Source organism: Pituophis catenifer, unplaced genomic scaffold (assembly GCF_029215685.1).
Source record: "Pituophis catenifer annectens isolate HBS135680 unplaced genomic scaffold, rPitCat1.0.hap2 SCAF_4, whole genome shotgun sequence".
Taxonomy (NCBI): Eukaryota; Metazoa; Chordata; class Lepidosauria; order Squamata; family Colubridae; genus Pituophis; species Pituophis catenifer.
In genome coordinates, this window is record NW_027256884.1 from 34447178 (window position 1) to 34591356 (window position 144179).

Here is a 144179-nt window from a genome sequence, read left to right on the forward strand (position 1 = left end):
CAGCCACTAAATGAACTGTTGTAAGTCGAGGACTACCTGTACATTCACAGGAGTTTTCCAGTCATAGTCCTATTACAACATTAAACTGCACATGTCAGTGATATCTAAAAGCAAAGCTTTTTGTAGTATAGGTGATTGCCAAAATGTCCCGGCTGATTCTGTTACTGTATTTTTTCTCCATCATTGTTTTGTACTGATGGCTTGTTATTATGACTGCCATACTTTTCATAGTTTCTAAATAGGATCTGTTAGATGGGGGCGCGAATAGAAGAGGTGGGATGCTGTAGTCCGTTCAGCACTTTATTTCCAGCCACTATCAGGAGCAAGAGAGAGGCAGGCTGCTGGAGCTCTCTTTTTAAAGAGCCCTGGCAGTCTTGCTGGCCACTGACAGCAGTTTATTTTTCCTGCCGCTAGATTAGCCAATCAGCGGCGGGCATGCAAATGGGTGCTCCGTATGTCCATACGTATGTCCATACGTCCTTTCCCTCCTGTTAGAGCACAATCAATCACATTTGTAATTAGGCAACATAGTCATGCAGGTAGGCGGGGAGTTTCAGGGTGCGACCAGACCTGTGCGGTTCACTTGTTCCAGCAGTGGCAGCCTGCTGCCACTCCTGAGTCCTCGGAAGGAACCTTCTGGAACATTCCCATGGGCATGGAGGACTCCGCTCCGGCCTCTCCTTCTTCGGTTCCTGGATTTCATTGCTGGACTCCTAGTTCCTCAGATAAGTGTTCACGGTCTTCCTTCGGGTTTGAATCTAGGGTCTCTGTGTTGTTTGGAGCTAAGGACAGTTTTTTTATTGTACGGTTTTCTGCTTGCTGTTTTGTATGCTCCTTGGGGAGGAGGCTCATTTAGTGGCCTCCTGGGATTCTGGTCTTGTGGATGGTGGATTTTTTGGGTTGCCTTAACCAGGTCTCCCCTAGTCTATTTCGGAGTTGGTCAATATGCTTCCTCCATACCCTGCCATCCTCAAGTTCCACCTGGTATGACTTTGGCCCCATTATGACTACTACCCTTGCTTGTACCCAAGTGGGGTAGCCTGTGTAATTATGGGCAAACACCAAATCCCCTTCTTCAAACTCCCTGAGTTGTCTGGTTGAATTCAGGGGTATCTCTGGGTGGTAATGGGGGTGCAACTGGTCCAACGGTGACCTTAGTCTCTGGCCCATTAATAGCTCAGCTGGACTTTTATTAGTGGTTGCGCTGGGGGTGATATGTTGGGTTAAGAGGAATTTGTTGATCTTTTACTGCCAGTTACTGGGGCCCATTCTGGTGAGTGTTTCTTTGGTCAGTCTCACCATTTGTTCTGCCTGACCATTACTAGCCAGATTAAATGGGGCAACCAGGGCATGTCTGATTCCTTGCTCTGCTAGGAATGACTTGATTATTTTTGCAGTTTACTGTGGCCCGTTGTCAGAGACAAGGACGTCCAGTAACCCATGGGTTGCAAACAATTTTCTTAATGCCCTTATCATTGCTTCTGTGGTCAGATTGGGCATCATCACTACCTCTAGCCATTTTGCATATGCGTCAACGACAATTAGAATCGCTTATTCCACCATCGGCCCAGCAAAGTCAATATGTATCCATGACCATGGACTCTTAGGGATTTCCCACTCCTTGATGTGGCCTAGAGTGGAGCTGGCTGAGTTTCCTGGCATGGTGTGCATATCGCTACCCATTCTGCAATGTCTCTGTCCACGTTTGGCCACCAAATATAGCTCTGGGCCAGTGCCTTCATTCGTACCATCCTTGGGTGACCCACATGTAATGTTTCCAGGACTTGTTTCCTTAACCCCTGTGGCACAATCACTCTCTCCCCCCATAACAGGTACTCTTTGACAATTCTAATTGTTTAGTTTGGAATGTTCTGAACTCTTCACCCAGTTTCTCTTGTGGCAACCCACTCAACACCCAGTTTAAAACTTTGGACAACAATTTATCCTTCCTTGTATACTCTACTATTCTGTCGGAGGTGACTGGTCTGTTTAGTCCAATGTCTATAAGTAGTACTTGTGTGGCTGGAGCTGGTTCCTCAACAAGCTCTGACTTGTTGTCAGAGCTTGTTGATGGGGTATGACTACAAGCTAGCTTGTAGTCATACCCCATCAGAAAGATTGCCTACCTGGCCATCCTGGGGGGCATGCAGTTCGGTGTTTGCCGGTCCCCAGCAATGAAACCCAACAGCAGCTTACGGTTGGTTATGAGTTTGAATTTCCTCTCATACACATATTCGTGGAACCATTTAATACTCGCCACCACAGCCAGGACTTCCCTGTCTAATTCCTGTAATTGGCTGTAATTCCTTTTGGTGGGTGATAATGTTTTTGAATAAAATGCAATTGGGGCTTCTGTGCCATCTGGAAGCCTATGGCTGAGGACTGCTCCCACCCCAAAAGGAGAAGCATCGCACGTCATTATGAGGGAAGAGTTTCATTGTATTGAATAAGAACACTGTCTGAAGATAACAAGTCTTTAATGGCTGCAAATGCGTGGGCTTCCTTCCTTTCCCAGGTCCATGTGGCCATCTTCTGTAGCAGTCTGTGTAATGGCTCAGCAACAGTGGCTTTATGTTTTAAGAAAATACTATAGAAATTTAGCAGCCCAAGAAACGCCTGAAATTCAGTTTTGTTCTTTAGGGTTGGGGCTTCTTTAATTGCCTTGATTTTACTATCCATGGGATGGATCCTTGAACCATCAATTAAATATCCCAGGAACTTGACTTTCTTCACCCCAATTTGGCATTTTTCCTTTTTTGAGGAAGTCCATTCTTTTGAAATCTGCCCAGTGTCTCTTCCAATCTGTTGATCAATTGTTCTTTGTTCTTCCCTGACATGAGGACATCAGCAAAATAGGGGACTACTCCTGGGATGCCTGTAGAAGACGCTCCATCATGCTCTGGATTAGTCCCGGGGCCACGCTTACCCCAAACTACATAGGTTGCATTTAAATGCCCCGCGGTGTGTCACAATGGTTTGGGCTTCTGCAATTGTGCCATCTACTGGCAATTGTTGATATGCTTGGGCTAAATCTAATTTGGCAAATATTTTTCCGTTTCCCAGCGAATGTAGCAGATGTTGCACTATTGGCACGGGGTACACGCTCTGTTGTAATGCTTTATTTAATGTGCATTTATAGTCCTCACAGATGTGCACTGACCCATCTGATTTAATTGGGGTGACTATTGGGGTCTTCCACATGACTATTGGAGTCTTCCACATGGGGTCGATTGGCTTCAGAATCCCCTGGGCAATTAGCTTATCTAATTGCTCATTTACCTTGAGCCGAAGAGCAAACAGAACCCTGCGGGGTTTTAGCCTGATTGGGGTAACACTAGCGTCTAGGTTAAAAGATATAGGTTTTTCTGTATAGTTGCCGAGGCTCTCATTGAAAATGTCCCCAAACTTTGTCAACAGTTGACAACCCCCTGGGCAATGGGGTTGTTTAAAATTGTTGTCTCTTTGGCTTACCCTTCTTTCCGAGTATATTTGGTTCACTTCCTCTTCCTCCTCCCAGTCTTCATCATTCTTGGGGACCTCAGTGGTCCAATCGGGCTCCCGTTGGGTGTGGTCTTTCGGATGTCAGCGGCGGAATTATCAGATGCTTCTGCAGCTCTGGCTTCCTTGACCACATCTTTGAAGGTGGCTCCCCTCCGAATCAGCAGCTTCTGTAGGGTCAGGTCCCTCATCCCCAAGATGAGTCTATCTTTCATCATCTCCTCCGGATTGATGAATTCGCACTTGGTTGCAGTTTCTCGCAATTTGGCCACAAAATCGCTGATGGTCTCACCCTCTCTTTGCCACCGGTGGTAAAATTCATTTCAGCTCACCATTGGCATTGCTGTTGGGGCATAATGGTCTCTTAGGATATTCTGCAGCATGGACCAGATCATCGATTCAATGTCTGCTGGTGATGCAAGGGTCTGAGTCATTTTGTAAATTTTTGGACCGCAGTAGGTGAGGAAGAAGGCTCTTTTTTGTGGTCTGTGAGGTCTTGGTAGTTGTTGGCTTCCAGGAACATTCAGAATCATCCCATATAGGTGTGCCATTCCTCCATCTGTGGGTCATAGATAGCCGGTGCAGCAGAGGTTTGGCTGGTCATAATTTTTTTTCTCCTGCAAGAGCGTTCCTTCCTAGAAGATAGCCACGGATGCCACGAGGTGAAGGTCAATTCCCTTTGTCCCCTTTTCTTGTCCTCTTCAAAATCCCACCTTCGTCACCAGTGTTAGTATAGGGTGCAAATAGAAGAGACAGGATACCGTAGTCTGTTCAGCACTTTATTTCCAGCCGCTATCAGGAGCAAGAGAGAGGCAGGCTGCCAGAGGTCTCTTTTTAAAGAGCTCTGGCAGTCTTGCTGGCCACTGACAGCGGTTTATTTTTCCTGCCACTAGATTAGCCAATGGGTGCTTCGTACGTCTATATGTAACAGGATCATCCTCACCCCCCCTTTTCTCTCCTTCCCCCCATTGGCATTTTTAGGATGGACCTCATTTTAATTCTAAAACCCTTATTTGGCCCTTACTTTCCAAATGCTCTGTGTCCAAGTTAAATTCCAGGACTCTAGCAGCTTGAGGATACTAAACACGGTGCTTGAGCAGCCCCTAAACATAATTTTTGATTTTAAATAGAAAGCCTTCCTTTATGAGGATGTTCAGTTCACAGCTGGAGCAGTGTAATTTTTACACAGGTCCCAGCAATCAATAAAAAAAAGCTACAGGAGGAATGATTTATCTTGTTGGTTACAGGGACTGTCACCGAGAGAAATTGTAAAAGATCAATTTACACAACCCGGTGTGAGAATGTTATTGATATAACATGGCCGATCAGTTTCTGGTTGTCTGTGGGCAGTCATTGAAAACGGGACACTGCCCTCTGATAGGGCCAGTGACCAAGATCTTAATAGACTTGGTGGTCCATAAAATGGATAAGAAGCCAATGGAGGAAGACATTGTCAAAGGCCCTTGCTAAGCTAACTGGCCAGCAGCAGAAAGGATTGGCTGAATGCCGATCGCTTAGTTAAGCAATGTCAGGCTGTTCTCTCCCCCCCCCGCCTTTATTTTCCCTTTCCTCCCACTGTGAGAACAGTTCACTTGGAGACTTGCTGCCTTAATTACAAAGAGCCCTTTTAAATACAGGTCACAGGAGTTGGCTCACTTGAAAGGAAATAAGGAAACAAGCTACCTTCCTGGAAAAAAAAACTTCCACTTCTCAAATTAGTTAAATGAAGCTTATCAGCAGTAGTTAGTTGATCCTTTGACAGTATGTTAATTGCAGTTCTTACGTTAACTATACTATAAAGACTTGGTATATGATTTTTTTTTTCAAAAAAATAAAGATATGTGTGTGTGCATGTTTGTCTGTGTGCATAATGTAAAACCTGAGGTTGGCAGTTGTCAATATTTAGATATGAGACATATGTTTATGAAAGGAACACTTTAATGTGGTTGATTTATGTATGCACATTTCATTTAAAATTTGGGCAAACCTCATGTGGGGATATATTTTTATTTATTTGATGGTTATATGTTATATATCCTATCCTTACTCCAGGAACTCAAAATGGTTTAAATGGGGGTGTCTGCCTGTGAAGCAATTTGGACACAGAGAGATCGGTTAAAGTTACTTTGTGAGTTTTCATGTCTGAAAGCAGACTTGAACTTCAGTTTCCACCTATAACCATAATTTCCTTGCCATTGGGGAATGTTAAAAACAAAGAGAAGTGAGTGTCTTCCTCATCCTTGCTTTTCTTCTCATCACGTCAGATTTATGTGTGGGACAAATGACTCACTGTCAAATCCACTGCTTGAAACCCAGTGGAAGGTTCCATGGATCCTTGGTTTTTAGAAAGAAGGAGGTTCACAGAAATGACAGACAGGGATAGGTATTCTCCCCAATGGGAAGATACCTAACTTCTCAGTTCCTAATCCAGTGTAAAATTCAATTTTTTTTTTCTGGCAAAAAAGCTAAGCTTTTCAAGGCAGTGAGAAGCTTCACATATCAAGGGAGCAGGGGATAATTAGGATTCTTATTGTGGAAGAGACCAAAAGTCCTAAGACTAGTCTCCTCTGACCTTCTTCTTCTAATGTAGCTGCCAGACAAAATATGGAACAACTTCTTCCATGTTTTGATTATATATGGTGGAACCATTGGCTTAAGGGGAAGTCCCACCAGGGGGACTATAGATACATTTTAACTTAGAGTCCATTCATGGGGGAAACATCTGTGATCAAATCCTTAGGTCTATGTATACCATTTCCAAAGGGAAGGCAAACAGTATTGCAAGATTCTTGTGATATGGGCATCAACAATAAAATATCTGTTTGGGCCTACCTACAAGTGATTCTGGTTGCTTGCATACAATATTGTATGCAGATTGTTCTATCATTTGGCCTTGACAAACTTGTAATTAATAATGTTTTAATTCTAAACAAGCCAACTTACAAAGCCCACATATTTCAAGAGATCTTAAGCCTGGTAAATTACGATGTGCATTAATGCTAAATTGTGATTAATCTAGAAGAGAAGGTGACACTTTGGAGTGAGCAATGGGAGGGAGGTGTGTTTGTAAACCTGAAGTTAACCTCAATCTTGTCAGGAAAAATCATGCCTTCTTGTCATCCATATGCAGCCACTGTTTCCACAGCATTATTCCCTGTCTAAGTAAAAGGCTGGTTGTACTAGCTTTGCCTTGTGCATTCATTGGTACATGACAAATGAAGCTTTAAAATTAATAGTTTACAGATACAGAAGCTCAGCTAGATTGCTTTATTTACCAACTTTCATTTCTTCAGCATTACTGCAGAAAAGAGAAACTCAGTCACAATTAAAAATCCCACAGAGGTAATTTCTGCCTTGGTTGAAGTTATTATTCTATGTTAAAGCTAACACTATAAGGATTCAGGAGAACATTAAGAGGAAAAAAGTAATGTTGTCATGTGTTTAACCTGTTAATTATAGTAATCTACACTACACTGTAAGTATTTTAACCTGCAATGAGTAACAGGGGGTTGAGGAAATGAGCAGACTATAGCAAATGGTATGTGTATGTGTGTGTGTGAAACCTGAGCTATGTGCTTCCTATTTGTTTATTTTCACATTTCTACATGCAGTGCTATCTACTGGGCTTTACACTTTTATTGTCAGGAAATGTTTTGATTTCTTTTCTTCCAATTTTCTTAAAAAAGATTTCAATAGTTCATATTTTTGAATTCATATTGTACATTTTAGAGGAAATAGCAGAATTATTTATACATTCCACACTGAAGTAGATATTTATTGTTGGTAATGCAATGTCTGCCTTTTTCTCCCACTTTCACAAAAAAAGAAAAAAAAATGAGAAAATTAAAATTCACAATAATATTATCTGCCAAACATGCCCAGCCCAGGAATAAAACCACTCTTTTGGGTGATCTGCTTGTGAACCAAATGATAAGCCTCTCACACACAGACTCCAGCCCTCATGCAGATCACATGCCCAATTCATGCTCCGTCAATAATGTCCATTCACTGAGAGATTTATATTTGCCCATTATGGATTTTGCTAGATGTTATTATGCCTTTTCTTACTATGGACCCGGCATTTGAGGGACACCTTGAAAAGCCAGCAGTAGTCTTGAATATCTGTTTCTGTCTGTGGTCTTTCAGCATGTGGTTTTGCTCCTTCACTTCAACAAAGATTTTAAAAAATGTTCTTGCCAATTCCCTTGTAGTTCTTTTGTGGCTATTTTTGATAGGAATGGATGGCTCCACATCAATGTAATATTTACACATGACACACAGATGTGTTCTATTCCATTATCAAATATAATGAGAATGTAATTAATTTATTTTTTGAAAAACTGCATTCTTTTTTATTGTTTGTAAATCACATTTGTGCACCCACAATCTATAGTTTTGTAGATTTTACCGTAAAAGACATTTTCCATGTGCCATTATATACACTTTGATGCATTTAAGTTGAAAACCAAAGGCAATTTGATAACGACTTTACCACCTGCTTATTAAGTCTGAGAAATATGAATATGATTTAATATAAACCTCCAGAGATGACTGCCATCATGTTTCATCTTGGTGGTCATTTTCATTTTACATCTGTGCAATATTAAAATAGTATGCTACCTAAGTCTCTGATCACTCCAATTGAAAGCCTTCTGTAGAAAAATCTCTAGAAATATTTGTGGTGATAAATGGGAAGAAGAGAGTGGTCCTAGGAACATGCAAGGGCCAGGATCCACATTTCAGCAGAAAAGCCACTAACCACCAGAGATGTTTCATTGGCTTTAAGTGTCCATTGTTGTGGTCAACAGCTCACTTGCTTTGCTTCTCTACAAGCATAGACAAATAATAGGGCCAAACAGCAATAGTAGCTGTTAATGCATAAAAATGGGCAACCTTTTTATGATCGGGGCCAAACTAACCTTTTGTGTTTTCCAAAGATTGCATGAGGCATGGTTGGCAATTTCTGGGCATCACCAGAAATAAGAGACAGGGAAATTCTTCCTACTTCTATTTTTTAAATTGTACAAAATATTATTTTTAACCACATTAGATCATCTAGACCCATGATGGCAAACCTATGGCACGCATGCCACAGGTGGCACACGGAGCCATATTGGTGGGCACGCGAGCTCAGCTCTGACGCACATGTGTGTGTTGGCCAACTGATTTTGGGGCCTTTTGGGCCCACTGGAAGTAGGGAAACAGGCTGTTTCCTGCCTCCGGAGAGCCTGGGGGAGCTGGGGAAGGCCCATTTTTTTTCTCTCCCCTGGCTCCAGAGCCTCTCTAGGAGCCTGGGGAGGGAAAAAAACGGCCTTCCCCACCCCCCAGGAGGCCCTTTGTAGGCCAGAAACGGTCTGTTTGCCAGTTTCCGGTGGGACCGGAAGGCCTGTTTTTTTGCTCTCCCCAGGCTCCTAAAGAGAGTCTGGAACCTTGGGAAGAGCAAAAAACAGGCCTATTGGGCCCCCATGCCATCACGTGCCAAAAGCGGGGTGTGTGCGGGGGGGTTGCACACACATGCGTGGGGGAAAGGGCACATAGAATTATGGGTATGGGCATGCGTGCAACCCCCCCCCACGCTCCCCACGCTTTTGGCACGCGATGACAAAAAGGTTAGCCATCACTGATCTAGACTGACTAGAATACTTTCCTTGAACACATTGGTATTTTTAACATGGGAAAAGAATCTTCCTAGTTGCCTCTTTAAAATGAGGAAATAGGAGAAATAGTATTATTAATAATAATAGTACTCAGACAACACTGTTCATATAGACATTGAATTTTTTTATGTTTAATATTAAAATTTTTTAAATAAAAATGGGAAATAGGATATGATAAGAACATCTGGCAGGTACAATGAAGGCAATCAGAAGCAACCTCTTTACTGTAGCAGAGAAATGTCATAGATGTATCTGTGATGTTCACATCATTGAGTTTGATGTAGTGACTTAAAAAGGAACAAAAGAACAGAGTTGAAGGGATCTTATAGGTCTTCTAGTCCAACGCTCTGCTCAAGCAGGAGACCCTCTCATTCCAGTCACTTCTTAAAAACCTCTACTGATTTTTATTTAAAAAAAGATAACTACTGTTGATATAAATACTGTGAATAATTTTCAAGAGACCTATTGTTTGAGAAACTTACCAGTAGACTGTACAAAGAAATGTGCCAAGAAGTAACATCAGGAATTGTAGGAAAAGAAGAGGCAGAGCCTGGGAGCAGAGTCAAGAGAGGAATCAGTCTGGAGTCATTACATTCCCTCAAGTGTCCAGCTAGCCCCACTTTAATTCTATTGACTCTTATCTAGGATCAATTTAGTCTTAACTGTCAGTTGACTAGATTCTTGTGTACAGGCTTGAGCAATGGCAGCTGGACTGGAACTTAATCCTTTGTGCTTGACAGGAATAGAATGTACCATTGCAGCAAGAAATAAAAAGCAAATAAAATTCTAATTAGTGTGGCAGGCCAGAATTTACCCACATCTATCAGGATGAATTGTGGAAGAGTTTCTCTTGCTCAAGTTAGTTCAACAACAAAGTATTAAACAATACCTTAATTCAGGGGTGGACAACTATGGCCCTTTTATGACTTGTGGACTTCAACTCCCAGAATTCCTGAGCCAGCCATGTTAGCTCAGGAATTCTGGGTATTGAAGTCCACAAGTCATAAAAGGGCCATAGTTGCCTACTTCTGCCTTAATGTAATAATACATTGAGGTTACGCAAACTGCACTTTGGATTGTTCAGATTTGAAGACGGCTAATAAAACCTAATTTCCTCACAATAAAAAAGACTGTTTAATTTGAGATTCCTCTTTCACATTTCATAGGTTTGGTGAAGCCTCTACTATAGTTAAAATATGAGCAAATGACCAGACATTTTCTACTTGCGTGAACAGGGAATGTACTCTGACTTTCTCTTTGGAGACAAATGCTGCCATATTAACAGTCTCTGTTGGGAACTTTTCAAGAAGCAGAACCCCTACTGCTTCCAGATGACCTTTCTGGTTTGGTGGATGGAAGGAAGCAACAGCTATCAGACAATTCAGTGTTATGCATAAAATCAGCCCTTAAATCGATGGAAGCCAGTAATATCCTTTTGCCACCAGCTTTCCGCAAACAAATAATGTACCTGAAAAAAAAATCCTGTGGCTGTAGAATGGACCATGAGACATACTTATGCTTAATTCCTGAGAATGGAAGGGAGTAAAAAAAATTGAATTAAATGGAAGATGCAAGCTTTGCTATAGTTAAAAACTAAGTATAGTTTACAGCAATGAAAACTGATCAGAATGAGATGGGATATGTCCAAAAACCTAGCCCATATCCACTTCGTGGATGATCAGAATTCATGGATTCTTTTTTGCCTATCATGCCAATTGGAATCAAAATATGCACTTGAGTATATATTTGTGAACTTACCTACTTAAAATGTATCCATTCGTGCATATACCTTTCCCCAGATTATGGAATCTAAAGCATTTTAAACCAGTATGGTTTTAGGACCATTTTGACTTGAACTGCATCACAAAGTCAGAAGGACAAAATCTGAAGAGTCAATTCTGCAATTTAACATGGAGAGAGAATCAAACCTTGGCATATCCTTAATTGCAGAATCACCATCCCCTCCCATTTATTTTATTTATTTATTTATTTGTTTAAATTTCTATACCGCCCTTCTCCAATATAGGACTCAGGGCGGTGAACAGCCAAAGTAAAAACAAGACATACATACAAAACATATAAAATCTAAAAAACTGATTAAAATAATTAAATATCTTGGCCATAATTAAAACTGTTCCAATTTAAAATCAGTTTAAAATTTGACTCAAGCCAGCCCAGCTAGTTGAAATAAATGGGTTTTCAGGGCCCGACGAAAAATCCGGAGGTCTGTTATTGTACGTAACTCTGGGGGGAGGTTGTTCCAGAGGGTGGGCGCCACCACAGAGAAGGCTCTCCCCCTGGGGGTCGCCAGCCGACATTGTCTGGCGGACGGCACCCTGAGGAGGCCTACTCTGTGTGAGCGTACTGGCCGGTGGGAGGCTATTGGTGGCAGAAGGCGGTCTCGTAAGTACCCCGGCCCTAAGCCATGGAGCGCTTTAAAGGTGGTCACCAACACCTTGAAGCGCACCCGGAAGACCACCGGGAGCCAGTGCAGCTCGCGCAGGAGAGGTGTCACATGGGAGCGCCTCGTCGCCCCCATAATCCCCCGCGCGGCCGCGTTCTGGACCAGCTGGAGCCTCCGGGTGCACCCCAGGGGGAGCCCCATGTAGAGAGCGTTGCAGTAGTCCAGGCGGGAAGTGACGAGTGCCTGAGTGACTGTGTGTAAGGAGTCCCGATCTAGAAAGGGGCGCAACTGGCGTATCAGGCGAACCTGATTTAGTCTTGCATGAGAGAACCATTTGGAAGACCCCTGAAGAGACAGCTCTGATGCTTCTCCTTTGACTTTCTCCCCTCTGGTTTCTACTCTCCTGCTGCCTTTACTCTTGCATCTTCTGAATGGGAGGGTCACATTGGTGCTTTGCTAAATTTTCATTTTTAATTCATATTGTGTAGCCACTGAGTTAATTTTGGCTGGCCCTTCATTTTGATCAGGAGTATCTTCCATGAACTTAGTTTTTCCTTTCTTTGGAATGAGGTTAAAAGGTAAGGGGAGAAGTATTCTATGATTTTGGAGTCCATAACATGTCTACCGTGTTTTGCATATCATATGGTTGGATTATAAACTTTGCCAGCATGTTGTATTATATTATGTTGTATGTTGCATGTTGTATTGTATTATAATGTGATATTTGAGTGCATCATTGGCCTGGAAGGACTATTTTGATATCTAAGTGCTGTAATAGTAACAAGAAATTATTATTAGATTATCATTTTAAAAGTTTGCTAGTTTTACAGAGCCATTTTTTAAAAAAGAAACTCACTCCTACTCCACTGTATTTTGAGTGTAGCTTTTGAATTGGCTCTTAAATCTATCTCCCATTTTCTTTGCCTTATCTCTCTCTCACACTAAATAAAACAACCAGAAGATATGATGAAGTACAAGTAAAAATGTAACAATAAATTAAATCAGAAAAGAATACACAAAATAGTGATTAAATGAGTGACTCTTGTAGACACTAAAATATATCCACAAAGTTTTAATGAAGAACTAGCTTAACATATTATTAAATCTAGCTATATAGACGATCTTCTCAATTTTGGTGCAATATGTTATTCCAAAATAATGATATAATATACTTATATTCTTAATATTTTATTTAAGTGCCTTAAATATTGAATATATATAAGAGAAATTGGATATGATATTATTAATTACAGTTTTGGATATTAATGTTACAAACATAGTTACTTTACCTTTTTTGTGCTATCGCATAGACAACCATTACACTATAACCTTAATCTTAATCCTAATCCTAATCCTAACCCAAGCCAACCCAACCCAACCCAAGCCAACCCAAGCCAACCATCAAGCAAGCAAGCCAGCCAGCCAGCAAGCTACAGTGACTATGGAACTAAGGTGACTTTCCTATTCAAATTTTTGCAGGTATTGATTGATTGATTGATTTTATTTATTTGTCAACAAGTACCAGGAAACAAGTAACAGTATAGATATAGACATGGACAAATGAAAAAAATTGGCATAAATAAAAGGATATAAATAGGCAAAGCATAGCCATCAACACATAGAATGATTACATATAAATGGGGACAGTAGGAGAGGGAAGGTAGGCACGCTGGTGCGCTTATGCACGCCTCCTTAGGGACCTCTTAAGAAACATGAAAGGTCCATGGTAGACAGTTTAAGGTAAAAGGTATGGGGATTAGCGAGACTAACAGCAGCATCAGATAGAGTGCTCCAGACATTTACTACTCTATTGCAGAAGTCATATTTCCTACAATCAAGATTAGAGTGAATTACATTGAGTTTGAATCTATTGATAGCCCTTGTGTTATTACGGTTGAAATTAAAGTACTCATTTACAGGTAGGACTTTTTGGTAAATAATCTTATGAACTAAGCATAGATGGGAACATAGATGGTGTAGTTCGAGGCTATCCAGACCTAAAATTTCAAGCCTGATGGTATATGGAATTTTATTTCAAGCAGAAGATTCTAGTAAAATAGTATAGATTAAAGCACTTTCTTATAACTTTAATCAGTAGGCTAACTCATAATAAATCTTTGTATTATGTTTTGTGCAAAACAAGGTGGACTACATTGATGTGAATTTGTTGTTAAAATATCTTGTACCTAACTTCTAGATACTATCAATATCCCACTAGGTTTTACCAGAGCATATTTTAACCTACCTGTGAAAACATTACTGTATCTAAATCCCACTACTTCCATCTACAAGGTAACTTTTCAGATGAAAATTTAAAAAATTCTTTTTTCTTTGATTGTGTTACACAGTTACAGTCACTGGTTAAGTAAATGTATATAATTAAAAACCTAGTCCATGAACATTTCAAATGTTTTATCATAAATTACCAATGGCTTTATCATGTGGATTAGGTGTCTTTTTAGAAAAAAGAGTTTTTCCTTCTATTTTGCTAGGAAATCTATTTTGAAGGTTTTCATTTTTAATTACCCTAAAATATTTATTTTGGTAATAATAAATATACACGCTACCTTGTTACAATATGAATTAGGTAACTGAATGCTTATGGAGGCTCAAGTAGCATAAATTAGCCAGATCAACTCTTAGACCTCCACATTTTAAAAAATGCAACAGCACAACAAGAAGAGAATATAAAATTATTTTGAGGGGAGAAGGGGGAGAAGATGAGAAGAAAAAGAATGATAGAAAGTCTGTCTTTCAGTTCCAATAGTTCTTGATGTTTAAAATCTCTGAAGTTTCTTTATGTGTTAAAAATGAAAAGCTACAAGTTTATCTTTTGCCATTTTCTCAAGGGAAGCTGACCTGAATCCTCCAGCAGCAGTTGAAAAGGTTTTTCCTAGCTTTATCAAATGGCCCCAACAGAGCTGAGTTTAAAATTAAAAGCTTCTCCTACCAGAGGGAATATATGTGACTTTAATAACTGAAATGTGTTTTTACTTTCTATTACAGGGGTCAAAAGGTTTCCAAACAAACCAAATTTATCAATTATTTAGAGCTGATTTCTTCTGAAGTGGTATTTCTAAGATATTATTTGGTGGAGAAATTTAATGTTCTAAAGCCAGCAGCAGCGTTTTATTCATAACAAATTTCTCTGAAACTGAATTTGCTGGGGCAACTTAATTTTCCACTATCGTGTTTGCACTGCAGAAATATCAACTGAAGTGTTATAGGGCCTAACAAGTGGGCTTTTCAAAGAGAAAAGCTTGCTTATTCAGCAGCACCCCTCTTTGCTCTTTATTGCTTAAGAAATGAACCAGCCAATTGTATTTGGAGCAGAATTTCTTTAGGTGCGTCAATGATAATCTAAGGGGGAAACACCCGCATATACATTAGAGCAGATTTAAAAGCCAGGAAACAATATCATAAACCACACTGTGTCATCCAAGCAGCCAAAAAAAAAAAAAAAAAATCACATCAGTGTCAAAAGTTTTGTTAAAGGTGGTTTGAGTTGTATTCCCATAATATTTACACTAGGAGGATTTCCATTTATGAACTCAGAGTATGATATTTCATTTAGTAGAAGAAATAAAAGGAATGTCATTATAGAAAAGTCCTTGAAAAAAGGAGAGAGAAAATCCCTAATGTAGTCCACAGGTCATGTAAATACTGTATTTATTATGTAATTAAACATATATTGGATTTCTGCCTAAAGACTGCCATTGTATGCTGCCAGAAGATGTTACAACACAGTTCATAAATTCATAGGACGTCTGGTGAATTGAAATCAACATTCCACAAGCTAACACTTCATTGTCTTTCAAGCAGTTAAAAAACAACAGCAGGTTTATTTTTGCCAGCAAATAGAAAAGCAACTAGGGTGTAACACAAGGCAATTAATTATTTTAAGAAAAGCAATTAGTCAAACTGGACTGCATTTGTCAGTGAAATAGATAAAGTCTGTTTATCTAGATACAAACTGTTTATATCTAGGCTGACTGAGATTTAATCCTTGATGTATCAAGGGAAGGGAAAACATTATGCCAAGAACACTAGTGATATCTTCTCCTTCTCCTTCTCCTTCTCCTTCTCCTTCTTCTGTCCCCCTCCCCCTCCCCCTTTTCCTCCCAGACCTGAATAGTCCAGTGGTTTGATTTGGTATACAGTAAGTTCTTCAAGATTTTCATTTTGTCTTTTATGTTATAAAAATACTTAACAACTATATGTACAACATTGTATATAATAGACAAATAGCAAGAATAGCTTTTCTCCATTCCTTGCCCTGTTTTTCCACTCACAATCTGTTTGTCTCATAAAATAATAACCTGGCTAATCACCAATTGTTTGAAGATGTAAAAGCTCAAAAGTAGAGCACATATTTTACATGGAGCAGGTTCCTCTTTCTTGGCATTTTCTGAGAACTGTGGTTAAAACTACTGCTAGAATGAAAAACCCCAGTGTTCCAACTTGAGAGAAAAAGCCTCCTGAATTTCTGAGGTTTCATTGGTATCAGGCATGAACAACCAGATCCACACATGAAGAGTTCTATTAGCTACTTTATTATTCATGCTTATTTCAAAGGAATCTTAGCTTAGATAATATTCAATAGCATTCAGCAGGGGAGTGATCTTGTCCTCTTGTGCCTACGTAAAGATTTCAGACTAATTGTCCACTTGATTCCTTCTCCTGGCTCAGCCAGTCTCTTTTCAACAATTGGTGGCATTCTATTTTTACAATGTCACTGCCTGTGATTTATTTTTGTTTGTTTGTTTTTGTTTATGTCTGACCAACAGGAAAAATGTGTCCTAATGAAGAAGAATCCTCAAGGAAGACCCATCTTCTCTATAATTTTGGAACACTCTGGTAGTTTCTAGAGATATGTTTCCTGTATGTATATTGTTTATGACAAGGTGGGATGATGAAAAGACTTTGAATGTATAGGTCCATGATGGCAAACCTATGGCACGTGTGCCACAGCTGGCACACATAGGCATATCAGTGGGCACGCGAGCTCAGCTCCGGCACATGCCAGCTGATTTTCAGGCCTTCTGGGCCCACCAGAAGTAGGAAAACAGGCTGTTTCCTGCCTCTGGAGGGCCTCGGGGGGAGGTTGGGTAGGCCCGTTTTTTGCTGTCCCCAGCCTCCAGAGCCTCTCTAGGAGTCTGGGGAGGGCGAAAATGGTCTTCCTCATGGCCTTCCAGTCTGGGACCAGAAGTTGGCAAATGGGCCATTTCTGGTTTCTGGAGGACTTCCGGGGGGATAGGGAAGGCTATTTTCACCCTCCCCAGACTGCTAGAAAAGCTCTGGAGCCAGGTAAGAGAGAAAAACAGGCCTATCGGGCCATTAAGTGCCAGGAGCGGGTAAGCAGGATGTGTGTGTGTGTGTGTGTGTGATGCGCGCATGCACGGGGGGGGGCACATAGAATTATGGGTGTGGGCACGTGCGTGCATGACTGCCCCACCCCGCTCCTGGCATGCAATGGCAAAAAGGTTAGCCATCACTGTTATGGGTTATAAAAGGAACACTTGTAAGGGGTTTGAAAAGGAAACTTGTCTTGTTATCCACCTCTTCTTCCTGTATTTCTTATTTAGTCAATACTGCTTGACTAAATCTGAATGTTATGATGTATTCAGTTATTGGCCAGGAGAGAATGTCTCTCCATATGTTTTTTGTTTTTTTAGTTGTCTTGAGTCCACTAGACAGTTAATTGACTAGTGGAGATATGATGCATTAAGTTCATTACAAAATGGACAAAAAGGGCATAAGTTATTGATGTACTTTGAAACAACTGGACTCTTCTGGCTTTCCTATCATGGATGTGGATGTGAGGCTAGGAGAAAGAAAACACGTCTAATGGCTAAGCAGGATCATCTTAGTGCTCTAGAACCCAATTGTTGGTGTTCCAGTGATCTAGAAATGTAATCAATCATTTTCAACTCTTTAGACATTGGGGAAAAATGTATACCCATTTTGGAAAGCATTTGAAAGCTTACATATCTAAGTGCATTGCAGACCTTTCTACTCAAGATATGAATGTTTTGGTCTTCCTTTATATAATAGCTCTCTTCTTCTAAGTGGTATCCCCATTGTCTTCCTATTGGAATTTATTGTTTGTGCTAAACTTTTAGCAGAACTTTTAGCAGAAGATATTAGCAGAAGATGTGAAATTGTTTTAGGCAAGGGGTATGAATGTGTTGGGGGTGGGGTGGGGTGGGAGCTATTTAATATGTACTGAATGTGATCATGACTGAAAGAGAAGAGGAGGTGTTTCCCCCTGCTTTTATTCTGCCTTACAGATTCCAGCAATGTTCAAAGAGGAGAGCTCTTGACAATGGAAAGAGCGAAGGCTCTCCTTACTAGATAATAAAGGGGATCCTGAAAGGTCAGCTTTGAAATAATGAATTCCACACATACATGAGATCTGAACACTTTCTGCTTAGTCTTAAAAAAAAGTTAAAAAATATGGAACTGAAATATTGTTAATATGGTGTTTATAGTAATATGTAGCTTGAGAACTGATTTTCCTTGTTTTGCAAATCCTTTGGGGGAAGACAAGCCAATGTAGCTCATGCACTCAGAACACACAGAAACATATGTACATCTCTATGTTTATATCTCTGTATATTTGCCTAGTTGTTAGACTAAATCTTCAGTGTTTGGTGAATGTACATGCACAAGTGAATACTGACAGACATTTTTCTCTATTTTTCAGACAGAGGACACAATCACATATTGGTGGATGGTAAAGTCATTTGTATATTTCAAAGTATTTGAGGACATCCTACCACATTTTCTAGGTATGTGAACATTTACATGAAAGTCAACACCAGATGAATTTTGGAATTCTTTGTGACCATGGGTAAGATAGAACATTGCGACTGCTCACTCTATGTGTTGAATTTGAAGGTTTAAGAATGTCCTGTGGAAGATTATTATATAATGAGATTAATTTATGATATTTATATCAAGAACCTGGTAGATTCCTTTTATTAGTAAATATTAAGATTGGGAATGTATAAAAAGCATCCTTATTTCCAAAACATTATTTATACACATATATTGATATTAAATATATTGGGTTAAATTTACAGTTTGAAGGTAGGAAAATTAAGGTGCTATATCGACTGAATTGAATTAAAATGATCTTGCAACTCTTGGTAGCAATCAGGAGTCTTTGAAACTGATGGGGATGGAAAGCATCTTCTCATTATGTACTACAGGAATCCCCAATCTGTGGGCTATGGCCCACTACCAGGGCATGGCCTATTAGCAACTTGGCTGCATGAGTGGTGGGTCAGTGCTGCATGCATCCCACTTGTGCTTGTAATGGGTGCTGGTGCTCACAGCCTCACTTGTGTGAGTGGTGTGTGTGCCCACCACTCATACAAATGAAGCTGAGTGCGTGCACCTGCCCCTTACACAAAACTTTCCCCTCTTCGCCCCTGTACCGGGCTCCAATCCGGAAAGGTTGGGGAACACTGATGTACTAGGTTATTTTCATGGGCACCAAAACACCAGAAATGTCTTAGTTATTCAAGTGTTACAAATAATAAGGCCACTATTGAGTTGTCTAAATGGGTAGCTCTCATTTAGTGACTACAATTGGGACCAGAAATTTGGTCAATAAGTGAAGGGATTGTTAAGTGAAACTCAGTCAGTGCTTATGATCTTACTTCAGATTTCTTTCACTTTACAGACCTGACAAAATCATAAATGTGAGAATTGGTCATCAAGTTACTTTTTCATCACTGTCATAACTGTTAACAATCACTAAATGACGCAGTCACTATCTGTAAATGGAATTAAGCAAAGGAGTCAGGACTATTAAATATGTTCATTACCTTGAACTGACCTTGCTATCATCTGCCTATCATGTAACACCTCTCCTGCGCGAGCTGCACTGGCTCCCGGTGGTCTTCCGGGTGCGCTTCAAGGTTTTGGTTACCATCTTTATAGCGCTCCATGGCTTAGGACCTGGATATTTACAGGACCGCTTGCTGCCACCAGTAGCCTCTCACCGGCCAGTATGTTCTCATAGAGAGGGGCTCCTCAGGGTGCTGTCGGCCAAACAGTGTCCACTGGCGGCCCCCAGGGGGAGAGCCTTCTCTGTGGGGGCACTTGCTATTTGGAATGAGCTTCCCCCAGAGATACGGAGGATCTCAGATTTATGCATTTTCTGCCATGCCCTCAAGACCTTTCTATTTCAACAGGCTAGCCTGGCCTAACATTCCCTTTTTAAATTGTAAATTTTAAATTTTAAATTTGTCTTAACCATTGGGGGTGTTTTTAATTTGTCCTGGGCCAAATTATTTAATTTTATACTGTCTTTTAAATTTTGTAATCTATGTGTTTTATTTTTTGGCTGTTCACAGCCCTGAGTCCTTCGGGAGTAGGGTGGTATATAAATTTAATAAAATAAATAAATAAATAAATAAATCATATCTGTCTTTGTCTCTGTCTCTGTCTCCGTCTGTCTGTCTCTGTCTCTCTCTGTCTGTCTGTCTCTCTCACACACATCTATCTATCTATCTATCTATCTATCTATCTATCTATCTATTTATCATCTATCATCTATTTATCAGCTATCATCTATCTATCTATCATCTATCTATCTATCTATCTATCTATCTATCTATCTATCTATCTTTCTATCTATCATCTATCTATCTATCTATCTATCTATCTATTTATCATCTATCATCTATTTATCATCTATCATCTATCTATCTATCTATCTATCTATCTATCTATCTATCTATCTTTCATCTATCTATCTATCTATCATCTATCTATATCATCTACCATCTAATAATAATAAAATATAATAAAATAAAGGAGTGTTGATGACATACACTTTGCTGTTTTCATGGCTGGATGTTCTGAGGCAATTAGACTGAGTAAAAGCAAAGTCTCACATTGATTTGGTCAGGGTTGTGCCTCTACAAAATGGCAACCTGCCTCAGTGGTCATCATGCTGATGGAGGTGTTTAGATGTGGTGCATGAGAGAAGAAATGACTCCCTTTTCCGACCAGGCATACCTTTCCAATCTGATGCATTTCCCGACATGGCCTTGCTCAAGCTTATAAACCATTGGAATCAATTTCTTTTAAAAACACGTTTTTCAGAAACTTATTACGCACTTTAGAGATATATTATATACCTTCAGCAGCAAAAGAAGAAAAATTACAGGTGCAAAAGCAAGCCATTTTTCTCGCGGCTGAAAATGATGCTAGAGACTAGTCACAGGGGAACAGTAAAAATTACACTCCAGCAGCAACAGGGCAGGCGCCCACAACGCCACAGCCGGGTGAGTGGCACAGCCAGGCAGCGCACTAATAAATCAAGATAATTCTCTGCCTGCCTTGAACTTAGACCCAACTACAATTCACTAGTACAGCAGGAGAAAAAAAAAAGTCTGTTAGAGGAATTCAGCTTTACTGGGGGGACGTGATTAGTCACTGGCCAGATTGAGCCTCGATTGCATCTAAATAGTCCACTTTATGAACCATTTATCTTCTGCTCAGACCATTTTCATTACACCAAAAACTGATGCTGAGCTACCAGCTGTAAGATACAGCCTGGTGAAAATTAATAACCTTTTTTCCCCCTCTCCCTCCTTCCTTTCCTCCCTCCCTCCTTCCCTCCCTTTCCCTCCCGCAGAACTCCTGCATATGTGAACAGGAGCATTTATCCCTGTTTTGTTGCTATTTGCATCCTGGCGTTCTCTGGCAGTCTTTCAATTTTCTCAAGTCTCTTAGCCTTTGCCCCTGTTTCGCTTTTGCAACACAAACAATTCATCTGTGCATTTAAAATTCTCTTAGCGCCCTGACATCAGGATATAGCCTTAGAGCAGGGAGCAGTTTACACAGAAAAGAACTCTTATTAATTCCTCTGTCCTGCGTTCCGGCTAAAATATAGGGATCTAGAGATTACTACAGGGTCCCTTAAAGACCATTTAGAGCAGTGCAATTTTAAAAAGGAGACCATTATTAATACCTGCTTAGGCTACTGACTGTGGGGAGGGCAAGGAGGTCTGGCCAGTGATGGAAGATAGGCACTAAGTGAAGGCATCACGTGGCTGATTTTTTTTTACCAACAGCCTGCAGAGCCTTTGGTAGCTGTGAAGATATATGCTGATACGATTACAATAACACACAATGAAATTATGGAGTATTAATGGTGCTTAACCAGTGTCAGGAATTAAGCAGAATTAACACAAGTCTTTCTTTGAGCAGACATAGTTTTTGATAGGGCTGATTAAGGATTTGGCTATCTGAGGAAGCTCATTACAGAAGTATTAATTAGGATGCAACAAGGAAGAAAGTGTGTTGTTTTGGGATGATTTCTACTTGAAGCTGTACAACTGGAAAGAACTAAAAATGAAAAAAAAAACCCACCTCTTTTTCTGTTTTTATATATTTCTTTTTTTAAAATTGAATTCATTATTGCTCTGAACATGGCTTACCAGGTTTGTTGATTATACTGCAGAAATGGGATTGCTAAATTGCGTGAATTGAGATTTTAGCCAACAAATAATTTCAATGGAATTTTTAAAAACTTGATAATTGTGGCAGTGGGAGGGGGGAGTTGTTTAAAGTACAGCGCATAACATTTCCCTCCTCAAAGCCCTGTACTTTACAACTAAAGTGGAGAAATGCTCTTTCAATGCTCTTACAGGGCAATAAAATATGTGCACAGTGATGATTGAAAAGGAGGAATAATGAAACCATGTCTTCTGCAAACCTATCAATGTTTTAGAATTAAGAGCTTATGAAAAGCTGTTAGTCAAAACATTTCCATAAGACTATGTTATCATTTTAGATTTTTGTTTTTTTCCACAAGCAAAGATGAATTATATTCAGAGAATATGTAGTGGGTGATGAAACACGAGAATACTTCATGGTCCCCCCCCCCCACCCTTTGGAACACCAAAGAGAAGGAAAACCCAGTTTCATGTATTGAAATTGGGTTTTTCTTCAAAAGATGACATCATGAAGATGACATTATGATGTGATCAGTCACACTGCTGCAGTGTCTGAGCTTGGAGATGCCCCAAGAAAGAAAGAAAGAAAGAAAGAAAGAAAGAAAGAAAGAAAGAAAGAAAGAAAGAAAGAAAGAAAGAAAGAAAGAAAGAAGAAAGAAAGAGAAAGAAAGAAAGAAGAAAGAAAGAAGAAAGAAAGAAAGAATTAGAAAGAACGTATTCTTCTAATAATTAACAGGTAAAGGAGAAAGACATGTTGGGTTGATTTTCCCTGGAGGCAAAGACAAGAACAAATTGTACCCAGGAAGGAATTGCATCCTGGGGGTGGGGAGGAATGGCTTCACCTGAGACTGCAGATGGTTGAATCATTAGTGCCCTCTTCTGGGTATTCATTTTAAAGGAACAATAGAATCTAAGTCACAGGGCTGAAGTTATTCAAAAGACAATTGCCCAGATTACCTCAACTCATCTTCAATAATGGAATTCTTAGGCAACCTGTATATATCTTAATGGGGCTTGATTTATATATTTATTGAAGCACTTTATACTCTGCTTCCCATGACCAAAGCATATTAAACCAGATGTGCTAGAAAGTAAAATCAATATTTAAATGAACACAGAAAGATAAAGATTTGCAGAATTAAAAACCCACCAGTAAAGGAATATGTTTGTGTGTGTCCATGATGTTCATGCATATGTCTATGTGTCTCATTCCATCTGTGTTTGGAAGATTGCATTTAAAAAAATATTATCAGACATGCTGATTATATTTGCTTCGGATCTGGAGACAAATAAACAGTCTCGAGGACAGTCCCGAGATAAAGACATACTTTGTAAACTCGAGGCCCATAATTGTTCTTGCCACAGATGAATGAAGTCTATGGTCTCATAAAGGCTACAAATTTATTGTGGGCAAAGGTTTGTTATGATCTTCAGATGCAGTAGGCTCTAGATGGTGAAAGCTTCTGCTACAATTAATATGGTATGCTATGAAGTGCAACAAGACGTTGGTGTTTGTCTTACCAAAGACAAACACCGAATTTATTTATTTATTTATTTTGTCACATTTCTATGCTGCCCAACTCCCAAGGGACTCTGGCGGCTTACAACAAAAAATAAAACAATGCGAACAATCCCATAAAAAATGTTAAAAAGAAAAACATTAAACATTAAAAACTTTAAAAACGTTAAAACACATGCACTCCAATTCGTGACTGGGTCTCGCAAGATCATTATAACAATGATCCAGGCCTGCCAGAAGAGCCAGGTCTTCACCTCTTTGCAGAAGGCCAATAGGGTGGGGGCGGTCAGGACCTCAGGAGGTAATTGGTTCCAGAGAGTCCAGGCAGCCACAGAGAAGGCCCTCCCCCATGGGCCCGCCAGCCAACATTGTTTAGCTGACAGGACCCGGAGGAGACTGACTCTGTGGGATCTTACCGGTCGCTGGGAGCTATGTGGTATAAAATGGATACCCTTAAGTCATTTTTTGGGTGATTGAGGGAACACTATTGTACAGGAATGGAACTCACAGAATTAAGCAAAACTATTTTTCAGAATTCCTAAACTCCAAAACACAATTAAAGAATTCCTACATGTGAGAGATGCAGAAACACAAGCATTGGTACTAGATTGGGTACAATGGTGTTAAGCTTTCGCTAAACTGTACTTCTTTTCTTTCAAAACTCTTCTGATGGAGAAAGAGCTAATTATTTCATTGTAGATTTGTCCACATTCTTTCACAGTATGATTGGGGGGCCGGGCATGTTGTTAGACTGAATCATATCCTCCCATCTGGGTGTTCTGCAACCAAACATGAGTAGGCTTTCTGCATTTTTTAGCTGCCTGGGCTATAAACAAGAGTTAGAATCCAAGATGGTGCCTGGTTTTGAGGCATCTGAGGATGATAGTAAGCTTTTTTTGCCCCTTCTGCTTAATTGTGTCTGATTGTTGGTGATTACTGGATATGTCCCTGCAGTTTTCTTGGCCAGGTTTTTCAGAAGTAGTTCACCATTGTCTCCTTCCAAGGTCTAAGAGAGTGTGACTAGCTTGATGTTGTGTCTGACCAAGTCAGAACTAGAACTCATGATCTCCCAGTTTCTAGTCTAATGCCTTAACCACTACATCAAACTGGCACTCAGAGTAAGCTATAACATGAGAAAACTGCCAGTTCTGACCACGTATTTGCACCAGCATCTGAGGAGCATCTTGCAATGTTAACTGAAAAGTATTAGTGACTCTGGTCTTACAGTATGATGGAGAAAAAAGGATATATGAATTTTGGGTGTGTGCATTTGTCTGATTGTGTGCTTGTGTCTATGCAGTAATCATATATTTTAATTTGGCTGTGAGGAACCAAATCTCTCTCTTACATGGAAAAGTATTACAGTACATGGACAATACATAAAAAGATAAAATAGCAAACAAAACAGATAACAACAAGACTGGAAATGGCAAAGAGGAAGAGAATTGAAGAAAGAGGGAGCAAGCCTTAATAACAAATGCATACAAAGCCAAACCTGAGAAGACAGTAACTGACAACAAATGCTGGTTCTGCAAAGAAGCTGAAAAACAGTGGACCAGCTAGTTAGCTCTTGCAAGAATATTGCAAAAATTGACTACAAACAACAGCTTGAAAAAGTAGCAAGAATGGTGCATTGGGAGATCTGCAAGAAATACCATTTGCCTGCTAGCAAGAACTACTGAGATCACAAAGTAGACAAAGTAATCAAAAATGAAGAAACTAAAGTATGCTGAGATTTTAGAGTTCAAATACACAACATAGAACAACAGACTTGACAATTGTCAAAAAGAAAGACAAAGATGTTGCAGTACCTGGGGACAGCACCAGAATAGAAGAAAAAGAGCTGGAGAAAATCACTAAACACAAACAGCTACAAACAGAAGTAGAACGACTGTGGTGAAAGAAAGCAAAGGTAGTACCAAGAGTAATAGATGCCTTGGGTGCTATCTCAAAACATCTGGAACACCATTTGCATACCATTGGCATTGACAAATTTGCCATATTAGTCAATTACAAAAGAGAGCTTTACTTGGAACAGCAACAACTTTTATCCCCATCAAAGAATAATAACTGCCTATCCCAGATCCTTGAGAAGGACTCAATAGGTAGATAAAAATGCCAAAGTCTAAACTTCTGGCTAACTGTGGGTCCCACAATAATAACAACAATGATCCAAATTTCATGAAACCAGCACATTTCATAAAGCCAAAATCTTTAAAAAATCTTAAGAATGATTTCCACGTAAGTATGCAAACACACAAGGTAAGCTACATTGCACATCAGTTCAACTGATAATTCAGCTTTCCTCTCTTTGGAAAATCACTCTAAATATCCTTGCATATCAGTAAAATGTGAATAGCACTTACTTACATGAGGGATTGGTGTGAAAAAATAATGAGATTTTGTGATTTATCATTATAGTTTAAATATGGCTGCCACTCTATTCCAGGTTCTTTGCCATAAAATGTGTGCAATGCTCTTAAGACTTTTTTTAAATAAATACTGAGCAAATCAAAAGGAATAATCTAATTGTAGAAAACATCACACAAAATTAGTTAATTCTGACTAATTAACTAATTGGTTGGAAAGAGGATCTTTATGATATTTACAGTGTCATTTGCTCTTTACTTTTCTGATCTAAAAACACATAAATTTAGGTTTAAAACTTTTAGTGTTCCCCTTCTGAACTCCATTCATTTTCACTTTCACACAACCATGAATTCATATTAAAAATGTATCTACCCAGGAGGCTTTTGAGTTCTAGAAGCAGGATGGCCACTGTACTCTTTGTTCTAGGTGGAGACTTCAAATCAATCTGTCCAATTTTATAGCTTTCAACAAGTCACAAGCAATCCCAATTTGATACATTTGGTACTTTTCTCCTGGCCTGCCATTGCCTCATTCAGTTTATATTAGATATTTTTGTGAGAAGATATATTTTTTATTCATCTGATATATTCCTATTTAGATTTTATTTTTTCATTTTTCAAAGTTTGGAAAAACATTTAGTGAGTTACAAATTGTAGAACTAGACTCAAAGCTACCACTTTGATGAAATGAATTTGATTTTAGTTTCATTTGTTCTAAACCATGGACAGCTCCAAGAACAGCTTTCTGAGCATTACCTAAAGCACAACTCAAATTCTAAATGTAGACCATATTGACTTTTTCAAGTCCTGCATCTTCACCTTACTAGAGGGGAAACTTGCACTGATATGATAATCTGTGAACTCCAGTTGGGTCTATTGCCATATCTGGTAATAATATACAAGAGAGAACAGATTATTAGGTAAATTATTATAAAGCTTGACTTACATGCTTATGTCCCTTGTGTTATTCATTTAAGGAAAAAGGGCAAATAATAGTTTTCTATAGAAAGTGCCTTTTTTATCTATAAAAGAATAACCATACTGCTTTCTGTGAATCAATACATGGACCATTGCTTGGTTCCAGAAATAAAGCAGATTAGAAACAAACATTAACCAAACATCCATAAATAGTTTCCTTTTTCCTTTTTGTAATTCATCCCACAGTCAACCCACCTTATTCTGAAACTGTTATTCCATTCTTGCAAATACTTTGGTTTCTGTTGAACACACAACTTTTGTCCATGTCAATTCATCCAGGTATGGACAAATGCTGCTGTTGATATTAAACACTACAGAGGAAGGCGAATGAAATATCGATGCACCCAAAAGATCATCTTGTAGCTGGTCATAAAAGAAGTGGAAAATACTAACACACTTGATTTTGCTAATTGGTGGGATTTATTTATCATTTGTTCACATTCCTTGGCTTCTCTCAAGCAGGCATCTGAGAAGTTTAGAAGGCCACTGAACTGTAGTGGCCTCATTGTTCTACGAATTGGTGTCTCTGCATGGGAATTCTCTGCACACCCACTCTCGTGTTAAATTATTCTTATGTAAAACTGTGATGCAATCCATTCTGTACATTTTGATAGTTTTAAATAATTTTAAAACAAATCAATATATTTTATTCTAAAAGTGTTCCATAAGACTGCATGTTAGTAGCATGTCCAGTGAATATTCAGTGTTTTGTAATATTCTTCAAACTAAATTCCTTAGGCACCCATCCATGTCAATGATTAAAAACAGATTAAAGAACTATAGATTTTGCAGCTGTATTAATTGTTTCTAACTATTAGGTTTGTATACTACACTGCACAGCCTCCAGATCTATTTTATTATGCACTTTAAGACTATAATTTCCATTTAGCTGTTGCCAATATTTACTGGCACAAATCTCTTGGTTTTAAAATTTTGTTGTTGTTGCCATTTCTATACAGCATCAATTACCTCTTACTCATTCCGGTATAACGCATTGCAGATAAAGAATGTTCATTCAATGCTGTAATTAACTAAGTAATTAGCACCGGTCTTAGAAATCTTTTGCAGATCACCTTAGTTTTGAATTTTTTCTGTACTACAAGGTGAATAGCAGGACCTGTGTAGTAAGTATAACTCTTTGGTGTTCCACATTCACTTTCATATGGGTTGATCAGGCCTAGATTTTGTTGGATTAAACTGATATAAAGAGTAATTAGAAAAAAAAACATTAAGAACAATAACAAATAAACAAACAACAAAACTTTTGGGAACTTAAAAATGAAAAGCTACGGTAGTTAGTGGTTTCTTGGTGAAATCTTAATCATCTTGGTTTTGACTTGGCAACAAGTAGTTTCTTTACATTAAAGTAGTTTTCTTTGTTGTGGGCTTCCAGGATTGACATAGTTTACGTGGCTATTTCAGGAAAACTATCAAGACCCTGTTGATGTAAAGATGACCTTGGGCTAGAAGCTGGGAAAAAGGGAGGAAACTAGTCTTACCTTATGCAGTTGGGTTACTTTAGGCAATTCACTCTTTCTCAGCCCTAGGAAGAAGGCATAGAAAAACCACTTCTGAAAGCTTGCCAAGAAAACTGCAGTGACTTGTCCAGGAAATCATCAGCAGTCAAGAATGACTCAAAGGCACAAATACATATCTTTATTACAATTTATATACCCTCCCCCCAAAAAAACTTCCTTTATATGTTATAGAAAAGTTATTGACTTTTTATTGTCTGCAGATCTTCCTTCCTTCCTTCCTTCCTTCCTTCCTTCCTTCCTTCCTTCCTTCCTTCCTTCCTTCCTTCCTTCATGAGAAATCAAAATGTATTGTGGGAGGTATGGAAGATATGGTGAATTGAAGATAGCTCTGACATTAATCTTGAAGTTTATGCTTATCTGGATGTTGATTGCTGGTGGGAAGGCATTTTGGGTTTTTTTGTTTCCCTTTTGGTTTGTTGACTATCTCTTTTGCATAGTGTATAGATATTGATTTATATAGATGTGGTATTATATAGATATTGTTTATGCCTATGTGTCTATTGATGGCTAATTTATCAGAGTGCCAGGCTTCTAGACATTCCTTACCATTTTTGGACTTGCCTTGGTTTAGGATGGTCACCGTTTCCCAATTGAAACTATGGTTAAATCTGTCCATATGTTATGAAATTAAAGAGTTTTCATCATGACTTCTGACTGCTAGCTGATGTTCATGGATGCATTCTGCCTGTTTCTTGTAAGTAGTGGTTGTTGCAGTCATTACATTGAATGTTGTAGATGACTCCTGTTTTTGCTTCTGGGGCTGCTGGGTTTTTTGCTTTACATAGGATGTTTTGAAATATTTTAGTTGGCTTGTGTGCTATGCTGATTTGTTGTACTGATCTGTTATGGTTTCTGAAATGTTCTTAATTTCGCAAAATATGGACAGACTTAATCATAGTTTCAGTTGGGAAACAGTGATCAAGTCGAGTCCAAAAATACTAGGGAATTTCTAGAAGTCTGGCATTTTGATAAATTAGCCACCAATAGATATATAGACATAAATAATATCTATATACTATGCAAAAGAAACAATCAACAAGCCATAAAGGGAACAAAAAGACCAAAACACTTCCCCATCAGCAATCAGTACCCAGATGAGCATAGTTGAACTCCAAGATTAACATCAGACCAACAATCAAGTAAACAATACTCTAATCAAGGAGCTGCCAAACAAGGCAACAGCAAACAGCCCAACCAAAGAACCTCAAAGACCATCCTCACCAACACAAATAGAATAGAATAGAATAGAATAGAATAGAATAGAATAGAATAGAATAGAATAGAATTCTTTACTGGCCAAGTGTGCGATCTTGGACACACAAGGAATTTGACAGAGCAAGTCCCAAAAATAAACTCAGAGCAAACCCCACTCCTTATTAGCATTGATGATGTTACCTAGTTTGTGTAATGGAATGTCTGCAAGAAAACAACTAAGCTCAGAGGCCACCAAGGGCCCCTCAGAGGATGAATAAGTATAAAAAGAATGAAAAGGATATTTGTTGTATGACTGCAAATACATAATTAACTTTCAAATAAGCACTGTAGTTTATGGCTTATATACAAAACTGAGAATTTTTTTTTTCACTATGAAGGGCAACAAAGGAAAGCTATCATAAGTCAAAGGGCCATCACTAATTGCATATTTCAGTTTCATTCAATTAACATAATTTGCCTATCAGGTCACAGCTTGAAACCAAACATTTGCCTGGAGCTAAACCACACATGGTAGACATGTGCATTTATTCTATGAGATTTTGATCTGGGATGTCACTTCCCAAAGATACAGTGCCTCCTTCTTCATTTAAATCCAAACATGAATACCAGTAATGGAATCTGAGAGATTTTTGTACAGGTACAAGTCTGTCTACTTTCTATTTTATTTTCAAAAGTTGAGATATTAATAAGAAATTTTTTTTGTGTAGCATGACATGAATTTTGACTTCTGAGCATGTTCCTAATTTATATTTTGATACGTTTAAACAACCACAAGCTGCATCATATTTTTTAACTAGATATCTGCATCTTCCTTCTCCATCTCTTGCTTTCTTCTTCCTGCTCCTTCCCCTTCTATATTCTGGATAACTAAACTATCCAAATGAGTGGATTACACTCAGCGGTGAAATGTTATCAGTTCGGACCAGTTCGCCTAAACTGGTAGTAAAAAATGCTACCGGTTCAGGTGAACCGGTAGTAAAAAAAATGCTACCGGTTCAGGTGAACGGGTATTTCCGAAGATCAGCTGTGCTGCATGATTTATAGTTGCTAGAAAATAGGAAATCCTGCTTTCTAATGAATCTAAATTGGGCGGCACAGCTGTTCTCCCCCTTGCTGTTCTACTTACCGTTGAAGACTCAGAAAAGGTTTATTAATCCTCCTTTTTTAGCACTGCATGGTAGCACCTGTAGTGTGCCTGCATGCAAAGCGTGCGTTTGGCACACACTGCGCATGCGTGCATGAAGCGAACCGGTAGCAAAGCAAATCAGTAGCGAAGCAAAGCGGTAGCAGACTTCAGAGCATTTCACCCCCGATTACACTCATTAGTTTGAAAATTGTGAATTATGGCATCTTGAAGCTGAATTCATAAATGACATACGTCATTTCGTGTATACTGGAAGCCCAGCAATAAACTGTAATGTCATGACTTTCTTCAAAGCTCCTTGACCAATTCCATTTGCTCTCATTGCTAGTAGTGTATGCAGAGTTTGGGATCAGGTATTATTTTGCTTTTTAAAAATTAGGGACAGCTGCAACTCTAGGGAATTTTCCCCATTGATTCTAAATATGAACATTCTCATGTATACCATTTTTAACCAATCAGTTAATGATTAATGTCTTTGAGCACAAAGCCAGAAATGATGTGTGTGTATACATTCTTTTGTCGGCAAATAATGATAAGAGGTATTCCCATAGTATTATTATTCAACAAAGTATTTTAAAAATCCACAAGGAGAATGTTATATATTTCATTATTACCCATTGCTCTTTGTTTACAGCTGAAATAAGGTTTTTCCTTTGGGATTCTGCTATCATTTATTTCAAATCAATGTTTAAAATTAAATGGTAATCCTCAAGAGACAGAGGACACTCTTCAGTTGCCAGCCTTTCCAATTGGAAATTTTTATTTCATGTTTCTATTTAATACTCAGTCCAGGGTTTGAAATTAATTAAAAGATATTCTTTCTCTAATCTTTTGATTAGTAGCTTCAAAAGATTAAAATAAATCAAAATATTAGAATAACTTCATCTTTTAGTAGCAAAACTAAGCTGTTATAAAATGTACAAAATGCATTCATTTAACTTTCCAATAAACAGAGGCTAAGGGGACAGGAAGAAAAGAACTATGGATTATAGAAAGCATGGGTTCTTTTTGAACAGTATCTCCCAATGTGATTACATTTTGACAGATTAATACTAACAACACACTTAAATTAGTATAAAATAACTAAGTTTTAACTACAGAATGATTTACCAAAGAAGAATTTTGATTGAGATGGCATGAGAAGTGAAAATAAGCAAAGTTTGGGAAATACAATTCAGCTTTGTGCTAAGCAGGATATGTGAAGCCGCATGTTTTGCTCTTTAGTATGTCCTTGAGTAATGTGTATGTTAAATGGAAGTGAGAGTTGGATAGATGAGTAGAAATAGGCAGTGGGAATAGGTACTTAAGAAGCATGTGTTGCCAGAAGAGGTAAAATCGCGAATGAATGTTGGTTGACTACAAAAGTGATGACCATAAGAAAGAAGTATGTTGAGATGTTATGGGAAGTGAGAATGAATGAAGACTGAGTTGCAAAACAATATATGGAGGAAGGGGGAACCTGCCAAGAGGAAGGACAAGACTGAAAAAGTCATGGTCAGATGGAATAAATGAGATTCTCAAAAAGAAAGAGATGCAATTAGGGATACCATTGGTATCGTGTAGTTGGAATTATCCTTAAGCTTTGCCATTGCTGTGCTTTAATCATTAGAAAACAACCCTCCCTCCCAGTCTCCCTGTCTCCCTTCCATCTTTCTTTCTTTCTTTCTTTCTTTCTTTCTTTCTTTCTTTCTTTCTTTCTTTCTTTCTTTCTTTCTTTCTTTCTTTCTTTCTTCTTTCTTTCTTCCCTTCCTTCCTTCCTTCCTTCCTTCCTTCCTTCCTTCCTTCTTTCTTTCTTTCTTTCTTTCTTTCTTTCTTTCTTTCTTTCTTTCTTTCTTTCTTTCTTTCTTTCTTCCTTCCCTCCCTCCCTCCCTCCCTCCCTCCCTCCCTCCCGTGTTATTAGTGACTCCATAGACAGATTTTCTCCATTATTTTCTCCAGCAACTGCATAGATTGATTTTCTCCACATCCCACAATCTCAAGGCAACTCTTTAAATAGCTATTTTGCATGAGCTTGACCTTTTTAATCCATCTCTCAGACTTGCTTGGCAAAACAAGCAGAGGGGGGATTGTGAGTAAGAATACTCTGAGCTATGAACTCCCTGAGGGAGCAATGAGAGTTTCAAATGTAATAGTCAAGTTATCATCTGTATAGGTACACCATTGTTTTTCTAATCTGATATGGAGCTAAAGGAACTTGTAGATACCCAGGGACTTGTTTCTAATGGAGTCTTTGTACTAATGAAAAATATTTTGGTTGTATAAGGCAGGATCTGATCCCCTTATTTTTTGTAGTCCCTCCATCCTTCCTAGTAGATTCTCAACCTCCTTTTTCATATCCTTCTTATGCCAGATCCCCTCTCTTTTCATTATCCCCAAACTAGCAAAAATGGGGGAAAAGATATTTAAAATAAATCTTGTTTTATATGGATCTTTCTAAAATATGAATGCAAAACTTACTCTGGATCAAATGTTTATCTAAATTATGAATGCATTCTTTTTTTTTTTTTTTACTTACAGATGACAAGGCATTAACATAGGGCTCCCTCAATGAATCTATCTTCATATGTGATAAAATCTATCAAGAAGGTCAGGGAGAAATAAGCTACTGATGAGAACTATGCTGGGGATCTGGCTTGCATATTTGGTACTAGCCTGAACACTAATTTTTGCATTCATCCAGGCTAAATACTTTCTTTTAGTAGGATACTTCTGAAGGAATAATGTCATAATAAGCTACAATATCAGAACAATAAAATAAAATATAAAATTGGATAATCGGCATCCAATCTCCACATTAAATATTCCTGTACAATTCCTAACATTTCAGTATGTTATGTTTCATACTGTCTTTTACGCCACTAACTCACTCCAAAATCTTTCATCAGAGACCTTTCTGTAGTTTTCTTATTTTAGTTAGGGTTCTCTATTTACTGCAATTGTTGTATCCCAGTAATAAGAAATAAAAGGTGGAGGTGTCTAGTGGAAGATGATGATGATGATGATGATGATGATGATGATGATAATAATAATAATAATAATAATAATAATAATAATAATAATAATAATAATAATAATATGGGAACCATCAAGAAAGAAATAAAAGGTTTAATACTTGCTGCCCAAGAACAAGCACAATAAACTAATGCCATGAAAGCGAAGATATAAAAATCCACCTACAATCCAAACTGCCGACTTTGCAACAACAAAGTCAAAACTGTTTCACATTTAATATGTGAATGCAGCAAAATCACACAAACTGATTACAAAGTTAGACACTTTGTTAAATTAAATTAATGGTAAATTAATCCACTGGTCATTATGTAAAAATATGACTTACCTGTATCCAAAAAGTCATGGGAACGTAAAGTGAAAAAAGTTATAGAAAATGGGAAAGTGAAGATCTTGTGGGACTTTTGAATACAGATGGATCATCATTTGGAACACAACACACCAGATATCACAGTTGTCGAAAACCAAAACATACACTTTATTGACATCGCGGTACCAAGAGATGCCAGAGTTGAAGAAAAAGAACTAGAAAAAATCACAAATTATCATGACCTGGCCATCGAAACTACGTGATTATGATGAAACATGTAACAATGATACCCATTGTCATCGAGGCACTTGGTACTATGTCCAAGAATTTTATAAGATACATCAACAAATTGCAACTTCCTGCAATAACACCAGCGGAACTGCAAAAAATGTGCTACTTGGAACATCATACATCTTAAGAAGGTACTTGGTTGATACCTAGGATGCTGGCAGCAACCCATATCAACCATTAACACCAGTCAATGGTATTTGTGATGCATTTTTGAATGTTCAGTTGACTGAGTTTCATGTTTAATGAATAAAGTAAATAATAATAATAATAATAATAATAATAATAATAATAATAATAATAATAATAATAATAATAATAATTGGAGTACAATTCCAGCTCAAGAAAAGTTCCCAGTGAACTTAGTGAAACATATTCTATACAAATGTATTTAAAGTTGGTACATTAATGCAACCAAAAGGCAAATAACTTAGGTATCAGTCTCACTCCAATTCACCTCCAGATAAGTAGGAATAAAACTTCAATCATAAGTATATAACAGATCCTTTCCATTCTTTGTTTGGACGAAATGTGTGATTAAGCATGGATCGGCCCAATGCAGTTTATATTTCATTATGACACAAGGCAAATACTAATATACTAATGCTGAGTTATGATAACTGGCTTAATCACAGGTATATTTGAAAACAATCCTGTAGGGATTGTGTGAAAAAGGAAAAAAGACAAACACACTCTTTCTATAAAATTACATTTGAACAAAACAAAACAAAGCCAAATTTATAGCATTAAATATTATTTATATTTAAACCTGGAAGATATTTTATAATTCGGTTCTTTTTTCCCAAAACTTTATGTCTTCTGCCACAAAAGATTTGCTGAAGAAGTGAAAAATTTAAGAATGTTCCAATTCAGAAAGAAGCTCCTTTATTGAGCAGGCTCAGGGTCCACAGTAAGGCACATATACTACATATTCAGACTGTTGCAGAGATGCAGATGTTAAACTTCATGTTATGATTAACTAAACTTCCAGCAATGCTGCCTTGTGAGCTGACAGAGAAGGTGAACTGAAAAGAAATCAACCACTCAGCTATTGTGATTTTCCCCCAAGCAGGCTATTCATCCCAACGTAAGATTCTGGCATGAGTGACTGATGGAATATTTGACTGATGTAATTTATGGTGCTTGATATGACAGCCCATTTCAGGGAGCTCGAGGTTTACAGTTTTTGGTACTAGTACTTGCTGCTGAAACAAGAAATTACTCTCCTTGGACAGACTGTAATTTAATAGTACAACTGTGCAGCTAGCCACCTCCCACTGTATTTCACCACCTACTCCAGTCAGGGTTGATAGATAGTTCTCGGGAGCTGAAAAGGATGCTGTAATGTATCCAACTTACAGTCTTGAAAGATACATGAAGGGCAAAACCTAAGCCAAATATGACATCTACCTCTTGAAGTTAGCAAACAAAACATAGCCAAAATGAAGAATGTGCTCTCTGGCCTTAAAGCTCTCAAATGACCCTTCCAGCAAGACCACTCAGGATGGGGCTTTTGAGGACAGCATAGGAGAAAATGAAAGGAGGGAACAATACTAGTTCATCTCTACAGCAGCCTTACTCAATGAGGACCTTATGAAGTGTTCCTTCCCCTCCTGCTAGATGGTTAGATGCACAGGGTTCTTCTTTCCCATTCAGAGTCCAGACACATGTTCATGCAGCACTCACACTTCTCTTACACCTGACATCCTCCTTGTTCCCAGCTTCGTGAAATCTTTCTCTTAGGCTTGTCAAAATCAAGATGTCCACTACCTGGTGAAAATTAATTAGTGTTTTTGTATCTTTCTGTTTTCATTTAGTAGCAGCCCAGATACTCCATGCCTATTTTCTGTCCTCTTATTTTTCACTAGAACACAGGAGGAGAGGAGGGAGAAGAGGAAGAGAATAGCTAGAAGTACCCCTTTGGTCTCCATTTCCTGCACATTCTGCTGAGCTGCTCAGACAATAAGTTGCTGACTGGGAGTGGAAGAGAAGAAAATAGCAGCAGCTATCTTCCCTTCCCAAGTCCTTCCTTCCTTCACCATTCTTCAGCTAACATTCCTATTAATGATCTGTCCCTGCCTAGATTATGTGGGTTGAAAGAAAAATCAGTTGAAGACAAGACATGGGATCAAGGGGAGACAGAAAACTGAAGCATCTGAAGTTTTGAGTCCAGATAGGGTAACCCTACCTCACACGATCAAGTATGTTGACGGCATGGAACAATGAATAGAGCAGTCTGGTGGGACATCATGGTTGCAAGTCCCAAAATAGTTGTCTTACTTGCCTTTACTACATTTATTAGAGTGTTTTGAAAGAGAAAGAGAGAGATTGAAAGTGATAGATAGGGAGCCTTTTCCAAATAGCAAGCTGTGTTGGATCTTATTAAATTATCTAGATATTATCACCCAGAAAGTAGCTGTAAACTATATTTCTTCATATATTTTAGGAATATTTTGATGATTTTAAATACATCATCAAAAGTATTAGATATAATCATGCCAATGCTAGCATCACATTTCTACAAAATTTAGAAGCAGAAAGAACTGGGAACAAGGATTTACACTTCCATCAGGCATTGTTATATTTCTTACACTTGGGAAACCAAGACTATGAAATCCACACTGGATCAAAGTTATATCTACAGTAGTACTTCTGATATAAGACTGAATATCAATGTTGAAATGAAAAAATAGCAAAAATGTATATAGCTGGACGGAAGAAGATAGGGAAGGGACATAAGAGTTAAGCAAATGGGTTCAAAGAAGAGCAATAGGGAGGATTAACAAAATAGAAAAAATTAAGTCCTGTGAGGAGAACTTAGCAAAGCAGTCTTTTTAGCCTTGAGAAGAAAATATTGGAGAAAGGGATATAATAGGATTCTTACAGGAGACTGGAAGAAAGAAAGAAAATATTCTGTTCTCCAACATCTTGGAGGATGAAAATAATGTCTTAAATTACAGAATACTCTGGCTGAAAGTTAGAAAATATAATATAGAAGGGGAATCAGTGACCAAGGCAATTGGTGAATTCCCTTTTACAGGTTGCAGTCAAACAAAGGATGGACTATCATCTACTGGAAATGGCTTTAATTTGAATAGGTGAACTTTGTAGGAAGTAAAGTGACAACTGAAAATGAATGAGGGTGTTAAGCATCAGTCTTCTCTTGTCAAAAGTTGTACCAGGCACAGATGTCTAAAGCTTAGGTAAGAAAGAGAAATACAGTTGTTACCAAAGGGGATGGAGGAACCTACACTTACTGCTATGTGTTAAATGCAAATTCATTTAGAGTGAAATAAAGCTTCACACTCTATTTTTTTCCTCCTATTTGTTTTGCACAAGTACTTTGAATCCTTTTTTGGGGAGGAGGGATGGCAGGATGGATGATTTTCACTTGGATTAGTCTGGTCAGCTGTTTGCATCTGATCTTGAAAGAACTAGCACTATGGCATAATGAGATGATCTGTAAACCAGGGGTGGATTCTACTTACCTTTACTACCAGTTTGCATCGCACCTGCGTGCGTTCTTCTGCACATGTGCAGAAGCTTCTGCACATGCGCAGATCACCTACCGGGTCAGTGGGTAGAGCCTCCCACCGGTTTTACTACTGGTTCTTGTGAACCGGTCCGGGGGCAACCCACCACTGTTGTAAACCAACCCTGGCTCTGAACAGTGCATGGCAAATGTAGCAGTCTTGGGATGCAATATCTCTCCATCAAATACTTTCCTAAAGATTAGGGCAATGTCAGAGAATGGAGAGACGGGGGGAAAATATCACAATATTTTCTTTATCATCCATACTTATTAATATTATTAATACTGTATAATATTAATACTTATTAATTTTAGTAATACCATATAATATTAATAATATAAATAGTATATTAGTATGTTGGTACGAAACAGCATTGTCCAATGTATTAGATATGAATTGAATTTCTTGAGCAATTGTGGCTAGGATTTATATTTGTTGAGATCCAATGTGTGTGGAAGAAATTAGGTACAAAGATTTAGGCCATTAGATTGTATCATTTAGCATCAATTCAAGCTCATATTTAATTTTTAAGACTTGAGTAGATGACACCACCTGAAAATCAGGTTAATAATAATTAATAATAATTAATTAAGTTCATAATCTGTCTGATTCCCAGTGACTTTGAGCTGATTTACAAACTGTTAAAAAATATTTCAAAAGAAGTTAAAACAAGCTAGTTAATTAGTTATAGCAGGTTAGGTTCATGCTGACAGTAGACTTCTGAGATCTTCTCTAAGTGTTTTTCACAAGTCCAAGGCTTCAGGCTTGGAAATATACATGAAACCCATGTTTTAAAAATGTCATTAAAGGACATTTTTTAAAAATGAGCATCCTATCTCCACATTTGAAACCTAAAGGATATGTGTGTGCATTTTTCATTGTTTCATTTGGGTGGATCCTCATTTATATCACTTAAAATGATAGCTGAATTGTATCCCAGAATCTGTCATTGTTTCATCTAATACATTCTAATTCAAAGAAAAGAAAAAGGTGTGTTTTTTTGCTCCCACCTCCAAAAGGTTACCTCTTCAGTGCTTATTATAAATACAGTAGCGGCTTCGTTAATCGATGCCACTAGGTTAAAAGTGCTCAGCTGTAGGATTTGTCTGTTTCATTTTTTTTTTGTCTTTGTTGTCAAAAAATTTTCATTCCTATTTTTCTTTGAAATGCAGAGCAGTATGCTTTCACTTGCCCACAATTTTTGAAAGCAAAATGTAAATCACTGGAACGTATTTTCTTTGCTTACAAACAATCCCTCTTGGGGAAAAAAAAGTCACCTTTCGATATCTGAATAGATTTGGGGTATTTTGTCACAAAAATTAAGCTGGATAATTCAGAAATTCCCTATAGGAACATCACCAAATATAAAACATTGCCATGAAGATTTCTATCACACATTTATATTGCTTCAGCTGTTAGAAATGAAATAAACAATTGCTAATCTCAGCAATGGTGACTGGATGGATGAATGTATCCCTACTGAACAGGCACAGGAGACCTTCTTGGCCAAAAATCTATTTATTTCCCTCTTACTCTCAAATATCAGGCAGAAGCTGTATCGTTCTCTCTTGAGTTTTTGCAACCCCATATTTAAGACGATCAGGTTTTCCCGTTTCCCGTGCAGAGTTTTCATCAGCAGATTTGATATATGGATTGAGATCAATTTTTTCTTATGGCAAATCTATATGTTATTCTACTTCTTCATTTGGTACTGTTTGCTGAGTGGCTGTTACTTGGGAGCAAAGGTCACTATCTTGCTGCTGGAGCAGGCGAGTAATATTTTACTCCTCATAAGGGTAGTGAGAGATATTAAATCACACTTGACGTACCTGAAGCAAAGCAACTTCATCCATATTTTATCTGCTGTAAATTTAATACCACAGCACTTTTTAGGATGATGTATTTATTAACTGGCTGGGGATGAGCACTACAGAAATTCAGTTTGTTCAGGAAAATAAAATGAAGACACCCTGACAAGTTTATGAAGTAAGCACAATAGCTATTTATTACTTTTTAAATACATAGAGGGCCTAAATGTTTTTAGCAGGAGTTGCCCAATAAGTAAATAAAACTTCCCAAATCATCTCTGCTTGCTTTCCTTTGGAATTTTAATAAAGTTTCATCTTTATTTTTAAAATGCTGCCTTAGCTTCCATCAGCATAAACTCTACTTTCTTATGGAAATAAATATATCTAAAGGGCATAGATAAAACACATTGGGATTGCGAATGGGGAAGAATTGTGGTCCCAGTCTCATATTAAATTCTTACAAATCATTTCCCCACCCTTCTCCCTATGGAAATTTGTTTTATTATTATTTTTTTTAAAAAAATCTTCCCAATAAATCGAAACATGAGAGCAATCAGGTTTTGAAGGCAAAGTCTGCCTTGCAGTTAGTGAATCACTTTTCATTTGGTAGTGTTTGACTCAGGCTATTCTCTTAGACTTATAAATTATATTCTTCTCTGTATCTTCTACTGAGTTCTATGGACTGAAGAGCCAAAATCCTGGACTGCCATAAGGCAAGGAATGTCTAATGTCAGTTGGGAGACTGCACAATTAAAAATGTGGATAATATTGTCAGATAAAACAGGGAAAGAAGGATGAAATCCAAGTTTGCTGCCATCTTGATTCAGATTTAATATCTAGTATATGATGGTGGCAGATACTTTTTTAATGACCTATAATCAATGTTTTCTGATAGTGATCAGAATTGATCAGTATATGGATTGTTAACTAAGGATGATATTTAGATGGCTCTTTTGGTTATATTTTTTCCCCCATAATCTGGGGTTCATGAAGCAGGGGGCATATTTCAGAATTAATTTCTGTCAGCTGCCACCTTATGCTTGCTTGTGCTTCACTGCTCTGTAGTAACAGATTCCATGAACTGTGGGAAGGGAGAATGCTTGGGAAAATGAAAGTAAGCGCTACATCTCTGCAAGACGCTGCCTCAAGGTCACCCAGCTGGAAGGAAGAAGCTGTATGTGAAATGGGCTTGGATCAGTGGTGAAATGTAAAATTTGTTACTACCGGTTCTGTGGGCGTGGCTTGGTGGGGGGGGTAGTATGACTGAGTGGGGGCGGCCAATTTTTTTTTTACTTTTAAAACCATTTTTTCGGCTGAAGAGGTTGTAAAAAAATGCTTTTAAAGCCTCTGACGATCCCAGCTGACTTGCCTGATCGGCAGAGGTTTTTTTCCCTTTTAAAAACATTTAAAAACATTTTTTCTATAACCTCTTTGGCCGAGGCTGGGCAATGGGGGGGGGGCAGGGATTTTTAGTACTGGTTCTCTGAACCACCCGTCTCCATCGCTACCTGATCGGGCAATCTGGTCCGAACCGGGAGCATTTCACCCCTGGCTTGGACCGACCTTTATGAAAACATATTGCCTAGACCTAATTGGTTACAATAGGGTAGTCAATAAGAGACAGTTAAGGGAGGAAAAAGTAGAGGTTTTGTTGTATTATTCTCAGTTCTGGTTATGCAATATTGCAAAAAGTTCTAATAAAACTATACCTTTCTCAACAAATGGAGCCAAGTATTGTTACTATTTAGAGGTTTAAGTTGTAGCAGGTGCACTTTCTGGCTACTATTGCCTGGCAAAATTATGAATTTGGGATAAAGTATTTTATCTTTAATGCTCTTCCTAATTCTGTCTGATGTCAAGGCTCATCATTCATAACATAAGGTTTGTCTATTGTTATTTCAGTCAGCTCACTCCCCAATCAATCATGACCATACTTAAATATCAAACTAAAGATATTTCCCTCTGCCAATATAAAAATAGCAAAAGCTAGATCAACTGAAAAAAAAGTAGATTTAGTTGTTAACAGAGTACTGATACAGAGAAGAAAAAAAAGAGAAAAAAGCAAGATTTTGAGATTTTGATTTTGATAGAACTTTTGCTGATGATTTTTTTCACCTAGAAATGCTTATTTGGTCTTGCAAGGCAGCAGAATAATCAACTAAGGGAAACAAAAGAAGTAGATGGATTTTGTCCTGCTCAGATTACTTGAGTGAACTGGGATGACTGGTCTGAAAGAAGAAATACATCTCTTCAATAATTTTCTCAAGCTAATTTGATAAAGCAGCATAAAAGAATGCTGCCATCAGGGCCGGATTTTCCTATAGGCTAACTAGGCTTCAGCCTAGGGCCTCAAGATCAAGAGGGGCCTACATTCAAATTGTTAGCAAAATTAAAATTACACTTTCACTATAGGTGAAAGGGCCTCATAAGTGGAATAGCCTAGGGCCTCTTTTCATCTAAATCCAGCCCTGGCTGCCATTCAAATCAGTGCTGGGTTTTGTAGGAGTCAAACAGTTGAAGCTCACTTGGCATTGCCCAAACTCTTTTTGAAATGAAAACTTATTTGGTAGAAAGTCCAGGCAAGAATCCTGCAAGAAGTTAACTGAAACAATAGTCCTTATCAGCTCATTACGATAAATGCAAGGCTGTGAGCTCCCAGCCCTGAGGCTGCAAATTAAGTCAGTTCAAACAGAGAAATAGACAAACCTCAGTTCTGGCAAGGCAGTCTTTTTTGAAACACCCAAGAAGCAAACTTTCCAGAAATGCGAAAGGTTGTCTGTGACAACCAAACCACTCCCCTTGCCTCCTATTTATTCCCCAGCCAGGAAGGGGCCAGTCAGCATCCACGTTCATTTTGCTTCCCAAGCCGGCTCATTGTCCTCCATTGTTCACCTCTCCTATCTGCGCATACATGCATCTGAAACAGGCCCCAGCTGTTCCTCCTCCTCACTCATCTCTGACTCCAAAGGCAGCTTCCAGCTTCCTCTCTGGCTGGGAAATGCCGGACGGCCCTGGCTCTCTCTATGTGTCCGATGCTGAGCATCCATTAGAGCCTTCAGAACTGGCCCAAGTTCTACTCCAACCTCCTCATCGTCTGCCGCCAGCTCCACTGGCAGCTGGTGGGCCACAATACCCAGGCCCAACACTGCTACAGATTGTAACAGAAAGCAACCATAAAGAATAATTCCCCTCTCCAAAATGAAAGCATTTATATATTTGTTCTCTGAGGCTCCTTACAGGGAATAAAACCTCACTGAACACTCCCTAAAAAGCATTTGAAACATTTGGGGGGAGGTAGCATTCTTTCTTTTTTCCTGTGATAGTTCTGAAAAGAAGCAAAACAAAAGAACTAAGCAAAAATGATCTGACCTTCCATCTTTTCTGTCATGCTTCCAATTATGTTCATTATTTGTTTCCTCAGGACATTGCAAAACACCGAACAATTATATTTTCCACCTTTTGTTTTGTCCATTCATTAGGAGGCTCAATTTTATAGGTACATAAAGATCAAACTGGAATGGGATGGGGGATAGAAAAGGAATCAAAACATTAGCTCCCTTCCCTATGATCTGGGGAGTCTCAGTGCATAATGAGTGTTGTGTAAACAAGAGGACAAAAAAAAAAAAAGGTGGTGAAAGACAGCTTTAGTGAAAGCTTCATTTACCTTGGAAAGTCTGTTAGGCAACTGTTTCTCAAGGTTCATGAAAAACCTGCCTCAATTTTCACTGTTTTGTGTGGACAAACATGCTGTTTCATTGCCTCCCTTTCAGGCTCAGATCATATCTAAAAGTTCGCTTGTCACAATTCATTATCCCAGCGTGTTAGTCCTAGTCTTCAATTCCTCAGAACTGTATCTTTCTTCTATTCTTCTTCATCTCTGCCTGCCTGCAACAACTTCTCTTCTCTTTTATATTTATTTCTCTACCCCTTCCTTTATAACCATTAAAATCTCTTTTTTTCCATCAATATCTTAAAAAAAAACCCAACCCAAAACAAAAGAAAAGAAAAAACAAAAACAAAACAACCTCAGAAAAAAATAGGTTGCACAGTTGGTAGGAATAGTTCAATAATTTTACTTTTAATAGAATTGATCAGATCATCAGAATTCAATGGAACATGATATGAACAAGAATAACGAATAAAGTTATTTGTATAATATTGATATCCTAAATTGTAATTGACTTTGATGCAAAAGTTCTATTTTCTTTATTTCTAATACTCCAACTAATCTAAACAATAGAATGTCAATAAGTTTAATTTAGATTGTACAAATATCATTGTATCAAAACAATATAATGAATTAAGATTTACAACAATATAATACACAGGGGAAAATAGAATTCATTGGAACGTCCTTCTGACCAGTATACAGATAGTCCTCAACTTATGACTACATTTGGCACCAGAATTTCTTTTGCTAAGCAAGGTGATTGTTAGGTAAGTCATGCATGAATTCATTAACTTTTTGTCACAGTTGTTAAGTAAATCACTGCAATTATTAAGTGAATCATGGGGTCATTAAGCAAATCCCGTTTCCCTCATTGACTTTGCTTGTCAGAAGCTGACTGGGAAGGTCGCAAGCGGGAATCACATGACTCTGGGGCTCTGCAACTATTGTAAATACATGCCAGTTGTCAATCACTTAATTTTGATCATGTGACTGTGGGGATGCAGCTACAATTGTAAGTGGAAGGATTGGTCGTCAGTGTCATTATAACTTTAAATGGTTGTAAATTGAGGACTACCTGTAGAACAGCCCTTTCCTCCCAGTATCCTATGTTGGTCTATGAATGCCATACTAGGGACATGTTTTAGATACTGCATTAAACTAGCACATTCAGATTTCCAATTTGGAAAGGACCTCCTATATGAAACATCCTAAACATTCATATGGTACTTTAGAAGGGTTTATAGCTGAAAAATGCAGAGTCCTTTCAGTATCTCAAGACAGAATTTTAGAACTGAAAACAAACTTGGATGGGAAACATTCAATTTATATTTAATATTTTGTAGAAGACAGAGAACTACAATGACTAGGGTAATGATGAGAAAGAGAGGAAAAAACTGTTCTTTCATTAAAAAAAACAGTATTGAACCACAAAGAGCCACCTTTGTGTGTTTTTTGTTTCAAAACTTCTGGAAACTATTTTCCCCCAGAAACTATGATTTTTAACTACTGAGGCAGGATAGTGTTTCAGAATCTAGGAAAAAGAAAAGAATTTGAGATTTGCATGCAGGTTTTACATACATACAATTTGCATGCAAGGTTTTAACTTAACCTCTTCTAAACTATTTTCGATATAAAAATCTTGAAATGAAAATATCTCACATAAATATCCATTCAGTCTCTCTAAAGCCCTTCAGCGAAAGAGTGGCAGGGAAACTGATTCTGAATGTTTCGTCAATAGGCAGTTTCTCTGAGTCATTGTGAAGCTTGCCAAGCTTGCCATCACTCCTATGAATAAATCCCAGAGACAGAGCTCTAATAACAAGCATGATATGAATTTAGCATTCAGAATCACCAGGGTCTGATTCTTCTTTAAACTAGGCTTTTGCAAATTCTTTAAATTTTTGACTGATCTTATCCTGGTAGAGATTCACTGGGAACTTGATTTTCTACATGATTAGGTAAACGAGCAGCCTTGGAAACAATGATACCTGGTGATGGCTAGCATAATTTATACTTCTGAACATTTATATTTCTGATCACACATTTTTTTCTAAGGTCCCTATCTTGTGATAATGTTGTTACCACTTTGCATGCCTTATGAAAATAAATGTATTTGTATTGAGTTGATAGCTACAATTAAATGCTTCATAGAAGACTGGCATTTATTTATATCTGACCTTTATTACTTTATAAGTAATTCAAGGTGGTGAACATATCTAATATTCCTTCCTCCTCATTCGTCCCCCCCAACAACCCTGTGAGGTGGGTTGGGCTGAGAGAGGGTAGCTGACCTAAATTCAGCTGGCTGAATTTGTGTAACATACGATTAGCATCCAAAGTCTCCTAGATTCTAGCCTGGTACCTTAATCACCAAACCAAACAAACAAAAAATAACTAATAAAAAAAAGATAATATTTCATCATTATCTGCCCACCCCTTTGTATGTGTGTATGTAGGGAGAGGGGAAGAGGTGACAATTAGGCTTAGAAGCATGAAGTTGGTGAAAAATGTATATTACAGCTTTTATTTAAAAATAATCTTAAATATACAATGTAGAGTATTGAAGAAGACTGGAGTAGCTCAAAAGTCATCTTATAAAAAACATTGGTACTGTACATTTTTTCTATTCTGTTAACAGTTAAAAGTCAGAAGGGCAAAAAATGAAGATGTCCACTGAACAAGAAATAAACTGATATTGTTTCATAGTACCACATGACCAACCATCCTAACAATGATGTTAGAAGTATTTTTGCTGAAAAATTAGCATATACAACAATGTTTCTCAATCTCAGCAATTTTAAGACAAGTGAACTTCAATTTTTAAAATTCTCCAGCCTGCCAAGGGAATTCCTGAAATTGAAGTCCACATATCTAAGTTACAGAAATTAAGAAACACTAATATAGCGTATCTAGAAAGATGACACCTTTTAAAATTCTCCATAACAACAAGGTACTGTGAATTGCAGGAGAATCCAAAAGACAGCTTTCTAAGTGACCAGGACATAAGTTTTGGTCATGTATCTTAGCACAACTGATAATTGGATTGGAATGACCTTTATTCTTCCCTAGCTCTTCTTCATGTCCCTCACTCAGATTTTAGCAAAACCTTTAAAACAAACATTTTTGTGATGCTTCCACCATTGTTCAAATGCTCCATCCCAACTTGCATTTTAAAATATATGAGGTCTTTACCCATGTTGTAAACTGTATTGCTATTACCATCTTTCTTATCTTCTAATTATTTTTAGATATGATGCATAAATCAAATATATCTCACTTTAGATTTAGGGCAAGAGTCACATAAAAACATAGTGAACTTCATTTGTAAGAAAAAGAAAGCTACCTACATATCCTTGCAGTTAATTGATAAGAATAAATTTGTAGACCTGGTACCCTTTACTTATTTCTTGACTTCTGTTATGTAAGGGCATTTCTACTTTGGTTAGTATATACCAGCCTTCCCCAACCTAGATATGCCCCCAAAACTATGCTTGTTGGGATCTCTAAATGCTGCAGTCCAACCCCTTTGGATGCCCCAGTTTAGGAGGAGTGATGTAAGGATTCAAGAAGTACTGCCTTTGTGAGAAAATAATTTTGTGAGGAGTTCTCAATTAATATGTCAGCATAAATTGGCATCAAACATATTATTTGGAGATTAAGAATGGATGATAAACATAGCCATGTTACTAACTAAATTAATCTTGTCATTAACTTCTCCAGTAATGGAATCGCAAATGTATTCAGAATTAAAGTGCCAGAAAATGCTCATCTATCTAAAGTGGATGGCAAATAGAAAGAATAGTTATTAGGAGTGCTTTCACGCCACGTTCCAAATTCTCTTTACTTGAAAGTTAGAAGTAGCATTAAGAAAGAAACAAAGGGCAAGGAAAAACAAGCCTGAAGTTTTCAGGTCTGGATATCCCTTTGTTGAGTTTCAAGTGGTTGAAGGAGCAAATTACCACTGTTGGAGTTAAGATGTTTTTGAGATGGTGACCTAAATTAGATGTTACTTAAAAACAGGGGAAATGTTTCATAGATGTGGTCAATAAGAATATATGGAGATGGGCATTGACTATTGATACTATAGCAGGCAGCAAACTTCACAGCTGCTTTCTCTGCTTCTTCTTGTGGTACTACATTGATTGACGTGTTTATAGCCTCGACATAACAATATTTTCCTACTAAATGTGAAGGCAGAAATCATACCCTTGTTGGTATCATTTCCTCTAACTGAACCTCACAGTATTTATTTATCTGTAATTATTCTATTTTGGCCTTCCTGTTTTGGGTTACTGTATAGTCTTGTATTCCAAGATCTGGAAGAGAAGATTGCAATGGATTCTATTAGTTATCTTTTTAGTACCATGGAACAAAATAAATGGACCTCGCCCATCACCCTGGGTTCTCTTCCTATAAGCATGCCATTTATTTTTATTGATGAAGAGACAACTTTACAAAAGCTATGAAGTACACTGGCATGTAAAAATAAAATGCCATGTCCTTCTTTGGAAAATCTCTTTTATAAAAGAAGGGCTGAAGTTACTTAAGAAGTAGTTTGCACCTAGGAAATTGGATTGACAGGAAGATCTCAGACCCTTCAGAGCAATAGATTTGGACTTGCTGCTTTGAGATGCAAATTTCAACACCTATGTTACTGATGGTTAAAGCAATAACTGGCAGGAGAGATACAGGGGTATGCTGTATTCTGAACATGGTAGGGAAAAAGGGAATGGTCTGTCTTCCTTCCAGGTGGCCAAACTCCAATGAAATTTGGAGAGTGGTTCTGTAATTTAAAAGTCATGCTTTTTAATGCCATATGAGTTGCTGGCCATCAGGCTTCAATTCTAAATGAAATTATCAACTTAGCATGTGTTATCTAGCTGAAAGACAAGGAACACACTTGCCAATTTTGAGTGTTGCTGTGTCTTAGTAGAAGGGATTGTGTAGAGATGTGATAGTGTACCCTCCATTCTATTGTGCAACAGTATTTCTAGGTTAGCTGGGGTTGATCTCTGGTGTGGCATTGAAAAACCCTAGACCAATTGTTCTAGTCATGGAGGATTTCAGTGTCCATACTGAGATTTCCCTGACAATCATAGATCTGTTCCAGTTACTATACAGCCCTCTGCTGAATTTGGTCTTCTATTCAGCTGATGCTGCTGATTTGAATAAAAAGACTCTGTATCATTGTTATAGAGAGATTACTCTTTGGACAATTTTAGACTAGCAGCTTCTCTAAAACTGAAGGGCTACTTAAAATGATGGGACTGAGGTTTCTGTGGATTTGGATAGTTTTCTAAATGTGCTTGGGGAATGTTTCACCTTAGTAGCTAGTGATCTTACTGAAGTCCTGATTGATTTGTGGAATACAAAGACGACTTAGCAAGATTATTTGTCACATTGGTTTACCAGGGTGTTGAGAGCACATGAAAGGGACAAGTAAAAAAATGAAATGCCAATAGAGGAACTCTTGTCACATATGGAACTAAATATTCATCCAAGTGAGGCTTCTCTCAATTGAATTCTTACTCTGTGGCTTTAGGTATAGTGAACAGGGCCTCCTTTTTTGCCTACATTATGTCTTTGCAGAACAAGGCAATGTGCTATTTTCTCCATCAAGAAGTTGGGAGAGGAGAGCTGGAAGAATGAGACTCACAATTTGAGTAATTTGCAGATAAAGTCAATTTGATTCATCTTGGCTTGGAGTCCAGTTCTGGACAGGTCATAGAGAGGTAATCTTGACAAACCTATATCAGGAATATATGGATTCTGTTCAGCTTGCAGATCTCAAGGACATGGAGATATAAAGATGATCACTTGCTTTGTTAAACTGCCCTTCTTGGCTGATTAAATTGGTGAGATAGGAATCAGTCCTATACCACCTCAAGTGTGGGATGTGTTATTAATAGACAAGAATATTCAGAATTGAACTGTGGAATCATTTATGGTCTCTGAGCTTGGTTGTTTGCTTACAGATGTATCAAACAAGGTAATGTGATGATGTTACTTAGTGAAACATCAGCAAGCAAGTTCAAAAGAGCACCAAGGACTGCAAGGATACAAGACTATTGGAAAAGCACCACTTTGACTTGGATATTCTTTTTCCTAGTACTAGACAGATTTAGACATTCTATTCTTTGGTAAGGTCACTGAATTATTATTATTATCTGATCCATGTCAATCAGGGCTTTATCCAGGGTTTGGAATCGATCATCTTAGTAGACAACATGCTTGAAACCAGATGAGGAAAATGTTGCACTGCTAGTTGTCTTGGATGTCTCAGTTGTGTTTGGAATCATCAATCCTATTATCAATGAAATCTTCTTGTGGGATAGGTCTTGGAAATTTAGTTTTGCAGTGGTTCCAGACCTTCCTGTTTTGACAACTGGATGACTCCATCTCAGTAGCTAGATCTTGGGCCTAAAGTATTTCACATTCACATAGGCCCAGTACTCTTCAACATCTTCATCAACAATTTGGATGAGGGGATAGATGGGGAACTCATCAAATTTGCAGACAAGCTAGCAGGAATAGCCAACACTCCAGAAGATAGGCTTAAGATACAGAATGATCTTGACAGACTTGAACATTGGGCGCTATCTAACAAAATGAAATTCAGTGGTGAAAAAAGTAAGGTTCTACATTTAGGCAAGAAAAACAAAATGCACAGGTACAGTATATGTGGTACCTCGCTCAATAGTAGTAACTGTGAGAAGGATCTTGGAGTCCTAGTGGACAACCATTTAAATAGTTGCAGTTAAGTAGTATGCAGCAGCTGCCAAAAAAGCCAACACAATTCTAGGCTGTATAAACAGAGGGATAGAATCAAGATCATGTGAAGTGTTAATACCACTTTACAATGCCTTGGCAAGGCCACACTTGGAATACTCCATCCAGTTTTGGTCACCACAATGTAAAAAAGATATGGAGGCTCTAGAAAGAGTGCAGAGAAGAGCAACAAAGATGATTAGGGGACTGGATGCTAAAATATATGAACAACGGTAGCAGAAACTGGGTATGTCTAGTTTAATGAAAAGAAGGATTAGGGGTGACATGACAGCAGTGTTCCAATATCTCAGAAGAAGATGGAGTCAAGCTATTCTCCAAAGTACCTGAGTGCAGGACAAGAAGCAATGGGTGGAAACTAATCAAGGAGAGAAACAACCTAGAACTAAGGAGTAATTTCCTGACAGTTAGAACAATTAATAAGTGGAACAACTTGCCTGCAGAAGTTGTGAATGTTCCAACCACTGGAAGTTTTTAAGAAGATGTTGGATAACCATTTGTCTGAAGTGGTGTACGGTTTCCTGCCTAAGCAGAGGTTTGGACTAGAAAACCTCCAAGGTCCCTTCCAACTCTGTTATTCTGTTCGGTTTTCTTATATGTTTCCCACATCTTTAATATCAACACGAATCTTTTATAAAAGGCTATTGGAACTACAGAATGGGTGAATTTTGCCTGATGATGAGATTAATTCTTCTATTCCATCTAAGGAATCCTGAGTATCATCTTTTCAACCCTTCAAGGTAAACCAGATTAGGTGCCAAAGTTATAAATGTAAGTGTAACAGAATTATGCAAATGTGAATGCACTTCCCTCCCTCCCTTTATCTTCATGAAATTACGGACCGTCGTGTCTGATGCTTTCTCAAATAACAGTTCTGCTCTGGATTTAGATTTCCTTTATCCAACAATAATCTTCAATCTCAAATTAAATCTGCACTTGCTGTTTTAAAGAGGAAACTGGTTTTTGGACCCAGGTGAAGCCTGTTTTGGATAAACCTTTACTCCCCCAGAAAAAGCAGGTAAATTATTTGCAGTGCAGGACATTCTTTGACACCCAGCTGTCATTGGATTTTCAGGTGGTGGCTGTGATGACAGGCATCTTTACAGGTAGTATGCCAATTGTGACTCTTCCTGAGCCAGAAGACTTAGAAGCAGTTATCCATGCCTTGGTTGCAACCCATCTTGACCACCGCAATGCAATCCTTGCAGCTGGTATAAAATTAATTGAGGCAAGATATATTTATCATATATAACTTTCTACAAAAAGATTTGCACTAGTTACCAGATGCCTACCAGCCATAGTTTTCCTTTAAAATCCTAAATAGCTTAAGGTTTGATCATCTATGGGATCACCAACTCTGTGATGTGATTTCTACCTGATAATTCAGCTAGGGAGTAGGAAGAGAAACATCTTTGAAAGGGCCTACCAGTTCACCAAGGGAGGCCCTTCCAAAGATGTTTTCCTCCCATTCCCCGATTAAACTATCAGGTAGAAAAAGAATGTGTCCCCTTCTGGTGCCAGACTGTGGATTATGCTTCTTAGGGAAGTATATTTGGCTTACATTCCCCCAATATTTAGAAATATTTTGCCAAACTTTGAATTGCTGATTTAATGATTTGTAATTTGGGTTTTGATTTTAATTGTATTAATTTTTTTTTCTTATACTATGTCTTTTTATAGTGATCAGGGTATACATTTAAAGTTTTAAAATAATAATTCTATCCCAGAGTTTACACATTCTTAAGATACAGGACCAGCCAGACATTAGAAGTTAAGCACCTACCTGAGGAACTAAAACCTGAACTCCTTATGAGTGAAATCATACTTGGGAGCAATATACTGTGGATGGATAGGAATTGGCTGCAGTTCAAAATGATTTACAGCTGAGATTTGAGCAGAACTCTTAAAGGACATGGTTGGAAACCTTCACTGGCAGCTTCACTTTTCTCTTCAGTATTCAAATTATACCTGTGCCATAATTCTTCTCAGTTTGCTCCTTTGATGTAAACTTTTACTGGACTGAACCACTTCTATGGTACCAAAGGTGCTTTTTCAAGACTGGTGTTGTTTTTCTTTGAAAATATTTTGCTTCTCATCCAAGAAGCTTCTTCAGCTTTGACTGGATGGTGAGGAATGGAAGGATTTATATTCCTTGCAGACAGCTGGTCATTTGCATTCTTTTAGAGAGTCATTGAAGCCACATCTTCAAAGAAAAACCAGAAAGTCCAGTTGCCTCTTGAAAAAGCACCTATGGAACAACTATGACCTGGGTGACAGAGAATCTCCATAGATACTTCTACAGTATATTCAAATGCTGAATATGGATGCTCAAAGCATATATCCTTTAAACTATCTCTGGTTCCTGAAGAAGAGATTAGTTATAAAACTAAATGAAGCAACATAATTTTTTTTTCTCTCTATCTGCGCATGCCCAAGATGGCAGCGCCCGCTGGGATCGTGATCTGAGGACGGGGCGCCAACCTACCTTTGGGGTCGTTTTAAAGATCTATGATCCCCAGGACCGGTCAGGGGAGCTCTCTGCCAGCACGGAGATGGTTTTCTTTCCCTCCGTGACTGAGCAGAGAGGAAGGCGAGATGTTGGGAGCGATGGGCTGCTCAGCTGGGCGTCGGCAGCGTTTTCCAAAGCCGGAGGCCATCTAAGTGCCGGGGTGGCATTGTGCCGGGGTGCCCGCCGCGCAATGAGTTTCCAACCCTGGAGGGTTGCCCAAAGAGTTGTAAGACGTGCCGGGCACCCCCAAATATCTCTGGGACGTCGCCAGGCCTTTTTGGTGTTGGCGACAATGGCGTGGTGGCAGTGGTGGTGGTGGAGGCTGCCTGGCGGTCAGAGGGTGCTGGCGACCCCCCCTTGGAGTCAGAGTTAGGAGTAAGGGGGGGCAATGAATTAACAAGATCGGGAGACCTGCAACCACGGTTGAGGTGAAAAGGACCTGGTGTGACTTTTTTTCCCAGGCCTTGGGAGGCCTCAAATTGTGGTTGTGCGGGGGTTGGGGACTTGAGACAACTGCCCCATTTCCGCCCCACTCTTCTCCCCTCCAGCGTTCCCTTTTAAGTCTGGGCCCACTTGGACCAACTGTTAGCCTGTGGGACTCACTCTCGCTATGTTTTTATTGCCATATGAACCCCCTGACTGTGGAGAGGGCTATTTCCACCTGAAAATGGAGGCTGGTTCATGGCTGCATCCCATTGGCTAAGGGGGCTAGACACCAGTTTGGCCACCGTGAGAGGGTGGCCTGGTGTCGGGGCCTCCTGAGGGCTGAACCGGGATGTGTTTACACATATGCACTTTACCAGCGGTGGGGACCTGACCATCGGACCAACTGCCGTGAGAGGGTGGTTTTTGGACCTGATCCCTGGACGCTGTTTGTATGCACTGGCTCCATTGCTGCCATTTCACCACAAGAGGGGGTGGACCAGCTGACCTAATCACGTGAGAGGGTGGTTGGATCGATTTTCCCCCTTGGATTGTGGTCGTCGTGGATTTGGACTGTGTCCTCTGTTGTGAGGGGACAGTGGACTTGGTCCTGTGAATATGTTTTTGAGAGCCCCCAGGATATGGTCATGTTTATCCGCTATGATCAAAATGTACTCAGCAGTGGAGCTTCTTGGTCTGCGAGACTCCCCGCTTTCGCAGGCTTGGCTCTCCACTCTATTGAGGGCCTACCTCGATGACGGGCTTTGGAACCCGAGAGGTGGCATGCCGCAAAGAGGGGGTTGTGGGGTTTTTTAAAATTGTCTTTGTCTAATCTTTTAAGGGGTTTGGGGAGGAGGGAGGGGGGTATGATTGGCACTAGGGTCGTGGGTTTGGGGGATAACCCACCAAGGGGAGGGTTGGGCCTGGCCACGACGTGCGGCGGGGTGGGTGGGGGATCCGGGGGCAATGGGGGGGGTCGAGCTTGTCCAGACTGTGTCTTTACCATCAGTACTGTGAGTGGGAGGGGTAGATATGGAGGAAGCAGGGGGCCATATCATGTTAAGGGAGCACGCACCCGTTGTCTCCAAGCGGTAGGGTGCTCTGGCCCCCAAGGCTCCACTCGTTCTCCAGGTTGCACAGACCCTCAGGGCCCGGGCCTTCGTCTGATGTTGTGCAATGCCAGGTCCGTAGTAAATAAAGCCCCCCTCATCTGTGATCTTGTTCAGGAGGGAGGAGCGGACGTGGTGGATATTACGGAGACCTGGTTGGGCCCGGAGGGAGGAGTCCCTCTGGTAGAAATGTGCCCACCAGGCTTCCACGCATTCCATCAGCCGAGGTCACAGCGGAGGGGTGGGGGAGTAGCGGTTATTATTAGAGAAGGCCTTAGGCCAAGGGAGACCACTGTTCCTCAGACGGCCGGTTGTGAGTCCCTCCTTGTGAAGTGGGGCCACGGGGTTCAGATGGACTTCCTGATCACTTACCTGGCTCCCTGCCATGTGGCAGCAGCCCTGCCCGAGCTACACAACGTTATCGCCGTGGTGGCGGTTGATACCCCCAGACTTATGGTCATGGGGGATTTCAACCTGCCGTCCGTGGGTGAGGCGTCTGAGGTGGCTCCGGAGTTCATGGCTTCCATGACTGACCCAGCTAATTCATGACCCTACGCACACAGGGGGAAACACACTGGACTTGGTTTTTGTCTCTGGACAGTGGTTGAGTGATCTTGAGATAGGGGATATAGTCATCGAGCCCTTGTCATGGTCGGATCACTCTCTCCTTCACCTTGACCTTTGAACCACAGCACCCCGCTGCAGGGAGGCGGAACCAATAAGATGGTACCGCCCCAGGCACCTGATGGAACCTGACAGGTTCCAGACGGAGCTTGGGCCAATCCCTGAGGTTCTGGCTCACGCCTCGACTGGAGACCTAGTGGCCGCCTGGGATAGGGCGGCCGCTGGAGCTCTGGATCGAGTTGTGCCTTTGCGGCCTCTGACCTAGCGCCAATCTCGCCTGGCTCCTTGGTTCACCGAGGAGCTGAGGGAGATGAAGCGCTGGAAAAGACGCCTAGAGAGTAGTTGGAGGGCTAGTCTTTCTGAATCGGACCGGACACTGGTAAGATCTCATATTAGGAATTACCTAGTGGCGATAAAAGCAGCAAAATGTACTCATTTTGCTGCTCTTATTGCGTCATCAAATAATCGCCCGGCTGCCCTGTTTAGGGTGACCCGCTCCCTGCTCCACCAGGAAGCGCGGGAGGACCCCTTGGAGGGAAGAGCCGAGGATTTTGTTCAGTATCTGTATGACAAAATCACTCAGATTCGGGAAGGTCTGGACTCTGACTGGGTAGATCCAGCGAGGGTGACGGAGGCAGGTCTTGAGACTGTTATCTGGGATGAGTTTGATCCTGTGACCCCAGATGACATGGACAGGATTCTGGGTAGATTGAACGCGACCACATGTTTGTTGGACCCGTGTCCCTCCTGGTTAGTGCTGGCTTCCTGGGGGGTGATGCGAGGCTGGCTCCAGGGGATTATAAATGCTTCACTGGGTGAGGGTGTCTTCCCCGCCACCCTGAAGGAGGCAGTGGTGAGGCTCCTCCTCAAGAAGCCTTCCCTGGACCCGGCAGTATTGGCCAATTATCGTCCAGTCTTCAACCTTCGTTTTGTAGCAAAGGTTGTTGAGAGTGTGGTTGTGGGACAGCCTCCCCAGTACCTGGATGAAGCGTCGTATCTGGATCCGTTCCAGTCGGGTTTCAGGCCTGGGTACAGCACAGAAACGGCATTGGTTGCATTGGTTGATGATCTCTGGAGGGCTCGGGACAGGGGTTGCTCCTCTGTCCTGGTCTTGTTAGATCTCTCAGCGGCTTTTGATACCATCAACCATGGTATCATGCTGCACCGGTTGGAAGAGTTGAGGGTGGGAGGCACCGTACTAAGGTGGTTCTCCTCCATCTCTCCGACCGCTCGCAGTCTGTGTTGACAGGGCGGCAGAGGTCGACCCCGAGGCCCCTTATATGTGGGGTGCCACAGGGATTGGTCCTCTCGCCCCTTTTGTTCAACATTTATGTAAAGCCGCTGGGCGAGATCATCCGTGGTTTTGGGGTGAAGTACCATCAGTACGCTGACGACACCTAGCTGTACATCTCCACCCCGGACCACCCCAACAATGCCCTTGAAGTGATGTCCCAGTGCCTGGAGGCCATACGGATCTGGATGGGGAGGAACAGGCTCAGGTTCAACCCATCCAAGACCGAGTGGCTGTGGTTTCCGATGTCCTGATATAGTCAGCTGGTGCCATCGCTGACTATTGAGGGCGAATCATTGGCCCCCACGGATAGGGCTCGCAACTTGGGCGTCGTCCTGGATTCACGGCTATCTTTAGAAGAGCACTTGACGGCCATGACCGGGAGGATTTTTCATCAGGTTCGCCTGATCCACCAGTTGCGTCCCTTTCTAGATCGGGACTCCCTATGCACAGTCACTCATGCCCTCGTTACCTCTCGTCTGAACTATGGGGCTCCCCTTGAGGTGCACTTGGAGGCTCCAACTGGCGCAGAGTGCGGCCGCGCGGGTTGTTATGGGAGTGATGTGGAGTTCCCATGTAACACCTCTCCTGCACGAGCTGCACTGGCTCCCGGTGGTCTTCCGGGTGCACTTCAAGGTTCTGGTTATCACCTTTAAAGCGCTCCATGGCTTAGGACCTGGTTACTTACGGGACTGCCTGCTACCACCAATAGCCTCCCACCGGCCAGTACGCTCCCATAGAGAGGGGCTCCTCCAGATGCCATCAGCCAAACAATGTCGGCTGTCAGCCCCTGGGGGAGAGCCTTCTCTGTGGGGTACCTACGATCTGGAATGAGCTCCCCCCGGAGATACAGAGGATCCCGGATCTGCGCACCTTCCGCTGCGCGCTTAAGACTCTTCTATTTCATCAAGCTGGCCTGGCCTAAATCTTCCCCCTTTTAAACGTGGAAATTTTAAATTTGTTTTAATTATAGGGTTATGGGTAAGGCGTTTTAAATTGGGGAGACATTTTGGATTTAATTTTGTTTTAAATATATTTTTAATGTTTATATTGTATGTTTTTTAATCTTGGCTGTTCACCGCCCCGAGTCCTTCGGGAGAGGGGGGGCGGTATAAAAATTTAATAAATAAATAAATAAATAAATAAATAAATAATAAATACACTCCTGAGTTTTAATTGTTTGTTACATTTTTTGTTATTGATTTCCTACAGTACAGCTTTATTGACATTATTACCAGCTGGAATTGAATCCTATGAAATTAATAAATCTGAATTTGTTCTAATAAATAAACACATTCATTGAAATTTGTTTATTTATTAGAACTATATGGCTGCCTATCTTAAAGTACAACTCTGGGTTATAAACTGTAATCTACTATGGTGCTCCTTTGTGTTTAAAATACTGATTTTTTTTTTTTACTTCCCAGTTTAAACCTGAAAGAGAATGAGTGTCCCAAAGTCACCTCACTTTTATCTGTTATGAATAAGGGAGAATTAGAATCTAGCTGTTCTACCTCCTAGTCCAGCACCTTTACTACTCTACCCCATTGGCACGTTGTTTAATTGTTTTTTTCCCAATGTTTTATTGATACAATGCTTTTTAAATAAAAAAATAACAAACCCAACCCATTCCAAGAGTAATATACAATACTATCTTGGAAGCCTCATGTTTCTGGTGCTAGTATATTGTAGAACCATTTTTTGGTACTTATACAGAGAATCAGCAGATATATTAAGAATGAAGGGAGTTTCTTGTGATAGCATACTATGTGCCTAGCTAGAGTTCTTTGTGATTTTGGATAGAATTTCTCCTTTGTCTAAGTAGTTCAGAGATGAGAACATTTGAAAAAATTTAACAAGCACTCATCTTACCTAATCACAGACCAGTGAAAACAGAATGAACAGGAATCACTGGCTGTTATTTAATACCCAGATTTAGCCTGTCAAAATCCTGGTTTCTACACGTTGTTCCCTTGCTTAAACATAGACATGTAACTATTATTTCCACCCTGTATGAAAATGGGCATTCTGCCGAAGCTTTTCAATATCACTATGACATTTTATTTCAGTCAGATTAAATGGAGATATCTGTACTCAAGAAAACTTTGAAAAATATACAATTTTGTTCTCAAGTTATTGGTTGGTTGATGATTTTATTGGCTGATGAGAAGAATGTTTAATTAACTTTTGATTTTTTTGGATGGCTAAATTCTGAAACCTTAAGTGATGCTCACATTTCTGATTTCGAATATCTTTTTTCTGGCATTAATTGGAATAAGAGTGCAGGTGCCACGAGACAAACCAAATTCAAAATCTACACATTTCTCTATACAGCATAGATTACATATCTATAGATGGTATGTGTACAAGTAGGTACGACACACTACACTGACTTTTCTGCCAGTAAATTAATACAAGCACAGATTATAAAGGATGTTACATTACCAAAGAAACATCTGCTAAGCAAAACAAAAATGCTTATAAATAAGGAGAGACAAAGTGAGCCTCTTTTCAGCTTGATTTACGCTCAGCTGCACTGTACTGTACATATGTTATCAAAGGGAGCATCCTATTAGTTAGCAATTCTTAAGAAGTTCAGAAAGCTGTTCCTCCTCCCTCCAGAAGTGTTTTTGATTAAAAAAAAATCCCCCAAAGTATCTTCTCATCAGCTCTGGCTGAGCCTTCTGTAAAAAAATAAATGCCTCTAAGTTTCTAAGGTCATTGAAGAGGGAGGGGGAAATCTTCTAATACTATCACAGCAGGCACAATGTACAACCAGTAAGAGAGTTTCAGTTGCAGATTTATTTCTGTGGCAAAGCTATGTCAAGCTGCATTAATAGGCCTGCAGGGTTGCAGGGTGAATGGAAGCTCAAAAGAGTGGCCTAAGCCAACCCTTGATCCTCACACACTAAGGGGGATTTTATGGTTGCTAAGCCACTGAGACATATTCCTTACTGTATTGCAACCTTCTCGCATAAAAATATTGGGAAATACAATGCCCAGACTATGAAGTGCAAAGCCATCATGAAACACAATGGCAAACTGTCAAGGCCCAGACCATCTGTGAGGCAGAAAGAAGCAGTGGCCCTTCCTCTGATACAAAAGTGATCCACAAAAGTGGTGAACAAAATCAAGATGGGTGGAGACATCATAACCACCTTCATATTTTTACCAAGGTTCTTTGTACAGCCTTTTTCTGGTTTGTTTTCCTCAGTTTTTTTACCTCATAATAGGAGTAAACAATGTCCAATCTTGGCAACTTTAAGACCTGTGGACTTCAACTCCCAGAATTCCTCAGCCAGCCATCTTAAAGTTGCCAAGGTTGAACACCCTGATATAGTTATCTAAGGTTTCTATATCTATAGGTAAGAACTGTGTCCTAGGGCAGAAATTAAGCAGTTTTGCTCAGGTTTAGTAGAAGATGCTAGTCTTAACTGAGTACTTGAAGTAAGATTCAAATAGCATCAGTAGTTTTCAAATATGGAGAGCAGAGGACTTCATATTGCCCTTTGTCTCATACAGCAAAAAAAATCATATCAAGTAGATGGACCATGTGATGGGTAATTTACCCAACTGAATACAAGCCAGGGGAATAAAACATCTCGATTTTAAAGTTGCAGGCTGAAAGCATTATAATTTTATGTTCTTCATGCTTCCTTGATTCTATTAATGTGCAGAATGAAGGAGAGCCACATAAGATGAAAGATGAGGGATTCACTTAGCAGTTTTTCCCATGGATTCCCCAGTGATTATCTTTAAGGCTATCACAGTTTACTTTTATTTCTCCAACTGAACTTGAAACAAGAGATATTATGCAGAAAAATATCTATTAGGATGAACACAATGAAGTGTTGTACAACAAGGGGATTCCTATCATAATACAAATACTGTTTTCATCTCATAGATGAAAAATCTGGGATTTCCTAAGACTTTGTATTACTGCTGGTAAATAAACTCAAGAGATGTACATTCATTCTCAGAAAAATATAACATGAAAAACTCTTCCTAATGGTAAATAAGGATCAGCACAGATAAAGTCGTTGCGTTCTATAATCCTTCTCTGTGTTTCTTCAATATGTGGCAGTCCTAAATTATATTTCCACAGGCAAGTATTTCTCAATCTTGGCAACTTGAAGCAGTGTGGACTCCAACTTCTAGAATTTGTCAGCCAGCTTCTCTTCTCTTCTCTTCTCTTCTCTTCTCTTCTCTTCTCTTCTCTTCTCTTCTCTTCTCTTCTCTTCTCTTCAAATCAAATCTTTATTGTCAGTGCACAACATATGTACAATGAGATTGGTTGACCCCCCCCCACACACAATACAACTCACAGTGAGGACAGAAAATCCCTAACCAATAAATCATATTAACAAAACACCCAGTCCTATTGCACCAGTGTGAACATGTTACACATTGCGCCGGCCCTGCAGTCCATCATACTACATAGTCTTCAAGCTTGCCACAGTTGAGAAACACTGCCATAGGTGGTGGTAGGATGGAAACAATGTGGAGAGAGGAGAGGAAACATATGTAGTAGAAATGTAAGCATGCAAACCTCTCTAATGGGCATTGTCTTCTTACAGAAAACCAAAAGATGATTTTGAGTAGCATCTATACACATTTATATGTTTTGTATAACCTTTTCCTGTTGCATCTGATGATGAATTGGCCATATGTGCACAGTGTTTGCTTCTTATCCTTTGTCCAATTCTATAGATTTTCTCACTCTTTGATTTTAAGGTTGCTTCAGGATCTTGTCCTGAAGATTCATTAATGTTTTCCAAAGAATTATTGAAAAATGGTTAGCAACAAGAAGCCAGCCAAAGAATACTGGGAAAGTAAGGAAAATAAAAATTAAGGCTACCAGATTTTGTCTGCAAAAATCTGAATGGCCACTCAATGGCAGCAAAGAAAGACTTAAAACTCGACACTAACATTTAATAGTCATCTGGATTTTTGCAGTCCAGATCTGCCAGTCTACATTTATTGGCCATGTGACCCTTAACTGGCTGAGCTCAGCTGCCTCTACTTTTGCTCTGGGGAATATAATATCAATTAAAATTGCACACTACTGTGGTATTGATGCTTGCCAGAACTTGCAGCAGATGTGGGCAGGTCAAATTCACTGAGGAAGCTGGATTGCCTGCTAAGGGAAAAAAAATGTTCCATTGCTACATAGGTTAGATTGATAGGAAAAAAGTGGGATAGTAATAGCAAGCAATTGAAAAATGAGGAAAGTAGCTGAACTGCCCAACATAAAGCAACTGGATGAATACTATATGCTCTCCTTCCAAACAACACTCCTGCTCTTGATTTCATATGTACTGGTATCTGCATAAAGATCAAACAACCTCCAACTCATCAGTCATCAACCACGCATCCACTTCTAATGGCAGCATCTGCAGATGTGATGGTATGTGAAGTCTTTTATTCAACTCAGAAAGACAAAGGACAAAATATGGATTATTCATAATTAAAAAATAATAAAGCTGGAAGGAGTTTAAATCAATGCTCCTCAAACCAATGTCTGCTTGAAGGCAAATATGGTGCTTTAAGAAAGACTGATCCATTGATAGAGGTCTTAACATGCAGTGGTTTTCCTTCATGAAATCTTCTGCCCTATAATTTTTATTCTTGGGCTCTGGTTCTTGTTTCAGGTGTCTTTCAAATATTTGAGGTCCTTTTCTCTAGAATCATTTGCTCATATTTACAACTATTTCTTGGAACTCTCACTTTTCTGGGTGTTCCTTCTCTTGTTTTAATGTCACAGAACTAGCACACAATACAATAAAATGGTTGCATTCTTTTTCAATCATGAGAACAGCTTGAAGACAAGAATATTGGTCAGATTCTGGAAGGCAGAAAAGTGAGCAAAAGAATGTTGAGATTAAACTGAATAGATTACATTAGCATCCAAGCATTTGCTAATTCCAAATTCCAAAGCCATCCACATGATGCAGCCACAAGCTATGTAACATTCATGGTTGAGGCTTGTCTGGAAAATGAAGTATCTCTTCACTCCCGCCTTGACCTAATTTCATCCCATTCCAGAAACATAGAGGTCCAGATATCTCAAAGCTTTCAGAGTAGGGATTTGTAAGGGGGTGTTAGTATTTCTTCTTCATGCTTCAAGGGGATACTCCACTTTATGCAGATAGATTGTTTTGAATAAAGAGCTTGTGTTTATAACAGACAACTTGGCTTGTTATAAAGAGCTTGTATTTAGAGTTACAACCTAGTTTGTTGTCAAACTCCATGTAACTCACAAAGTCAGGACATGAAAGCCATGTGGATTTCAGAGAGGCATTTTAATGCTAGTTGGGGTAATATATATTACCAAGCCAGTTAAAGCAGAGCATATTCGAAACATTTCTTTTCTATATGCAACCCTTTCCCCCTAAAATCAGGTCTAGGTAGTTTTTTCTCAGGCTCAGCTGGATTCACATGCTTCTCAGTCTCCTGAATGGCCTCTGACCAGTGTGGAGGCGAGGAAAAGAAACTATTATATTCCGTCTTCTTTCAATGCAGAGAGGATTGTGAACATGCTCTTTTATCTTGTTTTCCAATCATTATCAAAGCTCTTCCTTTGCAAGTGGCTAGCTAGGGAATGGGCTTACCCATTCAGATACCAGCCAAAGGATAGCAGGGGATCCTGCTATAGTTAGTTAGTGAGTTGGAACTAAGCTTCATCATGATCCCATCCTCTATAAAATGGAGCAAGGGAGCGTCGAATATCAATCCATGTTCACTTCAATCATCCTTTTGTGTTTTAAGATGCTGTAACTGGGACCGGGTCATGGCTTGGAGATGTCCACACAGAAAGAGCCTGATCACGGGTGATTTTGTATAGTTGCTTAACTCAAAACACTCCTCCACATTTGCTGAGTCACTCACAGAAGTGGTATTGCATTTCTTTACCTGCTTTCATTTGTTCACTCAAATCAGTTTTTTTTCCTCCCAGTATTTTTACCTATTATATCTATATGTCCTTAATTTTGAGATTAGAGCACTGAGCCACTAAAATGTTTCCCCAAGCAGTGGCCTTTTTCCCCACAAACAACAACATCAAAAGATGGATTACTGTACTAACCTTCACTACCAATATTGTTTGCTTATTCACTGTGAATGATTTAAGAGAAAGAATGAGTGTTGAATCAGTGCTGAATGGACATGATTTAGCTATACTTTTTCATTGTTCATGGATGATCCAGCTCTCCTGCAGCGCAGATACTTCTCCAGCTTCGCCTGGTGGGCCATTTAGCACTAGCCAATAGCATTCCTCAAAATCTGGTATCAATATGCAGCAACTTCTCAGAGGTGGCAGTCTGGCTAGGGCACATCTGGGCCTCTTAGTATTCATACAGCTAATGTCTCACTTTCATGGTAAATGCAAATTGGGTTGCTTCGTCCCAACATGTCAGCCTCATTAGCAGTTACACACAGATTGACATATGACATATAGCAGCTCAGCTTCTACATTCCCACCTCCAACCAGGACTGGCTTTCTCATGTGCCCTAGCTTCTGCTGGTAAAAAATAAAAAATAAAATAAAAATAATAAAATAAAATAGTAAAATAAAATAAAGGAAGCAATACAGTGAATCTGATCTGATTTCAAGAAGACTGGCAGGGGCGAGCAGTATTAGATGGGGAAAGTCCATTCTGTCTGGTGATAAGTGCATCATTTGAGTTCCCAGATTTTTTATGCTGCAACAGAAGGGCATGTTTAAGCCAGCATCTCTAACCCTCTCTAAGGTCCTGAAAATGATTAGCCTTAAAATGTAATATTTTCTCCCAAGTTTATGGCTCTGATTCAAATTATTGTAAGAAAAAGGAGACTAACTGAACAATGGTACTTTGATGGGTTCTGAAGATCTTTTGATTAAAAAATACTGCGTTCCTTGTTTTGTTTTGTTTTTAATTTACCCACAAAAAATGGTCAGGAAAATTCATGCTCCTCTTCAGCTCAGCCTTATTTACAAACCACACGCCTACACCACATTTTACTTCATTGGTAAAATTTAGACTGTACCGGCTAGAAACCAGCAGCAAAGCATTGGCTAAGACTAGAGTACTATTGCTGAAGCTGACAATTCTTTGGTTTAGAATATGAATATTTATTAAGTTCTGCAACATGTATTGATTGGCTTCAGTGGAAGACAAATTATTATGACCCTGAATTCTTCTGTAGTCAGATTTAAAGTCAAGTCAAAGAAGAACACACTTCAGAGGAGAACCGGAGATAGTTGCTATAGCGGCAGATGGCTTTCTCTTGTTCTTCATCCCAGGGATGGCCTACCTGCACTCTTCTCTTTTTCAGCAGGGCCAGCAGAAAGGAAGGCTTACAGCAATATGCTAATTTATCAATTTCTTATTTATCTTCCCTGTAACTTGCCTCCAGCTGCCCTGCTGATGGATTCTTTGCCCCTTAGCGCTTCTACCTCACAAGTATACCTATAAACCAAGAGCATAGATGAGTTTTAGCATCAATCAGACTATTTTCCTTCCTTGCCATTTTCTTTCCTGAACACTTGGATTTTTTTATTCACCACAAATATGGTAATAAGGACAATGCCATAGGACTCCTGTATAAACAAGTTAAAAATAAACATCCATTTCTCTATTTGGGACTGCAAGTAATTTCAAACAAGTTTACATGTATCTAGGCAATTGGATAAGATTAACAGGAGTCCAACTTTTTTGTGTTTTTCAGCCTAGAATTTTCAGCTCTATAATCCAGAGATTTTCTTGAGGTGAAAATGATGACATTATGGAGGTTCTCCTCAAGACCTACTAATTGTATAGAGTATACCATGGCAAATGCTTTGATCACATGGTAGAATTAGCAGATTCACTAAAATATCTCAGGTTGTTTTTGAGATTGATCTAGTTTTCACACCAGGGAATTTTGAAAACTAAATAAAGTTGGAGTATTCCACATTTTAAGACTGTTAGATGCCTTTGGAATTTTAAAATTTGTGGGTGTTTTTGTTGTGCCCATGTTAGGGGTGAATGTGTTTTATACAGTGTATACAGTTTTACACAGAAACAAATGGGACTATAAATCTCCTTGGTCATGTTGCAGGTATTTTACACTAACTGTGGATTTATTAACCAATTTTTTGCTCTTGGAACATCTTCCCACAAATAACTTCTCACATTAACTGCTATTGTCTGTCATTAAGTCATTGCCTTGGATCCTCTTTGTCCATCTCCAGAGTCTTCTGGAGTAGATGACCATAATAAATAAATACAAATCTGTAGACCACATTCAGATGTTCCTTGGACCACTAACATTTAGCAACTGGGCTTGCACTGACTCACTTATTCATTGCATTCATTTAAGCATGGCAACACAGCAAAGATAAAAAAACCCTTTCACAAAATATTACCCTGAGACTCTTTTACCAGAAATAAACCCCACCTTCTTTATTTCTAGAAGATCCAGAATTATATTTCATATGTGGTTGATGCACATTAGGTTCCACCTAGTCTTTTTTCTGCTGCAAGCTTAATTTTAACATATTTCTAAATGTAGAGCTGAACTTTAGACTCTAAGGCAGTGATGGCTGACCTTTTTGCTGTCGCGTGCCAAAAGCATGGGGAGCGTGAGGGGAGTGTCACGTGCGCGTGTGCCCACACCCATAATTCAATGTGCCCCACCTCCCCATGCATGCACACATGACCCGCCTGTGCTTCCCCCGCTTTTGGCACGTGATGGCACAGTGGGTCCGGTAGGTCCGTTTTTCGCCCTCCCCAGGCTCCAGAGGCTTTCTTGGAGCCTGGGGAGGGCAAAAACAGACTTCCCCACACCCCCGGAGGCCCTCCGGAGGCTGGAAATGGTCCATTTCCCAACTTCCAGTGGGCTCAGAAGGCCCAAAAATTAGCTGGCTGGTGCGCACATGCGTGCTGGAGCTGAGCTAGGGCAACGCTTGCGTGCCCACTGATATGGCTCCACGTGCCACCTGTGGCATGCGTGCCATAGGTTCGCCATCATGACTCTAAGGTATATTTATGAAGTTGCATATGACAAAAGGGCCATAAAGCCTGTTCAGTAAAAAAATGTGGCCAATTAACAACAATACTAGCAGAATATACAAAGATATAGACACTACACCTGATGTTAGGAAAAAGGCTGAGAAGTAATTGTTACTCTAGTCTGGTTATTGTCACTGTAGTTGGGTCAATGACTGAAATAAAATACAGGTGAATCTGAGATATCTTACTGATGAGACAAAAATTCTACAGATGTCCAAGGAGACCATTGTGACCTACTAAGTTATGCCACCTGTAAAGAAAGATGCCCAGTTAGAGGGCAGTTACACAACAGCAACAATAGATGGAAGGGTGTACACTGCAACAGTTATAGTGGCATATATACATTGGCATTGAAGGAATACATTGATATGCCAATGAAATAGCCACATGGAAAGCAATGGAAAACTACTGCATTACGTTTTCCTAAACGTTGTAGGAATAAAACCATATTATATTATGGTAGCCAAAATTATGAAGAATCTGGTAGCAGCTTTTCTGTAACAAATTTTATTTAAAGGCATACGTTCTTGTCATTAGTGAGCTACAGCTCATGAAAGTTTATGCCTTTTAATAAAACATGTTAGTCAGAAAAGCTGCTACCACACCACTTCTATATTTCCCTAAGAAAATAATCAATGCCTGAAAATGAGTGCAGAAACTTCAAAAGAACAAGTGATATTAGTGATCACCAACCTCAGTAAGAGGTGGCATTTAAAGAAGAATAAATAGAGAACACAGATTGAAGGCTGTTTTGAGTCTATGAATATTGTCCTTTCTACAGTATCATTTTTGCTGATATCCTTTTTTGTATACTTTAAGCATTGTTGCTTTTACAATAATCACTATAGCTTTCACAGCATCCAGATCTTAATAGACCACTAATGTTCATTATTTTTTGCTGTTGCATATTCAAATCCTAAATACTGATGTAAATTAATTATCATCATTGAAAAATCACTATTATAGTCCCTAAGGATGAAAATTGCACAGTAATTCAATGCAGAGTAGGATAATAATATTTTCCCATGGTAACAAATATGACTACATAGATTTCTTTTTTAAAAATTGAATTTTCTGGTAAATTTCCCATATTTTTCCTTTTTAAATGTTTTTATTTCCCCTTCTGCTTATAAGAAGGAAGGACTATGGTTTTGCTTTTCCTTGCTTTTATAAAATAAGATCACAGTGTCAAGTCTTTTAGGAAATTAAGGGAGGAAGGATGAAGGAAGCTGAAACTGTTGTCAGAAAGAGCTAAAATTTCAAGTCACATGTCAACTTCTTTGTGATTGGTAGAATGGTGCAATTAACTTGAAGAAGAGGTGATGAGGAGGAGGAAGAAGAGGAGGAGAAGGAAGATTATCATTAAGAGCAGTAGTAGGGTTTGACTGTTTCTTAGGGAATCCCTTTTAAAGCATATTTGCTCCTTTCCTTTATCCAATCATCAAAGTCTTACCTTATTTCTTCCCTTCCCAGATGCTGACCATGGATGGATGGTTGAAATGTGTCTCCAGACTTCTGCTTGTCCTTCATATCGGCATAGCAGATCTTGGTGCAGGATTCTCAAGTGCACAGCTGTGACTGTATGCATTTTAACTGGGTAGCAACTGTGACCTCTAGCAAAAGTGAAAAAACAGTGATACTTTTGGTAATACACCTTCAGTTGTAGCATGGAAGCTCTATTGACTCATATTCAAAGATATATGGCCACAGAACAATCAATATGGAACAAATTTTAATGATTTCAAATCTTAGAAACTGAAAAGAGGTTAACAAATTCAGAGATTGCTTAACTCTACTAGGTAACTGAGGATGAATACAAGATATGCACTGTTTTTCACCTGTAGATGTTCATCATCAGAGACAATTCTCTCTGTACCAACATTTTAAATTGTGGTCACTTTCAAACAGTTGAATTTGATCACGTTTTATGTTTAGCATTTCAGATCTTGATATCGTCATTTCGTCTCTTACTATAAGTTGTCCTTTCATGTATCTGTTGTACAGGAGATTTGTATTTTCCTTGTTTAGCCACATTTTATATTCTAGCCATCAAAGCTGGTTTGCCCCCTGCATAGTGCTCACATCCGCGGCTCTTAAAACAACCTCCTTTCATTAAAACAAATCTCCATCAGTTTCTGACTAGTGCTACAATTTCAAGAAATGGTTGAGATATACTTTTCTAAGACAACAATCCGTGATAAATGCCAGCTTGAATTCAATGAGAAACTGTAAACTGTATTTTCTATTTTTATGCTGATACCTTCTTAGTTCAGATGAAGCTGAAGCCTAGCATCTGGTATTTGTAGAGTCTAAACTAATGTAGCAAGTATTTGTTAGCCATATTTTATTGCCATCTGGAAAGAAAGTCACCTTTCTAGAGAACAATGTCACTGACTTTAAAATCAATCCCTGAAATCCTTCCCGTGAAATCTAGACATGTGATGGATGCAAGCAAAGTGGCATGTGGTATGTGAAGAAAAATATCACACCTATTTTACCAAATTGTTTTCTTGGATCACATTGGATACAAGCAGCCACATTTTCCATGTGTACCTACCTAAGTGGTAGAAAACACCACACAAAATCTCCCTGAGTGAAGCTCGCATTATTGTTTACCGGAAAACTGAACCCATTAGCATGGTAACAGCTGCTCATTCCCTTAATGCTTCTGAGCAGCTAATTATTCTCATTTTCAGCCTAGTCTACCTCACAGGGTTGTTTATTTAACTAATTAGTTCAGTTTATGTTGACATTATAAGAATAGATTTGGATATTTCATTCTTGCAGCCCTTGGAATTTTAAGAGAAAGGGCAAAATACAAATGCGTGAAAGAAGAAAAAAAAAAGCAGTTCTCATGTTCTATTTCTTTTAAATCTGGGATTGAGCACAGGGATATACAGTACCTGATACAGTACCTTAGAGTAGGCCAATGGGATTAGACTGGTGGGATAAAAGCACTCACTGAGTGAATATCTGTCCAACCAAATTATTCTAAACACAACATGTTTGGTGAGAGTTATTATTAATATCAAGGACATGCCATGCCTCTGAATATATCTATGCCATGGAAAGAGATACGGCATCTTTAAATTACTGGGTGAAATAGATAAAGAGCTGGAGAACTGCCAAGGTAAAAGTTGTAAAACTGGATTGATTTTTGCTACAGCTTGCTAAGGGCTCCCTAGAGCCAGGATGCAGTGTTCAAATATAATAATTGATAGCCTGAAAAAAATATTTCTTATAAGCATGCTACTGTAATATACAATCCTTTTCTGGATGAAGGGGGTCTTTGTGCTTCAGCTAACCTGACCAACCAAAGTGAACCAGATCTGCTCTTCACTTCCCTGATTACAGCTGTATAAACTCCATATACACTCACTCATGCACACACACACACACACACACACACACACACACACACACACACATATGTACACTCCTTGCTCCTTCCTATACTGGCAGACACACACAGACACAGAGAAACTTTTCCTCCCCTTCCACTGCTTTTTCCATCTGTAGAGAAAATGAATCTGGCCTTCAAATAAGGGCATTTGTTAAACTGTTGCGGAAAAGTAATTATCCAACAATCTGACATACACTGAAATGGAGGAAACTTCCATTAATGCCACCCCACAATTCCCATGGGCAGTCACTCTGACCTCCTTGCCTGCCTTCACTTACGTTTCCTGACCACCCTGTGCTACAAACTGCGCAAATTGCACAATTTGCAAATTGCTTCAAGATTCAATTGGATGCATTACGGCACATGTCGTTTCATTTTCAAAAGATTTCTGTGAATAGTTCCCACCAACATCTGAGAGGGGATAATTTATTAGCTCAAAATAAATTAAAATCTCAAGCATGGTGAAGACTTTAAACATTGCCTTAAGTGTTATTGCTATCCTTCTCCTGAAAAGATTACACACACATGGACACACTCACACAAACCAACTCAGGCAGTGTGTCCTTGGAGTTAGACATCCTACCTTTTCTTTATAATGTTAAGCATGACCATCTAAATCAGGGCTGTCAAACTCCCAGCCCGTGGGCCAGATGCGTCATGCACTGGCCACGGCCACGCCCGGTTTAGCAAAGGGGAAAAAAGTCCCGATACATCACATGATGACATGAGTTTGACACTCCTGATCTAATTATACAAAACTGAAAGCCTCCTTCGAGTCCCTGGATATTGACACCACCTCCTGGGAAACCCTGGCACTAGATCGATCGACATGGTGCACGCTGATCCACCAAGGCTGCCAGACATCTGAGGACAGCAGAACAACCATAGCACAAGAGAAGCGAGCACTCTGCAAAGCTAGAGCTGCAAATGCTGCAACAATGGTGCCCACACGTCTGCCCAACATGTGGCAGAACATTCCGTGCCCGTATAGGCCTTACCAGCACCTGCTAGATGTCAAGTCTTTTTTGAACACAATGGACGATCATCACAAATACAAAATTATGTCCACAAGATGCTAAAGTACTACATATCTAATAATTTACCAACTGCCTTCTTTAGCTTACAGATCACTATTAAGGCTCTATTTAGACTGCCAGATAAAGCATTTGCTGGGTTTAAACAAAATAACTAAGCTATCAACTGTTTTGATAAAGAGAATATTTGTAACTCAGGGTTGAACTGAGGGGTCCTCTCTGAGCTTGGTTGTTTTCTTGCAGATGTTTCATTCAGTAGTTTATATAATGATACATCTGTAAGAAAACAACCAAGCTTAGAAAGCACCAAGGACCACTCATATCAATTGTTTTTTAAACCCTGGTTTGTCAAACCAGCCATATTGACTTGATTCATATGTAAGCAATAGTAGTCAAGTTCATACATCATCCTAAATCAGAAAACAGCACAATGTGTTATGGCTAATTCATTGGGAATAAGGAACAGAGCTGCTTTGTGCTATTTTCACTACTTTTCCTCATTGATATGCGTAGAAAAGGCCAGTAGGGACTGTTAAGTGTTTACCTAGGACAGTATCTTTGCCATGAAAATACTGAGAAACTATAGAAGTAACATTCATGGTTCAGGAACTTGAAAATACTGGATCCTACATGAAAAACATCAGCTGATTTAAACAAAGGAGGAATGCATTGCATATTTTTAGTTGAAGCCTAAAGCAAAGTGCATACCATTTTGAATAGTCTTACTGCAGAAGGCAGCTTTGCTGGAATGCAGATTTTCCCCAATAATGGGCAGAAAAGGGCAGTTTCAACTGGGAGACTGTGCTTCCAGGCATACCATACCTACTCACCTGTATATTATATATGCTCACCAACCCTGATTGGGCCTCCATGTGCAGTTCTGGGGCATTATGTGTTATTTGTCTAAAACAAACCAAACAAATCTATCAGGTTTTATTTTCCCTCCCTCTTTCTCCTTGTTTCCCTTCCCAAAATGTGTTTTATACTGAGAATGGTAAACTGCGATCCTGAATTGTTATTCCCAGTTTTCCACAACCTCCTGGTTAAGAATCAATAAATCTCTAGGCCTGTGATTCTTATTTCTTGTCAATGTCAAGAAAGGAGCTCTGGGCATGGAGAGAATGTTGGACACCATAACTCAGCATTGGTGTCTGTGTTCCAGAAAAAAACCCAACTCCAAGTAAAAACTCTGAAGCAAGCATTTTTCAAAGTTCTATTTACTAGAAATAGGTAAACTGGCACATCTGGGAAAACCCGAATCTGAGAGGTCCGGGTTTTCCCTCAGTAAATCAAAATGCCCCAAACCATCCCCTCACTCCTCAATTGATCACATGCTCCAATCACCATCCGTCCCATCTCGAGACAGCACTCTGACCACTCCTTCTCCAGATGCAGTATTGGCTTGACCTTGACCGACAGGAAGAATGCTATTATGTCTAAAGACAACCCAGCATGGAAGCTTCCAGCCTAATATGGCTTCCAAAGCTGACACCCAGATATGCCTTGGCTCTTCCCTAAGCATGATCAAAAATAAAAGAAAAACTAGATATATGCTTTCTGAAAGATATAAACTAGATGGACTAGAAAGAAACAGGGAGTTTCATTTTGCAACATTTTGATATGACTGATAGAGTAGCAATAACCCATTCTTCGAAGAAGCCACACTCATAAATCACGCCAGGCTTCCACTCAGCATGTGGTCTTGACAAAAAGGAACATGGGCATTGGGGAGATAATTATTAAAGGGCCATGCTTGCATTCTATGGCCAATTATATTTTTAAATATATTTTAAAAAATGTTTTAATGCTTGTCATGGTGGAAATTTCATTACGTTAAGAATGAGCAGTTTTGAATTTGCGTTCCTTTATCTGATCATGCCAGGATTCTATTCTCATCTCCTGGAAGTGGGAAACAAAATGCTCCAAGAATCCCATCCTATGGAAATAATCTGTAGATTATCCTTCCGGCAAAATGTAGTAATTTGTCATTCATTCTGAAGTGGCATTCACAGCCTTGTCACAGCATTTCCACATCTGCAGATTCAATGCCACTGGCAAAGGAGGAATGTAAAAGTGGTTCACAATTGTAACCCTAAATTATGACAGGTGTTAAATAAGGGTGAATATGAAATGGTGTCTTCGTTGGGAAGACCCATTTATTTTATGCTGGTGATTCTACAGCAGAGCCATTTCCAATAAAAGAACATTCAATCTTTCAGTAAACTCTAAAGTGAAAACTTTTATTCTGACCCACGTCACGATAAAGTCTTTAGCCACCAATAAAGTTTCTTATTGCACCACTAAACCACCACAGAGGACCCTCCAGAGCGGTTGGTAAACCTCCACTCCGCTTTTCCCCATAAAACAACCACCCACAGTCAATTTAACCAGTCCCACTAGTTGGGTCCACTAATCATCAGAATCAAGCCTCCAAACAGAAAGAAAGTCTAAGTCCACAAACCAGGTGCAGAATTTGCCAAACAAGGTCCATTAATCCACAATCTGGAGTCAGAGTCCACAAAGCAAGGTATGCAAATCCAAAGGCTGAAATATGAGTCAAATTCCACAAGTCAAGATTTTCAAAAACCAGGGGAGAGAATGCTGAAACAAATGATTGTTCCTGACAAACACACCTTTCTCCAAACAAGGTGTTCCCTGTGAGGAGGGGTGGGGCAGCCTCCTTGTGAGCAGCCTTGCAGGCCTCCTCTGAGCTTCCTTCTGTTCCATTCTCTGCACCCGTGGATCTGGTGGGAGAGGCAGCTATTCCTCATCAGAGAGATTCTGTTGACTCTCGTCGCCACTGTCCATCTGCAGCTGACCTTTCCCTACATTCATGAAGACAGGTGGCTCCCTGTCTGGTTGACCACTTCCCACAGTACTGGAGGGGCTGGGACAGCATCATCTTCAGCCCCTGAATTCTCTGGATGTTCCAGGGGAGGCGTGCCATCCACGTTGGATGGTCCCAGTTCCAATTCTTCTTCCTCCTATGAACCGGGACTATGACACCTTTATTGTTACAAGAACTGCTGGGTTATGGGAAAGAGTATAATACGGAGATGCTAAAAGATAAGTGGAATGTTAACCTTAAAAATGGATCTTGAAAGAAGTTTTCAGATGGTGATGAATGAGTAATAAATGTTAAATACGAGGTGGTTCTTCCGATGTATGGGACATCTTCCTCATTTTAGTATCTTGCTAATGACACAGTTGGGTGGATTATTTTTAAAGTGGTTGAATATTTATGCTCTAGTATGGAAATGACATTTTAACCATTATTTCCAACATCTGATGGCTTCCAAATGGAGTCTTCCAGCTGCTAGTGCTGCTTCTAGAATGCTATACCACATACACCAATGATGGAACGAGAGCCCAGATGGTATAAAACTCAGAGCTGGAACAGTACCCTACTCACAATCCTAACACAACCACCTTCCCTACAATGAATCAAGTATGCAATCTCACAAACAGGTGATCTGACAACTTTGACCAATTATGAAGTAGGAGAAATGCTGAAACATGAAAGCAGGACTCCTTCTCTGGTTATTTGGGCTGATATCCCAAATGCTTGGTGGGAAGTAAAGGGCACCCCAGTCAGGAAAGCATGCAAAGAAGTAGTTTTATTTTCATTTTGCTTTGTTTTAACTTGGAGATGGGCAAACTTTCTTTCTACCAAAGCACACACATTCTTAAGAAATACGTGTGGCATATAAAAAGAGGGTAAGCTCTGATCACAAGGTCATGGCTACTTTCTTGATTTTTTTTATCCCCTTGTGGAAGCTGGGAGGAGTAGGGAGTAATTGATTATACTATCCAGAATTCCTGCTGCCTGTTGTGGGTTTCATTTTGTTTTTGAACAAAGAAAGTAAGATGAAAATACTCTCTATTTGTTAAAATTACAAATGCTTACAGCCCACAACATTGTTCATATTCTGACTTGATTTGGAGCCTTCTGTGAACAGTTGGGCTAACCACTCCAGAAGCAGTGGAGCACTTGCATTGCATAGTTCAGCCAATAACTGCTTCAGTCTCCCTGCTGCCTTTTCTCCTGGGACACCAACAGAGGTGGTATTCAGCAGGTTCTGACCAATTCTGAAGAACCGGTAGTGGAAATCTTGAGTAGGTCAGAGAACCAATAAATACCATTTCTGACTGGCCCTGCCCCCATCTATTCTGTGCCTCCCGAGTCCCAGCTGATCAGGAGAAAATGGGGATTTTGCAGTAACCTTCCTCTGGAGTGGGGAGGGAATGTAGATTTTACAGTATCCTTCCTCTGCCATGCCCACCAAGCCATGCCCACCACACCATGCCCACCAAAGCACGCCCACAAAACTGGTAATACATTTTTTTGAATCCCACCACTGGACACCAATGCAGTTCAGCAAATTACTACAGCTAGAAAGAGTGCAGAGAAGAGCAACAAAGATGATTAGAAGAGTGGAGGCTAAACCATACAATGAATAATTGTGGGAATTGGGAATGACTTATCTAACAAAGTGAGGGACTGGGGTGAAATGATAGCAGTCTTCCAATATTTGAGGGGCTGTCACAGTGGGGAGGAGATCAATCTATTCTCCAAAGCACCTAAGGGCAAGACAAGAAGTAAGGGATGGAAGTTTAACAAAGAGAGATCCAATCTGGAATTAAGGAGACATTTCCTATCAGTAAAAACAATTAATCAGTGGAATGGCTTGTCTCCAGAAGATGTGGATGCTCTATAAATGGAGATTGTTAAGGAGAAATTGGACAGCCATTTGTTTGGATGGTATAGAGACTCCTGCTTGAGCAGAGGGTTGGACTAGAAGATCTACAAAATCCCTTCCAAGTCCCTTCTTTGATATTCTATATTCTGAATACCTTGCCATAGATGTCCAAAGGTGAACATAAGTCAAGGTTGGTCTTAGAACACAATACGCAGCTCTCAGCCAATCACTGTGTGTGGTATGTGCTGAAGGCCTGAACTGAAACTTTATGAAGAGGAAGCATAAGATGAAGCAACAGCATTATCGGCTTCTGTCTAATTGGCTCATATTCATTTTTTAAAAAAGCAGATATTCTTAAGATATCAGATGCCAGGAAGGAAGAACCAGGGGAGGGGAAGACTGAACTTCCTTCTGCTGTTGCCAGTGGGAATATTTCATTTTGTTTTGCTCAGTACTTAAGGTTAATAATGAAGTACCAATTCATTTCTGGCAATTTACAGGAAAAGCAAGTTATGTAATTGTTTCAACTAATAGCTGTGGACTGGAAAGAATTGGCCTCAAACTGTCTGAAAGAGAGAAGCTTCTTTATTTGATGTTTTAATTGCAGGGTAATATTTTTCCTTAAAAAAATGGGTAGGAAAGGAAAGATTTAATTATCTGTATTAACTACCAATATTAGTTCACTAGTGTTCTCAGGTCAGTTTTAAAATTTAATGACATCATTTTACAAATGTTGTTTTGGGAAAAATCTGAATTGTATATACAATGCTGTTGCATAGAAGTTCACTGAACCATCATTTTCCAATCATGGATTATGATACATAGGGAACTCAATAATACCGGAGATAAAAGCCAAAAGTCTCTCTTAAATTAACAAGATTTAGACAAGCCTAATTTTGGGGAATCTGTGCAGTAAAATCACAAAACTCACTCACCCACCCACCCAAAGGACTGCATTAGAGCTTACAACTTGTTGCAGCTGTGTGTTGTATATTAAATATTTAGGCAGGCCTTCTCTTTGAATGATTCCTTAAGTGAACAAAAGTTGAAACAGCCTTACAAAGTTAACCATGATATCTTTTTAGAGAGCATACTTATTATTCATGTGCAATTGTCAATAGTGTTAAAATAAGAAAACTACAAATGTGGCAGTGACAAAAGTTTATGCACTGCTTGAGTAAGCTTTGTAGGCTCTCCTTTGACAAAAAGGATAGCTTCCAATCCTGTTTTGTAGTGAAAAACTACTAAGAGTAGTTCTGCCCTGTAGCCATTAGCCATTTATTCTTGCCTGTGTAAATCAGCTGGAAATGAATCCTATTTAAGAAATCTTTTGCCAGATTTTAAGCTCGGCCTTCATTCTCTTCCCAGCGATGTCCATGTGTTCCCTCTGCATTAGGATTACTACATCCCTCAATCGGTGAACTCCCTTTCTTTTCCTATCTCAAATATGCCAGGAACACAAGTGTTCACTTTTCTTTTTTTTACCGTGCAGCATGCCTTTTGTAGATTGGAGGAGGGGGAAAAAAAGACATCAGTTTTAGAGTTGTTTATGTAAAAAGGAAATTTGGCAGATCTCTTGTCAATTTCATCCAGTTCAAAAAAAAAAAAAAAAAAAAGAGTAACAACAATCATGAGCATGACATTGCTCCACGACTGAACTGTTAAAACAAAGTGTGGCCTTTCATGACAGGATCTCAGTAGAAGATAGTGTAGGCTAGGGAGAGGTGGAGGGGAGGGCACCCCAGTCGGAACGTAGAGGGCCAATTACAAAGGATGATTTTGGTTAAGGTGGAATGACGTGTACCAGATGGATCAGACCATTTTCATTTGTGCCAGTAGTGGGAACAACATAATTTATCTATGCAGCAGTAAAACTTACATGGCAATTGCTTTTTCAGTAGACTGGGACAGTCTAATTTAATTTAATTTAATTTAATTTATCATATTTCTATGCCGCCCAACTCCCAAGGGACTCTGGGTGGCTTACAACAAAAATAATACAAACAATGAACATATTTTTTTTTAAAAAAAACATTATAAAAGCATTTTAAAAACATTAAAAACACATGTACACCATCCATGGCCGGATCTCGCAAGATTGAACAGCGAGATCAACAGCCCCAGGCCTGCCCGAAAAGCCAGGTCTTCACTGCTTTCTGGAAGGCCAATAGGGTGGGGGTAGTCCAGACCTCAGGAGGTAACTGGTTCCAGAGAGCTGAGGCAGCCACAGAGAAGCCCCCCCCCCCGCGGGCCGGCATTGTTTAGCTGACATGACCCGGAGAAGACCAACTCTCTGGGATCTTACCGGTCGTTGGGAGCTATGCGGTAGAACATGGTCTCGAAGATAGCCTGGCCCTGAGCCATGTAGGGCTTTAAAGATGATGTTAAGGATAACATCATCTGTAGCTAAATAGTATGTGGGCCATTTTCCGGCTGGGGCAAATAGGAAGTACAGATTGGTTCTAGGAGAACTCCTTTTCTTGCTTTTTTTCGGAAAGTTTTTCTTCCACTTTTCTGTCTCAGATGTATTCTTAGATTTTCTTGGCTATGATAGCAAGATGGACATAATCAGACACGTGCCTTCATATCAGCCATTAAGCACTCTCTCTCAGACCAACTCATCTCACAGGGTTGTTGTGGGGAAAATAGGAAGAAGAAAGTGTGTTGAACAGGTTTACTGCCTTGAGCTGTTTGTAAAAAAATCACAAAGGCAGGAAACAAGCAAAACAAAAAAATGAAGAGTAAAGGTTTAGGAAGATCTTACACTAGGTTATTACTGAAGATCCCTGGGGAAAATGCAGTACACATAAGGAAACTTAAATACATCTGTATGCAGGTATCTAGTAACAGCTGCTCGGAATCGCTTTGCCAAGTGAGATGAACAGCATACAAATTTCATAAACAAACAACTAAGTAGCAACATTAATTTGCTTATAGCAGTAAAATCACTTGAGCTGACCCAGTCCTATGTGCATTCGTCAAGCTGAACCTTAATCATATTTACATACTTATGATCTTATGTATGCTTGTATGAAGGAGCATACTGTAGTCCTACCAGCTGTTGCTGAACTGGAAATCTGAGCAAAACCAACCAACTTGGTTGATGAAATGGGGTTCTGGCAGTTGTGATTTAGCAATATCTAGAAGATCAGGGGCTCCCATTCTCTGCCCTACAAAAAATTATTTATTTATTTATTTATTTATTTATTTATTTATTTATTTATTTATTTATTTATTTATTTATTTATTTATTTAATTTGTATACCTACTTTCCAAAAATGCCTACTTTCCAACCATAACACTTCCATCTTTATACCATTTATTTCACCAATCTTGTTTCTTCATCAAGTTGTTACTTATAAATATTGTTATTTTTTCCAATGTGAAATAATATTCTCCTGGGTTGATGAGTTGGTGGAATATATACTTAGATTACCTCCTTTATTCCAAGAAGAAAACACATGGCATGGAATAATTGATTACTTTGCAACTACAGTGATGTAAGAATTAAAATGGTTGAATAAATGTCCAGTTTTCATCCATAAAACTGTCATAGTTTGTTTTTCCCCTAGATTTTTGTTTGGTTTTGAAATCAAATAGATGTTTTGTTGATAGCTAGGAAGAGAAATTAAAAGCCTGCCTCACTGATACCTATCTTGTAAGAGTTTTGATTTTCTCTGCGGGTTTTTTTTTTTTTTTTGTCAGTTTGGAATAAAATCTCACTTTATAGTTGCTGCCAGAAATGGATTGCTTAATGTAAAATTGAAAGCTTCAGTGAAAATATTGTGAAGTATAAATGCAGAAAAAAGCAAAGGCAAAGATAAATGGGAGATTATATTGCACAGAATTTGTATGCATGTGTGATCTATCAATCGATCATCTTTCAATCTACAGTATCTCTCACTCTCTCTCATCCTCTCTATCTCAGAATAGGAAGCCCTTTTGATATGAATTTTCACTAAAAATGCTGGAGGATTCAAGAGTTTTTGTAATCCAATAGAGTCAGTTTGATTTAAGGACAGGTGAATCCATCAGTTCAGTTTGTCTAATTTCTCTGCTAGCATAAGTGTTTTTTAAAGTTTAGAATTACATTTGTTTGTATATTTTGTGCACCTTTCTTCAAACCTAGATTTTTATTGGAAAATTTACCTAATATATCCTGTTCTCCAGACCGCTTTTTCAAATATAATGTATTTTCTGCATTTTTTCCATAAATTTGTGCAAGCTTCTGTGTAATCTTTATCTTTTAAATGGTGCTTTGCCCATTTCAAAGAAATGAATTACAAAGGGCAACAAAGCATTGGTTCATGAACAGCTCTGAAAAATACAAATTTAAGTAAATTTAACTTGGAATACAAACTGAAAGACTAGTTTAGATGTAACAGGAAACTTGATTGAAGCAACTCTACTTATGGGTTTCAACCAGGGGTGAAATCCAGCAGGTTCTGACAGGTTCTGAAGAACCGGTAGTGGAAATTTTGAGTAGTTTGGAGAACCGGCAAATGCCAGCTTTGGCTGACCCTAGAGTAGGGGTGAGAATGGAGATTTTGCAGTATCCTTCCCCTGCCACGCCCACCAAGCCACACCCACCAAGCCACACCACGCCCACAGAACCGGTAGTAAAAAAATTTGAATTTCACCACTGGTTTCAACCAAGCACAGTCTGTCATTATATAAATAACAAGAAAGCCGGTTCATAGGTCTGGGCTGGCAGCTGCTCGCTAAACACACTCTCACCTTGACTAAGGATTAGAATGATGCAAACACTGCCTTACAATTGCTACGATGAACAGGATTATTTCAGATCCTTGCAATTCAGTGAAAATTAGACTTAAAATAGTAAAATTGGAATCAGGGTTAATCTGCCTTAGATCTCAAGCAGATTGCTCTCCCTCTTTTCCTTTAAATTTATTGATGTATCCATTTCTGTACTCCCATAATCCCATAATTGATTCCTGGCAGTTAACATTGTAAACAGAACAGACATGGGGGCACTATCATGTAGTGGTACAGGTACTGAACTGGCATTGCAGAAGTGCTGGTTCAAATCTACTGTCCATTCAGAAACTTATTGTCTGACATTGGGCCGGTCATTTTTCCTGAGGTTGAACCTGCTTCAGAAGATTGAGCCTGGCTATGTGGCTCAGTGGCTAAGACACTGACCTTGTCGATCAGCAAGGTCAGCAGTTCAGTGGTTCGAATCCCTAGTATAGGTCTCCTGCATGAACAGGGGGTTGGACTAGATGACCTCCAAGGTCCCTTCCAACTCTGTTACTATTTAAGATTGATAGGGAGTAAAAGAAGAGGGTGGAACCCTAGAGGTGTGGTCCTTAAATAAACAAATAATAAAGCAACTATTAAGCATTAACCTAACCAGCTATGTCACAGTACCAGCCCCTTCATTTATAAAAAACTGTCCAAAACATCTCTGTCTTTCTCAGCTATTAGAAAATTATTAGGACTAGCAGTGAGTTGACAGATGACAGACGGAGTTCCAGAGGATGTTAGCCTTTCTTGAAAAACCCTTGAAATATTTTGATTAAACTAGACAGTCCCAAATAACAATACTAGAGACAAGGAGATTAGAGTCTATTGCATTCCCAAGGTCACATCCTCAGTAGCCCAGTGACCATTGGCTTGGTTGCCTTTAAAAGCTAGAAGTTATTCATGAGCCATGGCTATGTTTGGGGAAGAAAATGGCCAACTAATTATATGGGCTAGAAACTTTTCTGTTTATTTGCAGTTGGAAAAGAATATGCAAATTAATGGCATTAATTTTATCAGACCATAAATATCAGACAGGAAGAATAATATGATAAAAAAAACAAATTGAGACTTCCGGTTTGCTAGCCTTCGGCGGCGGCGGTGCCTTTTGAAGCTCCGCCAGCCCCGCCGCCTGTAGAGCCGCTTCGCGATCGAGAAGCGGCTCGAAAACTTCAAAATCCTGAGGATTGTTGGAGGAGAGATAGCAGGGCACAGGTCGAGCCCCTGTAACCCCCCAGGGAATCGTTTCTGGGGAGGAAACAGGCGCGGCTCCCTCCCAACCTGCTGAGACTCCGGGCGGCGTGGGACGATTCTGCTTCTGCAGAACAAGCCGGCTGCAGTAAACATTTAAAGCGAAAGGAACCAACTTTAACAAGCAGCGGATATATACTTGAACCCTGAAACTTGGAATCGCAAGTATTAGCGCTTTGTTGACTTTTCAATTTAAGAAAAAATGCGAATGAGTGAAAGTGACTTGAAAAAATATGGCGCTCAGCATTAGAGTTAACGAGCCAGCAAGTGTGGATTGGTGAAGTTATCTTGCTTTGTTACAAAGTTACTAAGTTGCTACAAAGTTGCTTCGCTTGTAACAAGAAAATAACAGAGAAATTTCTCCTTTTTCTAATACTGGACTTTGCTTTACTTTGGTTTTTATTTGATTAAATCTGGGGGATTTTTTTAGAAGTCTTTGTGGAGGTGGGAGAGGAAGAAGAACTTCCCTTTTTAGTAAAACCAGCCTACGTGGCAGGATGGCCTCAAAGAAGCAGGAAGTGAAGGCAACAGGAGGTGGATCTCCCACACATAAAGCACAGCCTCCCCCAGTACAACAGATACAGACTCAGAAAAAAGATTTTGATGTGGGAGATTTAAAAGAATTTATTTCTAAAACTTTGGATGATAAATTTCAAAAATCTCAACAGGAGATAGATGATAAACTTCAAAAATCACATCAGGAATTTATGCAGGAAATTAATGAAGTTAAAGATATGGTGAAACAGAATCAAAACAAGGTGACCAAAAAAATATCAGAAGTGGCGTCTGGCCTGGCAGAATTTATTGGGAAAGTTGATTTTAAAGTTGAAGAACTCAAATCAGAAGTTAATGTTAAGATGAAAGACAATGATTATAAAATTGCTGATGTTGACAATAAAATGCAAAGAGTTGAAAATGAGATTGTCATGGTACAATTCAGGGCAATGGAGTTTGCCATACGGCTTCGAGGAATTCGAGAAGAGGAAAGACAGGATTTGAGACAAGTTTGTTCTGAGGCCCTGGCCAAGATTTTACAAGTTAATCCTGATGTGGTTTTTCACAAAATAGACAAAATTTACAGAGTGAATTCTTGGGTGGCCAGATAAAGACAATTGCCCAGAGATGTGGTCATATATTTTACAGATAGAGAAATAAGAAACGACATCCTGCAAAAATCCCTTTACACTTCTGTGCAAGTGGGGGGCTCACGAATTGGAATTTATAAAGAATTACCTCCTAAAATGCTGAAAACTAGAAAAGAATTTGGCTTTTTTGTTAAGGAATTGCAAAATTTACAGATACCATTTCGGTGGGACGCCCCAGTTGGTATAATTTTCAGATACAACGGAGAAAGATATCGTTTGAATACCGTGGAGAAGGCACAGCACTTTTATTCTACTATTCTTAAGGAAAGAACACCATCTCCACGTACATCTACAGTTTTGGAGATTAAGGAGAGTGAAGAGAAGCAACCTCAACAAGAACTGCAAGAACAGTCTAAGCAGGAATTAGAGGAAATGCAAGGTGCAGAAGGAGGTTTTCTGGATGAGCCTCTGCTGGAATCTTCTCCAATCTTGGAGATGATTGAAGTTAAGGATCAACGTATAACTCGAGCTCAATCTAAGTTACTTAAACAAAAGCAACAACAACAACAGGAAAGACAAGACAAGAAGGCAGTGAAGAGTACTGCACAAGAGACTGGAGCCATGGGGGGAGCGAGATCGAAGCTTTCGGAGGACCTTCGATTATTCTGCTCTTTGTTCCAGAAAGATGAAGATGACGTTTAAGTGTTTATCTTGGAATGTTAATGGGTTGAATTCAGCACAGAAAAGGAAGAAATTATTTACATATTTGAAACAATTTAATAATGATATAATTTGTTTACAAGAAACGCATATCACAACTCAAGATCAAAAATATTTGATAAACTCCAAACTAGGAACACATTTTATATCTTCAACTTTGCAAAAAAAGAATGGTGTGGTTATTTATGTAAATAAAAAGCTAACAGCTAAAGTTATAGAAGCAGATGAAGATGGTAGGTTTGTAGCAATTGAATTGCTTACAGCAAATGGCCAAATTCTTCTGATTGGAATTTATGCTCCCAATCAACAACAGGACCATTTCTATAAGATGTTACATACTAAAATACTGCAATGGGACTACAGATCTATTTTAATTATGGGAGACTGGAATGGAGTAATTGATTCCAAACTAGATAAAAAGAGTTTGGCAAAGTCTAGGATCAGATTACCACAGACTTTTTTTGACATGAAAGAAGATATGGAACTAAAAGATGTTTGGAGAATACATAATCCAAAAGAATTGGACTACACTTTTTTTTCTGACAGACACAGATCCTTTTCTAGGATTGATTTCATTTTGTTGTCAGATGACTTACTTGTCAAGACAAAAAGAACAAAGATTTTCCCAAGAACTTTGACTGACCATAGCCCAGTATGGATAGAAATTGAGATGGATAAGGTTGAGAGACGTTCTTGGAGATTAAATGAGAACTTGTTTAGATACGAAAAAAATATAATAGAACTTAAAAAGCATTTGAAAGAATTTTTTGAAATAAATTTGAATAAAGGTACCCCAATCGAAATTGTGTGGGACGCAAGTAAAGCTTATATGAGAGGGGTACTTATCTACATGAACTCTAAACATAGACTGTTTCGACAAAAGAAAAGATCTGAATTGGAAATAGAAATAAAGAATAAAGAACAGTTACTTATTAGAAATCCAACAGATGAAAGAATATGTAGTGCTATAAAACTTTTGAAAGACCAATTTCAAATGCTTATGGCGGAACAAGTTGCAACAAACTTACAATATGCGAAGCATAATACATTTTGTAACGCTAATAAACCGGGCAGATGGTTGGCTTACACATTGAGGAAAAAACAAAGTATACGGACTATTGATAGTATTGATATTGGAGGGAAAGAAATCTTTCAACAAAAATTAATTAAAGAAGCTTTTGTGGACTATTATACCAAACTATATGCCAAAGAGGAGGTGCTGAATGGACTTATAGAAAAATATTTAAACGATAAAAGAGTTACAAAAATTACTGATCAACAAAAGGAAAGAATGAATTATCCTATAACAGAGGAGGAGATAATAATAGCAATTAAACAGCTAAAAACAGCCAAAGCTCCTGGCACGGATGGTTTGACCGCAGTGTATTATAAAACTTTGCAAGCTGAAATGGTGGGACAACTCAGAGATTTATTTTGCAATATTCAACAAGGGGGTAAAATACCCCCATCATGGACAACTGCTTATATATCTTTGATACCAAAAGAACAAGTCGGTCCTAAAAAACCAGAGAACTATAGGCCAATATCTCTTTTGAATACAGATTATAAAATCTATGCGAAAGTATTAGCCAACAGGTTGATGCCAGTAATCCAAAAGGTGATTCATGATGATCAAGCGGGATTTATCGAGGGCAGACACATGAAGGATAATGTAAGGCAAGTAATAGATTTATTGGAATACCTTGAGAAGAATAAACAGATTCCTGCAGTGCTGGTCTTTTTGGATGCAGAGAAGGCCTTTGATAGAGTGGATTGTAATTTTCTACTAAAGACTTTAAAAAAGATGGATTTTGGGGATCAATTTATACAGGCGATTTCAGCAATTTACCAAGAGCAAAAGGCACAGATCATTATTAATGGAAGTTTGACAACAGAGTTTAAAATTGAAAAAGGAACAAGACAGGGATGTCCGTTGTCCCCACTTTTATTTATTCTAACATTAGAAGTCTTGCTAAATACAATACGGGACTCTAATATCTTGAAAGGTATAATGATTAGGCAAGAGGATTACAGAATAAAGGCATTTGCAGATGATCTGGTTGTTACCCTATCACAACCAATGGAATCAATAATCTTGATGAAGGACATTATACAAGACTATGGTAAAGTTTCAGGTTTTAGACTGAATCCAGAAAAGACTAAAATGATAGCTAAAAACATGACACAAGATCGTAAACATGAGCTAGAAAGGAGGGCAGGTTTTGAGACTGTACCTAAGGTAAAATATCTAGGAGTTCAGGTTGCAGAATCAAACATGAAATTGTTTCAAAATAACTATGAGGTGTTGTGGCGAGAGGTGCAGAAAGACATGGAGACTTGGAAAAAACTGCAACTGTCTCTACTTGGAAGAATAGCAGCAGTTAAGATGAACATTTTGCCAAGATTTCTTTTTTTGTTTCAAATGATTCCGGTGCTTAAAAGTGATAAACAATTGAAAGTCTGGCAAACTGGAGTGAATAAGTTTGTCTGGAACAAGAAAAAGCCGAGAGTGAAATTGAAAATTATGCAAGATGTTCCAGAAAGAGGAGGTCTTAAACTTCCAAACCTACAGTTATATTATGATGCAGCAGCTTTAACTTTAACAAGTGATTGGTTTGGAAGGAAAAAGACTGGAATATTGAATGCAGAAAGTTTTGATCTCGAATTTGGATGGCATGCTTACGTATTTTATGATGACAAAGTTGACAAAGTATTTAAAAGTCATATACTTAGAGACTCTTTGATGAGAGATTGGAAGAAGCACCGACTCAAATGGGATTATAAAATACCGCTATGGCTGGATCTTGGTCATACTTTGTGGAATACAAATATAATGTCACTCGGGGGGGTTTTATACAAAGAGGTTCTTTTTACAGATGCGGGCAGATGGCAGCTGAAGACATTGCAGACACTGTTGGACGAAGGGATTAATTTAACTTGGTTATAATATAATCAATTACAATTGAGATGGAAAGAGGACCAAAAAACTGGTATTATGTTGCACGAGGAAGAATTGGTTAGACATATAAAAAAGAAAGGTCCAATGCATATCAAAAGGCTTTATAATGTTTTGCTAGAAAGGGATTCAGAAACTGAATTAGTTAAAGATTGTATGATTAAGTGGGCACAAAATTTTGAAGATATGATAACAGCAGCAAGATTGTTGATAGGTAAATATTGGAAAAATGAAGCTTTGCCCACTATTGAGGAATGGACTTTGAAGATGGCCAGCTTTGCAGAGATGGCGAAGATTTCAGCATACTTAAAAGATTGCTCACAAGAGACTTATGAATAGGAATGGAAAAGATGGATAGAATATGTTCAGAACAAATATCAAACTAGAAAGTATCAAATAGCTTTTATCTGAAAATAATGTTTTAGAAATATTTTAATGTAATGAGGTAAAAAGAAAAATTATACAGGGGAGGGAGGGGTTCAAGTTTATACATAAGTGTCATATTAAGGGTTTTTTTTTCTTGGGTTTTTTTTTTTACGAGTTATGAGTATATTATAGGGAAGTCTTGGGGGAGGGGAGGGTTAGGGAGGGTTAGGGAGGTTGGGAAGTTTGGGGGGGTGGAGGGGTGGGGAAAAAAGGGGTGAAAATGTAATTGTAAAACTTTTGCAATAAAAAAAAACAAATTGAAACAAATCAATATGTTGAAAATATCTTCAGAGGTTTATGCAGGGAAAACAAAAGAAAATTGAGTGGTTGCATACTCAAAGCAGCTCCCATTTTTAAAATATATGTTGCAACACATGTAAAAAAAAAAGGTGGGCTTTGATCAGAGCCTTGATTGACATTTGGACTTTTTTGACCCTCCCCCATGAATATCCCTGCAGATATTTTTAACCCATTGTTTCATTTCTATTTTGTTTTTCTGTTGTACCATCCATCCTTTTTTAGAATTGTTAAAGTATTGATATTGGAAAACAGTAAAAAAAAAAAAAACCTGAAAAAAATTCAGCTGAAATAGCATTTTGTCCTTTGCTTTATCACTCGTACTGTCCTTTGCTCTATGGGAAAAATCCCCTTCTGAACTTCTCACTTCCTTTGCCATCAACTTCTTCCCATCTCAAGTTTATTTAACGAGGCTCATGATTTTTTTCATTCCCTCACAAACATCTGTACATATTTAGAGTGCTACGTCCTTCCCAGATGTTTGAAAATGAGTCACTATGTAAAAAAGAAAAGAAAAATAGCAACATCAGGAATGAAAAACCTTAATAAAACACTATTTTAAAATGTGGAACATTTGAAGACACTCTGTATCCTGGGTGTGTATAGTCAGGTTTAGCGCTAAATTTAATGTAAGACCTGCTGTCCCTTGATTACTGAAAAGGCTTATAAATCAACTAATGGATGCTTTGGAAAAACAGTTCTAATTTTACTAAGTGCAAAACTCAAGATATAGTGCCAGGGCCTGTTAAACGATAATATTTAGACAACATAAGAAAATCCAATTCAGTTCTTTCACAGTATTGTCACAGCAGACAAGTAGAATATAATATTTCAACTGGCATACACAGATATACATTGGATCTCTGTATAGAAATGCTTCAGAGATGCTAAACAAAGACAAAAAATAGGTGCTTCCGGCTTTGCACTGTTTAGTTATGTAACAGATTGAAGGTCTAGGTTTTAGTCACTGGAAATGTGATAAACAACATTGTGCATTAATGCAGAAAACAGATTGAGCTCTTTAATGGGACATCAAATAAGACTTTATTAGCATCTATTAGGTTCAACCCAAAGCCCGGGAAATAGCATTAACGAGCATCATATATCAGTCTGTCTGTTATTAGATAACATTATCGCTTAAAACTAGCAAGTCATAGAATGCTTTATACCTTTTTTTTTTTTACCTTTATCTTTAGAATGAGTGCCTGACATTCTATCCCACTACTCTGGCCTAACTATTAGTAATAGTGAACCAATTTATAAACCCATTAGTGACACTTTTTCCTGAAGATAAAAACAGTCAAAATTATCTGGCAGCAATTAATCTTAATGGCTGTATGCAGTAAACAGCAATGGGCTAATTCCAGCTCTGTCAGCCCCATCAAACAATCCCACATTAGGCAGCTTTTCACTGATCCATTAAGCATATTCAGAGCAACAACAAATTCAGTGCTGAAGGCATATGCACTAAACATTACAACAGTGATCTTCTGAAACCATCATTATCTCTTAAATAGTACTTCCCCCATGTATTATCATTATGCTGTACATTAGAAATACTTTGATTAAACTCCCTTAATTCATAACAGACAGCTGCAGACCATTTATGCAGTTAATCTCAACACAACAGCGATTGAGAAAATATAACAAATGAAGGCTGTAAACTGGAAGTCATTATGACGGGGAAGATACTGGTTTTTCTAGCCCTCTCGGTGAAAAGAGCATGTAAAGATTATGCTTGAGGTCTGTAATAGTGGAGTGGAACCACTAATGACCTTCTCATTTCCCTGCAACATTAGCCATACAAACTGCAGCTACATACATATATACTCCCACACCCGCATGGTCTTCACATGCGAGCTGTGTTTAAGGATTTTCCCATAACACTGATACCATGACTTAAGAACAAAAGAAAAGCAACACTGCCCAGGCAAAAGTCATGTGTGGAGAGATATGACAGAAAGCCACCATTTCTTCACCTGAGTTCAGTTAACACATCAGCTAAGACGTTGCTTCAGGAAACTGATCTGCACGAAGGCCCTGCTTTTTATCATCAGAAAGTAGGAAAGGCGGTGTCAGATGGGCTGACAATTATGATACAGAACAGTGGCAGGTTCCCAGATCCCCAGATTTTCTTTTCAAGAATAACACACACAAAAATGTCCAAAGGATTTCAAAGATAAACACAAGAACTTCATTGGGACAGAATAGCAATAGCACTTAGGCTTATATACCGCTTCATAGTGCTTTACAGCCAGCTCTAAGCGGTTTACAATCTGGGTCCTCATTTTACCAACCTAGGAAGAATGAAAAGCCGAGTCAACCTTGAGCTGGTCAGGATCGAACTCTTGGCAGTGAGCAGAGTCAGCCAGCAATACTACATTCTAACCATTGTGCCACTACACAGCTCATATGTTTGTGTGACATTCAGAGGCATAGGTCTTCCTTGGATCAGTTTTGACATCAAAAGGATGTTAAGACACCAATGGTCTAATCTGACCAAGATAAAAACAATGTTGCAATCTTCCAAAGACCATTGTGAGCCACCCAGAGTTGGTTAGAAGAAGGTGACTGTATAAATATTTTAAATAAATAAATAAATAAATAAATAAATAAATAAATAAATAAATAAATAAATAATGATTAATATCTATGTGATATGAAGATACTTGTTTATATTCTGGTGTCACCAAGATGAATGCATTTATGAGGTCCTTGAAGCACTCTGAGCTTGGCTGCTTTCTTGCGGGATGTTTCATTACCCAACTAGGTAACATTATCAGTGCTAGAAGGGAATGGGATTTGTTCTTTATGTACAAGTGTCTTGTCCTGTTAGACATTTCCTGGGGAAATGTTCTTAATAGTTCTTGCTTACTGTTTGTTTGCTTGCTTGTCTGAGTTGGCAGTTCCTTGATTGGGGTATTAATGCATTTCTATGACTGAATACAGGCCTCCAAGTAAATGTTTTAGAGATGCTCAGTTCTGATGGGCTATAACTACCATCATTCCAAGGGAGCACTCTTGAGACACCAATTTAGGAATGGAGGGGGGTCCATGCAAAGCTGCAAAGCTGCACATACCCATCCAAATGTTGCCACTGAATTGTAATTGTTTTAACATGATGGGACAGAAGATGATGAAATACTTACAAATGATTATAAGTATATTGGTCAATTTATTTTTTTATTCCATTTATTTCTTTGTAGTTCCATAATTACATATTTAATTTAAATAGGGTTTACTTCTATTGCATTAAATAGTATCATACATAAATGTTCATTATGTTTACATAAAGATATCTCCATTACTCTAAATTATGGAGTAGGGCTATAGAAGGCCACCTAAGGGATACATAACAACCTACTTTCCATATCATTAAACAATTCCACATTATATCTTGATGGTGGCTTATTTATTTTCAGTTTGATTTCTTGACACTGTGAGTGTGTGTGTGTGTGAGTGAGTGCGTGCAGATGTGCAACTGTAAACAAATTTGGGTAGGGTTTCATGTACATTATGGATAATCCTGCTATTGCTTTTATATGTAGTCAATTTGGTTAGTGGTTCCATACCAATGTGGAAAAAGGGGCATCATGTCATGGAATCATGCATTTAGAACTTTAATTAGTATGGCCCATCATATGGTAACCTTCTCCAATTCGTTATAGTCAAGGACCTTCCTTAGGGAATTCTCTGTTCCCAGAGGTAAGGCTAACTTCTCTTTTTCTAGTTTATCTGGTTGAATTAAGCTATTAAGTCTGGTATTTTGTTACTAATTCTAGTTTTTGATCAGCAAGCTTCATTGGGAGGGAACTGTAAATGTTCCTCCTTCTTAGTTTCTACAGTATTTATGGTTCTATGTCTTGAAAGACACTTCAGGCACTTGTTTGGAGGCTAAAGGCATCAACCTTAATTAAACAATCTTAATTAAACCCACCTTCCCTTAATTTATAGATAAGAACATCCTAAAGATCAGCATACAAATTCTTCACTTTGCAAATGTAACAAAACCAAGAGACCATTTGTAAATAGTGGTGAATACTCTAGGCCTATCGGTCTAGCGAGGTTTTCCTACATATAAATAGATCATTTGATTTTAGAGATATAAACCGCAGACATAGTGTCTGTTTTTTGATGAAATGACCAAATAAATAAAACTTTTCTCTGGCATTAGCTTAACTGTCAGAGACAATCTTGGTTTCAGTTTATAAACCCTGCATACAGTAATACAGAAAACAAGAGACCTGCAAAATTTCCCAGGATCTGCAATACAGATGATCAGAGGGCAGGAGTAATAGATTCCTGGAATATAAAAAAGGTACCTAGGGATGCTGAAGGTTAACTTAATCCAATAATGAAAGGCCTTTTGTTTCAAGACAGAACTGTGTTGACCCAGTATTTATTTAAAATCCTGCATATATAGAATCCAAAGGGCAACAACATTATAGTTTTCATTTTAACTAACTTACATTCTTAAGCTATGTACAGCTTAACAGCTACATGGAGCAGAATAACAAACGAAGCAGTTGTGATCAGAAATGCCAAAGAAAATAACCTTTTTGCAGATGTCCCATCGGCTATATTTTGAGCTTTGTGGACTAGATCTCTTAAGAGAGCTAAATTTGCCTCAAAGTATAAAACATTCTTGTTGTTTCAGAGTGGGAGAGAGAGAGAGAGAGAGAGAGAGAGAGAGAGAGAGAGAGAGAGAATTCTGTGAGGGAGCCAAGTAGACTCAAATTTGCAAAACTTTTACACAGATACAACCAGGGATGTTATTCAGCAGGTTCTAACAGGTTCTGGAGAACCAGTGGTAGTGGAAATTTTGAGTAGTTCAGAGCACCGGCAAATACCACCCCTGGCTGGCCCCAGAGTGGGGTGGGAATGGAAATTTTCAATATCCTTCCCCCAGGAGTGGGGTGGGAATGGAGATTTTGAAGTATCTTTCCCAGGCCACACACCAAGCCACACCACGCCCACAAGCCATGCCCACAGAACTGGTAGTAAAAAAATTTGAATTGCACCACTGGATATAACAACATTAAAAACATGAAAATAGATGTAGGCATGGTTTCACCTTCCAATTACAATATCAGCATTGCTTACTTATTTACAAGGGAATTTAGGGAATTTTATGAGCATATCAGTTACTTTTCTACCAAGTGTGACTATGAGAAAATCCAAAACTTTTCAGGCCCTTATTTAGCAAAATAATAGAATCATATAATTAGTCAGTCCATCCCTCTGCTCAGTGCATAAATCCAGGTTAAAGTATTCTCAAGGAATGACAGTCTAACCTTTGCTTGAAGAAATCCACATTCAAAGAACAACATACTCATGCTAAGTAATGTGTTTCACTACTGAGTTTCTCCATTTAAAATCCATTGAAAGCTTGCATTGTAACTAAAAAGACCCCCAATACATAACCTTGAATATACTGTCTTTCATACTGTCTTGGATACTCTGAGTTTTAAAAATCTGCATTGCAAAAATTCCCTCCAAGCTCTAATTTAAAGAAAATGCAAGCGCAAGACAATTTGACTTAGATGCATTTTGTTACACTCAAGTCAAATTGATATCTGCAAGCCAGTCTGTCTCTTATCAAGATTCATTTCAAGCTTATCAGAGTTATAAGCAGTCACTGAGGGAGAACTAGTCCTGTTTTAAATTGTGCTGTTTAGAAATATGCAACTAATATTAATATCAATCTGAAAGAAGCAGCCCTTTCAATTTCCTTTTTCTTTGCCCCAAGCTTTCATACTATTTTTTTCTTTTATGGCCTGGTGCTCACGAAATGGCAAAAATTCACATAAAGAAGTATAACCCATAAACCTGGCCTAAAACAAGATGGGTTGTTGGATTGCTTAAACTCAATCAGACAAGGATTAGCTAGCTTGAAAAGGTTCCATAGAGAATGTGAAAAATCCTGAACTTGCTCTGAAGAAAAAGCAGAACCTTTGGACAAATTTCTTTCTGAGTTATGAAGAACGAATTTGCAGCTAAGAGGAAGTTTATTCCTTAGGATGTTAATGTAGGAATAGTGCACCCAATTTTGCAGAAGAATACAGCCTTATGGTCTTTTAATTCCTTTTTTCAGATGCCTCTTTATAAGATAATAGTATCTAGTATAAGATAATAGTATGAGTGGCATCCCCTCCATTCAATCAGAAGCAAATTTCATACAAAATCAATGGTCATTTCTTGAGCAAAAACAAAACATGCTGAACTTTCATAAAATTGATGTAATAGCAGGGGTGAAATCCAGCAGGTTCTAACAGGTTCTGGAGAACCGGTAGCGGAAATTTTGAGTAGTCTGGAGAACCGGCAAATATCACCTCTGGCTGGCCCCAGCGTGGGGTGGGAATGGAAATTTTGCAATATCCTTCCCCCAGGAGGGAAGGGAATGGAAATTTTGCAGTGTCCTTCCCCTGGAGTGGGGTGGGAATGGAAATTTTGCAACATCCTTCCCCTGCCACGCCCACCAAACCACCCCCACAGAACCAGTAGGGAAAAAATTTGGATTTCATCCCTGTGTAATAGGTACAATATTTGAGATGATAAATACAGATGAATTTATTGTAAATAGTAACAACCTCTTTGAGGCTGTTGTCTATTGAGAATAATTTTATAGATGAGAATGGCCTTCCTCAATTTTTCAAATATGTAACACCACAACTTTCATCACACACAGCCCAGAGGGTCATGCTGCCTAGTGGGATGGGGGTTTCAACTGCCCACAACTGGGGTCACTAGCTTGGAAAAGCTGAATTACAAAAATATGGGAAGTATATACAGATGTCCAATGTTTTGAATGAGTTTGGCATTAGAACAAAATACTAGCTTATGAAAGTATGAGTTCAGTAAAACAGTACACAATTATATGTTCAGCAGTATACTCAGGGAAAAGTCCTGGGTTTTATGAAACAACAGGAAATAATACAAAATAAACCAGTTGACACCAAAAGAGTCTAAACTATCAAAAACCTAAAATTCAACCTTGAACTTCATTTCATTTCATGCTTCACTGATTTTAAATGGTACAATGAGTGCATACATGAAGAATGCCAAGCCATATCTTAAAAATGCTTTTCTCTCCTAATTATAGCTTAAAGTGTAACTCTGAAAAGACAATGTTGGCAGGGCAACTACTGAGAAGGTGCGTCTTCTAGTAGATTGTTTCATGTGAAAAATGTCCTCAAAAATCTCACAACATGATAGAGTCAATTGGATAAAAAGCGCTCTCTCTCTCTCTCTCTCTCCCCCTATCCCTCTCCCTCTCTCTCTCTCTCTCACCTATCTATTCTCTCTCCTTCCCTCCCCCTCTCTCTGTGTCCATCTGTCTGTCTATCTTTTATCTGTATAAAACTATTGTGTTTATTTTTGTACTCTATAATTACTTTCAAGCTAGTTGAAGAGTCAATTTAAGGGGTAGAACAGTTACCCAAAATGGTAATCATCAAAAGTGGTAAACTGATCATAGGAATAATTACTATTATAATACTACAAGCCTAGGGACCAAGATTCTAATTTTAATATACATATCTTGTTAAAATTCCACTTAATTTAATAACAGGTTAAGTTAGTTTGAATAAACTAAGTTTCATTGGTTGGTAGGAATATGAATTACTTTAGTAGCGAGCCATGGTGACACAGTGGTTAGAAAGCAGTATTGCAGGCTAACTCTGCTTACTGCCAGGAGTTTGATCTTGACTGGCTCAAGGTTGACTCAGTCTTTCACCCTTCCGAGGTCAATAAAATGAGGATTCAGATTGTTGGGACAATATCCTGAGTCTGTAAACTGCTTAGAAAGGGCTGTAAAGCACCATGAAGTGGTATATAAGTCTTAAGTGCGATTGCTACTTTAATTTGTTAGAATCTAATGCATTTTATAGAAACCTAACAGTTAATTTTATTTTCCTTCCTTCCTTCCTTCCTTCCTTCCTTCCTTCCTTCCTTCCTTCCTTCCTTCCTTCCTTCCTTCCTTCCTTCTCCCTGCCTCTGCCTCTCTCTCTCTCTCTCTCTCTCTCCCCCTCTCACACACAATGTTTGCCTAGTCTTTCAAAGTACAACATTCTAGCAGGGGAACAGGAAACCACTGGAGTAATTAGAAAGGTAGATTGTAGTGTCTGTAACAGTAGACAGATGTTTGTATTATAGTCAAACACATCATTAAGGATACAATTGTTATTTAATGTGACATAATAGTCTTTCTACTCTTCATGAAATCCACTCTAGTAATTACTTTTTGTAGTTCATTGGCTCTGTGATCTGAATGCTTAGCAATGTGTTATATCCAAATAAATATTAAATGTCAGATTTCAAAACACTTCAACCTTCCTTCAAGTCCAGTAAGTGGAACACCCATAATCTTTCACACTATCACGTTATGTCCAGAGGAATTTCCTAACAGAAGTTGACTTGATTGCTCATCTTGGTATTTTGAACTGGTTCCAAAGATGTTCAAAGTGCAAGTTATCTCTGTTCAGAAGTAGCTTTCATAAGGGTTTAGTACAGAGGTGGGTTTCAGCAGGTTCTGACCAGTTCTGGAGATCCGGTAGTAAAAATTCTGACTGGCCCTGCACCAATCTATTCTCTGCCTCCCAAGTCCCAGCTGATTGGGAGGAAATTGGGATTTTGCAGTAACCTTCCCCTGGATTGGGGAGGGAATGGAGATTTTACAGTATCTTTCCCCTGCCACGCCCACCAAGCCACACCCACCAGGCCATGCCACGCCTACCAAGCCACACCCACAGAACCAGTAGTAAATAATTTTGAAACCCACCACTGGTTTAGTATTTTTATTGTTCTGGGTAAGATGTGCCTCATATAAACCATCCCTACAAAGGAAAGTGATAGTATTCAATATTTTTATTTTTGCAGTCGGGCAATTGAGTGTTCTAAATGGTGTTGGCTGTAATTCCTTCGTCTTTCACTTGCATGTTGTTTTGATATTAGTTGGAATCAACAATATCTGGAGGAGCCTGAAATATTCAGAATCCCTAATTACAGCGAGCATACAGAAGATGACAGTGGTGGACTGTGGTGACATAATTATAATCAATTTTCTTTGCAGATGAGAATGTCACATTTTGGGGTGCTTACTCTCCCTACCCCCACCTCTTGAAAAATCTTTTCTTCATGTAATAATCTAGCATATTCGGCAAGAGTATGCAGCATGTGTATTTAATATAGAGGATGCCATTTATTACACGAGGAAGTGTATATGTATAATTTGACTCCCTGAAATGTATTTGTTTACTGCAGTTACTTACTTATTTAATTACTTAATAAACCTTTTCACTCCCAAGGGCTTTTTGTATTTCACCAAACATAGCAGAACAAAAAAAATAACAAACCTATCATGTCATTGTACTTTAGTAGCTTGTCATGTTTTCATGTTCTACTCGTTTTTAGAAAAAAAAAATTAAGCTTTACTCACCTGATTTGGAGCATTCTGACTTTACAATCTCCATATTCAAGTTTCTTCCAAAGAATGCCGCCTTTGATTATTTTTTTTTAAAGAATCTGTCAGTAAGTTTCTTTATAGCATAGGCTATATTGTAGGTACATCTGTTCATCCGTACTCTACATATCCACAGAGTGTCTGCAGTTTTTAGTTATAGTAACAATAGAAATCCATATTCTTGTGCAACAACAGTGTTATCAATCTAATGAATACGTTTTTATCTGCTTTAAATGTCAAGCTCATTTTCAGAAGACATACCTCCTGGATAGATGTATTCCTATTGAATAAATGCAAGACTGAAATACCTTTACCCTGTTAGGTGCTTTTCTTCTCGATGCTCATTGCTTAAAGAGAAGTGTCAGCTGTATTTTACTTTATCGTATAAAAAGTTTCAGAATTTAATTAAGGGTCAAGTACCCAGAGTAGATAAATGCAACAATGAAAGCCTATTTCTGATCTCTCTGAAGTCTGCAATCATGAAAATTATTATCATTGAGTAAAACTGGTTTCGGGGATGGTAACTGGAAGATGGAATCGGTATTAGTCAGCCACAATTTACATAATAATGGGTTCCCAGTTTTCATCAGCACCTTTTGTTTGTACAGTGCTTGCTGCTCCAGCAAATTGTCAAAATGTCATTCCTCTCCAATCAGCCAGAAAATATCAACAGTAAACAAGGAGCAAGACAAAAATCCTCTGATTAAAAATATGGCAGAAGTGAAAATGCCTGGTTCTTCTAAATATTGTTATTCCTGTATCGACAATAATACAGGTGGATGGCTTCGGAAATGTGCTATTACTTTTAATAAAGAAGAACCTGTCGTTAGCAGTGTCACTCAAACCATACCACAGAGATTATGCATTTTTTGTTTCTTTATTTGGCCTGGCTTTGGCGTTATCCAAAAGATGGGCATCACCGAGAAGCAATCAATACAATGTGTGATGATGCAATAAGAAATAAAAACAATAAACTGGTACAAAAGTTGGCATAGTAACCTGGAAATGCAGTCCTTGGATGGTCCATGAACAGGAGAAGAAAGACAGATTCAATATCTGCAATACCTTGTCACACTTCTAAACCGAGCTCAATGGATGCATCAATCAACTATAGAACCTGCTATACACATTGTCAATCCACAAGCTTTCTTTATCCTGCTGCATTGATCTGCAGTTTTAAAAAAAATGGTGTACTCACACAATGCACATTTCTAAACACATTTTTTTGAATCATAAAACATATATTTGGATACATTTGGACAAAAACCAGCCTGCAACATCACTATTGATAATGATATATGATTATACTTATCTCAGAGACTTGGTTGAGTAGGGCAGGGCAGGTCTTGTTTCACAAATCAAAGATAGAATTCTTCAAGCATCATCTAGCACATGGGAAGGGCAAATAAATAGGAAAAGATTTTTCTCAGCACCTCTTTTATATATTGCCTGTTATCCCGATTTAATTGTATTTGATAGCATTTTCTTTCTGTAGCATGGTTTTATGGTAGGCTTTATTGTTTCTTTTATTGTTTTCTAAGCTACGTTTATGTAAATTCTGCCTCAAGTCGATGAAGATGATAAGGAGATTCTAAATTGTCTAAAGAATCCGAGCAACAAATATCCCTCCGTCCACTTTTCATAGCTGCAGCAGGTTTTATGATAATAATTCCTCCTGTAATGTTTCTGGCCAATATGCTTTTTTAAAATAGATTTTTATTATAATTTTATGAAATAGATTATCCCATCTAGTTCTTTCCAAACAGCAAACTATTGCTAGTGTAATCTGCCCAAGCAGTTCATGGTTGAATGGGTATTTGAATATGAGTCTTCTATCTAAAAAAAGAAAAAGAAAAGAAAAGAGAAAAAAAAATACTGTCATGTAAAAAGCTGACCAGTTTAAAAGAAAACCAAATATATCCTAACTCAGAATGAAGGGATGGTAGAAGGCCTTGTCACATAGGACTTAGAACAGCCTTACCGAGTTTATACCTAGACTACAGTACCCATGATTTTCACAAAGCATGGACAGTGTACGATGTCTGGAATAGTCCCCCTACAATAAAAGTCCCTTTTTAGGAAGGCAGACAAGAAGCTTGCTGACTTTCTTCAACAAAGCGGTTTCAAGACATCTTGCTTCGTTCATATACAAGTAATCCTTAACTTATAACAATTTGTTTAGTGACTATCAAAGTTACAACAGCACTGAAAAAGTGACTTAGGACCATTTTTTACACTTAGGACCCCTTCAGCACCCCCTATGGTCATGTGATCAAAATCCAGACGTTTGGCAACTGACTCATATATCTGACGGTTGCAGTATCCCAGGGCCATGGGATCACCTTTTGCAACCTTCTGACAAGCAAAATTAATGAGGAAACCAGGTTCACTTAATAACTCTGTTACTAACTTAACAACTAATAATTCACTTAACAACTGTGGCAAGAAAGGTTGTAAAACTCACTTAACAACTGTCCTTCTTAGCAATAGAAATTTTGGTCCCAATTATGGTCCTAAGACCAGCTGTAATTAATTCTGAAACCACTTTTTGATGGTAAAGGATACACCACAATCCGCTGCTTATATCAACAGATTTCATTCTTTACTGTCAGTTGAGTAACATGCTAACTCTTTCTATTTTTGGCTTATAGGGCTATTGCCTATCACTAAATAGATACCTTGAAAAATAGCCTATAATCCATGAAAGATCATACTTCAATGAATTGATTACTTTTTAAGGTACTACAAAGATCTTGGCTGTTCTCAACATGATGAACTCATATAACTTGTCATCTGAGGAGAATGAATACATTAGGTTCTCTGAGAGACATTTTTTAGTGCCAGCAAATGAAATAAGCACACATATTTTTCATAAAAATATATAGGTTACAACGGAAATACAGCTAAAAAGGCAGCTAGTTAGCAGCTGCCACTATAACCTTTATCTGCATCCATGGAAACTGGGCTAAAGATGGAGTTCCATTTTATTATTCTCACACCCACAATGTTAAGCCTCTGAATCCCATTGCAATTTAATGGCTAAAATCAGAAGGCAGATCTGTGTTCATTGGACCAGTGCCGACATCCTCTTAGCTAATGAGCACTATAAACATTTTCATGCCAGGAAACCAATGCAAGTGGAAATATTATGCCATCCAGCAAACACAGATACATACAAAATGGTCATTGAAGTCAGTTCTTTGCGATCCTTTACCCAGACGATCATTTCCAGAAACATAACCCTATTGAGTTCCAACTTATTTCCAGAAGATGTCTATATTCCAGCTACTGATGGTTCCAAGTACAGGATAGTATTTATTTTCTGTATTATTTAAAGGCATTCAGCTGTAAAGAATTTCTTATTTGTTTCGTCCTTATTTTACCACCTATAAAGTAATGAATACTAAGACAACAAATGGATATAGCAAGAGAAAAAAGGATTTTCGTTTGTCCTTTTTCTAATTTTAGTGCTACTCTTCATTGAAAGAAACCAGCCATTTGGGGAAAAAATAATACAGAAGAAGGCAAGAAGAAGTGTCTTTGATATCTAACTAAAACTTCCTTTCTTGTGGTTTCTATCCATTGCTTTGGTGGATAGTAACTGCAAACAACCTCATCCCCTTCTTTATATAACAATCCTTTTTATTGATGGCCCAGCTAAATGGGCTGATAGGCTGATTATTAAATCAGCAGATAACAAACCTAACATTTTAGAAAACAAAGAGATGATTTAAAATTTTCTAATTGGGCTTAAGCAGTTGTTTGGGCCAAAACAAGCAGATTGAAATTAAACTGGGAGAAATGTAAAGTCTGGAAAGAAAATGTTGGAAGAAATATTCTTCTGGGTTTAGTTCCAAGTGCGGAAAAAGACACTGGAAACATGGAAACTGCTTGGAAAGATTGTTTAATGGTGGACAGGAATCACATGGCTTGAATTCCTGAGCAGAAAAGGGCAGAGATGCTGAGAGTCCCTGGGTTTTATACCCTCTCTGGCTTTGAACTTCCTGAGGCTCAGGTACAGTATCCTGATTGATTGTCAGACTTCCAGGGGGTGGGGGTCTTAGCTAGCCTTGCTTGCTGATGTAATCTCCCCAGGTGCCATGTGGAGAGTTTCTGTTGCTAGATGGGTCCTATTGTGTTGCAGATGATGGTCCATTGACAAAGGTGGGGGGGGGCAGGAAGGTGGGAGCTGCTTTGTCTTTAAAACATGTTTCTCCATTTCTCATCCAGGGAAATATATTCTGCCTTTTTAATATTTCCTAAAATATTTCATTCTTCTAGGAGAGAGGTGAGTGCTAACTTCCTACAAAAAAAAGTTAAAGGCTTAAAGGTTTAAATATAGAAGACTTAGCTTGGCAGTAGTACATATGAAAAGATTCAGTGTGTTCTAATAGATCACAAAAACCTCTTGCTGCTCCACTCTGTATTCTAAATGGATGCAAAGCAATTGATGTGACCCTTCGACATATGGACACGATCCATTGAGCAGTTTTATTGTGTACTTCATTTTATCATTTGTCTAATTAGGATGTCACAAGAAACATTGAGGGTTTGGTGGTCAAAGTATACAACTATTATTACAAGTATCTTTCATTGGCAGCCATCACTGCATTACAGGTAGTAGTTTCAGCTAATAAAGTCTGCTGTAGATGAATTTACTGATTCAGCACTGCGAAACTGGAATTTTCAATAGTATTTTTGTGGGACAAAAGGCAACCTATCTAGGAAGAAGGACACCAGAGTGTAATTTAGGTGTAGTGAAATGGCAGGTCAGCCCAAACAAATTGAAATATTTTCTACAATTCCTTGTTTTTTCACCTCTTAAATTTTAATCTGTATTATTTTATCAAGATAAACTGGCAAATTGCTTGATATATATTGTACACAAATACTCAAACACACACATACCCTTCTCAAGGATATGTGCAGCCATGAGGTTGAAGGTTGTCAACATATCTCCTTGAGCATTATATGTCATCTGATCTGTTTTAGGTAGGTTCCTGTCAATGATGTAGAACTGTATATTAGTACATTCATAACGTATAATGTATGAAATATTCCTGTCTCTCTCAGTCAAGTTTCTTCTTCATCTTAAAATATCCTAGGATTCTATTTTTTACTGAAATGTTAGCCCAGCGAAGAGAGGGAAAAATGTTAATAACTTCCCCTGTCAAGAGTTATATATTTCTCTCATGGAATAATGCCAAATATCCTTTGTAATAAAAAGCTTGAACTGTTTTGCTAATAAAAGCTGCTTGTTCTGGTAACTGTAAAGGTCAGGCAGAAAATAACGTTGCAGATCCTTATCTTTTATAATAATGTCACTTTCTATCATTATTGTAACATTTTTGGGCAACAAATTGCAGAGAAAACAAAAGATATGATGTCCTTACAACTAGGTCACTTGTCCATTAGAAAGCATTAGTTTGCAAAAGCTGTTAGTCAGTTACAACCCCACAATGTCAGGAAGGACAGTAATACATACCTAATAACAATCTGAAACCAAAGCATTAAACTCACAGGCTATATTAAATAATGAACACTAATTTTCTCTGAAAACCATTAGCTGGATGACCGTTCTAAAATTGAAATAATCTGTATTCGTGCTTTCATCTTTACCGAGAGATGCTGTGTGGGGTATTAGATTTGACAAAATGGCTGTTCTTAGTTGGAACATTGTATGAACTAGCTTTCTGATGCCAGATATCCTATCAGAATAGCCCTATAGATGGGGGATTTATGTCTCTATGGGAAATATCACAGCAGCGTATTTTGAAAATAAACTATTTGACCAAGTGATTCCAGATGTGCTGGGCTTACAATACCTAAACATCCCAACCGGTCAATATTGGGCAGGCAAAGTGTAGCTTCAACACTTACAAGGGTGGCTTTTTAAGAACATATTTTCTAGAATTTTTAATTTCCTATATTTAAATTGAAATATTTCTGAATATCACTGTCATACTTACTAGCATTTCATTCAGTTCCTTAAACCATTATGGGGGGGGGAAATTTGGGGGTGTATGTGCGCCTTCAAGTCAGTATTTACCCCTGGTGACTGCCTGGACCAGTCACTGCAATTCTCTTGGCAAGATTTTTGAAATTGGTTTGCTGTTGCCTCTTTCCTAGGGGACAGAGGGTGTGACCAGTCCAAGGTCACCCAACAGACTTCATGCTTCAGACAAGACTTGAACTCATGGTTGCCCAGTTTTGGGCCTGGTGCCTTAACTACTACAAACTAGCTCTTTTTTTCTAACAATTAATGATACAGCATGTCGTCCAAATTGTCAATGAGACCATTGCACCAGTAGAATTGCAGGGGTTATTAGTAGCCAGTTCTCCTTCTTCTCTCTGATGTCCTGTTGTGCTGTCTCATTGTGGTAGGTTGTGGTGATGGGTAGGGAACTTCAGGAGTATATACCAAGAATACATATTCCTGGCAGTATCACCAAGGTGTGAAGGTCACCCAAACTGCTCAGCTAAAGCAAGCAGCATCATATTAGACAATAGCAGTATAGGAAGATGCCAGAGGCAGATTATTACTTTAGTGACAATGGCAAAAACATCTATTTATATTGTGTGGGAGAAGGCAATGGTGAACTACTCCTATATTTGTAACAAGAAAACCACATAGATAGAAAATGTAAAATATTGATGATATAGTGCCAGATGATGGGCTACTCTGTTGGATGACACTTAAGATGCTACTGAGGAAGGGCATCTAAGGCAAAAAGCCAGCCCTCACCAGTGCCAGCTTCACCAACAGCAGGGTTGCAAAGGGCAATTCGTGAGCTGCTGCCTGTGTCAAACTAGACTGGAGAGGTACAGCACAAGCGAGTGAGCGAATGCTGAGGAGATGGCGGGAGGAGCCAGGCAAAGGGATGAGTGAGAGGCATCCACAGCATGCTGTAGCACATGTACTTTCCCTCAGCCCCTTTCTTTCAGAGGGCTGTTATCTGCTTGGCTCAGCTCCCCTCCTGCTTCTCCTCCCCTCCTCTCACCCCATTAGCCAGCCTGCCAGGGGGGAGGTGAGTGGGTGGGCTTTGGCCATGTCCCACCAAAATGGCATGCCAATGCAAATTACAGCCACACATGGAAAAAGAGAGGTCAGATGCTCAAGATGGCTTTAGAAAAGATGAAGAAATATGAGACATTTATTATTGTTATTGCTGATGCATACTGAATTATTAAAAAAGCAAAAAGTAATAATACCAAAATATATCAGGATGTGTTTCATCAATTATAGGAAAGTTTTTGATTGCATAGATCATGTCATTTGTGGAAAGTGCTCAAAAATAGGAATTACAGAAGATCTCATTGTCATCATGAGAAAATTTTTTATACAGGTCAGGAACAGAGGTGGTATTCTGCCGGTTTGCACCAGTTCAGGCAAACTGGTAGCGGCGATCATGGGTGGGCCCACTCACTCACTCGCCCCGGCTCCAAGTCGTGATATTTAGGCACGTCTTTGAGGCTGGGCACATGTGTCAAAGGTGCGGTAGTGAGTAAAGCACATGCATGGAAGGCCAGGCGCATGCACAGACAGTGCAATTATGTGTGAAGTGAGCATGCACGCGGCGAACCGGTGGTAAAGGTAAGTGAAACCCACCCCTGGTCAGGAAACTACAGAGTAGAGGGGAAATATTGAAATTGATTGGCTCTGGATTAGCAAAGGAGTGAAACAAGACTACTTTCCTTATTTATTCAATCTACATGTGGAACATATAATAAGGGAAGTTGTATTGGAAGAAGATGAGTGTGATTTTAAAACTGAAGAAGAAAGATAAATAATATGGGTTATGCTATGACACTACCCACTAGCAGAAAATGCAAAGGATCTGCCAGCCTTATTACTAAAATTCAAAGAGCACAGTGAGAAAATATGTCTAAAATTAAATATAAAGAAGACCAAACCAATAACAACAGGTAGAACAACCAGCCTTAGACTTTACAATAAAGATATTGAAATAGCGGATAGCTTCTGCCTTTTAGGATCAACTGTCAACTGTCAAGGACCAAGCAGTCCAGAAATATATTGCAAAGTGGCACTAGGTAAAGCAGCCATAAAGGCTTTTGAAAAAGATATTCAAATGCCATGATGTGTCTATATCTAAAGATCAGAATTGCTGAAGCCATGGCATTCCCTTTAACAGTTGATGGAAGCAAATGTTGAACTTTAAAGAAACCGAAAAGGAAGAATATTGGTATCTTTGAACATCGGAGAAAACTCCTGTGAATATCATGGATAACCAAGAAAAGAAACCCCTGGATTATTGAACAAATTAATTTAGAATTCTCACTTGAGAATTGACCAGGCTCAAATGACCACGCTCAAATCATCCTACTTTGGATACATTATGTGAAGATCCAGCCTTCTGGAAAAGCCCCCAATGCAGTTAAACATGGAAAGAAAGGAAGGAAGAGAATGACTAAGAGCAAGATGGATGGACTCAGTTACAACAGTAATCAATGGAAGACGTGAAAGACCAGGATAGATGGTCTTTACGAATGGTCTTTAAGGATAGATTGTCAGAGAGAAATTCTATGTAGGTGCTAGGAGTCAAAAATGATTTGATGCCACATAGTCAGTCAGTCAGTCAGTCAGTTTCCGTTCTGTAAGTCTCAATACATTTTTTTCTAGGATAACTGATAAATGAGAATCCTTCCCTTAAACTTTGCCACCTCATGGGAGCTAGGAAGCATATTTTTTCTCTGGCAGCCCCTACCCTCTGGAACATTCTTCACCCTGAAGTTCAGCATACCTCCTAACCTTTCCTGTTGTTTCAATTCTTGATTTGGAGCCGCTCAGAGTTTGGTATAACGTGAGTGGCTATGTAAATCTTTTAAACAAACAAATAAAATTAATCTGATCACTTTTAAGTTTTAACAGCCAGTGTTCTGTGGTTTCCTTGTTTATAAGGCATGAAAGTATTAAGCTTCTAATTTTGTCTTTTCCAATTTCTAAAAAACCCAGAAACTTGCATTCCACAAAGAATTTTGTCACCGTGTAATAAAATCCATGTCTGTCTGTCTTTCTGTCTTTCTGCTTTCCGTCTGGGGTACATACTCTTACACATTTTAAGTGTTACCCAGTCACTTAATTAAATAAATGTACTTTTCCTAGTGGAACAATTTCATCTGTATGCCAAAAAGCAGTTTTAAAGAAGAGACCAAAATCCATCATTTTAATTCATGCAGGTAAAATGATACCCTTATTTAATTCAAATAAATACACTTAGCAAAGAGGTCCACGAATTATGATTTCTGAAATATTTTCAGCACCAGCTCTGATGGACTTTGTGCAAAGCTTTGGGGGAGGTGTAAGGGAATGTTTGGCTTGGGTGCAGGACTCACTAGAGAACCTTTTAACTTCTAGAGGTCTTTGTCAGAGTTCCTTCCAAGCTCCCTGTTAAGTCTCTAAACTTCAAACTCCATGGAACTCTTACTAGCTCCTATAAATGTCCTTTGCTTCTTCTTCTTCTTCTTCTTTTTTTTAAAAAAAAAATACAATTGTTGTGCTTAGAAAGGTTCTCCAGAATATTTTACCTGGTTGTGAAGTCATTTGAATTTAATGATAAGGAAACAATAATTTTAAAAAATAAAGCAAAAGTAATGCTTGGCTGTTTTTATAAGAAGATCAAAGCTGTGGCAGAAAAGGGACAAATTAGTGCTGCCCAACTTCCTACTTGATTTCATGCTGTAAAGTCAACAAATACATGATGATTCTAATTAATTGTGGGAAACAGTAATCATAAAGTATGATGCTTTTCCATATATGAAGAATAATTTAAAAAGAAAATAAGAATTTACTGCACCGTTGCATATTTCTGGGGAGAGGGATGGGGAAGAGAGAGATCAGTTAATATTCTTATTAAAATTAGCTTAGGTCACAATTTCTTTAGAGTAATATACTAAAAATACTCCACAAATTCTCAAACTTTGTGCGGGTAAATTGTACTAAATTCATCTAGCAAAGTGAAAAGCCAAAGAATTCAGAGAGTTTGTTAACTTTTGATTTTCCTCTAGGGAATTTTACATACAAAGAAGTTTTATCCAAATTTTACATGAAGGGCAAACTGAGACTAATTCTTTTTTTAGGCATAACATCTGTGGAATTTGCAGAAATGCCCAAAGCATTCTTACTATAAGTATCATTTCCCAACAGGATAAAAACCAAATATCAGCTTAAAAATGTCTATACATTATATTTGAGAATGTATAGCCACACATCTGAGTCAGATTTCTAGTTAACTCAGAAGACCAAATCCATTAAAGTGAACAGTGGGTCTCACTTAAAAGATCCTCATGCACAACTATAGCATTTGAAGTGCCACAATGGGTATTCCCAGTGCCCATTGAACAAAAGATTGGTGTTGTCAACTGAAAATTTTTACAAATACTGCAACATGCATATACAAATGAAGAACTTTAATTTACTTTGCAGACTTACACTTGACTGAGCTGGGAATGAGTTATAATTCAAAGGATATCATGCCTGCACTGCAATGGGGATTGAATATTCTTCCCTAAACAGCACTTGTTTAAAATTCTCAAATCTGGGGGAGAATTTTCTGGCTTATTCTCTTTCAGTATCAGAATAATCTTTGCTGATTCAAGAAAAAAAAGGGGTCTCACTCAGAACTTAACCCTTTACCTGTCCACTAGAAAGTATACAGTCACATGTCATGAACTCTTGGTTGAGTTTTCCCATCAATACAGTATGCCAATCTATGACCATAATAAAGATTTCATTTCAGTTCCCATCAAATGCGGTATGCAGCACTGGAGAAGACAGAAGGAAAGAGTAGGAGAGGATAAGTTGGATGGACTCAATTACAAACATGATGGTGGCATTCTTGGGATATCTTTTTTTTTTTTTTTATTGCAAAAGTTTTACAATTACATTTTCACCCCTTTTTCCCCCCCCACCTCCCCCCCAATCTTCCCAACCTCCCTAACCCTCCCTAACCCTCCCCTCCCCCCAAACTTCCCAACCTCCCTAACCCTCCCTAACCCTCCCCTCCCCCCTGACTTCCCTATAATATACTCATAATCATGAAGAACCCTAATATAATAACATAATATAATATAACACTTATATATAAACTTGAGCCCCTCCCTCCCCTGTATAATTTTTCTCTTTATCTCATTACTTTAAAAAATTTCTAGTACATTATTTTCAAGTAAAAGCTATTTGATACTTTCTAGTTTGATATTTGTTCTGAACATATTCTATCCACCTTTTCCATTCCCACTCATAAGTCTCTTGTGAACAATCTTTTAAATATGCTGAAATCTTCGCCATCTCTGCAAAACTGGCCATCTTCAAAGTCCATTCCTCAATAGTGGGCAAAGCTTCATTCTTCCAGTATTTACCTATCAACAATCTTGCTGCTGTTATCATATACAATATCAATTTTGTTTCACCCAATGTAAAACCCCTAACTATACCCAGTAAAAACAATTGTGGAGAAAATTGAATTTTTTTCTTCAAAACATTCTGCATGACCCACCAAATTTTTATCCAAAAAGCCTTAACTTTCCTACAGGTCCACCAAACATGATAATACGTAGCATCCAAACATTCACATCTCCAACATTTTGGCTGAACATTAGGGTACATACATGACAACTTTTTGGGATCTAAATGCCATCTATAAAACATTTTGTAGAAATTTTCCCTCAGGCTCTGCGACTGTGTAAATTTAACATTCTGAACCCAAATTTTTTCCCATGTTTCCAGCATCACTGGTTCTTCAAAATTCTGTGCCCACTTAATCATACAGTCTTTAACTAGTTCAGTTTCTGAATCTCTTTCTAGCAAAACATTATAAAGCCTTTTGATATGCATTGGACCTTTCTCTCTTATATGTCTAACCAATTCTTCCTCATGCAACATAATACCAGTTTTTTGGTCCTCTTTCCATCTCAGTTGTAATTGATTATATTGTAACCAAGTTAAATTAATCCCTTCATCCAACAGTGTCTGCAATGTCTTCAGCTGCCATCTGCCCGCATCTGTAAAAAGAACCTCTTTATATAAAAACCCCCCGAGTGACATTATATTTGTATTCCACAAAGTATGACCAAGATCCAGCCATAGCGGTATTTTATAATCCCATTTGAGTCGGTGCTTCTTCCAAACTCTCATCAAAGGATCTCTAAGTATATGACTTTTAAATACTTTATCTACTTTGTCGTCGTAAAATAAGTAAGCATGCCATCCAAATTCAAGATCAAAACTTTCTGCATTCAATATTCCAGTCTTTTTCCTTCCAAACCAATCACTTGTTAAAGTTAAAGCTGCCGCATCATAATATAGCTGTAGGTTTGGAAGTTTAAGACCTCCTCTTTCTGGAACATCTTGCATAATTTTCAATTTCACTCTCGGCTTCTTCTCGTTCCAGACAAACTTATTCACTCCAGATTGCCAAACTTTCAATTGTTTATCACTTTTAAGCACCGGAATCATTTGAAACAAAAAAAGAAATCTTGGCAAAATGTTCATCTTAACTGCTGCTATTCTTCCAAGTAAAGACAGCTGCAGTTTTTTCCAAGTCTCCATGTCTTTCTGCACCTCTCGCCACAACACCTCATAGTTATTTTGAAACAATTTCATGTTTGATTCTGCAACCTGAACTCCTAGATATTTTACCTTAGGTACAGTCTCAAAACCTGCCCTCCTTTCAAGTTCATGTTTACGATCTTGTGTCATGTTTTTAACTATCATTTTAATCTTTTTTGGATTCAGTCTAAAACCTGAGACTTTACCATAGTCTTGTATAATGTCCTTCATCAGGATTATTGATTCCATTGGTTGTGATAGGGTAACAACCAGATCATCTGCAAATGCCTTTATTCTGTAATCCTCTTGCCTAATCCTTATTCCTTTCAAGGTATTAGAGTCCCGTATTGTATTTAACAAGACTTCTAGTGTTAGAATAAATAAAAGTGGGGACAACGGACATCCCTGTCTTGTTCCTTTTTCAATTTTAAACTCTGTTGTCAAACTTCCATTAATGATGATCTGTGCCTTTTGCTCTTGATAAATTGCTGAAATCGCCTGTATAAATTGATCCCCCAAATCCATCTTTTTTAAAGTCTTTAGTAGAAAATTCCAATCAACTCTATCAAAGGCCTTCTCTGCGTCCAAAAAGACCAGCACTGCAGGAATCTGTTTATTCTTCTCAAGATATTCCAATAAATCTATTACTTGCCTTACATTGTCCTTCATGTGTCTGCCCTCGATAAATCCCGCTTGGTCCTCATGAATCACCTTTTGGATTACTGGCATCAACCTGTTGGCTAATACTTTCGCATAGATTTTATAATCTGTATTCAAAAGAGATATTGGTCTATAATTCTCTGGTTTTTTAGGACCGACTTGTTCTTTTGGTATCAAAGATATGTAAGCTGTTGTCCATGATGGGGGTATTTTACCCCCTTGTTGAATATTGCAAAATAAATCTCTAAGTTGTTCCACCATTTCAGCTTGCAAGGTTTTGTAATACACTGCAGTCAAACCATCCGTACCAGGAGCTTTGGCTGTTTTTAACTGTTTAATTGCTACTATTATCTCCTCCTCTGTTATAGGATAATTCATTCTTTCCTTTTGTTGATCAGTAATTTTTGTAACTCTTTTATCGTTTAAGTATTTTTCTATAAGTCCATTCTGCACCTCCTCCTTGGCATATAATTTGGTATAATAGTCCACAAAAGCTTCTTTAATTAATTTTTGTTGAAAAATTTCTTTCCCTCCAATATCAATACTATCTATAGTCCGTATACTTTGTTTTTTCCTCAATGTGTAAGCCAACCATCTGCCCGGTTTATTAGCATTGCAAAATGTATTATGCTTCGCATATTGTAAGTTTGTTGCAACTTGTTCCGCCATAAGCATTTGAAATTGGTCTCTCAAAAGTTTTATAGCACTGCTTATTCTTTCATCTGTTGGATTTTTAACAAGTAACTGTTCTTTATTCTTTATTTCTATTTCCAATTCAGATCTTTTCTTTTGTCGAAACAGTCTATGTTTAGAGTTCATGTAGATAAGTACCCCTCTCATATAAGCTTTACTTGCGTCCCAGACAATTTCAATTGGGGTACCTTTATTCAGATTTATTTCAAAAAATTCTTTCAGATGCTTTTTAAGTTCTGTTGTATTTTTTTCATATCTAAACAAGTTCTCATTTAATCTCCAGGAACGTCTCTCAACCTTATCCATCTCAATTTCTATCCATACTGGGCTGTGGTCAGTCAAAGTTCTTGGAAAAATCTTTGTTCTTTTTGTCTTGACAAGTAAATCATCTGACAACAAGATAAAGTCAATCCTAGAGAAGGATCTGTGTCTATCAGAAAAGAAAGTGTAGTCCAGTTCTTTTGGATTATGTATTCTCCAAACATCTTTTAGTTCCATATCTTCTTTCATGTCAAAAAAAAGTCTGTGGTAGTCTGATTCTAGACTTTGCCAAACTCTTTTTATCTAATTTAGAATCAATTACTCCATTCCAATCTCCCATAATTAAAATAGATCTGTAATCCCATTGCAGTATTTTGGTATGTAGCATCTTGTAGAAATAGTCCTGTTGTTGATTGGGAGCATAAATTCCAATCAAAAGAATTTGGCCCTTTGCCGTAAGCAATTCAATTGCTACAAACCTACCATCTTCATCTGTTTCTATAACTTTAGCTGTTAATTTTTTATTTACATAGATAACCACACCATTCTTTTTTTGCGAAGTTGAAGATATAAAATGTGTTCCTAGTTTGGAGTTTATCAGATATTTTTGATCTTGAGTTGTAATATGCGTTTCTTGTAAACAAATTATATCATTATTAAATTGTTTCAAATATGTAAATAATTTCTTCCTTTTCTGTGCTGAATTCAACCCATTAACATTCTAAGATAAACACTTAAAGGTCATGAGCCTCTTTTCGGAGCACAGAGCAAAATACTTGAAGATCATCCGAAAGCTTCGATTTCGCTCCTCCCATAGCTCCAATCTCTTGTGCAGCACTCTTAACTGCCTCCTTGTCTTGTCTTTCCTGTTGTTGTTGTTGCTTTTGTTTAAGTAACTTAGATTGAGCTCTAGTTATACGTTGATCCTTAGATTCAATCATCTGAACCGAGTCCAAAATTGGAGAAGATTCCAGCAAGGGCTCATCCAAAAAACCTCCTTCTGCACCTTGCACTCCTTCTAATTCCTGCTTGGACTGTTCTTGCAATTCTCGTTGAGGTTGCTTCTCTTCACTCTCTTTAATCTCCAAAACTGTAGATGTACGTGGAGATGGTGTTCTTTCCTTAAGAATAGTAGTATAAAAGTGTTGTGCCTTCTCCACGGTATTCAAACGGCATCTTTCTCCTTTGTATCTGAAAATTATCCCAGCTGGTGCGTCCCACCGGAAGGGTATCTGTAAATTTTGCAATTCCTTAACAAGAAAGCCAAATTCTTTTCTAGCTTTCAACATTTTAGGAGGCAATTCTTTATAAATTCCAATTCGTGAGCCCCCAACTTGTACAGAAGTGTAAAAGGATTTTTGCAGGATATCATTTCTTATTTCTCTTTCTGTAAAATATATGACCACATCTCTAGGTAATTGTCTTTGTCTGGCCACCCAAGAGTTCACTCTGTAAATTTTGTCTATTTTATGAAAAACCACATCAGGATTAACTTGTAGAATCTTAGCCAAGGCCTCAGAACAGACTTGTCTCAAATCCTGTCTTTCCTCCTCTCGAATTCCCCGAAGCCGTATAGCGAACTCCATTGCCCTGAATTGTATCATAACAATCTCGTCTTCAACTCTCTGCATTTTATTGTCAACATCAGCAATTTTATAATCATTGTCTTTCATCTTTACATTAACTTCTGATTTAAGTTCTTCAACTTTAAAATCAACTTTCCCATTAAATTCTGCCAGGCCAGATGCCACTTCTGATATTCTTGGGATATCTGATGGGCCAGGTTGGGGACAAATCATCTTGGAGAAGATTTGTCCATATGATTTCTAAGAATTGACATTTTTAACATGAGTTAAATTTAGTGTTTTGACATTTAGTATATGATACACAGGAACCTGTCTTATTCTGAGACAGGCCATTGTTTCATATACTTTCTGTTTCTTCCATGACTGGCAGACTAGAAATTTTCCATGCCATCATAAATATCCTGAATATCCTGAACTGTGATGTCTTCATGATTTTTTAACCTAATACCGTGTATGTTATTTTATCAAAACTGCTAAATCTGTAAATTTAAAGGATTAATTAGGCAAACAAGAAAAGATCTTGAGAATGATAACATTTTATTTCTCTTTATTTCCCTTTCTGACTATATGTATTTTATTTCCCTTTCTGGACTCTACAAAGCTGGGAATATTATATATAATAGAAATGTAATATATTATATATATTTTATATATTAAAATATTAAGCATATTTCATCTTTGTTTTTTTGATAAGAACACTATGGCATCCAGAGAAATGATGTACAGGAAAATTATTCTCAGCATAATGCAAGTAACATTTAGTCATTTCCTAGTCATGGTTTGTAGTCAGTCAGTCATCTGTCCTAACCATCTGTTCAAAGCTACAATTTTTCCTCCCCTTTAGTTTAGTTGAACTATACCAATAGAAAGTAAATGTATTACTCAAAGAAAATAAAAGTAGCAGGATGTATATGGTAATGAAATACTGACTCTCTGTGTTCCCGGAGAGTAAGCGTCTTATTAAAGATCAGTAATATTTGAATTATTTCTAATCAATTTGCCACAAAGTTTCAGATAAGAGAATATGAATGACTTAAGGTATGTGATCTAAAATGATCTGTTTGGTTTAAACCAGAGAAAGTTAGATAATACCTCTGAAATTAATGGGTAGGAAACAAAATGCATGAACTGATATCTAAAAGTTGCCAAACTGCCACAGGTAATTTTTCCAGGTGATTTTAAGGAGATTGTGTTAATGAATATGTAAAAGAGAGAAAGGATACATCTGATCTATGGACCTTTTTTGGATGTCAGCATTCACACAGGAAACATTCATACAGTTTCCTCTTTGACAAAAGGAAGCACCCAATCAGAAGCTTTGCATTAGAAAAGCAAAGAGCTATTCCAAGTGTGAGTTAAGACCATGCCAACTGGGTATTTTGAATTTCTATATTTTGAAGATACTCCTAAATTAAATTCCTTTCCAGATTATTTTTGGCACAGAGAACTTGAAAAATGCCTTGAGAAGACTTTGTGGAGCTAACAGATATGTGTGGATACTTGTGAGAGAGACTGTGAACATTTGTCACTTATGAAATAAGTAAATGTTCAAATTATACACAGACACACATTTATACACAGCAGTAGCAACACCAAATGCAAAGTAAATGAACACACAATGAACACATGTCCAAGCAACTACAGCCATAATTATTCTTGGAGTTCTTTCAATTTCAAACCAAACTTTTTAAATGTATTTGTTTATTCAATTTATATCTTATCTTTCTATTCAGGTGAATATTCAAGGCAATCTGTTTTTTATTTTTTTAAGGTAACCAACATTTAAAAATATAGATTAAAATGAACAGTTTACCAAAATTTATAATCTGTTAAAAGCTTTTCAAAATACTGGGGGCATATAGATACTTGAGGATAGGATGCATGCACATTCACTAACCATTTTAACTTATGAGTTCTTTGTGTAAGCAGTTGAACAGCTACATAAACGCATTCAGTAAACTGCCAAAGTTTGGTAAAGTGCCAAAATTCTTCAGATACTTCTGGTCTCAGGATGCAGACGGCATGGAAGAGAAGAAAGATGGGGAAGAAAGTTAATGCTTGTAAATTAGTCCCTCCATTGATATGTTCTGAGAACATAACATATTGGAAATGTTTATTTTTACACATACACCTCTCAATTTAAAGTGAAAGTGAGGCTAAATTATTAAATTAATTTTATGGTTCTATAGTATTAAATTGAATTATCTTCTTAGGTTACGGTGAGTCAATGAGGAAAGAGGCTAGCTGCGATAAGGCTTGGCTTATTTACAGGGGCCACTTTCTCCTATTCCATACATTTTTTAAAGTCCCAAATTATTTCTATTTAACTGGGAAGCAAATGTTATCCAGGTGCCTATCAGGAAACAAAGTCTGAACAACATTTTCAGAATCCTGCACCAACTAGTTGAGGATGTTACAACAGAAACAATATTAACACATATCCACAGGCAAAACTTGTATCCAAGAATTCCAATTCAGAAAAGTTGACCATTTAAAGGTTTCTTCACCTGCTCAAATGCTGAAAGTATTTTTTCATTCCGTTTTAGAAAAAAAAAGTGTCAATATTGTGATGTTATTAAAAAAAAGTATGAAACAAAATGTTTACCCATCATCATAAAAGGACAGCTGAACGACTCAAGCCCAGTCTTTTCCCAAGAATATTAATTTTTTTTAAAGTATTAAAACTGGGTTCACAGTCTTGACTGAAAATTTTCACAAATTCTTTGTGAGAATGTAAGGAAAGGATTAGCTTTTAGCAATGAAATGTTGTTTCCAGTTCTAATAAAAACCTTATTTACTCAGATCATTAGCCTATGGATAATAGCAAATCTTTACCAAGGACTTGGCATCCCTAATATTTGTGCCACTAAAGATTCTTTACCTTCTTTTAATGAAAGTTGTAAAATATTATCTATACTGATTTGTTTTAAAAAGTAGCCCTATTGATACCACTTTTTTTTTTTTTACAAATTGTTTATAACCCTTCCCAAATATGCAGAAAACCAATTTCACAGATACTTCTTTCCATCTCATCAAATTCAACTCCATGTTGGCGCAGGACCTGCAACAGAAATTTGGACAGTTGGCTTCAGCTCTGAAGGCTTCCAATGAACTTCATGATGCAGTCTACTCTATTGGCTGACAGCTACTGTTATTAGTCAATTCCTATATTAACTGATCTCCTTACACAGCATTTGATCCAAATTATGCAACAATTTAACACATTCCCAAGCTTTTCTTTTCCAATATTTGCCTTCTTAAATTTCTTAAGTATTTATAGTTGAAATGTAACTTTTAATGAAATAGGAAAAAATGCATATGATTGCATTAAAGTAAATCATCTATACATCAAATCAAAATGAGCTTTTGACTTTCTCTTCCAAACACTTTTAATCTTGGTTTTGTCTGCTATTTAAGTGTTACTTTTGATCTTGTCTATTAGTATATAACTATGATCCTCAGCTTCACAACCTACATGCCTATGCTTAGCTCATGCATATATTCATAGATTTTCTACCACTGTCCAATTACATATAATTCTGTAATTTCCATACTGGCTGGTAGGTTCTGGGAGCTGAAGTCTACATATCTTTCAATGGCCAAGGTTGAAAAACACTGCTGTAAAGGTATTTCAGCAAGTTTCTTAAGTACAACTAAGCGGGTTGTGATTTTCTTATACATATCATACCGAAATATCATGGAGTGTATTTTTTTAATTAGAGAATGTACGTGGTCACCCACTCATTTTCACTGACTCTAGATAAAAAAATAAAAACCCAATATACAATATAGTATAGCACCACTACCCCTGTCCCTGGCGACAACAAGAAATCAAACAAGCCACTTCATGGGCTCTGTCCCACTCTGGGTTCCTCAGATCAATTGGCAAAACGAGGTCTTCAGAGTCCTGAAGAGGGCTAAAGTGGGGCCAGTCTAATCTCTGTACGGATGATGTTCCAAAGGGATGGAGCCAGAGGTGGGATTCACTTACCTTCCCTACCGGTTCGCAAATGTGAGCATGCGCACAGCCTTCTGTGCATGCGCAGTAGTCGCACATTACGTCCGGGCAGGTGGGCGGAGCCTCCCACAGTCGCCACTACCAGTTCACATGATCCAGAGAGAACTGGCTGAATACCATCACTGGATTACAGAACAACTGCAGAGAAGGCTCTTCTTTTGGGTCCCACCAGATGTATCTTCTTAGTAGAGGGGGCCTGCCACATTCCCTCCCTCCCTGCTCTGATAGCTTGGGTGGATGTAACCAGGAAGAAATGGTCTTTCAGATTTTAGCAAACATATTCCAACCTGGAAGTCACATTTAAATTGTTGTGGAAGAAATTACTAGAAGAAAAAAAGAGGTATGAAGCATGGATTGGCTGGCAACTAGAAAGCAAAAAGAAAGCAAGAAGGATGCTATCCTGACAAGGAAAAAAAATGACAAATTTGCTTTGGCTCGTGTTAATGTGCCCATCACATTTTCCACTCTATTTGGTGCTGGTTAAACTTCATTTGGTGTGCAGCATTTAGTTTAGAGCAACATGCTCATCTTCAGATATAGACAAATTAGGGGCAATTAAAAGGACATCATCAAAGGTGATAAAAGATATTGAAAATAAGACCCATGAGGAAAGATTAGGAGAAGTGGACATGCTCAATATAGAAGAAAGAAGGCAAAAGGGGGACATTATAACTTTCCAGAACTGCATAAAGGGCCATTACAAAGGCAGTGGGGAATTATTATTCTTATTAACCCAAAGAGACAAAACACAAAATAAAGTAATTGGCAGAGACTACAACACAGATACTATATTTCTATAAATATTAGAGAAAGCTTTATTATATCCTTGAGCAATTAGAGTATGGAGGGAAAGTAGAATGTTCAGAGATAGAGTTAATGATAACCTATTAGAATTTAAGGATAATTAACTCAATCCTTGTATAATACATGGGAGGTCAGAGAAGAGAGACCAAACCAAATGAGTTTCTGCTGATCCCTTGTCTTTGTGTTACTGGTGATTCTCTAAATGGAAACAGATGATGGCCAGATTTATTCCATGCTGCTGAGCATCTTCAGCAGAATAAGTGCTCTCTAGTCCTTTGAAAAGAAACTACATTAAGGCTTTTTCTTATTAAAACCTGATAAAATAAAGCCCACCATTCTAGTATTCTAACGTTTTAATCTACAAAGATTTGAATTTAAACCAAGTTGGGCTGCAGAACCATTATCAGGAAGAAACCTCCATTTAGCTCAAAACAGCTTCCTTTTGTCACTGTCATTAAAAAAATTCATTTGCAGTGGGGCTGCCCTAATCACATGAAATAAGTAAATAGTAAATAATCACATGCTCTTTCAAAATCTAGAAACCTTGGAAAGGTTGTTGACAATCCTCCTCCTCTGAATACCCTTTACAACTGTGTTACTCTTGGTGAGGCAATGGGACTTTGATGCTCTCTCTGGTTTATAATGAATTCATGAGAAAGGCGGGGAAAGAAAATGAGAAAATGAGAAAGAAAATATCATGAGAAAGGTGGGACTAGATGAATTAAAAGTTGAAATTAAGATTGCCGGCAGAAATATCAACAACCTCAGATATGCAGATGATACCTACCACTCTAATGGCAGAAAGTGAAAAGGAACTAAAGAACCTCTTGATGCGGGTGATGAAGGAGAGTGCAAAAGTTGGTTTGAAACTCAACATTAAGAAAACTAAGATCATGGCATCTGGCCCTCTCAATTCCTGGCAAATAGATAGGGAAGAAATGGAGGTAGTGACAAATTTTATTTTCCTGGGCTCCAAGATCACCACAGATGGGGACTGCAGCCAAGAAATTAAAAGACACTTGCTCCTGGGGAGGAAAGCTGTGGCAAATCTAGACAGCATACTAAAAAGCAGAGACATCAGCCTGCCAACAAAAGTGCGTATAGTCAAAGCTATGGTTTTCTCAATTGCAATGCATGGCTATGAAAGTTGGACCATAAAGAAGGCTGAGCAGCAAAGAATTGAGACCTTTAAACTATGGTGCTGGAGAAGACTCCTGCAAGTCCCTTGGACTGCAAAGCAATCAATCCGGTTAGTTCTAGAAGAGATCAACCCTGACTGCTCTTTAGAAGGCCAGATCCTGAAGATGAAACTCAAATACTTTGGCCACCTAATGAGAAGGAAGGACTCACTGGAGAAGAGTCTAATGCTGAGAAAGATTGAGGGCAAAAGAAGAAGGGGATGACAGAGAACGAGGTGGCTGGATGGAGTCACTGAAGCACTAGGCATGAGTTTAAATGGACTCCAGAGGATGGTAGAGGACAGGAAGGCCTGGAGGAACATTGTCCATGGGGTCACGATGGGTAGGATACAACTTCACAACTAACAACAACAAACTGGTTTATAAAATTAAAATTCTTTGGGAAATGGTAACTGAGATGGGGACAAAGGGAGCCATTTAATATCTATCCATGTATCTGCAGTAAACCACCATTTCCATAGTAATATTTTATCCTATGCAGAGCTCTCTAAGTAAGCTGTCCTCCAGTTGGGCGGACTGCAAATCCCAGAATTGCCCAGCTTGGTACGATTACTGCTGAACATTTGAGGAGACAAAGTCTCTGTGAATCTGGGGGATGCCTGGGTTGTGGAATTGAAAACTCACAAAGAGAAGCATTTGGAACAGATCAATGGTGGGTGACATCATTCCTCGCCCTTCCTCTGTATTTCCCCTTTATTTCCCTGTAAACACTCTGTCTCTAAGCAGTTTTGCTTTTTTGACATAAAAAGAAGGTGTCTGGCCATTGTTGCAGATGTTAAATTGTAGTTTGCTTTTCAGTCTGTGATCCTAAGCACGTATCAGGATGTATATTGCTCTGCTTCCAAATAAGCTGTCAGTACAAATTGCAACATATGGTATATATATTTACAGCCCTATAAAATGAGCTGACATCTGTAGGATATATAATCATTATTATCTAGTATTCATTCATCTTACATACAGTGTTCTAAGTGGAATCCAATTAAGATCTTCCCCTAATGGAGCTACTTTTCTCAGCAGAACAGAAAGAGCATTTTCACAGAGGACCTTTCTTCCTCCAAGCACCAAAAATATTCTCCAGAAGTTTGGGATACCTTCAGTATATTTGGGCAGATGGCAAAGAGGGAGAAATGAAAATCTTATCATCTATTGCTGTGTTGTTTATTCAAGTAGGATATTTTTCATAAATACAGATACAATTTTAATTGTATCTAGCCAAGCTTTAAACAGGCAGCTTGGAATACAGGTAGTTCTCAACTTACAACCACAATTGAGCCAAAACTTTCTGCTGCTAAGTGAAGCATTTGTTACATGAGTTTGCCCCATCTTATGGCCCCTCTTGCCACAGTTGTTATGTGAATCACTGTCATTGTTAAATTAGTCAAACTGTTGCTAAGTGAATCTGGTGTCCCCATTGACTTTGCTGATCAGAAGGTCGCAAAAGATAATCACATGACCTCGGGATATTGCAACCATCATAAATATGAGTCGATTGCCAAATGTCTGAATTTTGATCACATGACAACTGTCATAAGTCTGAAAGCTCATCATGTCACTTTTTTCAATGTTGTGGTAACGTTGATTAGTCACTAAATGAACTTGTCAACATCAGCCCAAGAATCCAAATAAAACTCCGGCTTCATTCCATTTTCAAAAATCTTCCTGTTGATTGAATACACTGCATGGTAATATCGAAGCAAAACTAACTCTGTCATTCCCAGTCACTAGTTCATAGAATTAAACAATACTTTCCCCAGCCTGGGGGTCGCGACCCCTTTGGGGTTCGAACGGCCATTTCACAGGGGTCACCAAAGCCATCTCTCGCCCCCCCCACATGCCTTCACTCACCCTCATCCTCTGCCTCTGTTGGATCGCCGTTCGCTGTTTGCTTACCCCGCCCACTCCCAATCTATTGCTGCCTCCTGAGTCCCAGCTGATGGCTACAGGGAAACAAACCGTTTAAATTCTTGCCATGGAGCTTCAAAGGGCTGCCCTACAGCTGATCAGTGTTAAAAGAAAACAAATGAGAAGACCGGTGCCTGCAAAAATAGAAAAAAACAGCTCCTTTCAGCTTCAGCATAGGTTAATTACCATAAGTTGATTTGATTAGCCTCCGGACTCTCAGCTGATTTGCTCTCAGCTGTTTTGCAGAGGGCTCTGTTGCTAGCTACAAAGAGAGGAGTAGATTTTTTTTCCCCTAGCTATGCTGAAAAAATGAAACTGAAAGTAAAGCAGGGTCTTTGTTGCAACGTGACAAAATGAGGAGGAGAGAGATTTCTTTTTCTTTTTCCTCACCAAAAAAGGTAGGTGCAAAACTGTAAACAATAGGAAATTTAGGGCAAAAGAGGAGGTTCAAGATTTTAAAACACAAAAGAAAAAAAGCTCTATTTAACTAGGGAATTGTAATAATTGAGATACTATTAATTGTATATTGTGTTGAAAGCAGAAATGGTTAAGTTGTGGTTTGGAGGAATATATGGGGGAAATTATTTGGTTTATTATTATTGGTAAATATAATTAATTGATTTGTAAGAAATTGGATTGCATGGAAATAATTGGAATATTCATGTTCATATTGATTGATATACAAAAAAGATAATTATATAACTAATTGATTCATATTAAAATGTTGAATTTGTATTAAACAACTGTATTACATAATTAACCAATGTGAGGATGGATATAAAAATAGATAACAATGGGAAGGGGTATAATATAGAATAGAAGGGAAAATTGAATTTGATTAAGATTAGAGATGAGGATGAAGGGTAATATTGGTTTTTTTAAAAAATAGATGAGGAATAAATATGGCAAAAAGAAAATATAGAAATTGTAAATTTAATTGAAATGACTAAACACTGGTTAAATTTGTGAACCGGCCAAATACTCTGTTCAAAGAAAATACATTGTATGTTTGTATGTGTGTTTCTAATTATTGCTATTTATTCATATTTCTTCTCTTTTATTCTTTAAAGTTTAACAATTCATTCTTTATCTTGAATATTTTTATATTTGTTTGGGGTTGGTTTTCTTCCCTTTCATCTTTTTTATTGTACAGCAATCTTTCTCCTCAAACCTACCCTCTCTCTTTTCTTTCCTTCTTATTTTCTCTTCCCCTCCTTTTCCTCTCCTTCCTACTTCCTCTTCCTTTCTCCTTCTCCTCCTCTCTTCCTCCCTCTCTTACCCTCACTCCTACTCTAATTTCCCTTCCCTTCCTTCATCCCTCTCTATTGCTGTATCCTTTTATGCATATGGACTACTCAGAGGGCTGAAAAAGTTATTTTTGACTGGTCCTCGCACTTTTGACCAGTCCTTGAACTTACGACTGTCCTCACATTTTACGTTTTTGCCCTATCTTGTCACCATGGTGAAGAGAAGCAGTTGTAAAATGAGTGACACGGTTGTTAAGAATGCTACAATGGGCATGATGACCAGTCATAAGTGCGAAGACCGGTCAAAAGTGCGAGGACCTGTCAGAAATCACTTTTTTCAGCCCTCTGGGTAGTCCTTTTGTGCACATGGACTATCAGAGGGCTGAAAAAGTTATTTTTGACTGGTCCTCGCACTTTTGACCGGTCCTCGAATTTATGACTGTCCTCACATTTTACGTTTTTTGCCCTATTTTATCACCATGGTGATGAGAAGCAGTTGTTAAGAATGCTGCATGGGCATAAATGTGAGGATGGTCATAAGTGTGAGGACCAGTCAAAAGTGCGAGGATCTGTCAGAAATGACTTTTTTCAGCCCTCTGAGTAGTCCCTATACACATAGCCATGGCCACCCAGTCACATGACCAGCTACCCACGCCTACCTAGTCACATAACCTCCAAGCCACGCCCACAAAATAAGCCACACCCACAGAACCAATAGTAAAAAATTTAGAACCCACCCCTGATTGAGGGTCACTACAACATGAGGAACTGTATTAATGGGTCGCAGCATTAGGAAGGTTGAGAACCACTGCCCTAACCTCTTATGTAGTCCGTGTAAAGTTCACTTTGTTATAGGAACCATCTGCTTCAACCCCATACCTGCTTCAATGTCCTTGAAAAGGTTTCAGTCTCTCACAGTTTTCAACAGAATCGTTAAGGTTTTATTTCTCCATCTAACCCAAACTGGTGGCCTGTGGGCCAGCTGTGTCATGTGCTGGCCACGCCCACCCCAGCTCTGCAAAGGCAAAAAATATCACGATATGTTGTGATACATCACATGATGTGATCTAGCTTGACACCCATGATCTAACCCATTCTAAATCAACACCTCCCCCTCCTTATTCTAATGGCAAGTTAAAAAGAAGAGGCACGTAGCTGCCAAAGTTTCATAATTGACATGTCGACCCCCTGAAAGAGGAAGGGATCTGGAAATGTATAAAAACAAACATATATACATAGAGACATTATTGTAAGTTGAGAACTACCTGTATGGCAGCTGAAATCACTGGTTGATTAACCTTAATTTTCAAAATTGATTACATGTCTGAAACAAAATATTCTGGTTTTTCCTCCCAAAAACAAAACTAATGACACTCAAAGCCTTAAACAGATGACTTGAGGGTGCCCTCAAATATTAAGATTCCAAGCCATGTGAGTATCCTACTTATTGAAGTGGTACCCTTCTTATGGAATATGCAAAAGTACAGGATTATGCCAATATTCAATATAGGTTTCAGGAAAGCTATCAAATTCAGCCAGATTTTAAAGATATCACCTCAGACTCTATAGATTGTCACTTTGTTTTATCATTTTACTGGTTAGCCCACAAATTACGATCAAAATGGAGGTCAGAATTTCCATTTCAGCAATTTTACAACTCCCCCCCCACAATTAAGCGAATCATTGCAGTTGTTAAATAAAATAGGCAGTCATTAAGTGAGTCAGGCTTCCTTCATGACTTTGCTTGTTGGAAGCCAGTTGGGAAGTCACAAATGACAATCACATCATCCTGGGATGCTCCAACCATTGTAAATCCATGCCGGTTGCCAAGCTCCCAAATTTTGATCACATAATTAAGAGGATGCTGCGACAGTCGTAAGCGTGAGGACAGGTCATAAGTCATTTCTTTTTAGTGTCATTGTAACTTCAGAAAGCTAAATGAATGCTTGTACATTAAGGGCTACCTGAATTTTGTTGTGTTACTGCTGTTAGCTTGTCTTGAGTTCTGCTGAGATAAGGTGTATTATAAATGCTATATCCATAAAGTCACCAGGAGTGAAGTTTAATTAAAATGGGATTATGGCTTTATTCATAAAAGCTGAAATTAAGATAGATGTGTATGTTGTTTGCATAGATATAAATTTCTGCCAGTATATAAATATAAATTTCTATATAGTGAAAAAAAACTGCATCGGAGAACATATAGTCCTATTCTTTGACTGCCCCTTCAAACATTCCTAGACTAAATTGTTTAAATTTAGCATGCTGCTTTGTGGAACCATACTTATGTTATGCTCATGGCTGATTCTCTAAATTTAAAGAGTTCAAGGAAATGATTTAGTAGCATGACAGAACCTGGATGGCAAGCATTCCATATGTCCATAGCATGATGGTTTCAGAAGTGAATGGAGCATTATTTTCTTTAGAAAAAAAATGTTGGAAACCTGTTACACTCTCAGATAGGTATCTTGACTTATGAATGCTGAGCTATGTGTCTTTACTCAGAAGAAGGGCATATTGAGTTCAACTGAATTTTGTCCCAGGAAGCAGGATATAATTTCATTTTGAGAATGAATACACAGCACAGTTGAGCACATCTAGAGCTTCTCCAAAATGTGTGTCTTTCAAACTATATAATTTGAAATAGAGAGACTCTCTGTGTTATACTATATCTGTCTTGTCCCTGCCTTGCTCCTTCACCAGACATTCATAAAACAAGATCTCTGCTTTAAAGTTGGAGGGATGAATTTACATCCCATAACAATTAGTATCTTGAATAGGACTGAGAGCATGAAGCTTGGTTCAAACTCAGGATCCATTTTATCATTTTTAAAGCAGACAATAAATGACAATTAATTGACATATGCATTTTCTGTACTTTGTGCATAACTTTGCACTTTTTAAAAATACAGTTGATAACAGATAACAGAAAAATACAGATATGTAGCAATAGCCCTTAAACTTATATATCGCTTTACAGTGCTTTACAGCCCTCTCTAAGCAGTTTACAGAGTCAGCATGATGCCCCCAACAATCTGGGTCCTCATTTTACCCATCTTGGAAGGATGGAAAGCTGAGTCAACCTTGAGCCTGGTGGGATTTGAACTGCCAAATTGCAGCAGCCGGCAGTCAGCACAAGTAGCCTGTGGTACTGCACTCTAACCACTGCGCCACCGAGGCTCATGAAGTTTTCCCAAATAGCTATCCTTTCTTGGATGCATCTTCTCTGAATACAGGTATTTCTCCACTTACAACAGTTCATGTGATTTATATCTGCATGCTAGACAACTAAGTCACATTTATGGCAGTTACAATGTTCCGGAGTTATGTGATGTCCTTTTGCAACCTTCTGACAAACAAAGTCAATGGGGAAACCAGATTCACTTAACAATTGTGGCAACAAAGATCATAAAATGTGGCAAAACTCACTTAACAACTGTCTTGCTTATCAACAGAAATTTTGGGCTCCATTGTGATAGTATGTTGAGGACTACCTGTATAACTAATTTGAGATGTAGCCTTGATGCCGTATGTGCATGAATAATGGGGAAAATATGGCCTGCCCATACAATGAAGCAAATGGCAGCTATTGAGAATTGCTATCATCAAGTGACACAAATGCAATTGTGTTTAGTGAGCAGACTTTTGTCTTGGTTTTTCCTTAATTGAACACTAAATTACTGGAATGGAGTACAATATTGCCACACATACTCCCTATCACAGAGAAGCAGTTCCCAAGCATTTGAAAGAGAACCAACTTGCCTCCAGAAAATATCGCAAGAATAAAATTTGAATAATGCACATATTGTATACTGCATTGAGTTCCTGAGAATATACACATGTGGTAGATACGTGGCAAGCAAATCATTATCCTACCTTGGAGTGGCAGTGGAATCAAAACAGGAGGTAATTCTTCTGAGTCGAGACTGATTATTAGTGCTTTATTTTATTTTGCTTTCTAGAAATGAGGTTACCAGCTTGAGACGCCTGCCTGCTGCCTTCCTATAGCAAAGACGAGCTTCCATTTAATTTGGAAATTGTCTGAGGATTGGTCCCCGTCTTTGGCTAATAGCTATGCTATTCTGAAAATGAGAAGAGGAAACGATGAAGGTTTAAAAATGGACTGCAAAACAAAACAAACAGCAGAAAGCTTCCCAGGCATTTTAAAATGTGGTTTTTAATATGTATGTGAAGCAGCTGGACTGACACAATGGACGCTAACGGCTCCTTCAGGTTCCTTTCATACAATATTATTCCCACTTTCAGCAACAGGACCAAAAAGATTTTAAGAGGGGGGAGGAGGGAAGAGAAACCTTCTCATATTTGCTTTCCAACAGCTGCACAAAACCACAATGGCACAGGCATTGGCATCCTGCAAGAGTCCCAATAAAAATGCAAGTTGTTTGGAGGAAGAACTTTGAATAAGAGAGAAAACAGCCATTGAGTTCCACATAGGTGAAGGCCCTATTTGGGGTTTTGGCTGTCAAGAAAGTAATCCACCCACCTTCCTCCACAGGACGCTGATAAGAAATCATTTGCCAAGAACAAATGGTGACTTTGCAGCAAAGCTTCAGGTTGAACACTGGTTTAATGGACTGGGATGTCAGGTTGGGATTACGTTTAATTGAAGAAATGTGGCTGTGGAGACTCAGCATGAGGCACAGATAATAATACAAGAATCAGAGAAAGTGCCCACCTATATGCAACAATCCCATAATAACTCAAATAAACATTTGCAGTGCTGAAGCAAATGGTGTAAACTTTACCACTCAGAAGTCATACACTTTCCTTCTGAACCTACTTTTAAATTGCAGGCCAATTTCAAAACATTGCACGTAGTTTTCAGCTCCAGATTCCTGAGGATATTGACACACACCAACGGTCCTTATCAAATTTATTAAGTAGCAAGAATAAACCAAAGTCCGGCAAAGGTTGGCAACCAGCCCAGAAAGCAAGATACGATAAGACTTTTCCAAAAAATGCTCTGATGATAATTACATGTTGTTTCTAGAAAGAAACTTACTAACGGCGTGTGACTTAAAAAGGCTAAGGGAGTGGCCAATTATCCTCAAGCCTTACTCTCGAGGAGACCTCTTCCTCCTGAGTAGCCACTCCTGCCTTTTGGCAGCCCTGCGTGCCCAAGCATTGAGGAGAGGCTCCTCCACTTCGCTTTCTCCACTTGAAGGAGCCTCTGGAGGTTCTGAAGGCCCTGGATGAGTCTCTGCCTCTGGCACCACATCCTCTTCAGCCTCCTCGCTGTCCGACGTGAGCGCCGGCTGTGCCAGCTGCTGGCGTGACATCACACCAGCCTCCTCGTCGTCAGGATCAGCCACAATCCACACAGGACACTGGCGGGCTACAACAGTATCGGGAAATTCATTGGGGAATTTTTATTTTTGCTATTTCTGCATAATTGTAAGGGGAATTCTAAACTTTCTTGCTTCTTTTGCCTTTGTTTCTTTTATTTTAAGGCTATATTACATGGGTGTTAATCTCGCCACATCACATTGCTATAATGTGATGTTTTGCAACATTTTTTTCTCTTTGCAGAGCTGGAGTGGGAGTGGCCTGTGCGTGATGCATCCGGCCTATGGGCCGCCAGTTTGACACACCTGCTATATAGCATTGTTTCATGGAGAAAATCTATGTGGTCATTAAATATATTGACATATATAATCAAGTCATACAATCCTCCTCCCCCTCCCCCTCCTCCACAACATGAAGAAGGATGGAAGATGAATTCATGCTGTTTGCTTATAAAGCTAAAGATATAGCCTACATTTTCCTATCCATTCGATCATGACAAGTTTGAGTGACAGTGACAATTGCTCCAGAGGAAAACAATTGGAAACACAGATTTAGAGGAAACAGGAGATTAGAACCATTGCCAATTTCTACAGAATGACTGCCTAGAGAACTGTGGAATTAAACACCTAGTCTGAGTTTTTCTTTTTCTGATCCACTTATCCTTTTGTATTGTGTCTCTTAGAGTGTTACTTCAAAGCTTCATAATTCAACCTAGATTAGGGACAAGCATAACAAATGCTATAAATAAATCATAAATACATCTTTATAATGTGCATAGTGGTTTCTATACAAAAACTGGGATTGCATGATTTTTAATCAGCTTTTCTTTCTCTTTCCATTGTTTATGTAGTCTACATGTATAGATGTGTGTGCAGAGTCTTTAGTTAATGTGTTGAGCAGGTACAGCAACATATGCACAAGATATACACTGACTGTCTGTAGACAGGATATGTGAGAAATCAACCCAATATTTTTCTCTATAATCTGATGGCTGTTGGATGTTTTGGTCTTTATTTTCTAGATAAATCATTGCACATATTTAATTATTTTTATTCTAAACTCCCTTCAATGAACAATTAGGGATATCAGTTGTGTTCAAATAAAAATGTTAATTAAATATGCTAGTTTTTCAGCAGCTTTGAGAATAAGCTCTTGCTTCAAAATATCTCTCTCTCCAAGTGATGCTATCTGTGAAATCTACATACTTAATTTGCTTTTACAGCAGCAAATATTAATAAAATTATATTGTATAACTGATATAGAGCTTAGGACACTATTGCTCATTTATAACTAAATTATGTTACCTTAAGTGGAACAATATTGAATGGTAGCTTATTCTGCTAATTTACACTCATGGAAATATGTGCAGAAGAAGATATAAGACTTACAGAAATACTGTATGAAAAAGAAATAGTAGGAATATTTGATGATTTGGGGGGAAGGGAATTATTTACTCTTTAAACCTGCATATAAATAGGTCTGATATTTTCTGAAAAATATTTTCCCTTTATTTTCTTTAAATGGTTATAAACTTGTTCCCGTAACATATTCTTATTAAATCTATTAAATTGATTTTCAAAAAAAATTGAGTTGCAGCTACCCGGCAGTCAGACAATGGTCTTCTAGAGACAATTTGCAAAGGGCCTTACTAACTGCATTTCACTCCCAATGACTTTTGGCATATTTCTTTTGATATTCACACTAGGTTCTCCTAGTGTTGGACTTGGTCACATGAGCTAATGGAAAAGACAATGCTAGTTATTTTAAATTAGGAAGAATCTAGTTTAGAAAAGATAACTTGCCCACAAATGCTATGCACCCATATAGAAACCATGTCAACACAGTTCCTATGAAGCTTTGTATCCAATGAATGTACATGTAGAGCCAGGTAGAAGCATCTCAGTCCCTAGGTGAAGCAAATCATTCATGTCAATATGTGGGAATAAGATTATTAATTTAATGAATGATTTAATTTAATTTAATTTAATTTCCAATTTATATACCACCCTTCTCCCTGAGGACTCAGGGCGGTGTACAGCCAAGATAAAAAACATAGAATACAAATATTAAAAAACATTTAAAAATATATATAAATTTTGGCCTGAAAGTTAAGAAATCACAGACTGATTAAAAGAATTTAAAAATTTCTTCTTAAACCAACCCGGCTTGCTGGAAAAGATGGGTTTTAAGGGAACGACGGAAGGTATTGAGGTCATGGATTCTCCTTATCTCCGGGAGCAACTGATGATGTTGTTTGGAAGAGAGAGAGAGAATCCAATTTACTGAGTGGTGACTATTACTAGTCTCAATAGTTGCTTTTTAATCTATCTACACTTTCTCAGTATACCTGAGGATACACTGAAGCTACAACTTCTAATATTCCCGGTCAACACAACCATTATCTGAGGATGCTAGTTGTCATAGTCTCAAAACATCCAACTATCTGAATGAGATATTTCCTCAAGACTAATTTTCATTTACAGGATGCAGTGAAGAAGGGGATGGGGGGAAGGAACAGCTGGTGTAGCTGTTTTTTTTTTTTTTTTTAAACAGACTATTGTTACAACACACTGAATGGAATATTTTTAATTTGCCAAAAAGTCTTTAACTGCTGCTGCACTAATCAAGATTTCAGTGCTAAACACAGCTATCAGGAGCAAGTCTCACTGAACTCTAGTCCCAATATTGAAGGCAAAAAGCACCACCCTTGATGCAAGTGTTTAAATGTCTGCCGTGAACTATGCCTGCCTTTATTTGTGAATAAATATGCAAAGAACCTCTCACATTGTTGCATTTCTAGAAGAAAAGAAATGAAGGCACACAGGCACAAGAGTGCCTGATAATAAAAATATCACTGGATACTACTGAAAGAACTTCAGTTAAAACCATCGCAGAAGTTACTAGTCATCATGAGGTATTGTTTGATTTTTTTCTTTAAACAGGGAAAACTCTTAGTTTTCTCATATGAACCTGTAACTGATTCCACATATGTAGTCTTGAAACAAAAAGCTTTCTGTGCTTAGTCTGTATTCATCCAGACGCAGTCGCTTCAATGCCGAAAGGGAACGAATAAGTCATTCTGTGCAAATGCAGACCAGAAAAATATCCAGCACCCAGAACGACACTCTAATCCCTTAGTACGCAAGTCATCTAATTTTTATAAAGCCGGAAGCATTATTATTATTATTTTTAAAAAGAAATATTACAAATACATACTATATCTGGTTACACAGTGTGGCATACTTGTGTGCTGCACAAAAGCCTAAAAGAAAGCTACTTTTTGTGCAGTCAAGCACAGCAATCCTCCACTTAAGTTACACGGGGACCAGAGCTGCATGCTTGCTACATCAATAGAGTGGCTGCTGCTTACATCATATGCTTAGCGTGGAACAGAAGAAGAAAACAGAGACTGCGGAGAATACAAAATGGCCAAAAAGAAAGAAAGGGAAAAAAAAAAAAGGATAGGCATCCTATGAGTGTTTCTGGAAAGCTGAGGCTAGCAATGCTTTGTACAAGTCATATGGACGTGAGGCCAACAGGTAGGTTCCCTAAATTGGATAAATCAGAGACTTGGGCCATAGCTATAACAGAACAACTGGATATCGCTATTGTTCACAAAGCAAGGAACATATGCAGATCATTGATCTGGCTCCACCAAGGGCAAAACACTTTATCATCCTTTCTCCATCACTCCCATTTGGAAAGATGTGCAGCTAAGCAAGGAAACTTCATGATGCACATGGCAGATAAGAAAAGGGAATGTTTGGGAAATAGAAAATAAGGTTTTATGAAATTACGGTCTTATTGACGGAAAGTCTTTTACTGGTGAATATAACAAACAAAGAATAGTCACAAGGTTTATCCTGGTTTCAAATGACTTGTGTTTAATTATTGCTTTGTAAACTCACAATCTTATCAGTTTAAAAAAAAGGATGGAGAATGATGCATAGCCACTTCATTTCAAAGCCAGAGAATATTTGTTAATATTATATTACGTACTTATAATAAGTAAGCATATGGCTTATAGTGTCCTGAAATCTAAACATTAAAATAATAGAATGTCCAATAACCTCCACATTATTCTTTATGGTCATTCACACTTTAATCACTTCCCATCTGGATTACTACAATGAATGTACAAGCATTGTGAAGTTGTGAGACAAAGGCATATTTTGTATGTGTATTGTGACATCACATGCACACACACACACACACACACACACACACACACACACACACACACACCAAAGCTTATTATTGTAATGTTTATTTCACTATTTGGATGAAACAATTGGGTTTTTAGATGCTTCTGAAACTATTTATAAGCAAGGAACCTCATCGTGTTACATGAAGGTATTTATCCTTGAGTAAACTTTACTCCAGAAAGCCAGAGGCTTTCTCAGGCTCAGACCTCCCTTCCTTCCTTCTTTCTTTCCTTCCTTCCTTCCTTCCTTCCTTCCTTCCTTCCTTCCTTCCTTCCGAAGTTTATTTATCTTATTTATGTTCAAAACATAATCCAAAACTAGTGGTTGGTGGTTCAGAAATAAATATGAATTGCAGCATTTTTTGTTGGGAAAAATGTAGTACATCATTGGAACAAGTTGACCTCAGCAACTAATGTTCTTGTTTACTGTTATGATAAAAGTATTTAGCTTTACTATCAATTTAAACTGAATCATTTTATTTACAAACTAAAAGTATGCCACTACCCCTCGGCTTTTAGTGCAAAATATTTTTAGGAGGATGTTTTCAATAGCTATGATGGACATTTATTTCAGGATCTTGTTTGCCCTACAAATTGCTATGAAGTGGTGAAAGGCCCATTTAAACACAATGCGAAATCATCCAAAGAAATGTAAACACCACCTGTAAATTCCTGCTCTGTATCTCATAATTATGAATTTGGGATGAAAGGATCCTCTGTTTCAAGAGGAGAAAAGTGTGATAAAAAGAACGGACACTGAGCCAGCTGCACACTATATGGGATTTCCCTTTTTAAAAAAACCCAATACTGTAGAGTTGTTTCAGATGAAAGTGGGAATCTCTCTTTTAAAAAATTGAAAGAGGAAAGAAATCACTTAGATCAGATGTGACATCCCCTTTTTTGACCATGATTAACATGGCCAACCTTGTAGAAAAGTAGACCATGACTATATGCAGATGACCATTTCATTATAGATCTGCATCTCATACAGTTAAAAGTCTTTGCTGCCGAAATGAATGCTGTAAATTTCTAAGTAGTTTTGGATGAGTTGGCTTTGATCTTCATCCCCTTTTCTTCAATTATAAATGGCACCCTGATGTAGGTCAAAGGACAGCTCTACTCTGAGGCAGAGTGAAGTGGTTGAGTCCAAGAGACAGCAGCATTTGGTTTCAAAAGGACAAATGTCAGTCTTGTGATTGCCTATGACCACAGTTTATTGTTCTTTAGTGTTACAAATCATACATCATAACCTGAACTGAAGAGGATGATAAAGTGACCAAATCAGGCTTTCCCTTATGTTCTTCCAATCCTTGTGTTGTAAGGCCCCTTCTCAAGAAGCCTTCCTTGAATCCAGCAGAATTAAAGAACTTTTGTCCAGTGTCCAACCTACCCTTTGTGGGAAAGGTTGTAGAGAAAGTGGTGGCACTTCAGCTCTTACGGTCATTGGAGGAAACGGATTATCTAGACCCTTTTCAGTCTGGCTTCAGGCCTGGCTACAGCATGGAAACTGCTTTGGTCATGCAGATGGATGATCTCTGGCGAGTCCAAGATGGGGGTCATTCCTCCATCTTGGTGCTACGTGGCCTCTCAGTGGCTTTCGATACCATTGACCATGGTATCCTTCTGGGATGACTAAGGGAGCTGGGAGTGGGAGGCACCGTGTTACGGTGGTTCTCCTCCTATCTCTCTGGTCGGTCACAGTCGGTGTGGGTAGGAGGACAGAGGTCGACCCCTAGGCCCCTCGTTTGCGGGGTGCCTCAGGGCTCGGCCCTCTCTCCCATCCTATTTAACATCTACATGAAGCTGCTGGGTGAGATCATCCGATGATACGGGGTGAGGTATCAGCAATACACTGATGATACCCAGCTGTATATCTCTACCCCGCGTCAATTCAGTGATGTGGTGGATGTGATGTGCCGGTGCCTGGAGGCTGTGAGGGTCTGGATGGGAGTCAACAGGCTCAGACTTAACCCAGACAAGACCAAATGGCTGTGGGTATTGCCTCCTAAAGACTATGTTGACTGTCCATCCTTGGTTCTCGGGGGAGGGGGAGAAATTGTCCCCCTCAGAATGGGCTCGCAATTTGGGTGTCCTCCTAGACTCACAGCTAAGATTAGAGCAACATCTGACAGCTGTAGCTAGGGGGACCTTTGCACAGGTTCGCCTGGTGCACCAATTGCGACCTACTTGGATCGGGAGGCTCTCCTCACAGTCACTCATGCCCTTGTCACCTCATGGTAAGATTATTGCAACACGTTCTACATGGGGCTACCCTTGAAAAGTGTTCAGAGACTACAGTTGGTCCAGAACGCAGCCGCACGAGCTGTCGTGGGTGCACCTAGGTACACCCACATTACACCAATTCTCCATGAGCTGCACTGGCTCCCTATTGGTCTCCGGTCACAATTCAAAGTGTTGGTTATTACCTTTAAAGCCTTACATGGCTCAGGGCCAGGTTATCTTCGAAACCACCTTCTACCGCATAGCTCCCAGTGGCTGGTAAGATCCCACAGAGTTGGTCTCCTCCGGGTCCCGTCAGCTAAACAATGCCGGCTGGCGGGCCTGCGGGGGAGGGCCTTCTCTGTGGCTGTCCCAGCTCATGTGAAGGCTGTCACAGGGAAGAGAGGGTCGATTTTTTTTCCCTCCGAAGCACCTGAGAGCAGGACAAGAAGTAATGGGTGGAAGCTCCTCAGAGGAATTAAAGTAATAAGAAAGAATTTCCTGACAGTGAGAATGATTATTCAGTAAAACAGCTTGCCTCCTGAAGTTGTAGGTGGTCCATCACTGGAGGTTTTCAAGAAAAGATTGGAGAACCATTTGTCTGGGGTGGTATAAGGAATCATGCCTTAGGCAGGGTTTGGACTAGAAGATCTCCAAGGGTTAGGGTAATTCTAACCCTTTCAACCTATGATAACTGCTCCTCCCTGTTGGCTGGTAGTACAGGATCTAATGAAAATCAATAATTCAGGTCTGAATGTTTATAAGTGATCACTACTCCTATTCACATAATCATCTAAAATACTAAATACTGCATATGAAATATTGGACTGGCATTAAGAGCGTTTTAGAAAGGAAATGAAGAAAATGTGGCAGACCAGCATCCACTCAAATCTGAATTATGATAATGTGCAGCTGGCACAAGCCTGTGAATGGAAGTGAATCGTTTGGTTCAGCAAGAACAAAAGTTTGTGTACGCTCTTGACGTCATAAGGACAAAGCTACAGAACTGGGCCTTCAAATTATAACAGCTTAATATACAAGGTCAGGAATTAACTGCACGTTCATAGATGTGTGGAAGAATTCTTTTTTCCTGCGAAACTTTTAGTTCATACATAATTTATACCAAGGCTGTCAAACTCACAGCCGTGGGCTGGATGTGTCATGTGCTGGCACTGCCCCTGCCCAGTTTAGTGAAGGGGAAAAAAGTTCTGATATGTCACGTGACGCCACCATGATGACGCGAGTTTGACAACCCCTGATTTATACTCAGTGTTAAGAAAATGTGTATGAAATGCACTATTTTCATAAAGGGTTCAATTAAGGAAATGCAGATGGGTAATGTCAAATATAAATATAATTGACATATGGCTGGAGATCCCTTTCTCAAAGCAGGAACTCATTTTCCTGCTTTGAGAATTTTGAGAATAGTTTCTCAAAACTATTCACTCTTTTTAGTTCTATGAGATCTCAAAAGAAAAGAATGGATGATTCAAGATACAACCCCACCCTGCTCAAAAAAACTTCATTATCCTTGGTTTCATAAATAGAAATTTTCTCCCAATTTGAGATTAATTCCTTAAGTTTAATTGGGCACATCCTCGAAGCTTTCTTGGTACAAAACATAATTGATTTGTATTGCCTTCTATGGTTTTTCCCCCCCCTTTTCTTTCACGATTCCCTAGTTTGACCTAAAGTCCTGAGTTTTCCTAGTGGTGTCCAGTCCAGCAACTAAACAGTTTGATCAGGTTTCACTTTTTGAAGGTTTTGTAGGTACTGCCACCTGCTGCAGACATCAGATAGTAACAATAATTGTGTATCTATTACATGACACTGAAGTCCATTTTGTTTTCATTTTATGCCACATACATCGCTAAGTGACGATGAGAACAAGTTACATCATAATAATAGTAGCAGGTATTATATTTTATTCGCTGAATGATACATACTTAAATGCATATCAGTGTCCTTTGAGACTTCTCCAATATTATTATTTGAGATAAGCATAAACCCAGAAGAAATATTTTATGAGACAAAGCGTCACCTTCCCACTTTCGCAGACACAATTGCCATTATTCAACCTTATCTGATAAGTCCGTTGTCCAATTTTCCACACTATAGTCTGATTTCTGGTACTTAAACTTCAAGCTTTATTATATTGGTATGGCTGACCATAAAAGTCTCAGAATGTTTGTTTTCTTTATGTAAAAAATTGCAACAATTGACAGAAAATGAATGTCTGTTTATGTGAGACTCTGTTTTCTGTAAACATTAACTCGAACTAAAATTGTAACAGAAGGTAGAAAATTGAGCTAATAGGGAAAATATAGCATTACCTGATTTTGGCTAGTTATATATGCATTTTTACATGCACATTTTTATTTAGAAAACTAAAGTCCATAAATTAATTGCTTAGAAAATCCATCTTTTCTTATGGCTGACAGCAGTGCATCGAATGGATGTAGACAATTTGGATTCAGCTTCGTAATGGAGATAATATGTTTTCTGAGCAAATGATGGGATCTGAATGTATCTTTATTTTTATGCTTAATACTCTTTTTTATTCCTATTTATCTGAAGAAGATGGTTCACATTTGTCTTTCATGTTGCATTAGGAGAAATGCAGCAACCCCTGAATAAGCTTTGCTTGATATCCTATAATAAAATTATTTTTATTGTGGTTTTTTTAAAATAAAAAACCAGCATTTTTTGCAAATACATTAGACTGCACAAAAAAGAATTAAGATGGAGTCAAGATGCAGATGGGTACAGTGCATTACTGTGTATCAATGCTTTCAGAATAAATTTCATCCTTCTAAAAGAAGTAAATTCTACTGGTGGTACAAAGGCACCAAGGATGGTTTGCAAGGAAGTCATGACTTCTCACTAAGGACTGCCTCGTCTCTGCAGAGCAGGAGCCAATGATATAGAGAATCTTCAAATTTGTATTATGCATTGGCTAGAGATCTCAATATCACTGTTTGCTTCTTCCTTGCTGTCGTCTGCACAGATGAAGCATAACCTGATTAAGTTTTTGTGAGCAAAAAATGAACAAATAAACAATTTCATTAATCAAAACTTCTGTCTATGTCGTCTGTCTGTCTCTCACTCCCTGTGTCCTTATTATCTATCTCTATCTACCTATCTATCTACCTACCTACTTACCTATCTATCTATCTATCTATCTATCTATCTATCTATCTATCTGGCTGTCTCTGTCTATCTATCTATCTATCTATCTATCTATCTATCTATCTATCTATCTACCTACCTACTTACCTACCTACCAGTGTCTGTCTGTTTGTCTACCTATATCTATCATCTATCTCTTTTTATTTTCCCCCACTGAACATGGACATTATGGTATATTCTGGTGCAATTGTTATTAAGGTATTAGATTAGGACTTGGGAAAGCCAGGGTCAAGCCTACAATCAGTCATGGAAAATTCTTGGAGGACTTTAAACCAAATTCTTTTTTTCAACTTTAACTACTACCTGTATATAAAAAAGTTGCTAGGATAAATTGAAGCTTCATCCCTATGCAAACTACTTCTGGCTGCTGGATGTAATTTCACAAATATATACATAAATAAATTCCAGGTTCTGAGCCTTTCCCTTTTTTGTCACTTGCGATCTTTGTTTTGATAAAGGTTATGCTCCATAATGTAGAATATGGAGCATCATACTAGCTTGGGAATGTTCAGAGGCAGGAATGTGATTTATAATTATTACATATCAATTATTAATCTTCCTTAACTATTACTAGGAAAATTCAAGGAAGAAGAAACATGAGAAATGGCCTCTTAATATGTAATTTGGTCTAAACAGGGAAGTATATGCAAAAAATGAGGAGGATGTCAAAAGCCATTTAGGAAAAAAAAAAGGCCCTATAACTTGAAATCTTTTAAAGAGAGAATTCTGATTGGTTGTTGGGCTAACAATCCTGATTGCTGATTTAATATGCACGATTATTACAGTGGCAGCTTGGAAATGAAAGATTGGATGTCATGGCCCTTTGGATTGGGAAGGGGGAGCTTTGGAAGAAATTGCCCCTCCAATGACCAGTGCATAGAAATTTGAACATGAGAAATAACTTCTGTACCAGGCATGTATTTTAGTTCACTCCTCTTGAGGCAGAATAGGTTTGAAAATTCATACCGGCCTATCAAGCTTTATTGAATACTAACAGGCTTAGCATATTCTGGCCAAAATTGTGATTAAGTAATCTGTGGCCCACCGTGATCTGTTTTCAAATCAAGAATCTGTCTTTCTTTCTCATAATTAGTAGGAGTTTATCTTTGGCAGGTTTGTGGCTTAGTTGTGGGAATGTCAGTCTATAAATATAACCCCAATTGCCTCTCATCAAACCTTCTTGCTGTGTAATTTCTATTAATTTCAACCTCTGCTCATCCTGTGCAAATCCCATTGAACTGAACAAACATGCTGTGGGTAGTGCATCTGATGCAGAACAATGCCAGGGAATTGAGACTGCTTTTTAAAACAAAGCAGAATTCTGTTTTCTGCATGTGAGAGAACAAGAAACAGAGAGACAGATGTACAACAATGTGGCTATTTAGTGCCCTCAGGTAGGGTCATGTTAAAACACTGCTAGATCAGTCCCTCATCTTTGGCACTCAATGCTTTCTCACACCTTCGGAGGAATAATCTGTCTCAACCTGTATCTCGTGTACCTTAACTCTTTTACATCTACATGATAGGATTATCCAGCCAGAATCCTCCTTGAGTGAGATAAAACACACACACTGAACATTTTCGTATATTAATATTTAATGCATGTACAAAACTAGAGTTGGGCAATGCAGGAGGAAGAAGGAAGGAAGGAAGGAAGGAAGGAAGGAAGGGAGGGAGGGAGGGAGGGAGGGAGGTTTTGAGCGCATTCCAAATGACTATCAAGGAGGGCAGTGACTGTTGTTAGTATTTGAAGCTGGAAATGATTAATGCTGTACAGATAGTCCTCAATTTACGACCATAATTTTATGACTTTTCTTGCCACACATGCTAAGTGAATCACTGCAGTTGTTAAATTAGTAACAAAATTATTAAGTGAATCTGGTTTCCCTTTTGAATTTTTCTTGTCAGAAGGTTGCAAAAGGTGATCACATGACCCTGGGACATTGCAACCGTCATAAATGTGAGTCAGTTGTCAAGTGTCTGAATGTAAATCACATGACCATGGGGACGCTGCAGTGTTCATAAGTGTGAAAAATGGTCATAACTCACTTGTCCCAAGGGTGTTTTTTCAAGAGGCAATTGGACTTTCTGGTTTTTCTTTGAAGACATTTTGTTTCTAATCCAAGAAGCTTCTTCAGCTCTGACTGGATGGTGGGAAATGGAAGGATGTATACTCCTTGCTGACAGAAGGAGTATAAAAAGAATGCAAATGACCAGCTGTCTGCAAGGAGTATAAATCCTTCCATTCCCCATTGAAGAAACTTCTTGGATGAGAAGTGAAATGACTTCAAAGAAAAACCAGGAACTCCAGTTGCCTCTTGAAAAAAGCACCTTTGGGAAAACCATGACCTGGATGACTGAGAATCTCCATAATCATAACTTACTTGTTTCAGTAATGTTGTAACTTTGAATGGACATTAAGTGAACTATTGTAAATTGAGGACTACCTGTAATTCTTATTGTCACTCATCTATGGTTAAGCTCTGTCAGGTATCAAGTAAACTTTGTATACGTTATAGGGGAATTCTGTGTTAATGTTCCTATCCCAAAGGTGCTTTTTCAAGAGGCAACTGGACTTTCTGGTTTTTCTTTGAAGATGTTTTGCTTCTCATCCTAGAAGCTTCTTCAGAGCTTAAGGAGCTGAAGAAGCTTCTTCGATGAGAAGCAAAACGTCTTCAAAGAAAAACCAGAAAGTCCGGTTGCCTTTGGGACAACCATGACCTGGATGACTGAGAATCTCTATAGATGTTAATGTTCCCAGTTTCTTTATATACACAAGCTTTCAAGCAAATCAGAGGAGATGAACTTTATTTTAAACTCAGAAAACATATTGAGGAAATTCCACATACGGAAGTGAACTTTGGCTTTGACAGATGGCATTATGGATTCTTGTGTTTTCATCCTCAACTGCCTGGCCCTTTTCAGTTAATTTAGGGAATATTTTGAATATTCCTTCCTGTGAACCCATCTGGAATGTACATCACTGTAAAATGACTTGAATATAGCTCTGGGACAAGCTCCTTTCAAATCTAGAAATAATGAGATTATATTTTATTGACGGTCTCCTAAAATGCATATTAGACCATATTTTCATGTCTCAAAGCGGTTTGTATCAGCTAATCAATGGTGATATCCTAGCTTTCTTCTCCTAGTATATATTTTAACCTACTTAAAATCTGGCAAACATCTGCAGAAAATACACCAACCCAAATCTAGTGAGTTTGGGATGATTTAGCACAAGAACCCTTGGGTATGTTATTAAAACCTGGTTCTGCCATTACGTTTTGAAAAGGCCAACAGTTTCTATTTCATAGCAGAATCTCTTCTGCTAGTCTTGTTCTGAACATGACCTGTAGTAGGTAGTTTCCATGCCTTCGTTTTATAGAGATTTTTCTCCATATGGCACAATGAGATAATACTGCATTGCCTAGTATACAAATAATAATATTGTGCTATTGTTTAGAATGATACAATGAAGCAGGTGTTTACTTTATGTACACGATATAGAGCAAAATATAAATAGTAATAATTAATTGGCTAAATCTAATTATTTTGCCACTCGTATCGCGTCATCAGATAATCGCCCAGCCGCCCTGTTTAGGGTGACCCGCTCCTTCCTCCATCTGGGAGCGCGGGATGACCCCTTGCAGGGCCGAGCTGAGGATTTTGTACAGTATCTGTATGATAAAATAACTCAGATTCGGGAAGACTTGGCCGCTGACTGGGTTAGTCCAGATGAGATGACTGAGGCAGGCCTTGAGAGTGTTATCTGGGAGGAGTTCGATCCTGTGGCTCCCGAGGACGTGGACAGGATCTTGGGACGGCTAAATGTGACCACATGTTTATTGGACCTGTGACCCTCCTGGTTGGTGCTGGCTTCCCGGGAGGTTACATGAGGCTGGCTCCAGGGGATTATTAATGCTTCTTTGAGTGAGGGTGTCCTGCCGGCCATTCTGAAAGAGGCGGTTGTGAGGCCCCTCCTCAAGAAGCCCTCCCTGGATCCTGCTGTTTTGGCTAACTATCGTCCAGTCTCCAACCTTCGTTTTATTGTGAAGGTTGTTGAGAGTGTGGTGGCACGACAGCTTCCCCAGTACCTGGATGAAGCTGTCTATTTGGATCCGCTCCAGTTGGGTTTCAGGCCTGGGTACAGCACAGAAACGGCATTGGTCGCATTGGTGGATGATCTCTGGAGGGCTCGGGGTAGGGGTTATTCCTCTATCCTGGTCCTGTTAGATCTCTCAGCGGCTTTTGATACCATTGACCATGGTATCATGTTGCACCGGCTGGAGGGACTGGGAGTGGGGGGCACCATTTTGCGGTGGTTCTACTCCTATCTCTCTGACCGGTCGCAATCTGTGTTGACAGGGGGGCAGCGGTCGACCCCGAGGCGCCTTGTTTGTGGGGTGCCACAAGGGTCGATCCTCTCGCCCCTCCTGTTCAACATTTATGTGAAGCCGCTGGGTGAGATCATCCATGGTTTTGGGGTGGAGTTCCATCAGTATGCTGAAGATACTCAGCTGTACATCTCCACCCCAGACAATCCCAACGATGCCTTGGAAGTGATGTCCCAGTGTTTGGAAGCTGTGCGGGTCTGGATGGGGAGAAACAGGCTCTGACTCAAGCCTTCCAAGACCGAGTGGCTGTGGCTGCCGGCGTCCCGGTATAGCCAGCTGGCGCCATCGCTGGTTATTGGGGGCGAATCATTGGCCCCCACGGAAAGGGCTCGCAACTTGGATGTCCTCCTGGACGCATGGCTGTCTTTAGAAGGGCATACGATGGCCATGGCCAGGGGGGCCTTCTATCAGGTCCACCTGATACACCAGTTGCGCCCCTTTCTGGATCGGGACTTCCTACGCACGGTCACTCAGGCACTCGTCACCTCTCATCTGGACTCTTGTAACGCTCTCTACATGGGGCTCCCCTTGGGGTGCACCTGGAGGCTCCAACTGGTGCAGAATGCGGCTGCACGGGGGATTATGGGAGCGACGGGGCGCTCCCATGTGACTCCTCTCCTGCGCGAGCTACATTGGCTCCCGGTGGACTTCCGGGTGCGCTTCAAGGTGTTGGTGATCACCTTTAAAGCGCTCCATGGCTTAGGGCCGGGGTATCTACGGGACCGCCTCCTGCCACCAATTGCCTCCCACTGGCCAGTTCACTCCCACAGAGAGGGCCTCCTCAGGGTGCCATCGGCCAGGCAATGTCGGCTGGCGACCCCCAGGGGGAGAGCCTTCTCTCTGGTAGCACCCACCCTCTGGAACAATCTACCCCCAGAGATACGAGTGATCCCAGTCCTCCGGACTTTTCGGATTTTATGATTGGTTTTAAATAATTTTGATATGGTTTTAATTGGAATGTTTTAAATTAATGGGCCAAATTTATTTAATTATTTTAAATTTATTTTAACTTTGGTATATAAAATGTTTTATTTTTTGGCTGTTCACCGCCCTGAGTCCGAAAGGAGAAGGGTGGTATAGAAATTTGAATAAAGATAAAGATAAATATAATTAAAATAGCTGTTATGATTTAATTTGTACATAGTACAGAACAACGGACATGCATGGATGAAGAGATTCCATTGTCAAGGTACTAAAGACATATTGACATTGACTAGGATATCTGGATTAAAAAAATACAGGGGTTGGGATGAGGAAGCTAGGGTTGTGTGTAGAAAAAGTCAAGATGGCAGCTACAACCATGGAAAGTCTCAGTCTTTTTTTCTCTGTGTTATGCTTTTTGACCCCTGAGGGAATAAATAAATCTATCTGAATTTCAGTTCTCATTTAAGGCAGTCTTATTTGAGTCTTACCTGCAGGTAACATACTCTTAGACTGAGACATTAAATTCCTGTGTCTCCAGTTTTTCTCATTTGTCATCCTTGGTTTCAGGCTTTACATTCTTATGGCATGCTTGAAACAAACTGCACCTTTTCACCCAGTGCCTATTTTGGCTGCCTATATTGAACTTACTAAAAGCTTCTATTCATACTGGTATACTATATAACAACAACAACAACAACAACAACAACAACAACAACAATAATAATAAATTTTATTTCTATGGGCTTTGCAGGCTTTCTAAGCTATGCCTATTCTACCTCTTTGGAATAAATATTTTAAAATACCCTATTAGTAGCCATATGCTTTAATGGGGAGAAAGCTGTAGTCCTTATGTTATACTTCGGCAAGAGAGAGACAGTTTTTGTGTAGTAGTTAAGGCAAACATTTTAAAAAGGGGGCCAATTGATGATCCCTGAGACTGTTGTGGGGGCCGGAACGGGTGGGTGGGTGTGGCTAGGTGGTAATGTGACTGGGTGGGCATGGCTAGGTCATGTGACTAGGTGGGCGTGGCCAATTTAACAGTCCATTAAACAATGCACACAAATTAAACCAACCAACCTGGACTTTGACTTCCCTTGAAAGGGTGAGAGAACATTTAAAATGGTTTAGCTTCAGGGACTTTTTTTTTTTTTTTTTACAAACAGGGATTCCTCTATGTTCTGGGTGATGCTTCTGTTGAAACCCTGGAAGGATCAGGAAAGATTGGCCATTGACATCATTGCTTCTTTGCTTAATGAGGACTCCTAGGCAATGAACAAAATGGTAGACAAATAGAGCACAGATGGCATAAACCTCATAGTAAATACAACTGAGCAGAGTGTAGAGTGCAGAATCTTAGAGTGTGTGTGTCAACAGTGGCAAAGAGATATAACTTCTCCACCTTTACACTCTCAATTATTTGAGGATCAATAGTACTTTTTTGTATGGTAAATAGGGTTTAAAATTTCACAAAATCTTGGCCTTTTATTTAAGGTATGCTACATTGTTAAGCTCTGAACTTCATATATGTATGTATGTATGTATGCAGTGGTGGGATTCAAGTAATTTAACAACAGGTTCTCTGCCCTAATGATTTCTTCCAACAACCAATTTGCCAAACTGCTCAGAAAGTTAACAACTGGTTCTCCCGAAGTGGTGCGAACTGGCTGAATCCCACAACTGTATGTATGTATGTATGTATGTATGTATGTATGTATGTATGTATATTGTATATGTATGTAATCATGCCAGCATGCTTTCCCTTGAGAGAGTTGTCATTTTTCAGATGGAGCTGATAAAAGACATGCTGTCACTGTCACTATCTGATCAGAATAACCTCCAAGCTACAATGTTCAAATGCGACTCTATCCAGTACCAGCAAAATCCCTATATTTGGATCGGCTATTGTAACCAACATCATAATATGGACTTTCTATAAGCCATTGGAATGGAGAACATATAGCAAGAGTAAATTCTGCTCATACCAAAGTTTTCTTTTCTACTGATTTTAAACTTCACTTAAAATGCAATGTTACTATTTAATGACTGATTATAAGTACTAATTCCTGTGACAAATTAAATCTATTGTTAATGCTTCTATTCTTGAAGATATATAAGCTTGATTGATACTATCTTAAGACACAGTCTTCTTTGGTGGAAATTTCTTTCCTCTTTTGAACCTCACACAAATTCTATGCCGTGAAAACATGTCCCAGGGTGTAACTTTGTTCTGACAAAGTTACCCCAAGGGTAGACTTTCCACACAATTGTATGGTTTCTATAACAGGATTTTCTGATCATTTCCCCCCTACCAATTTGAAATGTTCTTTTCTGCTCCGTTCTCAGGAAATATTATTAAAATTTCTAAAGTTGCTTCTGGGCTAAACTGTTTGATTCTGACTCTAGTTCACTTTCCCTCTTTATCTATGGTGCAAAGCTGGATGAATGTGTCTTTTGGGTTATACAAGCTACAGAAATTGTTGAAGAGACTTAAAAAAAATGAATAACAGTGCAATTCTATGCGTGCCACTCACAGATAATTCCTGTTAGATTCATTAAGGTACAGAATCCCAAGGTGGGAGTAAAAGATATTTTATTATCTGGCAAGGATATGAACTTGAGGGGGGGGGGAGAGATTATAATTTCTGCTATTATATATCCCCATATTAAATATGTATTGTAGGGCAAATGTGAAAATGCCTTCCTGATTTTTTTCCCT